The sequence below is a fragment of the Lissotriton vulgaris genome, chromosome 6 (genome assembly GCF_964263255.1).
Source record: "Lissotriton vulgaris chromosome 6, aLisVul1.2, whole genome shotgun sequence".
Taxonomy (NCBI): Eukaryota; Metazoa; Chordata; class Amphibia; order Caudata; family Salamandridae; genus Lissotriton; species Lissotriton vulgaris.
This window is the reverse complement of record NC_141694.1, coordinates 117,375,374-117,519,552: the sequence shown is the minus strand read 5'-3', so window position 1 is coordinate 117,519,552 and position 144,179 is coordinate 117,375,374.

Here is a 144,179-nt window from a genome sequence, read left to right as displayed (position 1 = left end):
AGCAGGGGCAGTCCGCTGTTTTCTGATGTGGGGTGTTCCACTTTTCCTTTTAGCTCTCGTACCGGTAGTGAGCCTACCCTAAACTGAATATAAAGTGCCCAGTCTCGCGGCGTCTGGATAAAATCTAAAATAAGGTTCTAAAAGTATACGCTGCTTGTGAAGATAAAATTCTTTTGTGAGCCTTCCTGATCTCAAATTGCTAAGCTCTTGGGCATCTACCCATGCCCAATATCGCTTTTTGAGCTCAGCCTTGCTTGCTAGGTGGGGTTTGGGTATCCCACCACTCCTTGAGGCCAAGCGCAAAAAGTGTTTTTTTTTTTTTTAGATTAAGCAACCAACTGATTCTTTGGTTGCCATCTAGGGCTATCAATGCTGTGAGCGCGGAGGTGTAGCTGGCAAGCTAGGGGGTCCTTTGCAGGAGGGCCCAGAATAGCAAGGGCCGCAGCCTGGCTATATCGCTCATCAGGGGTTTTAGTGGAACCTTGCTGGGGAGCATCACTAGATCTCTTAAGAATTTATGTTCAGATCTGCTAATTCCATCTACGTTGTCAAAAGCCCATAATTCAGCACCATAAAGGGCTGAACTAACTGCTTTGGCTGCATAGATTGTAAGAGCGGGAGCCACAGGTCTGTCTGTGAGGAGTGATGTTCTCTAGCTAGCGCTCCTGTCACACGTTTGTGGTTCAGAAGCATTTTGTTGATGTGATGCCGCCAATGCATTTTCTCAGCGAGCCGGATGCCTAGATAATCAAACGTTGTGGCTCGCTCTAAGCGGGTTCCTTCTAAAGTAAAATTACCTCTAAATGGCCTATAGGGGTTAAACACCATAAGCTTGGTTTTGGAGGTGTTAACAATCAGCCCCTAGACTCACAGAAACGATGGAATCTATCTGGGAGCTTTTGGAGCCCAGCTGGAGTCTTAGACATAAGGAGAGTGTCATCCGCGAAGAGCAAAGTAGAGTAGGAACCCTATCTCCTGTCAGGGAAGGGGCATCAGATGGAAATTCCTGGAGAAAGCTAAACACCCTGTTCACATATAAGGAGAACAGGGTGGGCGCCATTACACAACTCTGGCATACTCCTCTGTTTACAGGGATCCTATCTGTCTTCTGGTCTTGGCTACCCACCTCACTTGGGCATAATTGCCCTCGTGGAGGCGAATCAACAGATTCAAAACCATTGATGAGATCCCCATATCATTCAGTAGATGCCACATCTGCTCACGGGGCACTAGGTCAAAGGCAGTCTTTAGGTCAATAAACACCAAATAAAGACTGCCCTTGCCAATTAGGATGACCTTCCAGTAGATTAGAAGCAATCTAAATGCTTGGTCCACTGTCCCTGTACAGGCCCTGAAACCTGCTTGGTACTGGGAGAGGATATTCTCATCATCCACCCAGTGGTGAATTCTCTGTAGCAGCACCCTGCCAACTACTTTCTGCATAGCATCAATCAAACTGATTGGGCGGTAGTTGGCAAGGTCATCCCTTGCACCTTTTTAGAAAATAGGTACCACCTCTGCACCTTTCCATGAATCAGATACTGCACTACCATTTGCGATAGAATTGATTAGAAGCGCAATATAGTTTGCACAATTGGGGGGATCTGTGAGAAAAAGATCTCCCGGGAGTCCATCTGGTTCAGAGGCTTTTGCTGGGACTATTTTCATTATGGCCGCCTCTACTTCTTCTGAGGTAAAAGGGTCAGTAGCATTCAGAATGGGACAAATACTTAGGTGGTCAGCTAACTTGGCAAGTTGGATTAGACCCAGAATAAAGTTTCTCAAAATGATTAAACCGGTCCTGATTTGTAATATGATTAGGGATTAAATCAGGGTCTTTATTACCTGACCGCCTAACCATGTTCCAAAAAAGATTGGGATCCCTGATTACACTTGCATCCTTTAGGTTTTGCCAGTGTGTCTCATACCACTCAAGCTTTGCATGGATAACTGCAGTTTTGTAGTCCTTTCTAGCTTCTCTGATTAAGGGACAAATTCTGCTTTTTATTGCTAAAATCAAAGCCTTTGTCTTCTGTCTACAATCCCTGTTAAATAAAGTCCGGCGATTTTTACGGCATACGCCTTGTTTGCCAACATGGCTCGCTATGTTGAAAAAAAAAACATCTCGGCTATCATTCTTTCATATAATTCTGGGATCTTTGACAAACCATCCATTTCGCTAAAGGCCTCCCGCAGTTTGAGTGTATTTTCACTGAGAGTATGCCTAATCTCAACCATTTGGGAATCTTGTGCAGCAACTCTTAGCCATTTAAGGTACCTTCTGCAATTTGGAGGGGTCAATTCTTTTGTCCTCATAAGGGAACCTGCGCCCTGGATTGGGGGAAAAGAGAGAGCCCAGGGGGTTTCCATAATCAGACTTAACGTGTTATGGTCTCTATCAGTGGAAGGAACCACTTACATATATAATATAGTTCTCTAAAGTCTAATGTCAACTAGTATGTAGTCAATTCGAGAAGGACAAGACACTCTGTTGTATGTGTCGGCCCCTGCAGCATCAGAGGGGGTTCTACCATTTACAGCCCTTAATCAAATTTCTAAAGTGAGTGCAATGATCTGAATTGCTACCTGGGACCATTTCTTAATAGGAGGTATATTTAACAATGGAACACCGGACTTGGTGTTTAAAGCTTATCGGGCTAGTCTTTCAAGTTAATACATGGGGAGAATAAGTCTTTGTACGTGGAATGTGGCAGGCCTCAATCATAAAGATAAAAGGGCCCAGTTATTTCAATTAATACAACAAAACCCTGTTGATATATTATGTCTCCAAGAGACACATATCGCATATTCTGACAGGAACTTACTTAAACTACCTGGTTATAACCTAATGGCAGCTGCATCCCAAACATCTAAAACTAGAGGGGTAGCCATTTTCGCTAAACCTATAATAGGCCCCCCAATTCGTAAATCAGCTGATAAACATGGCAGATGGGTCATAATTCAGCTTCAGCTGGATATCACTATCTGTGCAATCTATGGTCCAAATTTAGATGACCCTGCTGTTTTTCGAGAGCTCGAAATTGAATTGGCCTCTTGGTCAGGCTCCCTGGTCTTTTGTGGAGATTTCAACATCGACATAGGGTTGTCTTCTGGGAACTTTTTATCTCAAAATTATAAAGGGCGCAAACCAAAGGTATATACAGCATTGGATCAGATGATGAAAAGTCACAACTTGGTTGACGTCTGGGGCCTACTCCGGGGGCCAAATGTGGATGGCTATACATATTTCTCTTTCCCCCACAACAAATATGTTAGAATCGACTATATTATGTCAAGTATAAATCAGAAGGATATTATAGAAATAACTAAATCCCCGAAAACCTTATCTGACCACAATGCACTGACCTTTACCTTCGACACGGCTAATTTAGTTAAACCAATAACGCAGTGGACTTTTGATAGGAGGTTACTGGTTAATCCAGAATACATAGCGTATATTAAATCATGGACCCAGTCCTTTTTTGAGTGTAACCAGTTTAGTGCACCCCGTATTATAGTATGGGACTGTTTTAAAGCAGCATTGAGAGGAGAGACCATTTCATTTGTTGCTAATAAGCGAAAGCTAGAAAAACAATCCAATATGGAAATGATGCAGGAGTTGTCCAATCTAGAGGCCCATCATGCCTCCCAGCTAAATCTGTCTCGTAAAGGGCAAGTCGTTCCTACCTTAGATCCTGGGAAAATCTTAAATAAAATAATGATCTTAAAAAATGAGATTAATAGTACGTTAATTCAAAAAGCCGCGGAAACCTATCAGGCCAATAAGGATAGACTGTACGAATCAGGGGAAAATGTGGGGAAGCAGTTAGCACTACGCACACGACAAAAGCAATCATTGAGTAATATTAAAAAGATAGAATTTGAGGGAAATTAGTATACTACCCCCAAAGACATTGTTAAAGTATTTCAAAAATATTATCAAAAACTCTATAGTAGTGATATCTCACATCCTGATAATGAAATTACAACATTCCTAAATAATTGGCTCCCAGACCATATTAATCATAAAAAAATATCGATGAAGAAAATAAGATTTACCTGGACAGAGAGATTACGTTCACTGAGGTGGAGATTGCATTAGCCGAGATGGCCAATGGTAAGGCGGCTGGACCGGATAAAATTCCTTTGGATTTATATAAAATCCTTGGTAATCAGATAACTCCCTTTCTGTTTGATTTGTTTCTTGGAGTCCAATACCACACAATTCCCCCTGAGTCTTGGAAACAAACAAATATAATAATTTTCCATAAGAAGGGTAAACCACCCCACCTGCCTTCCTCATATAGGCCTATATCCTTGATCAACTCCGACTCAAAGCTATACGCTAAAATATTCGCAAATCGTCTGAGCGGGGTCATCGAACGGCTCGTATCCCCGTGGCAACACGGCTTTATACCCGGCAAAGGCACTACAGACCATACTCGTAGAGCCATAACCCTACTTGACATCATGGGCGCCACGGGGGGCGAGATGTCGATGATCTTCCTCGATGCCGAAAAGGCATTCGATCGAGTATCATGGCAGTTTCTCTGGAACATCCTGGAAAGCAAAAATTTCGGAAATATGTTTATCAATGCCATTAAAGCCATTTATGCCAACCCCACGGCAAAAATCTGTATAGCAGGAAATGAGTCGGAGGTCATTACGATTCAGAGAGGTACAAGGCAGGGTTGCCCATGCTCTCCGGTCCTATTTGCACTCTATATAGATCCCCTTATTCAAAAATTACTAACCTCAACATCCATACATCCAGTACTTACAGGGTCCTTTTCCACCAAAGTTATGGCATATGCGGATGACATTGCCGTAATAACCACTAAACCGTCTGAAGCAGTCTATGAAATTGAGACAATTACCCAAGCTTTTGGGAAGTACTCAGGGTACTCTTTGAATAGAGATAAGACTATGGTATTAGCCACTAGTAACACTCAATACGAAAGCACTCTCAGGGTTAAACAGGCCACTTATTTAGGTGTAGTACTTTCGGCAGAGATAAGTAACATCAGCGATATTAATTATTCTCCCCTTATTGATAAAATTAAAAGCGATCTAAGAAGGGTAGATAGCCTACACCTCTCTATTATAGGTAGGGCCAACTACGTTAAAATGAACGTATTCCCGCGTGTTCTATATTTGTTTAGAGCAATCCCCCTGTTACCCGCAGAGCACTCTATAAAGACTATAGACTCCCTCATAGCAAAGTTTATGTGGAGTTACGGAAAAATAAGGCGGGCCCTCCCCCTTTTAGCACTCCCTCAAAGTAGAGGCGGCTTAGCCTTACCAAATTTAAGATTATATTTTTGGGCATCATTATTGCAATATATGGATCCTCTTTTGACCGCTAAACCAGGAGGCCCAACCTTTATAATTCCTTATATACCATCAATATATGAGCTCAGTCTAGGCAAAAAACATAAGGGACTTTTTCTAAGGCAGGTTGAAACATCTTATTATAAAAAAATTAAATTAAAGACTGTTTTAGATGCTCTTTCAGTCTGGAAAGCTATTCGCAAACATCTAGGGCTTCCTACATATACAAAATATACACCTTTATGGCAATGTAAATTTTTTCCTAATATCCCTAATGATAGTAGATCCCAGAGGTGGGAGCTCCTAGGTATTAAAACAATCGGAGATTTTTTTGGTAATAATCTCCCACTTTCTTTTGAGCTCTTTCAAACGAGATATAATGTCCCCGCGAACGATTTTCTAAAATTTTATCAAATATCAGCTAGTATCTATAATACCAAACCAAAAATTCTACCAGATAATATCCCATTATTTGACATTATAGGGAAAAAATCTACTAGAATCGGGGTCCTATATCAGTTACTTTTGGCCAATACCCCTGATGATTTAGAGCGCACGGAACAATCTTGGGCCTTAAAATTAGCTAATCCAAATGTAGATCTAGATCTCTCATTAGCCCTCTCAACAAGATATTTTATAGCCTCTAACTTAAAGGCTCAATATTATAGAATCATTTATAATTTATATTATACGCCAGCTAAATTGTTTGCATGGGGGCTTAGGATTGATGATAACTGTCCCAGATGCAAACAACCACTCGCAAATCTCCTACACATGTTTGCTGAATGCCCTACATTGGTCACAATCAAAACTATGATGTTGGAATTTTGGACCCAAATTTTTGGGCACCGAATACATGATTCTATAACATTGCTCCTATTGGGTCATGATGACTCTTTGAAACACAACAGAGAAGAACAGGCGGTACTATTTCTGGGATATGCCGTGTTACGGATAATTCTAGCAGCTAGGTGGAAAGATACAGAGCCCCCTACCTTTAATATGTGGCTTAGCCGTTTTATAGCTATCTATAAACAAGAAATCTCAATATACGCCACAAGAGGTAGAAAAATGAGAGCAATAGGAACACAGATTTGGGAACCTATTACTAGGTGGTATAATGAAGAAAGGGGAAACCAGATACACGGCCTCTGATTGATTCTGATTCTATTTTTTGTTTCTTTTCAGTACTCTTTCTCTTAATAATTATATCTTTCCCTGTGGTAGAGCTTTGTTTATGTATATCTGTGTATGTACCTCGTAATCCATGTATACCACATCATTTCATGTTGCGTATCCTGTATATTTATGCTTTATGTTTTGAATTTGCCAATAATAAAAAATAAAAATAAAAAAAAAGGAACACCGGACTTGGCGTCATCTTCCTCTACCCCCAGCAGATCTTCAGAGCTTAATGGCTCAAAGGTACAATTAAAATCCCCAGTGATCATAATTTATGAATCTGATGGACAATTGGATAACTCCTGTTCCAGTGACATGCCAATATTTGATACTTTGCCCCCTTTGGTCCCCCTTATATAAACATTAAACAGTTCAAGAGTTTCACCTCCTCTACTACCCTTGATCGAGAGCCACATATTATCTGGGCTTGCACATTGGTGTTCAGTGATTTTACAGCCCATATCGATCTTGGCCCAAACAGTAAGACCTCCAAAGGGCCGTCCCCGCCCCGTGTGAATGGCAGAAGTAAAGAAACAAGTATAACCAGACTTATATTGTGGAGCTAGGCTCCATGTTTCTTGGAATATACAGATGTGATGTTCCTCAATCAAATCATTCCAATCAGGTAGGAACATTTTGTTTTGGAGACCTGCCACATTCTAGGAAAAGATCTTAAGCTGAGAAGTTGGAATTCCATTACACGAAGAGGTTTGTTGGGCCAAGGGGGTAGAACAGAAGGTGGGACAGAGGTATTGACAATTGCTGCAGCCCCCTGATCCCACGCGCTGCAATCAGGATGGCTACTGCGTCTATTAGGTATTACCCAGGTTTGAGATTGTTCAGGGACTGTACATAATTGGATAATGCTAGGGGTGCTTTGGATGTTAGTGATTAGAGTGGGTTCTAATTCCTGCCGGGGCTGTGAATCATGACATAGTCAATCAACCGCCTCGAGTAAGGACCCTCTAAATGTGCGCAATAGTATCACATCATTATAAGCCCTTGCTACAGGATTTGTTGGAAAGCGCCTAATCTGGATGGAGGAAGTGTCCGGGGGACAGGACCTATGCTCTAATGCCAAAAGATTTTCCGTCAGGTCAAGGCTGGTCAGAGTAAGTTCGATGCAGTCCATAGGTTTGTTGTTGGACGTGCATCTCCGTGCCCTGATTATATTTTCCCTAATCAGCGAGCTGCAACCCCTAACGTGACGTAACCAATGAATGGATTTATTTTTCAAGGATTAACAATTCTCATATCTACTGCTAGAGACAATTTTAGGGACATTAACCAAGAAAAACGTCTGTACCTGCATAGGAGAGCAGGTGGATTGCTTATTATGTTGGGCTTGAGCATTAGTACCCATAAATGGATCCATTAAAACGTTAGTAGGCCTATTATGATTTGCGGTAACTTGGGAATAAAGATGCTTTTGCTAAGTATTACCGGGATGAACTTCGAGGGGGCCTGTCTGCTTGGGAGCCAAAGCCATAGTGGCTCGTCGAGATGGAACTACAGGAGCGTGTGACTGGCCACTACTTATAAAATCTCCTTTTTTAGGTAACTGTTGTAAGTTATGTAGTGGCAGGACTGTTGGTGTCTGCAGTGTGCTGTTAAGAACTAGCATTTCGACGGTGCCCACACGTTCCTCAATCATCACCTTCAATGACCCAACCTCCTCCTTAAGTGAGATAACAGTCTGGAGAAGAGTCTAAGGTGGAACAGAACAAGTAGAAGCTATCTCAATAGGGCTCTTCTCGCAGGTTGGGATGGGCTATAGGGGTTGCACTTCCACGCAGGAGTCAGGCACCCCAGCCAGTGCTGCAAATCGATTTGTGTAGATAATTAGAGGCTCAAGGTGGCCTACGGAGTCATGAGCGGGAAGTAAGGGCAATTGAGGGGGAGTGTCGGCCAAAGAGGGTGGCTCGAGGCCCAATAGTATGGTCTCGTAGCCGCTCCCTGCACCTTTACGTAAGGATTTTAGGAACATTGGGGGTGCAATAGTTGGGCGCAGGGGGATAGAATCCTGTATATTTCTGAAAACTAGACAGCCAGGGAAGTCCTTGGTGGCATAACTTGTTTGGCTCTCACCAGGTCTTCTCCACCCAGTGACACTTGCAATCCTCAAACTTTGTCGGAAGCGCATATATTACCCTCACATTTCTGTGACAAAAGCACTATAATCTTTGGAGAGCCGCAAATTTCCTAGCACCCAGCATTCCCCCAAAGTCATCTGATAAATATGGTACCTTGTATGGTAGGGCCTAGTGCCTACAACAGGAACAGGCTCAAAACCCAACATGGACGGATCAAAGTTACATACCCAAAATTGACCCTTGTCTGCAATGTTGGGGGCTGCACACGGGGAAACCTACCAAAACTGCACATTTTTTTAATTTTGACATCCCAGGGTGTCCCAGTGGTTGGCCTTGCATGACTCTCACCAGTGAATTCTTGCCCAGAAGCCCTTGCAAATCTCAAACTTTGTCAAAAACCTATATTTTCCTCATATTTCTGTGACAGAAAGTCCTTTAATCTGTGCGGACCCATGGATTTCCTACCACCCAGCATTACCTGAAGTCTGCAAATAAAAATGGTACCTTGTGGGTGGGCCTAGTGCTCCCAACAGGAAAAGGCCCACATCGCAACATGGACAGATCACATTTTTATCCAAAAACCAACCTTTTTCTGAAATGTTGGTGGTTGCAGAATTTGACTCTACCCCAGTCGGCACCCATGGAAACCTACCAAACCTGTACACTTCTGAAAACTAGACATCCAGTGTTTCCAAAATGGTGAGACTTGCATGGCTCTCACCAGATTGTTTTACCAAGAAACCCTCAAACATTGACATTTATGTGATTACTAGGTTCTGGAATCTTTCCTATGACTCAGCGTTCTCCCTAAGTCTCTTGCTATAAATGGTGCCTCACTTGTGTGGGTTGCTCAAGTGCCTGCAACAGGAAAGGGCCAAATTGAAATGTGGAGACATCAACATTTCAGGGAAATAAATTACGTGATTTGGCAATGGGGTATGGGGTACCGTTTTGCATGATCACACATTTCCCCCCTCCATTTTTGGCTCGTACTGCTCGTTTTCCAGTGTGTTGCAATGTGGCCTTCGTAACCAGGCCCCATGAAATGTGATAACCCCTAAAATAAGTAGACAATTGGCTAATCCCTGATTGACATAATAACTTACCTTTAAGTCTCTAGTATATGGTATTCTGCGTAACCAGGGCCTGTAAGTTAAAAAGTTAAATGCTACTAGTGGACTGCAGCACCTATAGTGCCACCACTAAAATGAGAAAGAAAAGTATATCTTCAAGCCTGTCCCTCCAGCCACATTTTGCAGCTTCAACATTTTAAATTCCACCTGGAAAAATAAACGTTTTCCTAGGCCTAAACCTTTCTTTCCAATACTGGTAACTCACCACTACAGAACGCCCTCTATGCCCTTAGGGCAGGGTGCATGGCATTTAAAAATAGGACGCATTCTTAAGTTTTACATATCCTGCTAGTGAAACAAAATCAAAGTTGTTTTTCACTGTAACAAGGTTTTCTCTTCCAGAGAAAACTACTGGGTTACATTATAACACCTTATAATGCATATCTTCGGTTTGGGAATAGCTAGAACAGTGGTTAATGGTAATTCAAAATCCAATTAGATGGTTAAGTCAGATTTTAAATACCTATTTTTAAAATGACACTTTAGAAACTTGGCACTTTCCTGCCTACATCAAAGGAACGGGGGACCCCCACATCAATATAAGGCAGGTAGACGAGGAGGTTAAGGTATCAAAACAGGAAAAAGAACCTGCCCTGTAATTTTCAAGGTCGGCCTACGAGAGGTCCGAAGGATTACATCCCACTCTGAACCCTACATGAATATCTCACAAATACATCAACACATATATTTTATCAAAACAGTTTATTATAAATTATTGCGGTTCATTTTTTTCTTATTTTCATTTAGTATTTCATTGATATAGACATACATATTCAAAGAGAACGAATATAAATATACAATAAAAAACTTAGGTAAGAAAATTATTTCCTAATCACAGCCTAAATTCTCACAATTCATATCACCAACACACCTACACAATCATTCACACTTCATACAACACTTCACACAGTTGCCACAGATGTGTACGATGGATATGGGACAGGTGGCATAGAGTCCCAAAGGTTACGTGGGTTCCAAGGGTGGAACAAACGCCGACGCGCGTTTCGGGGTCTAGCCCAGCACGGGCTACACCTTCATCAGGGCAGGGGTGAGGGAAAAGAGGGCCACAGATGAGAGATGTTCTCTGTAAGGATGACATATTTAAAATAACATTTGTTTAGAGAATATCCAAAGAGGGGTTCAGAGTTTCAAAAATTCAAACAATTACATTTCAAGGAAGATATACAGAGACATAACAACGACATCCAGGTGTTCCAGTGATCGGTAAGGCCAATACAAACATTATATCAGGACTACAATGACATAAAATTTACACAAAAAAAGCTCACACATTCCAGATAAATAAGGGGATCAATTTTAACGGAGATTATACCTTAAGGAAGAAGAGGAAGGCAGGACAAGCTGTAATCCCTTGCTCGCTAGGTGATCCAATTCACCAGAAGGTTTGACTAGATGGTATAAAATAGATATCTAAGGGTTAGGAATGGTGTCCCATTTAGATTCATACAACCTATTGACAAAGGGAACCTACTCATACCATGACAAGCCAGGAAGGCTTCAGGAAGTAGGGAGTCCTCGAGATGAATTCAGGTTCAGGTTCCAAGTATTAGAATGTAGATAGGTAGTGCTACAAACAAGGAGACAACGGAATCAGTTTGATAAACGGGGCGGACAGAATGGAGGATTCAATCCGTCCAATTAGGTCTCTTCAGGGGTTAAATATGTAGGGAGGGGCGTATCATCTAACTTGTTTATATTATGCAATTTTCCGCTAATGGGTCGACTGACCAGATTTAAAATAGGTCGAGCAGTTCTAAATATATTTCAGAACTTACCGAATTAACGGATAGCACTTGGCTCTGCGCAGGCTTTCTTTTATAACAGACGTTTAGGATGGTCGAAGATGGAGACACTTGGGTAGGCGGAGGCGACAGGAAGGATGCAGGTTCCTCCAGTGGCTCCCTGCGGAGGCGGTAGGTGCGGGAGTTAAGCCTCCTAAACAAACAGCAAAAGTAGGGCTAGAGAGAGCTCTGAATGGTCCTAACGCCTAGTTAAAGATACAGCGATAAATGGCCATTATACGCGGGGGCAGAGGTAAAGTGGAGGCTCTCTTACCTAATTACAATGTGAAAACGCGCTTCTCCGGTTGGCCGTGCAGGGCGCACACTCGGGACTGGACGGGTAAATGGGATCACCTCGGGGGATCTATTAGTACGGTCACCGGAAGTATGACTCGGGTGGGACATCGCGAGATTTGGGAAAGGTCAAGGAAGGTAGATGAGCGCCATGAAACCGCGGATAGTAAGGATGGTTCTAGTGGCGCAGCCATATTGGACAGGGGTGATAGATGGTAGAACAGCTCCCAATAATATATTAGCACAGGATCTATTCTATAAATAGCCAATCTAGAGTGGGCACAAACCTATAAAGGGGGAAATTGAAAAAGTGCATTTAAACTAAGAAAATGTGAGGAAATACCAGCACCGGGTGACTAAAAACAGACTGGCCTTGGGCCAATCATTCTGGGGAGCCTCGACCGACTAATCTGAACAGGGAAATCCGAGTTCTCAAGGTCGGTTCGGTTACAGGTTACTGGTTCACAGTAACTAGATAGGTGACAGGGGGTCTCAGGGCCCTTATATTAAACAGTAGAAGAAATTCCAGTGGGCAGGATACACGGGAAGATCAGAGCTCACTAACGGAAAGTATGGGCGGAGAGAACCTAGTGTCTAAATGAGGGCATTGGTCCAAGGGTATTCCTCATTAAGACCCTTGGTGACACTATTGAGGTAAAAATTCCAAAATACATCTCTCTTTTTCCTTAGGGACGTAGGATTGACCCCAGGATTGGCCTGTTCTCTCTCCAGGACCGACCACCTTAGGTCTTTTTACATATGATTTTGGGTGACCCAGTGTTCCACCAGGGGAGCACCCCTCCTGCCAGTTCTAATGTTGGACTTATGTTCCCCAAGTGGGAGTCGGACCTCCCTTCCTGTCTCTCCAACATACGGGAGGTTGCATGGGCAGATGATAATGTACACAAGATTGGAGGAGCGACAATTGGTCATTTTGGTGAGATTGATAGTACGGGGAGGGATGGCGATGGTAGGGCGTATTGTTGCATAGGGGCAAGCTTGGCAGGAACCACACTGCTGGTTGCCAGTCACCGGATTGGGTCCAGTTAAGGAACTTTGGAGGGGGGATCCTTTCTCAGGCAGTTTACCTTTGACCAGATGGTTTTTTAGATTTCTATTCCTTCTAAAGGCGAAGATGGGTTTGGGTAGGGGGTTCTGTTGTTGGTTCAGGTTGAGTAAGAACCAACTAGAGTTAATGGCCTGCCACAGTTTGTTGTTTAGACTGGAATGTTTAGTAATGCAAATAATGTTTTCCTTGGTGTTACTCTCCTTGGGTTGGAACATAGAGTCTCGATTATAGTAGCGGGCTCGTTTGAAGGCATCCTTAACCAGCCGCTAAGGGTATCCCCGTTGTACTAATTTGTCCTTCAGAATGTCTCCCTGGGTAAGGAAGTCTCGCATTTCAGTACAATTCCTCCTAATGCGGAGGAATTGGCTGAAGGGGATGCTGTCCCTTTGACAGCACGGATGGTAGCTGCTGTATTGTAGGAGGGTATTTCGGGCGGTGGGTTTGGTGAACAGGGAAACAAAGATTTCATTGTTGTGGTGTTCCACCCAGATATCCAAAAATGCAATTTTGTCATTACTAGAGTGACTGGTGAATCTTAGGTTGGGATCCGCTGCATTAAGCCAGGCTACGTATTCCATCAGAGTGATTGGGTCCCCCTCCCAGATGAAAAAAACGTCATCAATGAAGCGAGACCAGGCTCGCACATTTTCATGGAAGGGGGCCATTTCATTATAGATATGGGTTCGCTCACATGCACCCATATAAAGGCAGGCAATGCTGGGGGCACAGGCCGCACCCATACTGACTCCGCCGACCTGATTGAAGAAATAGTGATTGAACTCAAAATAGTTCTCTCGTAAGACAATATCCAGACACTGCATGATAAATCTGTAATTCTCAATCTCAGGATTGGAGGTGAGCACTTCCTGTAGAACTTCAATAGCTCCATCCTGGGGGATGTTGGAGTATAAGGACTCCACATCCAAGGTGACCAGGAGTTCTCTGTTGGGGTGATAAGGATTTCCCTCAATCTTTGCTATAAAGTAGCCAGTGTCTTTAATGAATGAGTCCAAAGAAGAGACCAAAGGTTTGAGAAATTGGTCAATATATTTAGACATCGGTTCAGTAGCGGATCCTATCGTGGACACGATAGGTCTCAGGGGGGGATCCAGTTGGTTCTTATGAGTTTTCGGGACCCCATAAATGATGGGCATCCTGGTGAATGTAGGAGTCAAAAATTCAGCCTCCTTATCACAAATTACTCCTTCTTCAACAGCTCTCTCCACCATACGTAGGATGTGGTTTTTGAGGGCCGGCTCAGGGTTTCTTGTGATTTTTCGATAGTATTCAGAGGAGTCTCGTAATATATTCATCTTTTCAATATAGGTGGGAGTGTCAAAAATCACAATGCCCCCACCCTTGTCACAGGGTTTGATGGTTAGGGCATTGTTATTTTTGAGTGACCTCAATGTCTCTTCTTCTGTTCTAGTAGATTAGTAGGTCCCATCGGGACAAATGTCAACACTTTATTGATCTTGAGGGTGACAGTTTTTTCAAAAAATTCAACCTCATTTCCAATCTCCTCCAAGTTAGGGGTAAACGTGGAGGGGGGTTTAAGACCAGATCTGTTCATGGTAGTTTCAGAGGGTGATCGGGTCAAGAAAAATTTCTTCAGTCTTATTTTTCTGAAGAATAAATACAGATCTCTCAGAAATTCGAACTTGTTGAAATTAGAAGTGGGGACGAATGAAAAACCCCTGGATAGTAGTCCGACATTGTTTGGTCAATTTCTGTGTTAGATAGATTGAAGACTGGGTTGTTGTTTACCTAGTCCAATACTGACGTTGTCTGGTTTGGACATATATTTGTGGTTGACCCTGATGGTATTTCCCCCCTTGAGGGTTCCGAGTTCTTGGTCTGTTGTTCCCCCGACGGTTCCCTAAAAAACGATTGGGTCGGGTGGATTGATCTACAATTTCCTGTCTGGCCAGTTGTTGATGGCCATAATCAAAGTTCGGGTCATAGTGAGAATCAGGGGAGCTTTCACCATCCGAATCAGTCGTGTCCGAAAATGTGGTCACCCGTCGATTGCCCCATCTAGGGTTGGGATTTTGTTGGTTAGAACCATCTTGAGAACTATAGAAATTACTGGTGAGGTAGGGATAAGCTTTCTCTTGAGGGAAAAAGCGAATGTTCTTACGGAATTTCTCAGTTTTTCTTTTTAATAGATATTCAGAAAAAGAATCAAGATCAGCCTCAATCTCTTCCAGTTTTTTCTTTACTAGTTCTACGGAGTTATCAGATTTAAGTTTTTCCTCAAGGGCCTCAATTTCTTTGTTGAGGATGACTATAACCTCCCGCGCTGTCTCAATGATGAGCATCATCCAGTCCCTGGAGCAACGGTTGGAGATAAGGGCCCATTTCTCCAGGAACTGTCTGATCTCAACAAAGAGACCAGAAATGTTGCGCACCCTTAGTCCAATAGGTATTGTTCCTGCTCTGAGGTAATCAAATATGAACTTAGCATGAAATTCTGTTCGTTTAGATTTTTTTCTGAGATTGAGTAACTTGGTCCATTCTCCTTCCAACCCTTTGGATAGGGTGAAGGTGGGACCATTACTAGTGGGGACACCTACCATATTGGCGAATTCCTCCTCTGAATAACCAAAGGTTTTGATGCTCTCCATGATCACTAGAGGTTACCCGTAGGTTTTTAGCTGACAAAAAACAGATACGAGATACGTGAAAACACCCACTCAAGAGGATAGAAGGGTGAATAAAGTATATATGACAGGACGCTTAGGTATATACACACACGAAAAAGGCCAGGAAGATCGAAGGAACAACTCTGGAGTCGGAGTTTAGAATAGATAGAAAATACAACTACAAAAAACCCCCACAGCACAGGGCTGTGAAGAAACTTCAAAGGAACGGGGGACCCCACATCAATATAAGGCAGGTAGACGGGGAGGTTAAGGTATCAAAACAGGAAAAAGAACCTGCCCTGTAATTTTCAAGGTCGGTCTACGAGAGGTCCGAAGGATTACATCCCACTCTGAAACCTACGTGAATATCTCACAAATACATCAACACATATATTTTATCAAAACAGTTTATTATAAATTATTGCGGTTCATTTTTTTCTTATTTTCATTTAGTATTTCATTGATATAGACAAACATATTCAAAGAGAACGAATATAAATATACAATGAAAAATTAGGTAAGAAAATTATTTCCTAATCACAGCCTAAATTCCCACAATTCATATCACCAACACACATACACAATCATTCACACTTCATACAACACTTCACACAGTTGCCACAGATGTGTACGATGGATATGGGACAGGTGGCAATGAGTCCCAAAGGTTACGTGGGTTCCAAGGGTGGAACAAACGCCGACGCGCGTTTCGGTGTCTAGCCCAGCACGGGCTACAACTTCATCAGGGCAGGGGTGAGGGAAAAGAGGGCCACAGATGAGAGATGTTCGCTGTAAGGATGACATATTTAAAATAACATTTGTTTTGAGAATATCCAAAGAGGGGTTCAGAGTTTCAAAAATTCAAACAATTACATTTCAAGGAAGATATACAGAGACATAACAACGACATCCAGGGGTTCCAGTGATCGGTAAGGCCAATACAAACATTATATCAGGACTACAATGACATAAAATTTACACAAAAAAAGCCCACACATTCCAGATGAATAAGGGGATCAATTTTAACGGAGATTATACCTTAAGGAAGAAGAGGAAGGCAGGACAAGCTGTAATCCCCTGCTCGCTAGGTGATCCAATTCACCAGAAGGTTTGACTATATGGTATAAAATAGATATCTAAGGGTTAGGAATGGTGTCCCATTTAGATTCATACAACCTATTGACAAAGGGAACCTACTCATACCATGACAAGCCAGGAAGGCTTCAGGAAGTAGGGAGTCCTCGAGATGAATTCAGGGTCAGGTTCCAAGTATTAGAATGTAGATAGGTAGTGCTATAAACAAGGAGACAACGGAATCAGTTTGATAAACGGGGCAGACAGAATGGAGGATTCAATCCGTCCAATTAGGTCTCTTCAGGGGTTAAATATGTAGGGAGGGGCGTATCATCTAACTTGTTTATATTATGCTATTTTCCGCTAATGGGTCGACTGACCAGATTTAAAATAGGTCGAGCAGTTCTAAATATATTTCAGAACTTACCGAATTAACGGATAGCACTTGGCTCTGCGCAGGCTTTCTTTTATAACAGACGTTTAGGATGGTCGAAGATGGAGACACCGGGGTAGGCGGAGGCGACGGGAAGGATGCAGGTTCCTCCAGTGGCTCCCGGCGGAGGCGGCTGAGACCCCCTGTCACCTATCTAGTTACTGTGAACCTGTAACCGAACCGACCTTGAGGACTCGGATTTCCCCGTTCAGATGAGTCGGTCGAGGCTCCCCAGAATGATTGGCCCAAGGCCAGTCTGTTTTTAGTCACCCGGTGCTGGTATTTCCTCACATTTTCTTAGTTTAAATGAACTTTTTCTATTTTCCCCTTTTTAGTTTTGTGCCCACTCTAGATTGGCTATTTATAGAATAGATCCTGTGCTAATATATTATTGGGAGCTGTTCTACCATCTATCACCCCTGTCCAATATGGCTGCGCCACTAGAACCATCCTTAGTATCCGCGGTTTCATGGCGCTCATCTGCTTTCCTTGACCTTTCCCAAATCTCGCGATGTCCCACCCGGGTCAAACTTCCGGTGACCGTATTAATAGATCCCGCGAGGTGATCCGATTTACCGGTCCAGTCCCGAGTGTGCGCCCTGCACAGCCAACCGGAGAAGGGCGTTTTCGCATTGTAATTTTGGTAAGAGAGCCTCCACTTTACCTCTTCCCCCGCGTATAACGGCCATTGATCGCCGTATCTTTAACTAGGCGTTAGGACCATTCAGAGCTCTCGCTTGCCCTATTTTTGCTGTTTGTTTAGGAGGCTTAACTCCCGCACCTACCGCCTCCGCCGGGAGCCACTGGAGGAACCAGCATCCTTCCCGTCGCCTTCGCCTACCCCAGTGTCTCCGTCTTCGACCATCCTAAACGTCTGTTATAAAAGAAAGCCTGCGCAGAGCCAAGTGTTATCCGTTAATTCGGTACGTTCTGAAATATATTTCGAACTGCTCGACCTATTTTAAATCTGGTCAGTTGACCCATTAGCGGAAAAAAGCATAATATAAACAAGTTAGATGATACGCCCCTCCCAACATATTTAACCCCCTGAAGAGACCTAATTGGACGTATTGAATCCTCCATTCTGTCCGCCCCGTTTATCAAACTGATTCCGTTGTCTCCTTGTTTGTAGCACTACCTATCTACATTCTAATACTTGGAACCTGAACCTGAATTCATCTCGAGGACTCCCTACTTCCTGAAGCCTTCCTGGCTTGTCATGGTATAAGTAGGTTCCCTTTGTCAATAGGTTGTATGAATTTAAATGGGACACAATTCCTAACCCTTAGATATCTATTTTATACCATCTAGTCAAACCTTCTGGTGAATTGGATCACCTAGCGAGCAGGGGATTACAGCTTGTCCTACCTTCCTCTTCTTCCTTAAGGTATAATCTCCGTTAAAATTGATCCTCTTATTTATCTGGAATGTGTGAGCTTTTATTGTGTAAATTTTATGTCATTATAGTCCTGATATAATATTTGTATTGGCCTTACCGATCACTGGAACCCCTGGATGTCTTTGTTATGTCTCTGTATATCTTCCTTGAAATGTAATTGTTTGAATTTTTGAAACTCTGAACCCCTCATTGGATATTCTCTAAACAAATGTTATTTTAAATATGTCATCCTTACAGAGAACATCTCTCATCTGTGGCCCTCTTTTCCCTCACCCCTGCCCTGATGAAGCTGTAGCCCATGCTGGGAACGCACGTCGGCGTTTGTTCCACCCTTGGAACCCACGTAACCTTTGGGATTCTATGTCATCTGTCCCATATCCATCGTACACATCTGTGGCAAATGTGTGAAGTGTTGTATGAAGTGTGAATGATTGTGTATGTGTGTTGGTGATATGAATTATGGGAATTTGGGCTGTGATTAGGAAATAATTTTCTTACCTAATTTTTTATTGTATATTTATATTTGTTCTCTTTGAATATGTTTGTCTATATCAATGAAATACTAAATGAAAATAAGAAAAAAATGAACCGCAATAATTTATAATAAACTGTTTTGATAAAATATATGTGTTGATGTATTTGTGAGATATTCACGTAGGGTTCAGAGTGGGATGTAATCCTTCGGTCCTCTCGTAGGCCGACCTTGAAAATTACAGGGCAAGTTCTTTTTCCTGTTTTGATACTTTCCTGCCTACAGCCTCTTGTAGTATTTTCAGAGCTGGAAAAGGCAACAAAAGGGCCTTGTCTAGGAGAAGCTGTAACCTCCTCATGACAGATTGGCCAGGGGGTGTGTGCCCACTAACTGTACAAGCTTTAAAGAGGATGCCTTGTTCACTCTGTCACAGGCAGATGCAATGCACACCTACCTCAGCCGTTGTCCAAGTAGCAAGAATGGCATCAATCCTGGGGAGGGGCGGCGGGGGGGGGCAATCCATACCAGAACTGGTTCATATCAGAGGTGTGCCCAGAGCTCTGACTAAAGGAAGAAAGAGTCTGCCATGTTGGATTATGGCATAGCTAGGCACAGTGGGATAGCTGAGGGCTGCACCCCAGGAAATGACGCTAAAGTGAGCATAAGAAGGCTTGCACCCTATGAACCCTGCACTTCATAAAGAGTACTGCACCTACTGCAACCTGTGTAGATACACCCCAAGGGCTGGGCCTGCTCCAACTTGTACCTAGGACTAAAGAGTAGTCTCCAAGGGCCAGTTTTGCAGCATCCAGCAGAAGGTAAACTTCCAAACAGACCAAACCCACTTTTCATCACAGTCAGCCTTAACCTTTGACTTTAACTCTGTCTAGTGCACCCAGATACCTGCAGTTGGCACTTTCCACTTTTAAGTGCTAGTAACATCTACAATTTGAAAACTCATGTCTTTGTTTCCCTACATTGAATTGATTTCATTTTTATTTGCTCATTAGAATATTTGCTATTTTATTATTTGGAGTGGGATTTTCTATTGTGTTGTGCTTTCTACTTTTTAACTGTTTTGGTTCTGATAAATGCCTTTCACATTTTTCCTAATTTAAGCCTGTCTGCACTGCGCTACAGCTACCAAGGGTTGAGCTCAGGTTTAAATGAGTGATATTCATATCTACACTGCAAAAGCGCAAACAATGTCTCTCAAATATGTGTTCAAGTAAGAAGTAACTGTAACAACTTCTGCTTCCTTTCAACTTGCTACATTTGATGCCGCATGGCCTTGTAGTATGTCACTACAAATAGTTGTACAGACACCAGCTGAGAGGAAGATTCCACTCTGCTGTGCTTCTGGTGTTCTTTTTAGCATTACTATTATCAACCTGCTGCTAAAATAATATGGTATTCTTGTAAACTCTGTTAGCTAGGATCACAATTCAGAATACTAGCTTCCTGGACCAGTAGTCTTACGCATAAAACAAATAAATTATTGATGCCCCTCATGTTGACATGCAATCAATCCTCATTGGTATGTAACATGTATGCATTACCATGAACGCCCCACCATCCATGACAGAACTGCTGGTAGTTGGCCCATTCTTTGGGCATATTCTTTGATAATGCTTTTAGTGAAAGCTTTAAAACTCATTGGGGCTTCTTTATATTCTTGAAATATATTTCATATTTATAATTATGCCTTTGAGGGCAGGTGGATATGATCTCTTACATTTTCTATGCTATAGATAGTAGTGTTCTCTCTCTCCTAACCTCCATTAGAGGAATATTTGGTTGCACTTTCAATGCGTGAGCATGTCTCTTTTGTATTTCTTGCTATATGTACATGCCAAATATGTTAAAAGTGGTTTGCCTTCTTGATAAAGCTGTGCTCTGTAGACATTTTTGGATTTTTAGGTGATATAAAATAAACAGAATGCATTTGTTTTTAAATTAGGAGAATTAGTATTCATATTAATGTAATGTTTCAAATACACTTTAAAATATAAACTTACTTTTCACTTTTGTTCTGTTTTGCGTCTTTAAATGTTCAATTAACATTGTAATCTTCCTTCTTTTGGGTAGAAATTGTGATTTGTTAAGTGTTTTAAAAATATATATCCTTAAATTATTTCCTATTAGGTAAATGCTTGTTTATCAATCATATATGTTTGAATTTTTTGCCTTTTTCTTTTTAAAACACAACGTGAAAGTAGCATTTATTCATTTTTCAACTTAACTGTGAGAAATGTTTTAATGTAATTTAATATATTTAAAATAATTTAGTGTTCAATTTTCAATTTAGTTAATAGTGCCGTAGTATGTCTTGCTTTAGGTATTCTTTTAAAATAAATATATATGATTAATTTACATACATTTTCCCTACACTTTATCATGTGGAGATGTACGCCATCGAGGTGGAGCTCTCTCTATGGTAAAGTATGGGGAACTTTTTCCGACACTTGTGTAGAACTAAGAAGAAAATGATAGAGCACTATTAACTTCATTTAGATTTTTTTTTCTTTAAAATACTTTAAATTACATTAAATGATTATTTTTAATTACAATAAAAAATACATTCTACCTAAAGTAAAAACATGATTTTGTTCACTAAATATCAGAACTGTATTATTGAAATATTTAAATGTAATTTAAACATGTTTAATAACATGTACTGTTATATTAATTTTTAAGAGCAAAACATATTTTTATCATTTCATTAAAAATATGTACTATTTTATATGCTTCAACATTAAAATATAATTATTTATTTTTAACTATTTAATTTAATTGAAATCAACAGCATTCCCTATGGGGTTTTATTTTAAGTCGCTAACTTCATTATTTTCTATGCAAGGGTGTTGCAGTACCAGTGGTTGGCCATGTGTGTTGCTGGACTCACTTCAGCTCGAGTAGTTTACTACCATTTGGGTCCTTTTTTCACTCAGCACGGATAAATCCTTATAGAAAAAGATAGGCGAGGCAGAGGCCTAAATTCCACATGTAGGTTTGTGAGTACAATTTCGGAGTACATATTTTAGAACTACAAAATGTAGTTGAAAAGGCAGTTTGTGAATAGGCCCCTATATGTATGCTTTGTGAATATCATATGTTCGGGAAATAATGTGCAGTATTAAGCAAACTTGTATGTGCGTGCACATTTTCAAAACTTAGATTTCCACTTGTGAATTATCTCCTGGGTCTTTCATCCCTCTTCCAGACAACGGTTTAGAAGTGTGTGGAGATTTTGGGTGTCATTATGTCATTGCAGTGGCCCACCTAGAAACTCTCTATGATAGACTTTCCATTGGGAATGCCTATGTGGCTAAACTTTTGCATCTGTATCAAACATCTCTGCACAGAAAATACTGCAGATCATGATTTTGTAAATCAGGATTTTACTCACTGGGCTCACTGGGCTAGAATCACAAATGTTTAGCTGTGACATACACCTGGAGTACTCCTGACTTATTCTATTTACTCGTATTGCAAGAGTAAGGGCCTGATTACGAGTACGGGAGGCCAAAGGACCGCCATGCTTGCCGTGGAGGGATGGGAACAGCCACACTGGCAGTCCGACTGCTGCATTTTGAGTGTGACTGTCCCACCGCCAAAAGACCGCTGCAACCACCAGGGAATCGCAACAGTCAGAGGCTCAAATATGCTTGGCGGTGTTGCTGCGGCACCCCCAAGCATATTTGAAGTTTCCTCACCCCCACGGGTTTCATGGCGGTGAGGCCACCATGAAAACTGCAGTCGTGAGGAAACAAATCGGGCCCTACAGGGCCTCCTGTTGCCTCAGGGCAATGGGGTGCCTGCAGGGGAGTATATTTGTGCCCCCTCCAGGTGTGCATTCGCCCCCTTTTCTAGCAACGCATGGGCTTGGCTGTCCATGCTGTGCTGAAACGCGCTGTGGTGGTCCCAAGGCACTGCCTTTCAAAGGCTCCCCTATGAGCCTTTCAAAGGCAGTGCCTTGTGCCAGCCAGCACAGGACTGCCCGCCTGGATTACAATTTGTAATCAGGCAGGTGGTCGGCAGAGGACTTTGGTGATGTGTGAGCGATACCTTTTTACCAACCCAGAGGGCAGATTTTTTAATCCATAGATACAATCTCAATAAAATGCATTGAAGAGTGATCATGTGTCCTTGTTTGCCACAGGAAAGTTTCACGCCTCTTTGATTATATCAATTATTTTCAAAGATGCGCATTGAGCAATGAGCACTAAGAGAAAATAAGTTTCTACTTTTATTAATGTGTTCCCTTGCAAAAATATAATTACCACACAGCAATAAACAAACATTTGTAAACACTTATATGGTTTTGATCAATTTGTTCCCTGGAAGAAATTGTTTAATGTACTAAACTCTGTTAAATAATAGCCTGAATATGTTTAATAGCCAAGGGTGGATGCTCAATTTATTTAGCTTTGGCCCTAGTAACACAGGATAAAAAGTTACATTATGAAAAAACTAAAAACAGATTTAGCATTTGCTTGAAGGCCCTCATTGACAAAGAGCATTAGAACATTGACACTTTTTCCTCTCCAACTTTATTTGCAGAAGGCGTCAGATAAGTAGTCACTAAGGACAAAGGGGCTTATTTATGTTTTTTGTGGTGCAGCGCACATATATAAAGTATGTTGCATTCCTGTCCTTTCCCTTGCTCTGGAGCTGGTGTGGCCAACTAGCACCAATGGAAACACCCCTGCACCATGGAGCAAGGGTGCCTGTGTTGTAGGCAGGATTGTTTTGGTGCAGGAAGAAGCACCTTCCTGCACAAAAACAATCCTGAGAGGCCTTTTCCTCAGCATTTTGCAGCACACAGAAAAAGAGGAAGAAATGAGGAGAAATAAAGATATTTCTCCTCGTTATGTCTCTTCTGACGAGTCATATTTTTTGGGCACGTTCCCAGGTTTAGCAGATTTGATAAATCTGGGAATATGTCAAAAACCATGACAGTTGCGTGGGAACACTCACCGCAACAACCATGGAACGCCTCCCTTGTGCAGAGTAATGTAACGCAATGCTTTAAGCTGCTTTGCAGTACTCCATATTTTTTAAGCCATTCAAAGTGGCTTTACGTGGCTTCAAAAATGTGGTGTTTGCGACACGCATGTACTATGTTGTGTAGTGCAAGCAGTACGCAAAGCTCTCATAAATATGTGCCCCAATTCACAAGCACATTTGCCCATCTAAGTATTACTTACTTCCACAAATGGCTGGGATTGCGAATGAAAAGAATTCATAAAAGGAGTCCTAGCATTTGGAAACACTTTTAATCCAATATTATATTTCTACATGACTGTATAGTATTTTATAGGGGTGATGCCCCTCAATGGATCGAGAATTGCTCTTTCAAGGTGTAATTTGACTCCTGGGGCAAGATTTACTAACGTTTGGCATAAGGTAATGAAACAAGACAACTTGTCATGCTGCATCAAATAGTGAAGGCAGGAATGTGCCATTTTTGCTTTCATATGGCACATTCCGTCTCTCTCTCTTAGTACGGGCAGACTTGTGACTGCCAAGAGCTAACCCAAGCAGCATTGTGCCATGGTGCAAGGTGCCTGAGTTACAGGCAGAATTGCTTTTGTGCATGAAGGAGACCTTCCTGCACAAAAACTCTGAGGCATTTTCCTCTTTCTACTTGTGGTGCAAAAATAAACATTTCTCCTTGTTATGCCTCACCTGGAAAGGTGTAGCATTTTGACGTGCCTCAGGTTTACTACTGTTAGTTAATCTAGGAATGCACCAGAAAATGATAGGTTGATTCGTGGGAACACCTACACTCCACTCCACTCCTGGAATACCTTCCCATCACAGAGTAATGCAAGGTAGTGACTTCCGCTGCCTTACATTGCTCCAGATTTACCTAACTCAGTCCCATACCGTATCAAGTCTATCAACCTAACCTGCTTTAAATAGGGCAGTGATAAACAGGTCACCCTGAAGGTGGAAAACCTAATGAACATTAGTGCCTCCTGTGGACAGGCCTAGTACTGCTTTGCTTTGCTCCCCTTAGATAGCCAAGTGCTGCAATAGGGTACTTGGTTTCCAGTAAAGAAAAGTTGTGGAAGTATTATTTGTGAATGACTCACATCCTTCGCAACTAATTACTTATTTTTGCAGTGCACATTCCTAATACTAGATCACAGCACTACAACAAAATAATTATCAGTGAGCCTTGGTTATGGTTTGACTGTATAACATAGCACAGAGACCAGTTAGTGTCTGCACTTGATGTCGGTACTGGTGTGAAAAAATCATTAGAGAGAATCTAGTGTATGTAAGTGAAGTAGGTGTTGAGTAATTAATATTCATTTGTATTATAATTTCCATCTGGTGTCAGTCCCCTGGTCCCTTCCTTGTCCTGATTTCTTGTCTTGTCATGGCTCTGCGTGTAATGCTATTTGTACCTCAGGATTCTGTGTGTGTATGCTCTTCGACAGACCTCCTCCTTGATGTACTGGAACCTGCGAAACACCCCTCCCCCAGCACCTTGAGACCCTCACGGGTGAGTAGTAGCACTTAACAAACACATGATTATATATGTTGGGAGCAGGAGAAGCCAGCAGGGACTGATCTGATAACATTATGCTCTTAGTAGGGCACTGGCTCACAACCTGAGTATCTAATGTTGCACTTTTCTACATTGTAATACATATTCCCTCTGATCTGTACCTGTAGCTGCCATACCTTCAATGTAACAGTGGTGTTGAGATGTTAAAGAACCCTGATACCAAGACCAAGAGGCCCACGGAGGAAGTGAAGGGTAATATGAGCTACAGTGATGTCCTAGTGAGGATTTAGTCAAATAAAGAAAAATGGAACTGCTCCCCCATTGGCAGTGGTCATCCGGCTGTCCCTAAGGCAATCAGGGTCTGCTATGGGGCGAAATGACCAGGCAGACCAATACATAATAAGGAGACGCTGTAATTAAGGAAGATGTTTTCAGCCCTGTGGAGATGTCTAGGCCCCCAAAAGCACACTGTCGAGATGCTGTCCCTATCGGAGTAGTGTGCAGTGTTGAAAAGAGATGTTCAGCCTCAGGAAGACTATTATCAAATATTGAGAGGTAACCTTACACATGTAGGGGGGCAGGGGGCACTACAATATAAACAAGAGGATATCCCCTACAGAACAATACCTAATTCAGATTAACAAACTTCCATTAACGCACTTTTCTGACAACTTTATTTTGTACAACCTTTTTAAATAGAATTTGTGATGTCTCTGTGAGAAATTTTGTTTATTCTTTCTCGCTCATTTGCACTTGGAAAAAATCAAATTGATTATTTTGTATGTTGTTCTTTCTATAACACTGTATCAATACATTGATATAAAAAAGGGGGATATGGGAGATCATGTGCATAGTGAAACTCAATCGTATGATTTTTTTAAACGTTTTTAATTGTTTTTCTACATGTACATTGGATCACTACAATAAATATCAGACATTCTTGCATATATTTGGGTTCAGTGTGATGATAACAGCAAGTTTATGGGAGTTTGCAAATGATGCATGAATGTTTGGATCAGAATTAGGAAATTGTTCTGTAGGGGATATCCCCTTATTTATACAGCCTCAGGAAGACACAGCATGGAAAAACTATATAGAGATTGGAAAAGGGGTCAGTCTATATAGGTTACAATGAAGAAGCGTACATCTGTGTATGCTCTATTTGTTTCTTATTTCATGAGCTGTCCTGCTGCAGCTTTCAGGAAGATTAGAGCATTAGTTACATACATTGTTATCACAGAGCCATGGGATGCTGGGAGATGCAGGGCTGCATCAGAAGTGTACTAGGATGCAATTTTTGGTCGAAGAAGTTCTACAAGATGTGCTTGTAGTTCTGGGGAGCTATATATGAGACGATGATGGAATGACATAGCATGAAGATGTGTGATCCTCTGCCAAAACTCTACTAAGAGTACACAGTGTTAATCCTGCTGAGGGTTTAGCATGCCTGTTGTATGCCTGTGTTATTTGTTCCCAGTCTTTTTTCTACTGCATCACTGCATGATTGGTGCACTAGATGCTCTGTGCATTTGTCTTTTACGTCTTTATATGTGAACAGCTGTACTTATCTTTTCCATTGGATTGTTTTGTTGGGTTAAACAGTCGGTGTCTCTTCTTTATAACTATATATTATCCTGTTTAGGGTTCTTTGCATCATTTTGTTTGATTGAATTGTGGTACCTTGTCCCGACGCCTGCTTTGTAAAGTGGCTGTCTATGCAATGGCTAAGGAAAGTTAGCATTCCTGAAGGGTCAGTTGTAAATATGCTATCATCATACTGGTATCATTTAGGGAGGATGAATGTTGAGGATCAGTTTTATTGGCTAGTGTAAGACGTGCGCATTGATTAGTAAGTCAGTTTGGACATATTCAGGGTGGGGTTTAAGTCTGGTAAACGTTTCTTGTATGGATTCATTCATTGTTGGCCCTCAGACAGAGACCATTTCCAAGTGTGTCTATGTTCTGCTGCACTACGTGAGGGGTAGTGTGGCTCCACAAGGGAGTAGCCACGAAATTTAAATACCACCCACTTTGAAGCAAAGCTCTGGTGGCACCAAGCAAGAGAAGCAAGTGAGCCCGACACTCTCTAAAAGATGCAACTTGTCTCTTCCATCAAAATAGTGATTCATTCAATCTTTCACTTTTCCATCCACCCACCAATACCCCATGTTTTGCCTTTACATTTAGCCATCCATTCATCCTTCCATCTCCACTCAGCCTTTCACCATTCTATTTATTGACTGGCCATTCCATCCACCTCTCCATTCACACAGCATGTATGCACAGGTCCATTCATACAGCTATCTACCCATAACTTCATCATTTGACTCACCAATCCATCAATAAAGGCATCCATAAACGCTCTCAGATTTCTATTTAATCTGTCATTTCACCGGTCCATCCACCTATTCATTTAACCACCCATCCATCCATCTTTTTTATTACCTACCTATCTTTCACACTTCCTTGCTTTCATCTTTCCCTCCTTTAATCTTACTTATTTCTTCCCCTTTTCCATCATCTGATCTTTCTTTCTTCCTCATACTGGTGATAAGGAGCTTTTTTCCAATGAGTTACAGAAAGGAGAGGCCCATAAAGAACTTCACCTCTGCTGAAGCTGCTGGGGGGATGTTCAAGACACCCCTGTGGCTGTAGAAAGGGTGTATATTAACTTGCATCCTTCAGTAAGGTGTCTGTCTGGCTGAGGAAAGAAGACAGTGGGTTCTTGTGAAGATTCAGGTGAGGCTATGTAGCGAGCTGCTCGCTTCTTGGATCAAGGCTGCTGAGCAGAGTGCTGTGTTCCACTCTGTTAAAGTGCGATGCAGGGTGCAGTTGTCTCACAAAGAAGCAAAGCATTCCTTATTAATAACTTGTTGTTGGAAAGTGGGTTATTAGTAGTGGTAAATATGCATCTACCACTGGCAATAAGGTCATTAACACGTGCTAGGGCTCAGTATAGGTTTCAATAAATTATTCCTATGCTCAACCCTTGATAACTTTACTGCGAGCAGGCAGGCTTAACTTAGGAGACAGGTATGTAAAGCATTTAAACATACCAATTCAGTAAATAATTAAGTCACAACACACTATACAAATCTCACACCAATTTATACAAATAGGAAATATTTTTATCTTTAAAATTACATCAAAACAACAAGAATCCAATGTAGGGAACCAGAGATATGATTTTGTAAACAATAAACACTCTCAGGTGCTGAGAAACCAATAGCAACTCTTCTGGACATCTGGTCCCGTTTGACAGGCACAAAGCCATAGTTTGAGGCCAACTTGCAGGAAGCTCCAGGTTAAACTCTGCAAGTTGGACCGCCAAAGCTCTTCAGCAGGACGAACATGGAATCCGGGCATTGATGCAGTTGAAGGTGGCCAGCTTGGGTCTTACGGTTGAGTCGTTCACCTTATAGAGTTTTTTCAAAAGTTGCTCCAAACTTCTCCAATGTTTTATAACTTTTTCCCTGAAATTCCTCTTGAGGGTCCAAAGGGTCCAAAACACAACCCAATGATTTGGAAGCTCCAAGATGGTCCTTGAAAGCTTGGGACCACAATTCCCACAATGCACCTGCAAAAAATCCTTAAAAGACCTTTGGACACACTCCAGACAGGGTACCCTTGATGGTGATGGTGCAGGGTAGCTCTGTTAACCTGTAGCTTGCAGGGTGTCCACTCTTTAGTCCTTTTAAAGCAAGGCACATCCACAATGCTGTAGTTCCAGATAGTGAAGAGGTATAGTCAGTCAGAATGTAGGACCTGGTGGTGCAAATCAAGTTTCCAGCATGGAAATTCTTCTTCTTCTCTTAGTTTCTACCACCAGATGTGAGACGCTCTGCACCTCTCACATATTTATTCAGTGTTCTCTGGGGTCAAGCATGAAAGCACTCCTGTCCAATGAGGTGCAATGCAGCAGCCCAGAGCATGAGAACTTTTTCTAGCATGTGGTATATTCTTGTCCCAGTAAGCACCATTCCTCGAAACATGCATGATGGCTGAAATCTCAGCAGAGGAGCAAGAACTAGCTAAACCAACCTACAGTGTGGCTCATTTCCATAGCTCTCCTTCCCCTAACAGCTGCAGATTCCTTTCTTAAGGCTGCTCGCTGGCTGGGTCAGAGAGGATGTGTTAGGTAGGCCGGGCATTCCCTGGCTATTCTGTTCCTCCTTTGCCACCTCATGCTTTATGACCCCTCCTCCCTGCTCTGGCATTCCTGTGTAGCAGAGCCCTTTCCAGCAGATGGCCTATCCCCTGAAAAGCCACTTATCACTTCATCTAAGCAGCCTGGCAAATACTGTTAACTCTGACCAATCAGTGAAGACTGCAGGAACGCTGAACTTTAGCTTACAGACAAGGACGTCTCATAACTTCTTTTCTGTACAATTTAGGATGAATTCAGCAATGACATATTCATAGATTTACCAATATCATTCTTCTAAGTCTCTGAATGATATGTATTCAAATCCCAGCAGTATTTATGCATTCATAAACTATTACCATGTTATCCTATGTGGCTAAGTATCTACAATGGGGAAAATGAAATGTGCAATTTCTCCATCACCAGGGCATTTAAAACATATTTGATTAAGGCCCTGCTTATAGTTACTTGACTCCCTACTCCTGGGACACCTTGTGGAGACCGTGGGGGTCTTGAATATGTAAAAATATTGTGGATCCTCATCCCACAGTGCTCCTAACGCCAAAGTCAATTTTGGAAAGGACTTTACTACAATTAGGAACTTGAAATGTATAATTTCTCAATCCCCAGGGCAAATAAAGCATCTTTTATAAGGACCCTGCTTATAATTATAATTCCAGTGCCCCTACCACCAAAGTCGTGTTTGGGCACAATTTACATTTATAAGCAGTTCTCCAGAGCAGGATTGCTTTTAAAATGACCTCAGGGATCTTAGGCAAAGGCTGCAGGCCTCTAAACGTCCATGCCCTATCAGATGTACTAGGGTCTTACAGGTAGTTTCAATCCATCTGCCCTTTTATGTACTTTAAATAACAAGTAACTATTGCCCACCCATGATAGACAATTTACTGACCTTCAGAAAGATGGAAGGCTGAGTTAGCCTTCACAAGATTCAAATTTGTGACCTGCAGATCACTGCTTTGTTCCTGCAGCAAACTTTAAGCTCATTGAGTTGTCTATCCCTGAGAAGGTTTTGATTGTGGCAATTTGTGCTACAGCTTTTGGACTATATTGGTTTTAATGGTTGTTTGAGTTGGGGCATGTATTGTTGTCAAGAGCAAGGTGTGTTGTTTTCTCGTTGTTGTTAAAGGGGGAGATGCCTCCTTACAAACACTTGAGGGCATATTATCAAGACAGGCGATAAAATTATTGCCGCAATTATTGTTCAACCCCAACCCTCACAGACCCTTTGTGAATCCCTCAATTCATTCTTTATTGACAAGATCACCACTATCAAAAACAATATCCCTCCCCCCTCCTCGTCCACTGCTTGCTCCTTACCTCCCATGAATTCCTGCTTCTTTAACGAGTTCCCCCCCATTTCCCAGACTGAGTTCAGTTCCTTGTTACATGCGGTCAGCTCAGGCTACCCTAATGACTGTTGTCCCCCTCAAATCCTGAAAGCCGCCTTCTTGGCTTGTCCGGGCCCCCCGTTAGCACTCCTCAACAACTCGATTGCCACAGGTTCTGTCCCTGATGCTTTCAAACAGGCAGTTGTTGTACCTATACTCAAAAATCAAGGTGCTGACCCATCTGTCCTGAGTAATTATCAGCCGATCTCCCTCCTCCCCTACCTGGGGAAGGTTTTGGAGACTTATGTCACCCGCTGCCTCAGCACTTTCATTGAAAAGTCTTCATTTTTAGATGACCAGCAAGCCGGGTTTAGACCGGCCCACTCCACGGAAGCTGTCATCGTGGCCGTAATGGATGTGCTGAGACAAGGTGCCGATAAGAACCTGGCCCAAGCCCTCGTCCTATTAGATCTGTCGGCTGCTTTTGACAAGGTCGATCACGCCATCTTGATCGACCGTGTCAGAAACGCGGGCATTTAGGGTTGGCTTTAACATGGATCAGTTCCTTCCTGCACCAGCGTTCCCAATCGGTTCATTTATCCACTTTCTCTGCCCCTTACTCCTCACTTTCCTGTGGTGTCCCTCAAGGTTCTGCTCTTTCGCTCCTCTTATTTAATCTCTATATGCAACCCCTTATAGCTTCTCTCCGTCACACCCCTGTCACCATTTTCAATTATGCGGATGATTTACAGTTAATTTTTTCCATTGACTCCACCCCTTCTTCCTGTACCAATTTCCAATCCACTATGCTTGCCATCTCTGAGTGGATGCATTTCAGCCAGCTGAAGCTCAATCCCAGCAAGACGGAGTTGGTACTGACAGGAGGGTCCTCCAACCCCTGGAGCTCCAACTTCTGACCTCCTTCTCTTGGCCCCCCACCCTGTCCTGTCAATACGGTGAAGAGCCTCGGCGTTATCATCTCTAGTGATTTATCTATGAGGCCGTTACTTCTTCCTGATTTTACCATCTGCGCAGGATCTGCAAAATTCGCAGGTTTCTCACTACTGAGGCTCTCACACTTGTCATCATGGCCCTTGTCACCTCCCGTATTGACTATGCCAACTCCCTGTATGTGGGAATCCGTGCTTACCACCTTCATCGGCTTCAGCTGGTGCAAAACCAGGCAGCCAGACTGGTCTTTCAACAGCCTAAGCACCAACACGTCTCGTCCCTGTTGAGGAGATTGCACTGGCTCCCAGTAGCCTCTCGTTGCATTTTCAAACTGGGCTGCACTGTTTTTAAGTCACTCCTTGCCCTTGCCCCAGCTTTCACCACCCTTATCCTCAAGCGCCACATTCCCTCAAGGAATCTTCGGTCTTCCACACATAATCTCCTAACCGTCCCCTGGCTCAAACGCAAAAATCACAGAGGCTCCTGCTTCTTTTCGCCCCCACAACTTGGAACTCCCTCCCCACTACTATCCGACTCTGTCCCAGTTACACCTGTTTCCGTAAACTACTCAAAACGCATTTCTTCCAGCTAGCTTACAAATAATCCTTGCTGCCACCCTCCCTGCTTTTGTCTATGAGCGCCATGAAACCGACTGGTGACCGTGCGCGGTAGAAATAATTTTAACATAACATAACATAACATAACAGAAAACTGCTGCTAAAACTGTGATTATGGGCTTGATAATATGCTCTATGGTATTCCAAGTGAAGCTCAGGTTAGATGTCCTTCACGTCTATCATGGGCTTTAATTGGAATTCCATAGAGCATATTATCAAGCCCATTATTGCCGTTTTAGCAGCAGTTTTCTGCCGCTAAAGCGGCGATAATTTTATCGCCTGTCTTGATAATATGCCCTCTGGTTCCTTTCTTGTCCTGTTGTCAGGTCTTGTTGTGATTCTGTGTGTGATGTCATGTGATTCCCCATGATTCTGTGTGTCAGTTGGAACCAGGGAAGTTACAGGGAGACTGAGCAGAAAATGTCACGCTCCTGGTGTGGTGCTCATTCACATACTTGTCTACTTAACAACTGTACAGATCTACATGACAAAACATTTTTCAAAGAAGCTACTTGCCTATCTACAGTAATATGTACCAGTAAGTGTCATATCTACAACTGCAACCAAAAAGGTCCCACAAAACACAGGCCCATATTTATCAAGGTTTTGCGTTGCCCTTGCCCCACATGAGGGGATGCAAGGGATGCAAGGGATATTCAAAAGCTAAATTAGACTTACTAAGTAACCCTGCATGACTTACTAAGTAACGCAAATCAGCACAAATATCTGCCTTTTGTTACTCTGTGCCATGGGTAGAGTGTGGATGTTCCCACACATCCACCCATGCATTCAGACACATTCCCAGATTTAGCAACACAGATAGACCTGGGAATGCTACAGAATTGTACGCCTCCCCACCAAAGGCACAAGGAGAAGCAAGGAAGAGAAATATCTTTATTTCTGCTCTTTTTAAGTGTGCTGCATTCTGAGGCACGCTTAGGAAGAGGAGAATGCCTCTGAGGATTTTTTTGTGCAGGAGAGAGACCCTTCCTGCACAAGAACAATTCTGCCTACTAGGCAGACATGCTTGCACCATTGTGCAAGGGTGCCTGCATTGGCACTGGGCAGCAGTTTGTGGGCCAGCAGAGCAGGAATGGTCCCTATGATGTTAAATACGGTGCAGTCCTACCTTCTCCGTTTCTCACAGCGAGCAAGATGCTTGGTGCATTGGGTGAAACGTTGATAGTTATAGGCCATGAGTTTTTCAAAATGTGTTTTATAGTTTCATTTCCAATCATATAATAATCATCAGGGGTTCTATGTTTAAGCAGTAATGCACAGTTAGGGAGAAATTAGATCCACTCTCTCCAACTTTAAAGCAAACAAGATTATTTGTCTTTAGATGTATCACATACAGGACAGAAAAGCAGCCATTATCGTCTTACTACCTGAAGCTACTGGCTGATGAGTAAGTGTTCTATCAAGATGTCAATCTGATTGTGCCTAGCACTCACTTCCTTAACATTACAAGCAGAAAAGGGACTATTGGCATTCCATGCCAGTCAATCTACGGTGGATGATCAATAATGTTTTCCGAAAGTTGGGGAAAACATGGCTTCCCACTCAGTGGTTCTAAAATGATGACAAATAATTATCTGCAATGTTTATTGCCATGAATATGTGGTCAGCAGTGGTGCACTTTACAAATAAATACATCAATAAATATAAAACAAACATTTGTTCCTTGATTAATAAAGCAGTATTGGTTTGGATACTGTCGGAACAGGCACTTTCTGGTTGGCTGAGGCAATGCCCTAGCCAGGCAGAAACTACCACTCCCAGCAGGGGTGGGTGATTTCATTCACTTCGTAGCCTGTGCTCACCTTGGGAAGCTTGGCACTGAGCAGTCAGGCGTATCACAGAGGCAATGTGCAAAGCACTGGCACAGCATTCTCACACAATTAATACACTGAGTGTCACAAACGAGACTTCACATGTAGTGTATGTAAATAAAGTTTGTATTCAACACACACATTAATTAAATCAACATGAACATCATGTATTTCTGGGCATAAATCACATTTGTAAATATCACTAGCAGTACTGGGCCCAGTTGTGTTAAAATTACATCAATAGTATGCCCACTTGGGAAAGATCCTACTTTACACCGCAGCACCCTTATGCAGTGCGAAACATTATCAGAACAAGACCCACCCTGGAAAATATTAACATTTCAATACCACACAGTTATAGGGTACACCCCAGATCGCAACGATATGAAAATGAGTAAACACAGATAACTATTAAATAGCACTGTGGGCCAACGCAGCATGGGAAAAAAAACAATGTCAAAAGTAGTATTCTTTTGGCAAGGAATTAAGTTGAAAATACAAATGCAGCCCTCATGGCCCAAGCCCTCTTCCACCTTGACTGCTCTACTCCCACCGATTAAAGATGAAAAACCCTCCGCCTGACACTAGGCTGATTGCGGTCGGAGTCACACTTTTTCAAGGTCCCAGGGTAGAAGGTGGGGTAGGTTGCAACACAACCCACACAACCACTCACACATACACTCAGCCACTCACAGGCCCTCACAACTACTCACATGCACACTCACAGACCCACACTGCCTTCAAACACCCACTCACACACCCACTTATACTCCCACACAGCGACTCAAACACCCATCGAGACACTCACAAACTCACTCACAGACACTCAAAGCCACTCACACAGCCACACAGCCACTCACACATCCACATACACACCCACACAACCACTCACATACCCACTCAAACACCCCCTCACACAACCAGGTTGCAGGGACATTATAGTTAGGAAAAAGCATTTAAAAAACATAGAAATTCACCGACAAAGCCAAAGGTTACAAGGAAGTTATAGTTAGGAAATAAAATTTCGAAAACCTTAAACATTTACTGAAAAAACAAAGCTTACAGAGACGTTATAGTTAGGTTTGGATTTTACACACAAAACCATAGAAATTTAGCAGTTATAGTTATCTCAAGTAACTATAAATCATGCCCTAGGGTAACTATAACTCGTGCCCTCAGAGGAGCACTCCTTCTCTAAGCGTTTGTACACTGCTGAAATAAAAAAAAGCCTAATACCTACAAATTTCTTTTTAAATCCTAAAATACAGTGCAACCCGAGGCATCTTGCTTTACTGCAATACAATATAATAGGCATTTAGAGAGTGCATGGCTGACTCAGAGGAAACGTCCTGATGCTGGCCACAGGACCACAGATACATCACCACTCATCCTTAGGCCAACAAGCCTTATGCATTATTAAGAGGAGTCTTCAGACTTTTTCTAAAAACTGTTTCCGATGGTGCAAAACAAAGAACATGTAAGTGAATTCCATATCTTTGGCTTAAGAAACAAAAATGATCTTCCTCCCCATCTAGCCCTGCGAGGCCTAGGGGTAGACATGAATTTAAAAGAGTTGGATCGCATGGGTCTGCCCTGATAGTAGACCTTAAATGTGCTTCTATGATACAACAAGTCCTTTGCTTCAGAGCTCAGTAGGGAAAAATCAGAGCCTTGAATTTGATGCTTCTAGCTGTCTGAAGCCCATCTATTTGCCGAAGACCAGCCAACACAGCGTGCCCTATAGGAATTTTATGAATTAAACATGCAGCCACATTTTAAATGATTTCCAAACGTTGAAGTAGGCAGGTAAGCCCAAACATGGACTAATCACATAGTGTAATTTAGAGGTGGCTAATGCAAGGACAATGGTGTTACCGGCCGCAACTGGAACCAAGTGCAGCATCCTCCTGAGCAATTTCAAGGTTACAAGCAGCTAGCAGAGACTTCTTTGACCTGAGGTTCAAAAGACAAGGCAGAATCGAACTTGTCTCAGGGGGCACACCAAGCTCCGAAGGATACCAATTGTGAGAATCTGCGTAATTGTTAGCTCCAAAGAAAGTACTTACATTTTGTCTGAATTCAATTTAAGGCAACTCTCACTCATGCAATCACCCACTGATTCAAGCACATCCTGAAAGAATTAAAAGCATCAGTCATCTTATCCTGAAAGGACATAAGAAGCTAGGTATCATCACCATAAGAAATCACTTTTAGACCCCAGGATTCAACCAGGTTTGCCAAGCATGCTAGATATACTTTAAAAAGAGTGGGACTCATAGTGGAGCCCAGGTGAACCCCAAATTCAAGAGGTTTGTCATTTGCTGTAAATGTGGCAAGAGATACAGCTTGAGAATTGTCCTGCAAATACGATTTAAGCCAAGTCCAGGCTTTCTGTTGAATTCCAATATTAGATAGCCTATTCAGTAAGATGGAATGAGAGACCAGGTCAAATGCTGATGACAAGTCTTGGGACCAGATGTATCAAAGGGTTTTACCCATTCTGTGTCTATGTGAAAATGTGGTCATACATATGGCCCTTGGAGAGCCACCATTGCCAAAGCTCCCTGATTAGTCTTAATAAGGTAAGTCCGACTCAGTACTGTACCCCGCCTAGAAACTCGATTGTGGTTATGAAGAGAATTGGATTCCAGAAAATAGCAAAGTTGTTTAATAACTGCCTTTTATAGCATTTTGGCTACAGCAGGGAGATCTGAGGTATGTCTGAAGTTATTAAGGATCTTGGGCCTGGCATTAGCCTTCTTGAGCAAAGGAAGCAGGAGGGTCTGCTTCCATCGCAGCTAGACTACGGCAGACTCCAGATGGGCATTCATCAGCTTATTCATAATAGGGTTTAAAGCTGTGAGAATAATTTTAAAATATCAGGAATGCAGCAATCAATGGGCAAGCCAGATTTACAGTCGGCCAACAGCAGTGAAAAGGCCTCCAAGGTAATAATCAAGCTCAGCCAACACTGGCCTGTGGATCGAATTGTATTAGTTATATCAGCTTACTTGCCCTGCCTGGGGAACTGATCATAGATTGTTTTGATTTTATCAGAGAAGTCTGCATTTTTATAGGCTAGTTTAGCATCCTTATCATAAGATTGTTTTTTTTTAAACTTCTTTATTTGCGACTGCATAGTATATCACATTACATAGTACGATATTACGAACAAAGTACAGTCTTTTAACTTTTCCCCCGCCCCATACTTTCCCCTCGTTTGTTTTAGCACCATTTCTATTATGTCTGCAGCCAAAAACACAAAGAACATGCACGTCAATATTAAGCACCCCTCCAACGCCTCCTCCCCTGCCCCATCCCAGCCCTCCCTATGCGTCAGACCCCAAAGTCCAGCGCCTGAGTACCCCACCATTACGAACATCAGAATCCATTGCAGTGACATCTCCCGGCCCCAAATGTTCACTCCTTCTCGGATACCCAAGCCTGCAAGTGTCTTCGATCTCTCATAGTCCTCCATCAGGACCGTGATAGTGTCTCCATTTGCCCCATACTCTACGAAATTTCTTTGGTCAACCCCTCGCCTTATATGGGACCCTTTCGGCTGCCATGTAGCGGTCCATGCCCCTTCTCCATTCCTCAAGCAGCAGAGTATCAGGCGCCCCCCATTTCCTGGCTATATCCCTCTTGGCCACTACTAGGGCTAGCCCCAGAAAAATCAGGAGTGGGCGTGCCAAGTCCACATCATTAGTCATCCCCAGGAGTACTACCTTCGAGTCTGATGGGATGTCTGTCTCCAGCACCTCTCCCAGTTCAGCTAAGACCTCCCCCCAGTACGTTTAAATGCATGGACAGGACCAAATGGTGTATAGGAAATCTCCCCTGTCGTGGCCACAGCACAGACAGCCCGGGTCAGGTATTCTCCCCAGTCTATAAAGCCTCACTCTATCAAAATATGACCTATGCAGGATCTTAAACTGGATCAAACTGAGGCGTGATTTCATCGCTACCTCTCTAGGGTGCATCAGTACTACCCCCAATCCACATCATCCATTTCTCCCACTTCCCGTTCCCATGTGTTCCTGAGGCCTTCTAATTTGTTTGGTCTATTATTCATGATGGTTTTATATGTCAGGGACACTGCTTTCCCAGGGATTTGTTCCTGCAAAAGGCGGCCCTCTAGCGGGGCATATTCGGGGAGTACCTCCAGCGATGACCCCTCCGCTCTCCATGCATGCCTGAGTTGCATATATTTAAAGAGCTGGGAGTGGTGTAGCCCATACTCCTTTTGTAGCGACGGAAAGGATTGTAATACCCCCTTTTTAATCACATCCCCTAGAGTAGAGATACCTATGGCATCCCACTCCTGGAACCCCTTCAACTTGTGTAATTCTTTCAACCAGGTGCAGTGCCACAGTGGAGTTTGCTTCGTCGGTTTGTGCTCACTGTATTGCCTTTGTCACCCTCTTCCATGCTCCCAGCGTGATTCTAGTAGCCGGTAGTAGTCTGGCCTGCCCCCTCCCTCTATAGATGTAATAAAGACAGTTGTGGATGACCATCTTGTGTCATTCCAGTGCATAGGTGGGGTGTGTGGCGGGTACCTGGAGCCATTCATTTATGGGTGCCAAGTGTTCTGCCCAGTAGTAGGCCTCTAGGTCAGATAAAGATATTCCACCTTCGTATTGGTGTCTCTGTAGGGTCGAGAGAGCTACTCTAGGCTGCTTACCCAACCACAGATAGGACCTTAATGCCGCATGGATGTCTCGGAATATCTTGCACGGCAAGGGAAAGTATTCATTCTGGAATGCGTATAGAAATCTGGGGGACATGACCATTTTAAACATAGCTGCCCGCCCCAGAATCGTCAGAGGGAGCGATTTCCATCTACTAGCGTCGTCTGAGAAGGTGCGTATGACCCGGCTTATATTACGTTCATAGGAGAGGTTACCATCAGTCGTGACAAATATTCCTAAGTACATAAACTTCTCCCTAGTTGTTTTCAGTCTCTTGGGCAACATGGGCCAGTCCTCCCTTCCCTGCGGATCATATAACGTTGACTTGTGCCAGTTAATCTGGTACCCTGAGTTATTCCCGTAACGGTCTAATTCCTCAAACAGTGCCGGAACAGTAGTGTCCGGGTACGTGACATAGAGCAGGACATCGTCTGCGTATAGGGACAGCTTCTCGTCTGCTTCATCAGCTGGCCCCATCCGGAACCCGGTAATTCCTACATTTTGCCTTACCGCACAGGCCAGTACTTCAATGGATAGCGCAAACAACAGGGGGGATAAGGGGCTTCCCTGCCTGGTGCCTCGTTGAATCGGGAAGGCCTCCGATAGCGCCCCATTCACCCTAGCCCTAGTACTGGGGCTGGTATACAGGAGACTGATCTTATGTCTATATTTGGGCCCGAATCCCATGAGCTCCAGCACACCCTCTAGGAAGGGCCAATGTACAGCATCAAACGCCTTCTCGGCGTCCGGGGAGAGGAACCAGTGGGGCTCAGACCTGTCCTCCACCTCCTTAAGCCAGTTATGGGTCCGTCTTAGATTATATCTGGTGGCCCGTTCCGGGATGAACCCCGTCTGATCTAGAAGGACCAACCCTGTTACCACCCGTCGCATGCGGAGTGCCAAGATCGTGGCGTATAGGGCGTATAGTTTCACCTCTACATTGAGGAGGGAGATGGGGCGGTAGGACGAGCAGTCGTCCGTCGGCTTCCCGTGCTTGTAGATCGGGAAAATTGTTGCTTGCCTGAGGTCCAGGGGGAACTGTCCCTCTTCCTCAGCATCAAGGAATAGGCCCAGCAAGTGGCGGGTCAAGAGATCCGCCATTTTCTTGAAGAATTCTGCTGGGAAACCATTTGGGCCCGGGACCTTTCCCGGTCGGAGCTTCGTCAGTGCCACCCTAACTTCTTCCTCCGTTATATCTGCCTCTAAGGCCACCCGGTCAGAATCCTCAAGCTCCGGAATAGTAATATGTGCCATGTACTGAATTGCATCCTCTTTTGAGCCTAAGTCCCGCGCTTCATAGAAGGACCTATAGAATGCAGCGAATACCTCCACTATCTCAGCATCCGTGTCGGCCCACTTCCCCCGATTGTCTTTCACTTTGTCTACCCAACGATCGTCTCTCACTTTCCTACTTAGCCAAGCCAAGAGCCTCCCGGATTTGTCTCCCACATCGTATAGGCGATGCAGAGTAGCCAGGGCCTATGTCTTCGCTTCCCCCGTCACTAATTGCCTATACTGGGTTTTCAGATCGGACAGTCGCCGAAGTGTCCCCGGATCCCTGGTGCGCAGGTGATCTGTTTCAAGTGTCAGAATCTGTGTTTCCAGTTCCTGTACCTCAGCCTGGATTTTCTTCCTGTCTTCTGCAAGTTTACAGTAGGCCCTGTCTCTAAGTACCACCTTAAGTGCCTCCCAAAGAGTTACTCAGGATTCCACTGTCCCAATGTTTTCTGCCAAGTACACCCTCACGTCTGCTCTCAGGCCCCTGAGGAGTTCTGTGTTTTGTAGGTCCCACGCTGACAGTCGGGGTGTCTTGGGTCCCTCCCTCCTTCTCCTACCCACCTCTATCAATAGGGGGGAGTGGTCAGATATGCCATGCACACAGTACTCCGCCGTGTCCGATACCTGCAGCGCCTGCCATGCCATAAAAAGGTAGTCCAGGCAGGAGTACACTTTGTGGGCCCCCGAAAAAAAGGAGTAGGCCCTGGTGTCCGGGTGGAGCCACCTCCACACATCCAGTAGTCCGAGCACAGACATAGATTTGGCCAGCGGTGTCACATGTGAAGGTTTAGCATTGTCGCCTGACCTATCCTGCTCAGGATCCATTACGTCATTAAAGTCTCCACCAAGGATTTGGATAGTGTCTGCCGTGTCGAGGAGAATATCAGAGACTCCCCGCAGTGTGCCTGCCTGGAGTTTGGGTGGAGCATACGCTGATATAAATGTGTACTCCTTCCTTCCCCATCTACCGCGTACCCCTACATAAGTACCTTGTGAGTCTGTCCAAACCTGCGCTATTGTCATAGGTGGATGCTTTTTAATCAGGATAGCCACTCCTCCAGAGCCCGAAGTGCAACCCGCGTGTGCCAGGACTCTTTACTGCCCCCTCGCCAGGAAAGGCGCATTTAGTACCTTGGAGATGCGTTTCTTGAAGGAGAACAACATCTGCCCCAGATCTTTTCACATAGTTGTGAACCAGTCCCCGTTTAATCTTACAGCCTAGGCCATTTACGTTCCAGGTTAGTACTTTAAAGCCATCTCTAGGCCCATTCACTCCCTGCGGGTCACCCATGGGCAGATCTTGCAGTGTGGGCTGTTGAGATCTCATGCCTTATGTCGGGATTCGTATTGAAGTGTGTGCGTGTGCTCAATCAGTGCATGACAAAACAAACTCCCTCACCCCACCCCTGCCATCTCTAAACTCTCAGAAACTGAAAACACCAACAACTTTCCCCTCCCCCCATCCCCCCTGCAGCCCCAGCTTCCACATAGCCCAGACTACTGGCGGAGAGGGTCTGTCGCCCACCCTTGGATCCCCCCTACAGAACTTACGATTGCACCTTAGTGAGCGGGATGATACCCCTCCTGCCTAGTCAGTCTACAAGGCAAAGTGCATAGCATAAACAACAAACGTAAAGAAATGTATAAAGGGGTGTGTATAACTTGCATGCCCCTTCTACGATGAGCTGCAGTGTCACAGATTAGTCCTGTCCCCTTTTCAGGAATGCGAGTCTTGAGTCTCAGTGTCCGGCTCTTCGAGGAGGCCTCTTGCCTCCTGTTCCATCTCACGTATCCCTTTCTCCAGGGGATGTAGGGATTGATCAGCCACCTCCTCTTCTTCCGAGGTTCGGCCACCTGTGTCTTCTTCTTCCTCCGTGCCATTGTGATCAGCCAAGCAGGTGTATCTGGACACAGACATCGCCTTTGCTGCCGCTGACACTGCTGGAGTCAACCTTCTTCGATCCTGTGTGCTAGGGCCCGGATATGGGGTCGTTTGTGTGTGCCTCCTATTCCGCGGTTTCTTTATCCTTTGGGTTTTAGGGGGGCTCCGACGTAAGCCAGCGGCCGCCATCTCCTCCATGATCCTGCGGCCTTCCTCTACTGCCCCTTGTAGCATAGCACGTTCTTCCAGCCATTGCCATGCTTCCTCTGGTCGGTTGAAAAAGTGAGTTCTCCCCTCATATAGTACTTTTATCTTCGCCAGGAAGAGTAGCATGTATATTAAGTTTAAGTCTCTCAATTTTGCCTTTATCGTGTCATAAGAACGTCTCTGTTTCTGGACCTCTTGGCTGTAATCCGGAAAGATCATTATGTTAGTGTTCTCCAGCCGTATTTCCCATTTCTTCCTGGCTTCCCGCAGAATAAGATCTCTATCCGCAAAATTGAGGAAGCGCGCAATTATCGGTCTTTGCCGTGCCCCCTCCGGTGGTTTCACCAGCAACGCCCTGTGCGCCCTTTCGATGATGAAGCAGATCGAGAATTGCGCCTCTTAGAACGTTGTCTTCAGCCATGAGTAGAGATAGGCTGCCACGTCCGTCCCCTCAATGCCTTCTCTAAAGCCTATGAAGCGGAGGTTATTGCGTCTCGCTCTATTTTCCGCGTCGTCCACCTTCCACAGCAGTTGCCGGTGCGATGCTTGAAGTTCCGCCATTTCCTTTTGGAGAATGGTGATAGAATCCTCTGCTTCTCCAATCCTTGTTTCCGCCGTCGTCACCCGCTCCGTTAGGTTCCGAAAGTCTTGACGCAGGAGGAGCACCTCCGAGCCCACCTCCCCTATCTTGACCTCCAGAGATGCCCCAGAGTCCTGTGTATCCGTTCTGGGTGCTTGTATCGCTTCCAGTAACATGGTGTCAGATCGTGCACCCTGGGCCGTAGGAAGTGTCTCCCTCTGTTGGCGGGCCGTGGCAAAGTTGTCAATAGTTTTCTGCCGTGTGGACTTAACCACTGGGTCTTTTTTCCCCATCTTGAGCGTCCTTATAAGTATCCAGATGATAATCTGGCAGTCCACGCGTTACACATCAGCTATTGGTAAGGAAACAAAGCGAGCGGAGCGTCAGGTTGCAGCGGCGCACACGGATCACAAAATACCAATGGCAGTCGCTCCGAGTCTTCACATGCACTCTCCACCTACTCGAGTCCCAGAGAGCTGGAGTAGTCCTTCTGGGGGGGGAGGGGGGGGCTCTGCCCGTTCCTCACTGCGCAATGGGGTCTTCCGACCACTCAGGTGTCTTGCGGGGCTCGTCAGGGGTGTTAATCGCTCTCTTGCCGTGGGCCTTGTGGGCCCCACACCTCAACCTCCCTCACACGCCAGCCTGGGGTCCCCTAGGACAATGGAGGCACACCCAGGGTCTCACTCCCTCAGTAGCCGTGTTCGAAGCGCTATGTCGCCCACTGCCACTTACACTCCTCAGGGCATCTGCTTCTTGGCGGATAATGAAGAGCTGCGACCCCGTTATCCACACCACGCCAGGAGACTCACATCGATTTGGGTCGCAGCCCCGTGGGGGCCCTCTCTCCCCTAGTCCGCACTACGTCCGGGCGGCCACGTACAGGTCGATGAGGCAGGGGACCATCCACGGAGCCCCAGCAGCTATAGCCGTCTCACAACCCCAGTCACCAGCAGGGCCATTAATATTGTCATTCCGCCCCCGCTACCGCCCCCACTCGGCTCTGCCCCCCGGATCACCTCAGGGCTATGATGAGGGGCCCCGGCTCACCCCAGCGCCGCAGCTACGGATCCGCCCGGCCTTGCACAAACTTCGGCGACGCAGCTCCAGCGCGGGGCTCTCCTGTGGCCTGAGAGCCTATCGCCACGGCGGAATCCCCGAGTGCCTCCAGGGGGCCGCCGTCACTCACCGATCCAGCGTCAGCAAGGACAGGGGCAGAGCCGACGGGGTGCAGTCCGGGTGTATATCGCCTCCGCCCTCTGGTCGTCCCTAGCGCTCTCGGACACACCAGTCTTCGGGTCCGGGCCGAGATCGATCGTCTCCCTTACCCTATCTGGAGGCAGCTGGCCGCCATCTTTGTACAGGTATCCCGGGCCGGTCCCCTGCTGAAGTTGATTTTGCTCGTTTTTGCACTAGTGTCGGTGATTTCACCGTCGCCGTGGACTCCCCGGCCAGATCGGACTCGCATTCGCCGTTTTGGGGGTTCAGGGTCGTCTTTGAAAGTCGGATTTGCTTCAGCTCACCGGGAGCTCTTTACAGGCACGTCTTACTCGGCCATGCTGTTGGCCATGCCCCACTTATCATAAGATGGTTGAGCCAGATATGCTCCAGCCATTTGCAATATGCCCTCTTCTCTTAAGACCTCTAAAAACCAGGGGGAAGATGGCCGATTTCATTGGGGCAATATGAACTAAGGATTCAGACATCCAGTCGTCCACCTGCTCCAGGTCGTTATCAGCAGGGCCCGAGAACACTAGGGGATTTACAGACAGTGCATCAGTCAAAAGCGATTGCGAAATTCACCACCATGGTCTGGCAGATTTCTGCAGAGGGACCACAGACATTTTGGGCCGGTTGGTTATAATCCTAAAAGGAAGCAGAAAGTTGTCAGACCAGATTACCTCACACAAGCCAAATTCATAGAAACATTTAGAGAATGGGAGAATACAAGCTCAAAATGTGACCAGCCGTATGAGGGGGACTGTTGATATAATGGACTAAATTAAAGCCCTCAAACAAGCTGAAGAACTGCTCGGCCTGGGCACAACTCGGATCATCAATGTGCATATTAAAATTGCCCAGGACTAAAAAGTTTAGATGAAGAACAGAAAGGTGATCCAACACATATGAAAGTAACCCAAGGGATAAAAAATATCTATTGGGGGAGGCGGTGGGGAGTAAATTTACGTCCCTCACAGCCTGAAAGTAATATCTATCGTAAAAGAGAAGGTTAATGAGCCCAATATTCATTAGCTTAGTGGTGGTACGTTAGATCTGGGGGTCTCTGGTTCGCAGGGGTAGGTACCACCGTCCAAATAGGGACCCTTGCTTCTAGCCAGGGTAAGGGAGATACACTCTGTAGATAACCCCTGCTCACCCCCTTGGTAGCTTGGCACGAACAGGCTTATCAAAGGCAATGTGTAAAGTATTTGTACCAACACTCACAGTAACACAGTGAAAACACAACAAATGGACTCCACACCAGTTTAGAAAAATAAAGTATCTTTATCGAAACTATACAAGACCAAAACAACAAAACGACAAAAAATCCAACATAGACAGTTGAAGAATAAGTCTTTAAAAGAGTTCTAGGGTTTGCGTCAAAATAATCCACAGTTGGGTCACGTTTAGCCCAAAGTACCTGTAGATGCTACAAAAGTTCCAAGTGGAAGCTGCAGCGTTAAAAAACGAGCAACTTCTTAACAGGAGGCCAGCTCTCCTCAGGCCCTTGGAGATCTCTTCAAGCAAGGGGACACAGCTCAAAGCAAAGTCCTTCCCCTCTCCTTGGCAGCAAAGCAACTGCAGGTCAGTCCACAAGCACACAGCAGGACAGTCCTTCCTCTTCAGTCTTCCAGCTTTCTCCTCAGCAGAGGTTCCTTCTTGATTCCAGGATGATCTAATTTTCTGAGGTCTGGGCATCCCTTTTTATACCAGTCTTTCCTTTGTTTTTTGGAGGCAGAGAGGCCTTGGCTTAGTCAGAACCAGTTCTGGTCAGTCTTGGAGCACTTTGTTTTCCAGACTTCTCCTTTCCTTTCAGCGAGAGGGGCAGGGTCGTCAGCCGTCCAGCAGGAGGTTGAGCCAGCATTGTGGAAGGCAGGCACAGCCCTATGCAGGCCCAGGTGCTATCCCCTCCCACCACTCAAGATGCAGATGCAGCTATTCAGCCTAGAGCTGACTCTGTTGTGTGGCGTTTAGAGTTCCGAGTGAATTTTCCCGATTCATGCCCTTATATAGGTACAATTCACATTACCCTTATATAGGCATAGAAATCAAACCCTTATTTAGACATAGCCCATGTAGACCAAATACAGGCATGGCTACTTCCACCCGTACCAAACGTCACAACGGTTTCTTGGAAAATCGGATTAAGCAGTTAAGGAACTTCCCCTTGCTTAAATATTGATTTGTCCAAGAACTCATGTACTTGGCAAAAAACAACTATTCCCTAGGGGTTCTTTCCTGACGTTATTATGCCCAACTTTACGTCAATCTATGGCATTCCTAAACACCTTCAAGGTATAAATATACCTTCACTTGCTATAGCAAACTACGGTAGTTCGGAGCAGTTCAACTATCTACTTGCCTGACGCAGCTCGCTACAGCAAGTGCCGAAGGAAGCCAACCCTCCAACTGACACACTGATCAAGAGGCTGCCTTTCTCTCACAGAGAATCCAGCTCCAGTGTTTCCAAGCTCCCCTTGTGGGGTGTTGGAAAATCGAGTCCTGAGACAGAGATACCAGACCTCCTTCATTCTAAACCAAGGTATGGAGCTGATTAGAACCTAGAGAAACCTTTGGTAGATTCTTGGCAAAAACAACTAAACCTATGCTACACAATACTTACTTCTTCCCGCGTACTAGACTTGGGTTAGGTACATCGGGGTAGGCGTATTTAGAAGCAATAATTGAGTATTTTTAGTCAATGTTATTTATGTAAGTATTTGTATATGGCTTAGAAACCATACAATGCTTTTACAGTATTATTATATAATACTATTCTCGCTGTACGCATTATGCTTTGCAGTCTGCTTAGCGATTGTAGCAGCTCACTTCTCTTGTATGAGAAAGAAGACTGTTCAATAAACCTTTTTATTGAAAACGCCCATCTCTCTATTTCTCTACAAACTCTGTTGAAACGAAGCATGCACGATTGACTAAGTGAAGTACTTACTGTTAAGGGTTAATCAAAGTAAGGGTCTCATGTTACGCAGTAAAAGACTTGGACTAATGATGTCTTAAAACTTGTTAACTTGAAGAGTTGTCTTTCATTTATATCAAGTACGCATTTGCCAATGCTTGTTGGTTTGCCTTTTTACTGAAAAGATCGTAAGGAGAAAGTTCCACATGGGCACGTTATTCTTAGAGACACGCCTTAACTGTAAGAAGCCTAGCGCGTGCAGCATGTGCTTAATTTACATATCAGCAACTATAAAGGAAAGCCCAGCGCTTGTAACGACGCTTCGCTTCAGCAGAGCATCTCCCACAAACAGTGCTAAGGATTCCTGCCTGCATCCTGATTCCTGAGTCACCGTCTCAACGCGACCTGTCTCCTGAACTCCGCTTCACCCAGAAGAGCTTTCTGCCTCCCGCTTCCCTCCCGCTTCTTCCAGAAGAGTTCTCTGCCTCTCGCTTCCCTTCCTCGATCCTTACCTGCAATAAAGAAGACTCCGAATGGCGTTTTTTCTTTCCTGCAAACCCCAGTGATTCCTGAACCCTTCTCTTCCTGTTTGGCACACAGCATCTCCGTTTCCTTTTCCCAGCACGTCATCTCCGGCCTCGGCTCGACTCCAAGTAAGGTCTTATTAACCTTTAATCTTCCTGTGGAAATAAAGACCACAAGTATTATTTCACTCACCTTAGAAAGAGGATATTTCACGGTGAGGAAAACTTTTGACATTTTGAAGGTGACTGAAGTTTACAATGACTCTGGATTTTGCCCTAGGAATTAAACGTTAGATATGTTTCTGAATACGGACAATAAGCATTGGTACATACAAGAAATGGAAATCAATGTTGTTTAGTATAAACAGGTGTTAGAGACATGTTTAATGTAATTAATGCTGTGAGATAAAACAAGCATTGATAAGAGCAAGAGTCCACGAGAGAGTAAGCATCATTAGGGTGCAAGGTATTTTTTCTTGTTTGTTTTCTTATTTATATTTTACAGATTAGACCCCCAAATCCAGCATAAAACTACAATAATGCAGGTATGTAAGGTTATTGGAAACCGTTTGAAGTGATTACTAATAACACTAACTTCTTTTGATATGAATAACGAAAATTCTAGGAATTATGTTTCATGAATGCTTATTTTAATTCAAGGCTTTCTCAAGAAAGGAAGAGTTTGTAATTGTAGTAGAAGTGTAAGCCAGGGCTGAAAACACAAAAGGTATGTTTCAATGTATAATTACTCATTTTTGATGAAGGTTAAGTGACAAACAATTGTATTGATATTTATCAAATATTGCACTGCAGCAACAAAAGGAAACAGTTTCAACGGTGTCGTGGAGAAAGCTCAACAGAAAGCGAAGCCACAAAAATATATTGTTCCTTTGATTGCTGCAAACCAAGAAGGTTTTCAAAATGGATGTAAACCAGTTAACCCAGTTGGTGCAAAGGTTAAATACTGAAATGCAGGAATTGCGTTCAGAGAATCAGTCATTACGACAAGAACTTGACAAGACAAAAATAGGTTTTACGTCTTGGAGAGAATCCACAGAAGAAGGGGGTCGTCCTGTTTTGACACCCCCTAAGTTTGGTACATCAGCTTTTGGTTCACAGACCTTTCGTACTCAATCCACCTCTGTCACTGAACAACCAGTTCAATTAACAGTCGTAACCCCCACTCCAGTACCTTTGGCAAATCCAGAACGATTCACAGGAGATTCAAGCAAGTTTGCAACATTCATGAGCCAATGTCAGTTGCATTTTTTATGTAAGCCACAAATCTTTACCAATGATACCGCTAAGGTTTCTTTTATTATATCTTATCTGGGTGGGGTGGCTGCTGATTGGGCAATGCCTCTAGTAGATATTAATGATCCTCTGTTGCACAATTTAAATACTTTTAAAACTGCTATGACCAATTTGTTTGCTAAACATGTTTTTCTTCAAGCCTCAGATAATGAGTTATTGAATCTGCGACAGGGCTCCAAAGATTTAGTTACTTATATTACTACGTTCAATAGATTACTTGCTGAGACACATTGGCCACCTGAAAAAAGAATCTCCCTTTTCTATAGGGGCTTGAGAGATGAGATCAAAGATTCATTAGCTCATGTTGTTGAATAACCAAATGATTTTAGTGATTTTCAAGAATTTGTTGTTAAATTAGACCATAGACTTGGTGAACCTAAAGGAGAAAGATCAAAACACGATATTAAAAACCTTCATTTTAAGTCAGAAAGAAAAGACATAGATAATAAATCCTCTACTATAGAACCAATGCAGATTGGTGGAATAAAAGGACCATTATCAAATAACGAAAAAGAAAGACGTAGGAAAGGAAATCTATGTTTATACTGTGGAAAGGCAGGTCATTTTGCAAAAGACTGTCCAGTAAAACTTGTAAAAAAGAAGGCTCTTGTTATTTGTGCAAATGATGAATCGGAAAACTAATTGTCTCAGAGAATGTTGAGACCGATTCTTTGAGTAGGCAGTTAAATCAGGTCCCAAAATATGCACCTTGTGCATTAACGCAAGTCCCCAAACATTTTACTGTAAGATTACTTCTTATCTTGACCACCCAACAAAGACACAGTATTCCTGTGCTTATTGATTCAGGAGCTACAGGAAATTTCTTTGATATAACCCTAGCCAAAACTTTGCAATTACCTCAAATACCTAAAAAACAACCAGAACCAGTGAGGGCAGTCGATGGTTCAGCTTTGTCTTCAGGTCTGATATGGTTTAACACCACACCATTATTATTTGTAGCTGAGAATGGTCATTCTGAGTATGTAGTGTTTGATTTAATTGATACACCATCTTTTGGGGTCATCCTTGGTATTCCTTGGTTGGAATTTCATAATCCCAAAATAGATTGGGTCAAACGTACAGTGACTCTTGATTCGGCTCATTGTAGATTACATTGTTATCAGGACACCAAAGATCCGATTATGCCATTGTGTTGTGCCGCTTTACAGTCTTCTAATCCTGAATTGCCAGCTGAATATCTGGATTTTAGTGATGTATTTTATCCAGTTAAGGCAACTACTCTTCCGCCCCATAGAATCTACGATTGTAGAATAGATCTTATTCCAGGGGCGAAATTACCTTGCAGTAGAATATATGCCTTAACAGAGCCAGAAAATCAATATTTACGAACCTACTTGGACGAATTGCTGGAATTAGGTTTCATTCGACATTCCACCTCTCCAGTCTCGTCGCCACTCTTCTTTGTAGCGAAGAAGTCTGGTGATTTGCGCGCTTGCATCGACTATCGCGCAATTAACAAGGCAACCATAAAAAAACGGTATCCTTTGCCATTAATTCCTGTACTTCTAAATCAGGTGAAAGGTTCTAGCGTTTATACAAAATTGGATTTATGTGGAGCCTATCACCTAATCCGCGTAAAAGAGGGCGACGAGTGGAAAACCGCTTTTCGTACCAAGTTTGGTCTTTTTGAGTACACAGTAATGCCCTTCGGTTTATGTAACGCTCCTGCAGCGTTTCAATATTTCATAAACGAAGTGTTGCATGAATTACTGGACATTTGCGTCATTGTTTACATTGACGACATTTTGATTTACTCTAAAAATCAGGAAGAACATGTTGAACATGTGCGGTTAGTTCTGAAAAAACTCAGAGACAATGCCTTATTTGTAAAACAAGAAAAATGCGTATTTAATTCTTCAAAGGTGGAATTTCTGGGATACTGGTTATCTCCAGAAGGCATTACAATGGATCCCAAGAAGGTAGAAGCAATTCTCAATTGGCCTTCACCAAAATCAGTGAAAGATGTTCAACGCATTCTAGGTTTTGCAAATTGTTATAGGCGCTTTATTGCAAAATTTTCTGAAATTGTGGTACCAATCACCTCATTGTTAAGAAAAGGAAAAGTATTTCTTTGGACTCCGGAAGCTGAAGAAGCCTTTTTAATTTTAAAAAGAATGTTCACTTCAGCTCCCATTTTGGCTCATCCAGATCCAGACAAGCCTTTCTTTGTAGAGGCCGATGCTTCTCAAACAGCAATTGGAGGAGTGTTAATGCAAAAAGACAATAAAACAGGCTATTTACATCCAATTGCCTTTTTTTCAAGAAAATTATTGCCAGCTGAGCAAAATTATACAATAGCTGAGCGAGAGTTACTAGCAGTCAAAGCAGTTTTACAAGAATGGAGACATCATCTCTTGGGAGATAAGCACACTGTGACAATGTATTCAGATCATAAGAATTTACAATTCTATTCTACAGTGAAGGCTTTCACTCCAAGACAGATGAGATGGTTGCAATTTTTCAGTGAATTCGATTTTTAAATCACATATTGTCCTGGAGAGAAACAATTACTCTCAGATACTCTTTCCAGATTAGTATGTGATAAACAAAAAGATTCAACTAGAAGTTCACAAAGTATAATTCCATCTGACAAAGTGTGTGCAGAAATTTCCTCTGATAACTTTTTTGATCTTTTAAGAAGCAAAGTGAGGTTACTTGATCAAAAAGAATGGTTATCTGAAAAGCATAACTCAATCACTAACGATTTTTTCTTTCATAAGAAGAAATTATTTCTTCCTGATAAAGAATCTCGCCAGCTAATAATTAAATGGAATCATGACTTGGGAACGGCTGCACATCCAGGAATTAACAAAACCCTTGAACTTTGCCAAAGACATTTCTGGTGGAAGAATATGATTGTTGATATTCAACAATTCATAGAAACTTGTCCTGTCTGTAGTCATCAAAAATCTCTACACACAGCTCCCAGGGGTTTTCTACAACCAATGATCATACCTTCATATCCTTGGCATACTATTAGCCTTGATTTTATTACAGATTTGCCAAACTCAAATGGTTTTACCACAATCTTGGTTGTGGTGGATTTATTATCTAAAATGGGACATTTTATTCCGCTACCTAAAATACCATCTGCCGAAGAATTTAGTCAAGTATTTTTACAACAAGTGGTAAAACTACATGGTTTACCAAATAAAATCATTTCAGACAGAGGGCCGCAATTTGTATCTAAATTTTGGAGAAAACTTAGTAATTATTTAGGAATAGAACTAGGATTATCGTCAGCCTTCCATCCTCAAACTGACGGCCAAACAGAACGAGTAAACCAACATATTGAACAATGTTTACGTTGTTTAATCAATACAGTATCATCAAATTGGGATGAGACATTGCCTTTAGCTGAATTTTCCTATAATAACACTCTTCACTCCGCATTAGGTTGTTCACCTTTTTTCTTCATGACTGGTCAACATCCACGTTCTTTACCTGAAATAATTCCTAAAGAAGAACAAGACATGCCAGCTGTAGCTGAAAGATTGGCCAAACTACAATTAATTCAGGAACAAGTCAAGAAAGCTTTAACTAGAAATAAAAATAAAATGAAAATGAACGCTGATAAACATAGATTATCTAGTCCATCCTATAAGGAAGGAGATCAGGTATGGTTATCAACCAAAATACATACAATTAGAAGGACCTAAAAAATTGAAACCACGATTTATTGGACCCTTTCCAATTGAAAAAATATTAAATCCAGTTTCAGTTAAATTGCGACTTCCAGATGAGTATGCCATTCATCCAGTTTTTCATGTTTCCCTTTTAAAACCCTTTAACCCTTTCACTAGAGCAGATAATCCTCCTCCACCAATTATAATTGGGGATCATCTTGAATATGAAGTACATAAGATATTAGATGCAAAAAGAATTCAGGGAAAACTCTACTATCTGATTGATTGGAAGGGTTACGATTCAAGCGAAAGATCCTGGGAACCTGAAGTTAATGTTCATGCTCCCCGTTTGGTCAAACGATTCCATGCTTTACATCCAGAAAAGCCCAGACCAATTAGACGACCTTTGGGAGGGAGAACTGTTAAGGGTTAATCAAAGTAAGGGTCTCATGTTACGCAGTAAAAGACTTGGACTAATGATGTCTTAAAACTTGTTAACTTGAAGAGATGTATTTAAAAACTGTTGTCTTTCATTTATATCAAGTACGCATTTGCCAATGCTTGTTGGTTTGCCTTTTTACTGAAAAGATCGTAAGGAGAAAGTTCCACATGGGCACGTTATTCTTAGAGACACGTCTTAACTGTAAGAAGCCTAGCGCGTGCAGCATGTGCTTAATTTACATATCAGCAACTATAAAGGAAAGCCCAGCGCTTGTAACGACGCTTCGCTTCAGCAGAGCATCTCCCACGAACAGTGCTAAGGATTCCTGCCTGCATCCTGATTCCTGAGTCACCGTCTCAACGCGACCTGTCTCTGGAACTCCGCTTCACCCAGAAGAGCTTTCTGCCTCCCGCTTCCCTCCCGCTTCTTCCAGAAGAGTTCTCTGCCTCTCGCTTCCCTTCCTCGATCCTTACCTGCAATAAAGAAGACTCCGAATGGCGTTTTTTCTTTCCTGCAAACCCCGGTGATTCCTGAACCCTTCTCTTCCTGTTTGGCACACAGCATCTCCGTTTCCTTTTCGCAGCACGTCATCTCCGGCCTCGGCTCGACTCCAAGTAAGGTCTTATTAACCTTTAATCTTCCTGTGGAAATAAAGACCACAAGTATTATTTCACTCACCTTAGAAAGAGGATATTTCACGGTGAGGAAAACTTTTGACATTTTGAAGGTGACTGAAGTTTACAATGACTCTGGATTTTGCCCTAGGAATTAAACGTTAGATATGTTTCTGAATACGGACAATAAGCATTGGTACATACAAGAAATGGAAATCAATGTTGTTTAGTATAAACAGGTGTTATAGACATGTTTAATGTAATTAATGCTGTGAGATAAAACAAGCATTGATAAGAGCAAGAGTCAATGAGAGAGTAAGCATCATTAGGGTGCAAGGTATTTTTTCTTGTTTGTTTTCTTATTTATATTTTACAGATTAGACCCCCAAATCCAGCATAAAACTACAATAATGCAGTTATGTAAGGTTATTGGAAACCGTTTGAAGTGATTACTAATAACACTAACTTCTTTTGATATGAATAACGAAAATTCTAGGAATTATGTTTCATGAATGCTTATTTTAATTCAAGGCTTTCTCAAGAAAGGAAGAGTTTGTAATTGTAGTAGAAGTGTAAGCCAGGGCTGAAAACACAAAAGGTATGTTTCAATGTATAATTACTCATTTTTGATGAAGGTTAAGTGACAAACAATTGTATTGATATTTATCAAATATTGCACTGCAGCAACAAAAGGAAACAGTTTCAACGGTATCGTGGAGAAAGCTCAACAGAAAGCGAAGCCACAAAAAATATATTGTTCCTTTGATTGCTGCAAACCAAGAAGGTTTTCAAAATGGATGTAAACCAGTTAACCCAGTTGGTGCAAAGGTTAAATACTGAAATGCAGGAATTGCGTTCAGAGAATCAGTCATTACGACAAGAACTTGACAAGACAAAAATAGGTTTTACGTCTTGGAGAGAATCCACAGAAGAAGGGGGTCGTCCTGTTTTGACACCCCCTAAGTTTGGTACATCAGCTTTTGGTTCAAAGACCTTTCGTACTCAATCCACCTCTGTCACTGAACAACCAGTTCAATTAACAGTCGTAACCCCCACTCCAGTACCTTTGGCAAATCCAGAACGATTCACAGGAGATTCAAGCAAGTTTGCAACATTCATGAGCCAATGTCAGTTGCATTTTTTATGTAAGCCACAAATCTTTATCAATGATACCGCTAAGGTTTCTTTTATTATATCTTATCTGGGTGGGGTGGCTGCTGATTGGGCAATGCCTCTAGTAGATAATAATGATCCTCTGTTGCACAATTTAAATACTTTTAAAACTGCTATGACCAATTTGTTTGCTAAACATGTTTTTCTTCAAGCCTCAGATAATGAGTTATTGAATCTGCGACAGGGCTCCAAAGATTTAGTTACTTATATTACTACGTTCAATAGATTACTTGCTGAGACACATTGGCCACCTGAAAAAAGAATCTCCCTTTTCTATAGGGGCTTGAGATATGAGATCAAAGATTCATTAGCTCATGTTGTTGAATTACCAAATGATTTTAGTGATTTTCAAGAATTTGTTGTTAAATTAGACCATAGACTTGGTGAACGTAAAGGAGAAAGATCAAAACACGATATTAAAAACCTTCATTTTAAGTCAGAAAGAAAAGACATAGATAATAAATCCTCTACTATAGAACCAATGCAGATTGGTGGAATAAAAGGACCATTTTCAAATAACGAAAAAGAAAGACGTAGGAAAGGAAATCTATGTTTAAACTGTGGAAAGGCAGGTCATTTTGCAAAAGACTGTCCAGTAAAACTTGTAAAAAAGAAGGCTCTTGTTATTTGTGCAAATGATGAATCGGAAAACTAATTGTCTCAGAGAATGTTGAGACCGATTCTTTGAGTAGGCAGTTAAATCAGGTCCCAAAATATGCACCTTGTGCATTAACGCAAGTCCCCAAACATTTTACTGTAAGATTACTTCTTATCTTGACCACCCAACAAAGACACAGTATTCCTGTGCTTATTGATTCAGGAGCTACAGGAAATTTCTTTGATATAACCCTAGCCAAAACTTTGCAATTACCTCAAATACCTAAAAAACAACCAGAACCAGTGAGGGCAGTCGATGGTTCAGCTTTGTCTTCAGGTCTGATATGGTTTAACACCACACCATTATTATTTGTATCTGAGAATGGTCATTCTGAGTATGTAGTGTTTGATTTAATTGATACACCATCTTTTGGGGTCATCCTTGGTATTCCTTGGTTGGAATTTCATAATCCCAAAATAGATTGGGTCAAACGTACAGTGACTCTTGATTCGGCTCATTGTAGATTACATTGTTATCAGGACACCAAAGATCCGATTATGCCATTGTGTTGTGCCGCTTTACAGTCTTCTAATCCTGAATTGCCAGCTGAATATCTGGATTTTAGTGATGTATTTTATCCAGTTAAGGCAACTACTCTTCCGCCCCATAGAATCTACGATTGTAGAATAGATCTTATTCCAGGGGCGAAATTACCTTGCAGTAGAATATATGCCTTAACAGAGCCAGAAAATCAATATTTACGAACCTACTTGGACGAATTGCTGGAATTAGGTTTCATTCGACATTCCACCTCTCCAGTCTCGTCGCCACTCTTCTTTGTAGCGAAGAAGTCTGGTGATTTGCGCGCTTGCATCGACTATCGCGCAATTAACAAGGCAACCATAAAAAACCGGTATCCTTTGCCATTAATTCCTGTACTTCTAAATCAGGTGAAAGGTTCTAGCGTTTATACAAAATTGGATTTATGTGGAGCCTATCACCTAATCCGCGTAAAAGAGGGCGACGAGTGGAAAACCGCTTTTCGTACCAAGTTTGGTCTTTTTGAGTACACAGTAATGCCCTTCGGTTTATGTAACGCTCCTGCAGCGTTTCAATATTTCATAAACGAAGTGTTGCATGAATTACTGGACATTTGCGTCATTGTTTACATTGACGACATTTTGATTTACTCTAAAAATCAGGAAGAACATGTTGAACATGTGCGGTTAGTTCTGAAAAAACTCAGAGACAATGCCTTATTTGTAAAACAAGAAAAATGCGTATTTAATTCTTCAAAGGTGGAATTTCTGGGATACTGGTTATCTCCAGAAGGCATTACAATGAATCCCAAGAAGGTAGAAGCAATTCTCAATTGGCCTTCACCAAAATCAGTGAAAGATGTTCAACGCATTCTAGGTTTTGCAAATTTTTATAGGCGCTTTATTGCAAAATGTTCTGAAATTGTGGTACCAATCACCTCATTGTTAAGAAAAGGAAAAGTATTTCCTTGGACTCCGGAAGCTGAAGAAGCCTTTTTAATTTTAAAAAGAATGTTCACTTCAGCTCCCATTTTGGCTCATCCAGATCCAGACAAGCCTTTCTTTGTAGAGGCCGATGCTTCTCAAACAGCAATTGGAGGAGTGTTAATGCAAAAAGACAATAAAACAGGCTATTTACATCCAATTGCCTTTTTTTCAAGAAAATTATTGCCAGCTGAGCAAAATTATACAATAGCTGAGCGAGAGTTACTAGCAGTCAAAGCAGTTTTACAAGAATGGAGACATCATCTCTTGGGAGCTAAGCACACTGTGACAATTTATTCAGATCATAAGAATTTACAATTCTATTCTACAGTGAAGGCTTTCACTCCAAGACAGATGAGATGGTTGCAATTTTTCAGTGAATTCGATTTTTTAATCACATATTGTCCTGGAGAGAAACAATTACTCTCAGATACTCTTTCCAGATTAGTATGTGATAAACAAAAAGATTCAACTAGAAGTTCACAAAGTATAATTCCATCTGACAAAGTGTGTGCAGAAATTTCCTCTGATAACTTTTTTGATCTTTTAAGAAGCAAAGTGAGGTTACTTGATCAAAAAGAATGGTTATCTGAAAAGCATAACTCAATCACTAACGATTTTTTCTTTCATAAGAAGAAATTATTTCTTCCTGATAAAGAATCTCGCCAGCTAATAATTAAATGGAATCATGACTTGGGAACGGCTGCACATCCAGGAATTAACAAAACCCTTGAACTTTGCCAAAGACATTTCTGGTGGAAGAATATGATTGTTGATATTCAACAATTCATAGAAACTTGTCCTGTCTGTAGTCATCAAAAATCTCTACACACAGCTCCCAGAGGTTTTCTACAACCAATGATCATACCTCCATATCCTTGGCATACTATTAGCCTTGATTTTATTACAGATTTGCCAAACTCAAATGGTTTTACCACAATCTTGGTTGTGGTGGATTTATTATCTAAAATGGGACATTTTATTCCGCTACCTAAAATACCATCTGCAGAAGAATTTAGTCAAGTATTTTTACAACAAGTGGTAAAACTACATGGTTTACCAAATAAAATCATTTCAGACAGAGGGCCGCAATTTGTATCTAAATTTTGGAGAAAACTTAGTAATTATTTAGGAATAGAACTAGGATTATCGTCAGCCTTCCATCCTCAAACTGACGGCCAAACAGAACGAGTAAACCAACATATTGAACAATGTTTACGTTGTTTAATCAATACAGTATCATCAAATTGGGATGAGACATTGCCTTTAGCTGAATTTTCCTATAATAACACTCTTCACTCCGCATTAGGTTGTTCACCTTTTTTCTTCATGACTGGTCAACATCCACGTTCTTTACCTGAAATAATTCCTAAAGAAGAACAAGACATGCCAGCTGTAGCTGAAAGATTGGCCAAACTACAATTAATTCAGGAACAAGTCAAGAAAGCTTTAACTAGAAATAAAAATAAAATGAAAATGAACGCTGATAAACATAGATTATCTAGTCCATCCTATAAGGAAGGAGATCAGGTATGGTTATCAACCAAAATACATACAATTAGAAGGACCTAAAAAATTGAAACCACGATTTATTGGACCCTTTCCAATTGAAAAAATATTAAATCCAGTTTCAGTTAAATTGCGACTTCCAGATGAGTATGCCATTCATCCAGTTTTTCATGTTTCCCTTTTAAAACCCTTTAACCCTTTCACTAGAGCAGATAATCCTCCTCCACCAATTATAATTGGGGATCATCTTGAATATGAAGTACATAAGATATTAGATGCAAAAAGAATTCAGGGAAAACTCTACTATCTGATTGATTGGAAGGGTTACGATTCAAGCGAAAGATCCTGGGAACCTGAAGTTAATGTTCATGCTCCCCGTTTGGTCAAACGATTCCATGCTTTACATCCAGAAAAGCCCAGACCAATTAGACGACCTTTGGGAGGGAGAACTGTTAAGGGTTAATCAAAGTAGGGTCTCATGTTACGCAGTAAAAGACTTGGACTAATGATGTCTTAAAACTTGTTAACTTGAAGAGATGTATTTAAAAACTGTTGTCTTTCATTTATATCAAGTACGCATTTGCCAATGCTTGTTGGTTTGCCTTTTTACTGAAAAGATCGTAAGGAGAAAGTTCCACATGGGCACGTTATTCTTAGAGACACGTCTTAACTGTAAGAAGCCTAGCGCGTGCAGCATGTGCTTAATTTACATATCAGCAACTATAAAGGAAAGCCCAGCGCTTGTAACGACGCTTCGCTTCAGCAGAGCATCTCCCACGAACAGTGCTAAGGATTCCTGCCTGCATCCTGATTCCTGAGTCACCGTCTCAACGCGACCTGTCTCTGGAACTCCGCTTCACCCAGAAGAGCTTTCTGCCTCCCGCTTCCCTCCCGCTTCTTCCAGAAGAGTTCTCTGCCTCTCGCTTCCCTTCCTCGATCCTTACCTGCAATAAAGAAGACTCCGAATGGCGTTTTTTCTTTCCTGCAAACCCCGGTGATTCCTGAACCCTTCTCTTCCTGTTTGGCACACAGCATCTCCGTTTCCTTTTCGCAGCACGTCATCTCCGGCCTCGGCTCGACTCCAAGTAAGGTCTTATTAACCTTTAATCTTCCTGTGGAAATAAAGACCACAAGTATTATTTCACTCACCTTAGAAAGAGGATATTTCACGGTGAGGAAAACTTTTGACATTCTGAAGGTGACTGAAGTTTACAATGACTCTGGATTTTGCCCTAGGAATTAAACGTTAGATATGTTTCTGAATACGGACAATAAGCATTGGTACATACAAGAAATGGAAATCAATGTTGTTTAGTATAAACAGGTGTTAGAGACATGTTTAATGTAATTAATGCTGTGAGATAAAACAAGCATTGATAAGAGCAAGAGTCAATGAGAGAGTAAGCATCATTAGGGTGCAAGGTATTTTTTCTTGTTTGTTTTCTTATTTATATTTTACAGATTAGACCCCCAAATCCAGCATAAAACTACAATAATGCAGGTATGTAAGGTTATTGGAAACCGTTTGAAGTGATTACTAATAACACTAACTTCTTTTGATATGAATAACGAAAATTCTAGGAATTATGTTTCATGAATGCTTATTTTAATTCAAGGCTTTCTCAAGAAAGGAAGAGTTTGTAATTGTAGTAGAAGTGTAAGCCAGGGCTGAAAACACAAAAGGTATGTTTCAATGTATAATTACTCATTTTTGATGAAGGTTAAGTGACAAACAATTGTATTGATATTTATCAAATATTGCACTGCAGCAACAAAAGGAAACAGTTTCAACGCTGTCGTGGAGAAAGCTCAACAGAAAGCGAAGCCACAAAAAATATATCGTTCCTTTGATTGCTGCAAACCAAGAAGGTTTTCAAAATGGATGTAAACCAGTTAACCCAGTTGGTGCAAAGGTTAAATACTGAAATGCAGGAATTGCGTTCAGAGAATCAGTCATTACGACAAGAACTTGACAAGACAAAATAGGTTTTACGTCTTGGAGAGAATCCACAGAAGAAGGGGGTCGTCCTGTTTTGACACCCCCTAAGTTTGGTACATCAGCTTTTGGTTCACAGACCTTTCGTACTCAATCCACCTCTGTCACTGAACAACCAGTTCAATTAACAGTCGTAACCCCCACTCCAGTACCTTTGGCAAATCCAGAACGATTCACAGGAGATTCAAGCAAGTTTGCAACATTCATGAGCCAATGTCAGTTGCATTTTTTATGTAAGCCACAAATCTTTACCAATGATACCGCTAAGGTTTCTTTTATTATATCTTATCTGGGTGGGGTGGCTGCTGATTGGGCAATGCCTCTAGTAGATAATAATGATCCTCTGTTGCACAATTTAAATACTTTTAAAAGTGCTATGACCAATTTGTTTGCTAAACATGTTTTTCTTAAAGCCTCAGATAATGAGTTATTGAATCTGCGACAGGGCTCCAAAGATTTAGTTACTTATATTACTACGTTCAATAGATTACTTGCTGAGACACATTGGCCACCTGAAAAAAGAATCTCCCTTTTCTATAGGGGCTTGAGAGATGAGATCAAAGATTCATTAGCTCATGTTGTTGAATTACCAAATGATTTTAGTGGTTTTCAAGAATTTGTTGTTAAATTAGACCATAGACTTGGTGAACGTAAAGGAGAAAGATCAAAACACGATATTAAAAACCTTCATTTTAAGTCAGAAAGAAAAGACATAGATAATAAATCCTCTACTATAGAACCAATGCAGATTGGTGGAATAAAAGGACCATTTTCAAATAACGAAAAAGAAAGACGTAGGAAAGGAAATCTATGTTTATACTGTGGAAAGGCAGGTCATTTTGCAAAAGACTGTCCAGTAAAACTTGTAAAAAAGAAGGCTCTTGTTATTTGTGCAAATGATGAATCGGAAAACTAATTGTCTCAGAGAATGTTGAGACCGATTCTTTGAGTAGGCAGTTAAATCAGGTCCCAAAATATGCACCTTGTGCATTAACGCAAGTCCCCAAACATTTTACTGTAAGATTACTTCTTATCTTGACCACCCAACAAAGACACAGTATTCCTGTGCTTATTGATTCAGGAGCTACAGGAAATTTCTTTGATATAACCCTAGCCAAAACTTTGCAATTACCTCAAATACCTAAAAAACAACCAGAACCAGTGAGGGCAGTCGATGGTTCAGCTTTGTCTTCAGGTCTGATATGGTTTAACACCACACCATTATTATTTGTATCTGAGAATGGTCATTCTGAGTATGTAGTGTTTGATTTAATTGATACACCATCTTTTGGGGTCATCCTTGGTATTCCTTGGTTGGAATTTCATAATCCCAAAATAGATTGGGTCAAACGTACAGTGACTCTTGATTCGGCTCATTGTAGATTACATTGTTATCAGGACACCAAAGATCCGATTATGCCATTGTGTTGTGCCGCTTTACAGTCTTCTAATCCTGAATTGCCAGCTGAATATCTGGATTTTAGTGATGTATTTTATCCAGTTAAGGCAACTACTCTTCCGCCCCATAGAATCTACGATTGTAGAATAGATCTTATTCCAGGGGCGAAATTACCTTGCAGTAGAATATATGCCTTAACAGAGCCAGAAAATCAATATTTACGAACCTACTTGGACGAATTGCTGGAATTAGGTTTCATTCGACATTCCACCTCTCCAGTCTCGTCGCCACTCTTCTTTGTAGCGAAGAAGTCTGGTGATTTGCGCGCTTGCATCGACTATCGCGCAATTAACAAGGCAACCATAAAAAACCGGTATCCTTTGCCATTAATTCCTGTACTTCTAAATCAGGTGAAAGGTTCTAGCGTTTATACAAAATTGGATTTATGTGGAGCCTATCACCTAATCCGCGTAAAAGAGGGCGACGAGTGGAAAACCGCTTTTCGTACCAAGTTTGGTCTTTTTGAGTACACAGTAATGCCCTTCGGTTTATGTAACGCTCCTGCAGCGTTTCAATATTTCATAAACGAAGTGTTGCATGAATTACTGGACATTTGCGTCATTGTTTACATTGACGACATTTTGATTTACTCTAAAAATCAGGAAGAACATGTTGAACATGTGCGGTTAGTTCTGAAAAAACTCAGAGACAATGCCTTATTTGTAAAACAAGAAAAATGCGTATTTAATTCTTCAAAGGTGGAATTTCTGGGATACTGGTTATCTCCAGAAGGCATTACAATGAATCCCAAGAAGGTAGAAGCAATTCTCAATTGGCCTTCACCAAAATCAGTGAAAGATGTTCAACGCATTCTAGGTTTTGCAAATTTTTATAGGCGCTTTATTGCAAAATGTTCTGAAATTGTGGTACCAATCACCTCATTGTTAAGAAAAGGAAAAGTATTTCCTTGGACTCCGGAAGCTGAAGAAGCCTTTTTAATTTTAAAAAGAATGTTCACTTCAGCTCCCATTTTGGCTCATCCAGATCCAGACAAGCCTTTCTTTGTAGAGGCCGATGCTTCTCAAACAGCAATTGGAGGAGTGTTAATGCAAAAAGACAATAAAACAGGCTATTTACATCCAATTGCCTTTTTTTCAAGAAAATTATTGCCAGCTGAGCAAAATTATACAATAGCTGAGCGAGAGTTACTAGCAGTCAAAGCAGTTTTACAAGAATGGAGACATCATCTCTTGGGAGCTAAGCACACTGTGACAATTTATTCAGATCATAAGAATTTACAATTCTATTCTACAGTGAAGGCTTTCACTCCAAGACAGATGAGATGGTTGCAATTTTTCAGTGAATTCGATTTTTTAATCACATATTGTCCTGGAGAGAAACAATTACTCTCAGATACTCTTTCCAGATTAGTATGTGATAAACAAAAAGATTCAACTAGAAGTTCACAAAGTATAATTCCATCTGACAAAGTGTGTGCAGAAATTTCCTCTGATAACTTTTTTGATCTTTTAAGAAGCAAAGTGAGGTTACTTGATCAAAAAGAATGGTTATCTGAAAAGCATAACTCAATCACTAACGATTTTTTCTTTCATAAGAAGAAATTATTTCTTCCTGATAAAGAATCTCGCCAGCTAATAATTAAATGGAATCATGACTTGGGAACGGCTGCACATCCAGGAATTAACAAAACCCTTGAACTTTGCCAAAGACATTTCTGGTGGAAGAATATGATTGTTGATATTCAACAATTCATAGAAACTTGTCCTGTCTGTAGTCATCAAAAATCTCTACACACAGCTCCCAGAGGTTTTCTACAACCAATGATCATACCTCCATATCCTTGGCATACTATTAGCCTTGATTTTATTACAGATTTGCCAAACTCAAATGGTTTTACCACAATCTTGGTTGTGGTGGATTTATTATCTAAAATGGGACATTTTATTCCGCTACCTAAAATACCATCTGCAGAAGAATTTAGTCAAGTATTTTTACAACAAGTGGTAAAACTACATGGTTTACCAAATAAAATCATTTCAGACAGAGGGCCGCAATTTGTATCTAAATTTTGGAGAAAACTTAGTAATTATTTAGGAATAGAACTAGGATTATCGTCAGCCTTCCATCCTCAAACTGACGGCCAAACAGAACGAGTAAACCAACATATTGAACAATGTTTACGTTGTTTAATCAATACAGTATCATCAAATTGGGATGAGACATTGCCTTTAGCTGAATTTTCCTATAATAACACTCTTCACTCCGCATTAGGTTGTTCACCTTTTTTCTTCATGACTGGTCAACATCCACGTTCTTTACCTGAAATAATTCCTAAAGAAGAACAAGACATGCCAGCTGTAGCTGAAAGATTGGCCAAACTACAATTAATTCAGGAACAAGTCAAGAAAGCTTTAACTAGAAATAAAAATAAAATGAAAATGAACGCTGATAAACATAGATTATCTAGTCCATCCTATAAGGAAGGAGATCAGGTATGGTTATCAACCAAAATACATACAATTAGAAGGACCTAAAAAATTGAAACCACGATTTATTGGACCCTTTCCAATTGAAAAAATATTAAATCCAGTTTCAGTTAAATTGCGACTTCCAGATGAGTATGCCATTCATCCAGTTTTTCATGTTTCCCTTTTAAAACCCTTTAACCCTTTCACTAGAGCAGATAATCCTCCTCCACCAATTATAATTGGGGATCATCTTGAATATGAAGTACATAAGATATTAGATGCAAAAAGAATTCAGGGAAAACTCTACTATCTGATTGATTGGAAGGGTGACGATTCAAGCGAAAGATCCTGGGAACCTGAAGTTAATGTTCATGCTCCCCGTTTGGTCAAACGATTCCATGCTTTACATCCAGAAAAGCCCAGACCAATTAGACGACCTTTGGGAGGGAGAACTGTTAAGGGTTAATCAAAGTAGGGTCTCATGTTACGCAGTAAAAGACTTGGACTAATGATGTCTTAAAACTTGTTAACTTGAAGAGATGTATTTAAAAACTGTTGTCTTTCATTTATATCAAGTACGCATTTGCCAATGCTTGTTGGTTTGCCTTTTTACTGAAAAGATCGTAAGGAGAAAGTTCCACATGGGCACGTTATTCTTAGAGACACGTCTTAACTGTAAGAAGCCTAGCGCGTGCAGCATGTGCTTAATTTACATATCAGCAACTATAAAGGAAAGCCCAGCGCTTGTAACGACGCTTCGCTTCAGCAGAGCATCTCCCACGAACAGTGCTAAGGATTCCTGCCTGCATCCTGATTCCTGAGTCACCGTCTCAACGCGACCTGTCTCTGGAACTCCGCTTCACCCAGAAGAGCTTTCTGCCTCCCGCTTCCCTCCCGCTTCTTCCAGAAGAGTTCTCTGCCTCTCGCTTCCCTTCCTCGATCCTTACCTGCAATAAAGAAGACTCCGAATGGCGTTTTTTCTTTCCTGCAAACCCCGGTGATTCCTGAACCCTTCTCTTCCTGTTTGGCACACAGCATCTCCGTTTCCTTTTCGCAGCACGTCATCTCCGGCCTCGGCTCGACTCCAAGTAAGGTCTTATTAACCTTTAATCTTCCTGTGGAAATAAAGACCACAAGTATTATTTCACTCACCTTAGAAAGAGGATATTTCACGGTGAGGAAAACTTTTGACATTCTGAAGGTGACTGAAGTTTACAATGACTCTGGATTTTGCCCTAGGAATTAAACGTTAGATATGTTTCTGAATACGGACAATAAGCATTGGTACATACAAGAAATGGAAATCAATGTTGTTTAGTATAAACAGGTGTTAGAGACATGTTTAATGTAATTAATGCTGTGAGATAAAACAAGCATTGATAAGAGCAAGAGTCAATGAGAGAGTAAGCATCAATAGGGTGCAAGGTATTTTTTCTTGTTTGTTTTCTTATTTATATTTTACAGATTAGACCCCCAAATCCAGCATAAAACTACAATAATGCAGGTATGTAAGGTTATTGGAAACCGTTTGAAGTGATTACTAATAACACTAACTTCTTTTGATATGAATAACGAAAATTCTAGGAATTATGTTTCATGAATGCTTATTTTAATTCAAGGCTTTCTCAAGAAAGGAAGAGTTTGTAATTGTAGTAGAAGTGTAAGCCAGGGCTGAAAACACAAAAGGTATGTTTCAATGTATAATTACTCATTTTTGATGAAGGTTAAGTGACAAACAATTGTATTGATATTTATCAAATATTGCACTGCAGCAACAAAAGGAAACAGTTTCAACGCTGTCGTGGAGAAAGCTCAACAGAAAGCGAAGCCACAAAAAATATATCGTTCCTTTGATTGCTGCAAACCAAGAAGGTTTTCAAAATGGATGTAAACCAGTTAACCCAGTTGGTGCAAAGGTTAAATACTGAAATGCAGGAATTGCGTTCAGAGAATCAGTCATTACGACAAGAACTTGACAAGACAAAAATAGGTTTTACGTCTTGGAGAGAATCCACAGAAGAAGGGGGTCGTCCTGTTTTGACACCCCCTAAGTTTGGTACATCAGCTTTTGGTTCACAGACCTTTCGTACTCAATCCACCTCTGTCACTGAACAACCAGTTCAATTAACAGTCGTAACCCCCACTCCAGTACCTTTGGCAAATCCAGAACGATTCACAGGAGATTCAAGCAAGTTTGCAACATTCATGAGCCAATGTCAGTTGCATTTTTTATGTAAGCCACAAATCTTTACCAATGATACCGCTAAGGTTTCTTTTATTATATCTTATCTGGGTGGGGTGGCTGCTGATTGGGCAATGCCTCTAGTAGATAATAATGATCCTCTGTTGCACAATTTAAATACTTTTAAAAGTGCTATGACCAATTTGTTTGCTAAACATGTTTTTCTTAAAGCCTCAGATAATGAGTTATTGAATCTGCGACAGGGCTCCAAAGATTTAGTTACTTATATTACTACGTTCAATAGATTACTTGCTGAGACACATTGGCCACCTGAAAAAAGAATCTCCCTTTTCTATAGGGGCTTGAGAGATGAGATCAAAGATTCATTAGCTCATGTTGTTGAATTACCAAATGATTTTAGTGGTTTTCAAGAATTTGTTGTTAAATTAGACCATAGACTTGGTGAACGTAAAGGAGAAAGATCAAAACACGATATTAAAAACCTTCATTTTAAGTCAGAAAGAAAAGACATAGATAATAAATCCTCTACTATAGAACCAATGCAGATTGGTGGAATAAAAGGACCATTATCAAATGACGAAAAAGAAAGACGTAGGAAAGGAAATCTATGTTTATACTGTGGAAAGGCAGGTCATTTTGCAAAAGACTGTCCAGTAAAACTTGTAAAAAAGAAGGCTCTTGTTATTTGTGCAAATGATGAATCGGAAAACTAATTGTCTCAGAGAATGTTGAGACCGATTCTTTGAGTAGGCAGTTAAATCAGGTCCCAAAATATGCACCTTGTGCATTAACGCAAGTCCCCAAACATTTTACTGTAAGATTACTTCTTATCTTGACCACCCAACAAAGACACAGTATTCCTGTGCTTATTGATTCAGGAGCTACAGGAAATTTCTTTGATATAACCCTAGCCAAAACTTTGCAATTACCTCAAATACCTAAAAAACAACCAGAACCAGTGAGGGTAGTCGATGGTTCAGCTTTGTCTTCAGGTCTGATATGGTTTAACACCACACCATTATTATTTGTAGCTGAGAATGGTCATTCTGAGTATGTAGTGTTTGATTTAATTGATACACCATCTTTTGGGGTCATCCTTGGTATTCCTTGGTTGGAATTTCATAATCCCAAAATAGATTGGGTCAAACGTACAGTGACTCTTGATTCGGCTCATTGTAGATTACATTGTTATCAGGACACCAAAGATCCGATTATGCCATTGTGTTGTGCCGCTTTACAGTCTTCTAATCCTGAATTGCCAGCTGAATATCTGGATTTTAGTGATGTATTTTATCCAGTTAAGGCAACTACTCTTCCGCCCTATAGAATCTACGATTGTAGATTAGATCTTATTCCAGGGGCGAAATTACCTTGCAGTAGAATATATGCCTTAACAGAGCCAGAAAATCAATATTTACGAACCTACTTGGACGAATTGCTGGAATTAGGTTTCATTCGACATTCTACCTCTCCAGTCTCGTCGCCACTCTTCTTTGTAGCGAAGAAGTCTGGTGATTTGCGCGCTTGCATCGACTATCGCGCAATTAACAAGGCAACCATAAAAAACCGGTATCCTTTGCCATTAATTCCTGTACTTCTAAATCAGGTGAAAGGTTCTAGCGTTTATACAAAATTGGATTTATGTGGAGCCTATCACCTAATCCGCGTAAAAGAGGGCGACGAGTGGAAAACCGCTTTTCGTACCAAGTTTGGTCTTTTTGAGTACACAGTAATGCCCTTCGGTTTATGTAACGCTCCTGCAGCGTTTCAATATTTCATAAACGAAGTGTTGCATGAATTACTGGACATTTGCGTCATTGTTTACATTGACGACATTTTGATTTACTCTAAAAATCAGGAAGAACATGTTGAACATGTGCGGTTAGTTCTGAAAAAACTCAGAGACAATGCCTTATTTGTAAAACAAGAAAAATGCGTATTTAATTCTTCAAAGGTGGAATTTCTGGGATACTGGTTATCTCCAGAAGGCATTACAATGAATCCCAAGAAGGTAGAAGCAATTCTCAATTGGCCTTCACCAAAATCAGTGAAAGATGTTCAACGCATTCTAGGTTTTGCAAATTTTTATAGGCGCTTTATTGCAAAATGTTCTGAAATTGTGGTACCAATCACCTCATTGTTAAGAAAAGGAAAAGTATTTCCTTGGACTCCGGAAGCTGAAGAAGCCTTTTTAATTTTAAAAAGAATGTTCACTTCAGCTCCCATTTTGGCTCATCCAGATCCAGACAAGCCTTTCTTTGTAGAGGCCGATGCTTCTCAAACAGCAATTGGAGGAGTGTTAATGCAAAAAGACAATAAAACAGGCTATTTACATCCAATTGCCTTTTTTTCAAGAAAATTATTGCCAGCTGAGCAAAATTATACAATAGCTGAGCGAGAGTTACTAGCAGTCAAAGCAGTTTTACAAGAATGGAGACATCATCTCTTGGGAGCTAAGCACACTGTGACAATTTATTCAGATCATAAGAATTTACAATTCTATTCTACAGTGAAGGCTTTCACTCCAAGACAGATGAGATGGTTGCAATTTTTCAGTGAATTCGATTTTTTAATCACATATTGTCCTGGAGAGAAACAATTACTCTCAGATACTCTTTCCAGATTAGTATGTGATAAACAAAAAGATTCAACTAGAAGTTCACAAAGTATAATTCCATCTGACAAAGTGTGTGCAGAAATTTCCTCTGATAACTTTTTTGATCTTTTAAGAAGCAAAGTGAGGTTACTTGATCAAAAAGAATGGTTATCTGAAAAGCATAACTCAATCACTAACGATTTTTTCTTTCATAAGAAGAAATTATTTCTTCCTGATAAAGAATCTCGTCAGCTAATAATTAAATGGAATCATGACTTGGGAACGGCTGCACATCCAGGAATTAACAAAACCCTTGAACTTTGCCAAAGACATTTCTGGTGGAAGAATATGATTGTTGATATTCAACAATTCATAGAAACTTGTCCTGTCTGTAGTCATCAAAAATCTCTACACACAGCTCCCAGAGGTTTTCTACAACCAATGATCATACCTCCATATCCTTGGCATACTATTAGCCTTGATTTTATTACAGATTTGCCAAACTCAAATGGTTTTACCACAATCTTGGTTGTGGTGGATTTATTATCTAAAATGGGACATTTTATTCCGCTACCTAAAATACCATCTGCAGAAGAATTTAGTCAAGTATTTTTACAACAAGTGGTAAAACTACATGGTTTACCAAATAAAATCATTTCAGACAGAGGGCCGCAATTTGTATCTAAATTTTGGAGAAAACTTAGTAATTATTTAGGAATAGAACTAGGATTATCGTCAGCCTTCCATCCTCAAACTGACGGCCAAACAGAACGAGTAAACCAACATATTGAACAATGTTTACGTTGTTTAATCAATACAGTATCATCAAATTGGGATGAGACATTGCCTTTAGCTGAATTTTCCTATAATAACACTCTTCACTCCGCATTAGGTTGTTCACCTTTTTTCTTCATGACTGGTCAACATCCACGTTCTTTACCTGAAATAATTCCTAAAGAAGAACAAGACATGCCAGCTGTAGCTGAAAGATTGGCCAAACTACAATTAATTCAGGAACAAGTCAAGAAAGCTTTAACTAGAAATAAAAATAAAATGAAAATGAACGCTGATAAACATAGATTATCTAGTCCATCCTATAAGGAAGGAGATCAGGTATGGTTATCAAACCAAAATACATACAATTAGAAGGACCTAAAAAATTGAAACCACGATTTATTGGACCCTTTCCAATTGAAAAAATATTAAATCCAGTTTCAGTTAAATTGCGACTTCCAGATGAGTATGCCATTCATCCAGTTTTTCATGTTTCCCTTTTAAAACCCTTTAACCCTTTCACTAGAGCAGATAATCCTCCTCCACCAATTATAATTGGGGATCATCTTGAATATGAAGTACATAAGATATTAGATGCAAAAAGAATTCAGGGAAAACTCTACTATCTGATTGATTGGAAGGGTTACGATTCAAGCGAAAGATCCTGGGAACCTGAAGTTAATGTTCATGCTCCCCGTTTGGTCAAACGATTCCATGCTTTACATCCAGAAAAGCCCAGACCAATTAGACGACCTTTGGGAGGGAGAACTGTTAAGGGTTAATCAAAGTAAGGGTCTCATGTTACGCAGTAAAAGACTTGGACTAATGATGTCTTAAAACTTGTTAACTTGAAGAGATGTATTTAAAAACTGTTGTCTTTCATTTATATCAAGTACGCATTTGCCAATGCTTGTTGGTTTGCCTTTTTACTGAAAAGATCGTAAGGAGAAAGTTCCACATGGGCACGTTATTCTTAGAGACACGTCTTAACTGTAAGAAGCCTAGCGCGTGCAGCATGTGCTTAATTTACATATCAGCAACTATAAAGGAAAGCCCAGCGCTTGTAACGACGCTTCGCTTCAGCAGAGCATCTCCCACGAACAGTGCTAAGGATTCCTGCCTGCATCCTGATTCCTGAGTCACCGTCTCAACGCGACCTGTCTCTGGAACTCCGCTTCACCCAGAAGAGCTTTCTGCCTCCCGCTTCCCTCCCGCTTCTTCCAGAAGAGTTCTCTGCCTCTCGCTTCCCTTCCTCGATCCTTACCTGCAATAAAGAAGACTCCGAATGGCGTTTTTTCTTTCCTGCAAACCCCGGTGATTCCTGAACCCTTCTCTTCCTGTTTGGCACACAGCATCTCCGTTTCCTTTTCGCAGCACGTCATCTCCGGCCTCGGCTCGACTCCAAGTAAGGTCTTATTAACCTTTAATCTTCCTGTGGAAATAAAGACCACAAGTATTATTTCACTCTCCTTAGAAAGAGGATATTTCACGGTGAGGAAAACTTTTGACATTTTGAAGGTGACTGAAGTTTACAATGACTCTGGATTTTGCCCTAGGAATTAAACGTTAGATATGTTTCTGAATACGGACAATAAGCATTGGTACATACAAGAAATGGAAATCAATGTTGTTTAGTATAAACAGGTGTTAGAGACATGTTTATTGTAATTAATGCTGTGAGATAAAACAAGCATTGATAAGAGCAAGAGTCAATGAGAGAGTAAGCATCATTAGGGTGCAAGGTATTTTTTCTTGTTTGTTTTCTTATTTATATTTTACAGATTAGACCCCCAAATCCAGCATAAAACTACAATAATGCAGGTATGTAAGGTTATTGGAAACCGTTTGAAGTGATTACTAATAACACTAACTTCTTTTGATATGAATAACGAAAATTCTAGGAATTATGTTTCATGAATGCTTATTTTAATTCAAGGCTTTCTCAAGAAAGGAAGAGTTTGTAATTGTAGTAGAAGTGTAAGCCAGGGCTGAAAACACAAAAGGTATGTTTCAATGTATAATTACTCATTTTTGATGAAGGTTAAGTGACAAACAATTGTATTGATATTTATCAAATATTGCACTGCAGCAACAAAAGGAAACAGTTTCAACGCTGTCGTGGAGAAAGCTCAACAGAAAGCGAAGCCACAAAAAATATATTGTTCCTTTGATTGCTGCAAACCAAGAAGGTTTTCAAAATGGATGTAAACCAGTTAACCCAGTTGGTGCAAAGGTTAAATACTGAAATGCAGGAATTGCGTTCAGAGAATCAGTCATTACGACAAGAACTTGACAAGACAAAAATAGGTTTCACGTCTTGGAGAGAATCCACAGAAGAAGGGGGTCGTCCTGTTTTGACACCCCCTAAGTTTGGTACATCAGCTTTTGGTTCACAGACCTTTCGTACTCAATCCACCTCTGTCACTGAACAACCAGTTCAATTAACAGTCGTAACCCCCACTCCAGTACCTTTGGCAAATCCAGAACGATTCACAGGAGATTCAAGCAAGTTTGCAACATTCATGAGCCAATGTCAGTTGCATTTTTTATGTAAGCCACAAATCTTTACCAATGATACCGCTAAGGTTTCTTTTATTATATCTTATCTGGGTGGGGTGGCTGCTGATTGGGCAATGCCTCTAGTAGATAATAATGATCCTCTGTTGCACAATTTAAATACTTTTAAAAGTGCTATGACCAATTTGTTTGCTAAACATGTTTTTCTTCAAGCCTCAGATAATGAGTTATTGAATCTGCGACAGGGCTCCAAAGATTTAGTTACTTATATTACTACGTTCAATAGATTACTTGCTGAGACACATTGGCCACCTGAAAAAAGAATCTCCCTTTTCTATAGGGGCTTGAGAGATGAGATCAAAGATTCATTAGCTCATGTTGTTGAATTACCAAATGATTTTAGTGATTTTCAAGAATTTGTTGTTAAATTAAACCATAGACTTGGTGAACGTAAAGGAGAAAGATCAAAACACGATATTAAAAACCTTCATTTTAAGTCAGAAAGAAAAGACATAGATAATAAATCCTCTACTATAGAACCAATGCAGATTGGTGGAATAAAAGGACCATTATCAAATGACGAAAAAGAAAGACGTAGGAAAGGAAATCTATGTTTATACTGTGGAAAGGCAGGTCATTTTGCAAAAGACTGTCCAGTAAAACTTGTAAAAAAGAAGGCTCTTGTTATTTGTGCAAATGATGAATCGGAAAACTAATTGTCTCAGAGAATGTTGAGACCGATTCTTTGAGTAGGCAGTTAAATCAGGTCCCAAAATATGCACCTTGTGCATTAACGCAAGTCCCCAAACATTTTACTGTAAGATTACTTCTTATCTTGACCACCCAACAAAGACACAGTATTCCTGTGCTTATTGATTCAGGAGCTACAGGAAATTTCTTTGATATAACCCTAGCCAAAACTTTGCAATTACCTCAAATACCTAAAAAACAACCAGAACCAGTGAGGGTAGTCGATGGTTCAGCTTTGTCTTCAGGTCTGATATGGTTTAACACCACACCATTATTATTTGTAGCTGAGAATGGTCATTCTGAGTATGTAGTGTTTGATTTAATTGATACACCATCTTTTGGGGTCATCCTTGGTATTCCTTGGTTGGAATTTCATAATCCCAAAATAGATTGGGTCAAACGTACAGTGACTCTTGATTCGGCTCATTGTAGATTACATTGTTATCAGGACACCAAAGATCCGATTATGCCATTGTGTTGTGCCGCTTTACAGTCTTCTAATCCTGAATTGCCAGCTGAATATCTGGATTTTAGTGATGTATTTTATCCAGTTAAGGCAACTACTCTTCCGCCCTATAGAATCTACGATTGTAGATTAGATCTTATTCCAGGGGCGAAATTACCTTGCAGTAGAATATATGCCTTAACAGAGCCAGAAAATCAATATTTACGAACCTACTTGGACGAATTGCTGGAATTAGGTTTCATTCGACATTCTACCTCTCCAGTCTCGTCGCCACTCTTCTTTGTAGCGAAGAAGTCTGGTGATTTGCGCGCTTGCATCGACTATCGCGCAATTAACAAGGCAACCATAAAAAACCGGTATCCTTTGCCATTAATTCCTGTACTTCTAAATCAGGTGAAAGGTTCTAGCGTTTATACAAAATTGGATTTATGTGGAGCCTATCACCTAATCCGCGTAAAAGAGGGCGACGAGTGGAAAACCGCTTTTCGTACCAAGTTTGGTCTTTTTGAGTACACAGTAATGCCCTTCGGTTTATGTAACGCTCCTGCAGCGTTTCAATATTTCATAAACGAAGTGTTGCATGAATTACTGGACATTTGCGTCATTGTTTACATTGACGACATTTTGATTTACTCTAAAAATCAGGAAGAACATGTTGAACATGTGCGGTTAGTTCTGAAAAAACTCAGAGACAATGCCTTATTTGTAAAACAAGAAAAATGCGTATTTAATTCTTCAAAGGTGGAATTTCTGGGATACTGGTTATCTCCAGAAGGCATTACAATGAATCCCAAGAAGGTAGAAGCAATTCTCAATTGGCCTTCACCAAAATCAGTGAAAGATGTTCAACGCATTCTAGGTTTTGCAAATTTTTATAGGCGCTTTATTGCAAAATGTTCTGAAATTGTGGTACCAATCACCTCATTGTTAAGAAAAGGAAAAGTATTTCCTTGGACTCCGGAAGCTGAAGAAGCCTTTTTAATTTTAAAAAGAATGTTCACTTCAGCTCCCATTTTGGCTCATCCAGATCCAGACAAGCCTTTCTTTGTAGAGGCCGATGCTTCTCAAACAGCAATTGGAGGAGTGTTAATGCAAAAAGACAATAAAACAGGCTATTTACATCCAATTGCCTTTTTTTCAAGAAAATTATTGCCAGCTGAGCAAAATTATACAATAGCTGAGCGAGAGTTACTAGCAGTCAAAGCAGTTTTACAAGAATGGAGACATCATCTCTTGGGAGCTAAGCACACTGTGACAATTTATTCAGATCATAAGAATTTACAATTCTATTCTACAGTGAAGGCTTTCACTCCAAGACAGATGAGATGGTTGCAATTTTTCAGTGAATTCGATTTTTTAATCACATATTGTCCTGGAGAGAAACAATTACTCTCAGATACTCTTTCCAGATTAGTATGTGATAAACAAAAAGATTCAACTAGAAGTTCACAAAGTATAATTCCATCTGACAAAGTGTGTGCAGAAATTTCCTCTGATAACTTTTTTGATCTTTTAAGAAGCAAAGTGAGGTTACTTGATCAAAAAGAATGGTTATCTGAAAAGCATAACTCAATCACTAACGATTTTTTCTTTCATAAGAAGAAATTATTTCTTCCTGATAAAGAATCTCGTCAGCTAATAATTAAATGGAATCATGACTTGGGAACGGCTGCACATCCAGGAATTAACAAAACCCTTGAACTTTGCCAAAGACATTTCTGGTGGAAGAATATGATTGTTGATATTCAACAATTCATAGAAACTTGTCCTGTCTGTAGTCATCAAAAATCTCTACACACAGCTCCCAGAGGTTTTCTACAACCAATGATCATACCTCCATATCCTTGGCATACTATTAGCCTTGATTTTATTACAGATTTGCCAAACTCAAATGGTTTTACCACAATCTTGGTTGTGGTGGATTTATTATCTAAAATGGGACATTTTATTCCGCTACCTAAAATACCATCTGCAGAAGAATTTAGTCAAGTATTTTTACAACAAGTGGTAAAACTACATGGTTTACCAAATAAAATCATTTCAGACAGAGGGCCGCAATTTGTATCTAAATTTTGGAGAAAACTTAGTAATTATTTAGGAATAGAACTAGGATTATCGTCAGCCTTCCATCCTCAAACTGACGGCCAAACAGAACGAGTAAACCAACATATTGAACAATGTTTACGTTGTTTAATCAATACAGTATCATCAAATTGGGATGAGACATTGCCTTTAGCTGAATTTTCCTATAATAACACTCTTCACTCCGCATTAGGTTGTTCACCTTTTTTCTTCATGACTGGTCAACATCCACGTTCTTTACCTGAAATAATTCCTAAAGAAGAACAAGACATGCCAGCTGTAGCTGAAAGATTGGCCAAACTACAATTAATTCAGGAACAAGTCAAGAAAGCTTTAACTAGAAATAAAAATAAAATGAAAATGAACGCTGATAAACATAGATTATCTAGTCCATCCTATAAGGAAGGAGATCAGGTATGGTTATCAAACCAAAATACATACAATTAGAAGGACCTAAAAAATTGAAACCACGATTTATTGGACCCTTTCCAATTGAAAAAATATTAAATCCAGTTTCAGTTAAATTGCGACTTCCAGATGAGTATGCCATTCATCCAGTTTTTCATGTTTCCCTTTTAAAACCCTTTAACCCTTTCACTAGAGCAGATAATCCTCCTCCACCAATTATAATTGGGGATCATCTTGAATATGAAGTACATAAGATATTAGATGCAAAAAGAATTCAGGGAAAACTCTACTATCTGATTGATTGGAAGGGTTACGATTCAAGCGAAAGATCCTGGGAACCTGAAGTTAATGTTCATGCTCCCCGTTTGGTCAAACGATTCCATGCTTTACATCCAGAAAAGCCCAGACCAATTAGACGACCTTTGGGAGGGAGAACTGTTAAGGGTTAATCAAAGTAAGGGTCTCATGTTACGCAGTAAAAGACTTGGACTAATGATGTCTTAAAACTTGTTAACTTGAAGAGATGTATTTAAAAACTGTTGTCTTTCATTTATATCAAGTACGCATTTGCCAATGCTTGTTGGTTTGCCTTTTTACTGAAAAGATCGTAAGGAGAAAGTTCCACATGGGCACGTTATTCTTAGAGACACGTCTTAACTGTAAGAAGCCTAGCGCGTGCAGCATGTGCTTAATTTACATATCAGCAACTATAAAGGAAAGCCCAGCGCTTGTAACGACGCTTCGCTTCAGCAGAGCATCTCCCACGAACAGTGCTAAGGATTCCTGCCTGCATCCTGATTCCTGAGTCACCGTCTCAACGCGACCTGTCTCTGGAACTCCGCTTCACCCAGAAGAGCTTTCTGCCTCCCGCTTCCCTCCCGCTTCTTCCAGAAGAGTTCTCTGCCTCTCGCTTCCCTTCCTCGATCCTTACCTGCAATAAAGAAGACTCCGAATGGCGTTTTTTCTTTCCTGCAAACCCCGGTGATTCCTGAACCCTTCTCTTCCTGTTTGGCACACAGCATCTCCGTTTCCTTTTCGCAGCACGTCATCTCCGGCCTCGGCTCGACTCCAAGTAAGGTCTTATTAACCTTTAATCTTCCTGTGGAAATAAAGACCACAAGTATTATTTCACTCTCCTTAGAAAGAGGATATTTCACGGTGAGGAAAACTTTTGACATTTTGAAGGTGACTGAAGTTTACAATGACTCTGGATTTTGCCCTAGGAATTAAACGTTAGATATGTTTCTGAATACGGACAATAAGCATTGGTACATACAAGAAATGGAAATCAATGTTGTTTAGTATAAACAGGTGTTAGAGACATGTTTATTGTAATTAATGCTGTGAGGTAAAACAAGCATTGATAAGAGCAAGAGTCAATGAGAGAGTAAGCATCATTAGGGTGCAAGGTATTTTTTCTTGTTTGTTTTCTTATTTATATTTTACAGATTAGACCCCCAAATCCAGCATAAAACTACAATAATGCAGGTATGTAAGGTTATTGGAAACCGTTTGAAGTGATTACTAATAACACTAACTTCTTTTGATATGAATAACGAAAATTCTAGGAATTATGTTTCATGAATGCTTATTTTAATTCAAGGCTTTCTCAAGAAAGGAAGAGTTTGTAATTGTAGTAGAAGTGTAAGCCAGGGCTGAAAACACAAAAGGTATGTTTCAATGTATAATTACTCATTTTTGATGAAGGTTAAGTGACAAACAATTGTATTGATATTTATCAAATATTGCACTGCAGCAACAAAAGGAAACAGTTTCAACGCTGTCGTGGAGAAAGCTCAACAGAAAGCGAAGCCACAAAAAATATATTGTTCCTTTGATTGCTGCAAACCAAGAAGGTTTTCAAAATGGATGTAAACCAGTTAACCCAGTTGGTGCAAAGGTTAAATACTGAAATGCAGGAATTGCGTTCAGAGAATCAGTCATTACGACAAGAACTTGACAAGACAAAAATAGGTTTCACGTCTTGGAGAGAATCCACAGAAGAAGGGGGTCGTCCTGTTTTGACACCCCCTAAGTTTGGTACATCAGCTTTTGGTTCACAGACCTTTCGTACTCAATCCACCTCTGTCACTGAACAACCAGTTCAATTAACAGTCGTAACCCCCACTCCAGTACCTTTGGCAAATCCAGAACGATTCACAGGAGATTCAAGCAAGTTTGCAACATTCATGAGCCAATGTCAGTTGCATTTTTTATGTAAGCCACAAATCTTTACCAATGATACCGCTAAGGTTTCTTTTATTATATCTTATCTGGGTGGGGTGGCTGCTGATTGGGCAATGCCTCTAGTAGATAATAATGATCCTCTGTTGCACAATTTAAATACTTTTAAAAGTGCTATGACCAATTTGTTTGCTAAACATGTTTTTCTTCAAGCCTCAGATAATGAGTTATTGAATCTGCGACAGGGCTCCAAAGATTTAGTTACTTATATTACTACGTTCAATAGATTACTTGCTGAGACACATTGGCCACCTGAAAAAAGAATCTCCCTTTTCTATAGGGGCTTGAGAGATGAGATCAAAGATTCATTAGCTCATGTTGTTGAATTACCAAATGATTTTAGTGATTTTCAAGAATTTGTTGTTAAATTAAACCATAGACTTGGTGAACGTAAAGGAGAAAGATCAAAACACGATATTAAAAACCTTCATTTTAAGTCAGAAAGAAAAGACATAGATAATAAATCCTCTACTATAGAACCAATGCAGATTGGTGGAATAAAAGGACCATTATCAAATGACGAAAAAGAAAGACGTAGGAAAGGAAATCTATGTTTATACTGTGGAAAGGCAGGTCATTTTGCAAAAGACTGTCCAGTAAAACTTGTAAAAAAGAAGGCTCTTGTTATTTGTGCAAATGATGAATCGGAAAACTAATTGTCTCAGAGAATGTTGAGACCGATTCTTTGAGTAGGCAGTTAAATCAGGTCCCAAAATATGCACCTTGTGCATTAACGCAAGTCCCCAAACATTGTACTGTAAGATTACTTCTTATCTTGACCACCCAACAAAGACACAGTATTCCTGTGCTTATTGATTCAGGAGCTACAGGAAATTTCTTTGATATAACCCTAGCCAAAACTTTGCAATTACCTCAAATACCTAAAAAACAACCAGAACCAGTGAGGGCAGTTGATGGTTCAGCTTTGTCTTCAGGTCTGATATGGTTTAACACCACACCATTATTATTTGTAGCTGAGAATGGTCATTCTGAGTATGTAGTGTTTGATTTAATTGATACACCATCTTTTGGGGTCATCCTTGGTATTCCTTGGTTGGAATTTCATAATCCCAAAATAGATTGGGTCAAACGTACAGTGACTCTTGATTCGGCTCATTGTAGATTACATTGTTATCAGGACACCAAAGATCCGATTATGCCATTGTGTTGTGCCGCTTTACAGTCTTCTAATCCTGAATTGCCAGCTGAATATCTGGATTTTAGTGATGTATTTTATCCAGTTAAGGCAACTACTCTTCCGCCCTATAGAATCTACGATTGTAGATTAGATCTTATTCCAGGGGCGAAATTACCTTGCAGTAGAATATATGCCTTAACAGAGCCAGAAAATCAATATTTACGAACCTACTTGGACGAATTGCTGGAATTAGGTTTCATTCGACATTCCACCTCTCCAGTCTCGTCGCCACTCTTCTTTGTAGCGAAGAAGTCTGGTGATTTGCGCGCTTGCATCGACTATCGCGCAATTAACAAGGCAACCATAAAAAACCGGTATCCTTTGCCATTAATTCCTGTACTTCTAAATCAGGTGAAAGGTTCTAGCGTTTATACAAAATTGGATTTATGTGGAGCCTATCACCTAATCCGCGTAAAAGAGGGCGACGAGTGGAAAACCGCTTTTCGTACCAAGTTTGGTCTTTTTGAGTACACAGTAATGCCCTTCGGTTTATGTAACGCTCCTGCAGCGTTTCAATATTTCATAAACGAAGTGTTGCATGAATTACTGGACATTTGCGTCATTGTTTACATTGACGACATTTTGATTTACTCTAAAAATCAGGAAGAACATGTTGAACATGTGCGGTTAGTTCTGAAAAAACTCAGAGACAATGCCTTATTTGTAAAACAAGAAAAATGCGTATTTAATTCTTCAAAGGTGGAATTTCTGGGATACTGGTTATCTCCAGAAGGCATTACAATGAATCCCAAGAAGGTAGAAGCAATTCTCAATTGGCCTTCACCAAAATCAGTGAAAGATGTTCAACGCATTCTAGGTTTTGCAAATTTTTATAGGCGCTTTATTGCAAAATGTTCTGAAATTGTGGTACCAATCACCTCATTGTTAAGAAAAGGAAAAGTATTTCCTTGGACTCCGGAAGCTGAAGAAGCCTTTTTAATTTTAAAAAGAATGTTCACTTCAGCTCCCATTTTGGCTCATCCAGATCCAGACAAGCCTTTCTTTGTAGAGGCCGATGCTTCTCAAACAGCAATTGGAGGAGTGTTAATGCAAAAAGACAATAAAACAGGCTATTTACATCCAATTGCCTTTTTTTCAAGAAAATTATTGCCAGCTGAGCAAAATTATACAATAGCTGAGCGAGAGTTACTAGCAGTCAAAGCAGTTTTACAAGAATGGAGACATCATCTCTTGGGAGCTAAGCACACTGTGACAATTTATTCAGATCATAAGAATTTACAATTCTATTCTACAGTGAAGGCTTTCACTCCAAGACAGATGAGATGGTTGCAATTTTTCAGTGAATTCGATTTTTTAATCACATATTGTCCTGGAGAGAAACAATTACTCTCAGATACTCTTTCCAGATTAGTATGTGATAAACAAAAAGATTCAACTAGAAGTTCACAAAGTATAATTCCATCTGACAAAGTGTGTGCAGAAATTTCCTCTGATAACTTTTTTGATCTTTTAAGAAGCAAAGTGAGGTTACTTGATCAAAAAGAATGGTTATCTGAAAAGCATAACTCAATCACTAACGATTTTTTCTTTCATAAGAAGAAATTATTTCTTCCTGATAAAGAATCTCGTCAGCTAATAATTAAATGGAATCATGACTTGGGAACGGCTGCACATCCAGGAATTAACAAAACCCTTGAACTTTGCCAAAGACATTTCTGGTGGAAGAATATGATTGTTGATATTCAACAATTCATAGAAACTTGTCCTGTCTGTAGTCATCAAAAATCTCTACACACAGCTCCCAGAGGTTTTCTACAACCAATGATCATACCTCCATATCCTTGGCATACTATTAGCCTTGATTTTATTACAGATTTGCCAAACTCAAATGGTTTTACCACAATCTTGGTTGTGGTGGATTTATTATCTAAAATGGGACATTTTATTCCGCTACCTAAAATACCATCTGCAGAAGAATTTAGTCAAGTATTTTTACAACAAGTGGTAAAACTACATGGTTTACCAAATAAAATCATTTCAGACAGAGGGCCGCAATTTGTATCTAAATTTTGGAGAAAACTTAAGTAATTATTTAGGAATAGAACTAGGATTATCGTCAGCCTTCCATCCTCAAACTGACGGCCAAACAGAACGAGTAAACCAACATATTGAACAATGTTTACGTTGTTTAATCAATACAGTATCATCAAATTGGGATGAGACATTGCCTTTAGCTGAATTTTCCTATAATAACACTCTTCACTCCGCATTAGGTTGTTCACCTTTTTTCTTCATGACTGGTCAACATCCACGTTCTTTACCTGAAATAATTCCTAAAGAAGAACAAGACATGCCAGCTGTAGCTGAAAGATTGGCCAAACTACAATTAATTCAGGAACAAGTCAAGAAAGCTTTAACTAGAAATAAAAATAAAATGAAAATGAACGCTGATAAACATAGATTATCTAGTCCATCCTATAAGGAAGGAGATCAGGTATGGTTATCAACCAAAATACATACAATTAGAAGGACCTAAAAAATTGAAACCACGATTTATTGGACCCTTTCCAATTGAAAAAATATTAAATCCAGTTTCAGTTAAATTGCGACTTCCAGATGAGTATGCCATTCATCCAGTTTTTCATGTTTCCCTTTTAAAACCCTTTAACCCTTTCACTAGAGCAGATAATCCTCCTCCACCAATTATAATTGGGGATCATCTTGAATATGAAGTACATAAGATATTAGATGCAAAAAGAATTCAGGGAAAACTCTACTATCTGATTGATTGGAAGGGTTACGATTCAAGCGAAAGATCCTGGGAACCTGAAGTTAATGTTCATGCTCCCCGTTTGGTCAAACGATTCCATGCTTTACATCCAGAAAAGCCCAGACGAATTAGACGATCTTTGGGAGGGAGAACTGTTAAGGGTTAATCAAAGTAAGGGTCTCATGTTACGCAGTAAAAGACTTGGACTAATGATGTCTTAAAACTTGTTAACTTGAAGAGATGTATTTAAAAACTGTTGTCTTTCATTTATATCAAGTACGCATTTGCCAATGCTTGTTGGTTTGCCTTTTTACTGAAAAGATCGTAAGGAGAAAGTTCCACATGGGCACGTTATTCTTAGAGACACGTCTTAACTGTAAGAAGCCTAGCGCGTGCAGCATGTGCTTAATTTACATATCAGCAACTATAAAGGAAAGCCCAGCGCTTGTAACGACGCTTCGCTTCAGCAGAGCATCTCCCACGAACAGTGCTAAGGATTCCTGCCTGCATCCTGATTCCTGAGTCACCGTCTCAACGCGACCTGTCTCTGGAACTCCGCTTCACCCAGAAGAGCTTTCTGCCTCCCGCTTCCCTCCCGCTTCTTCCAGAAGAGTTCTCTGCCTCTCGCTTCCCTTCCTCGATCCTTACCTGCAATAAAGAAGACTCCGAATGGCGTTTTTTCTTTCCTGCAAACCCCGGTGATTCCTGAACCCTTCTCTTCCTGTTTGGCACACAGCATCTCCGTTTCCTTTTCGCAGCACGTCATCTCCGGCCTCGGCTCGACTCCAAGTAAGGTCTTATTAACCTTTAATCTTCCTGTGGAAATAAAGACCACAAGTATTATTTCACTCACCTTAGAAAGAGGATATTTCACGGTGAGGAAAACTTTTGACATTTTGAAGGTGACTGAAGTTTACAATGACTCTGGATTTTGCCCTAGGAATTAAACGTTAGATATGTTTCTGAATACGGACAATAAGCATTGGTACATACAAGAAATGGAAATCAATGTTGTTTAGTATGGACAATAAGCATTGGTACATACTAGAAATGGAAATCAATGTTGTTTAGTATAAACAGGTGTTAGAGACATGTTTAATGTAATTAATGCTGTGAGATAAAACAAGCATTGATAAAAGCAAGAGTCAATGAGAGAGTAAGCATCATTAGGGTGCCAGGTATTTTTTCTTGTTTGTTTTCTTATTTATATTTTACAGATTAGACCCCCAAATCCAGCATAAAACTACAATAATGCAGGTATGTAAGGTTATTGGAAACCGTTTGAAGTGATTACTAATAACACTAACTTCTTGTGATATGAATAACGAAAATTCTAGGAATTATGTTTCATGAATGCTTATTTTACTTCAAGGCTTTCTCAAGAAAGGAAGAGTTTGTAATTGTAGTAGAAGTGTAAGCCAGGGCTGAAAACACAAAAGGTATGTTTCAATGTATAATTACTCATTTTTGATGAAGGTTAAGTGACAAACAATTGTATTGATATTTATCAAATATTGCACTGCAGCAACAAAAGGAAACAATTTCAACGGTGTCGTGGAGAAAGCTCAACACTTACCTATTGTTTCCACGACTCTAGAGATATATTTCTTATTCTTGGGGAACAAATTTGTATGTTTATGCAGTTGTCAGAAACTAATTCCTTCTTGTGAATTCGAGAAACTTTCTAGTGACCTCTGAGCTAGCTGGCACTCACTATTTAGTTTAGTATATTTGATGGAGACCTAGTTGACCTCAGTCCTAGGTCTAATCTATAGGATACATTATTCCAATGCGCAGAGACTACTGGGAATATAGGAACTACACTACAACTCATCCAGCCTCCTAGGGGCTCCCCAGCCCCTGTCACTTACAAACCAGACAGTCAATTCACAAACAGGTCAAGGCACACAGAAAGGTCAGACAAGAGAACAACCACTTTCTAAAAGTGCTGTTCTCAAACACAGGATTTAAAAAACATACTTCCTAAAAGATAGGCTACTAATTTCTGAGTTCAGGGATACCATACTTTAATTTTCTATCTCGCTCCTATGGGAAGATCTGCAGGTAAACATTATACACAGCATTCCCCATTATAGCCTAAGATAGCCTTACAATAGTGAAAAACGAAAATGGCGGTAATTCACTACCAGAGCATGCTCTACCTTTCACATTCACTGCACTCTGCCCAGGGGGGTACTTAGGGCCTTCGAAAGGGGTGACCAATGTGTACAGAAAGAGAAGGGTTAGGCCTGGCCAGTGAGGACACTGGTCAGTTCGGCATGGCAGTTAGCAACTGCACACAGGCACCGCGGTGGCAGGCCTGAGGCACCATTTTAGGGCTACTCATGTGGGTGGCACAATCAGTGCTGCAGGCCCACCAGTAGCATTTGAATCACCAGGACTGGCACATTCAGTGCACTTTACTAGGGACTTCCTGGTAATTTGACAATCATGGATAACCAATCACAATAACAATTTACACAGAAAGCATGTGCACCTTAGCACTGATCAGCTGTGGTAAAGTGCCCAGAGTCGTATTGCCAACAACCACTGGTCAGGAAAAATAAAGGAGGAAGAAGCGAAAAGTTTGGGGATAACCCTGCAAAAAGGGTCATTTCCAACACAACCCCCTTCCAGCCTAAAGACAGGGTAGACCAAACAATTCCTCGATGGGAGTCATTGCTTAGGGCGATAGAACAAGGAAACTGGCCCAAACAGCCAGGCCTTATTCCTGTTCTACGCCTTCCTGAACCCAGTTGGATCACTCTATCGATACTCTCAGGGTCCACCAAGCCAACTTATGTGGAACCCTTCTCCTCACCTGTGGACACCATCTGTGCAGCACCTAAACTTAACTTGCTCACAGGTGTAACAGACAGACAGCAAGCCACAGTGGCCACTGACAGTGGTCAGGGATGAGACCCAGGCCTTATGCCTTTCAGGGCTCTTAAACCCCAGTGGGGTCAGAAGGTGGGGGGGCAGTAGCCCCAGGTGCTTGGCACCCTTTGTCCCCTCCCCCTCCTGTGAGGTCAGGTCTGACATCCTGGCACTGACCTTCCAGGTGAACCGGGGTCAGAGGCGAGGACTCTCTCCCTCTGCACCCCCTTCCAGAGTTCTGCACCCTCCTACTTGGAGTGGTACCACTAGAAGGGGAGTAGTGTGGCTCACTGGTTAGAGGCGGCAGACCCAGAAGCAGAGGTCGGCCCGGGACCAGGTATTCAATTCCCGACGCGGCAGGGTGTTGGGCCAATGTCTTCGGGCTCGATAAATCTCGCATTCGGTGCCACTCTAACCATGGGTCCCACTCAGCAACTCTGGGCAATAGCTTGCTTAATCTCCACAAACGGCCCCATCAATGCCGGGGATGCCTGGCTTCACCTTGGGGGTGCCCAATAGGGACCATCTCACAGGGAAAGCCAGGACGGGTTTCCCAGCGTTATACAGCGCCAGGAAACCTACGGGTAGCAGTGCGCTTTACAAGCTCAAATACATTTACATTACATTTACAAGACAAACTGGTAGGGACACTGCTTACAGATGTCCTTCCCTCCAGGTCAGGTAACACCTGAACCTGGCTTCCCAACCCCGGGGCCATCCCCTGCGGTTGAACATTTGCCTGGCGCACCAGGACTTCACTCACAGATGTGCCCACAATGGTAGACAGTACCCACCTGGCCAACACCACGGTGTGGCCCAGTCCACCCACACGGTGTGACTCCTGCCCCCCTTCCAGGGGCAACCCTTGGACAACCAGCCACAGTGGCCACTGACAGCTGTCGGTGACGAGAGCCAGGCCTCATGCCTGTCAGGCCTCTCTAACCTCTGTGGGGGGGCAGTAGCCCCAGGTGCCTGGTACCTTTCTTCCACTCTCCCTGTGACGTAGGACATCCTGACACTGGCCCACCAGTCCGGGGTCTGTACCCTCAGGCTGACCAGAGGTCATGGGCACGGCTCTCCTCTCCCTACCTCTCCTTCTGGGGTCCTGCCCTCTCCTCCCAGGAGAGTCACCCTCAGAACACAACTCTCCTACCAGTTCAGGACCTCTCTCCAGCAACTGGTCTCCCAACCTGGGGTCTAAACCCTCTGGTTGCACCAGGGTCAGAGGCGGGGACTCCCTCCCTCTGCACCCCCTTTCAGAGCACTGCACCCTCCCTACTGAAGGGGTACCCCTGGAATCCAAACTGGTCAGGACACTGGTTACAGATCTCCTTCCTTCCAGGTCAGGCAGATCCTGAACCTGGTCTCCCAACCCTTGGACCAATACTTGCGGTTGTGCACTTGCCTGGCACGCCAGGACTTCTGGGGACTCACATAGTACCCCTCGAGCGTGACACATGACTCATGTGTCCTGTGATAGTCCGCCTGGTGCAGATATCCCGACCCCTGTCGACCTGACAGTACGCGAAGATCCCCCAGGACAGAAGTGGTGTCACCATGGTCACTCCTGGGAGACTCAGCCCTTCTGGCTGGTCCCTGACCCACTGGTTCTCCCTCTGGGGAACACATCCCCCTCTCACCCCTCACTCTTTTGACTTTGAACAGTGAGCTAAACGCTTTCCTGCTTTAAAATGGCCACCAGGAGATTTACTTTTAATATTGGAAATCTAACCACATGCACTTTCAATAGTATACTGGTTTGAAGTCCATCTTAGCTTTGAGCAATTGACCCCGAGAATTTGGTGATTTAGAAGCAAATTAATCAATTTCTCGAGCTAGGGGTCTAGAATTAAGAACACTTTGTGTCCGGTTTGTGCTACTTGTTTAACAGAAACCCAATCCAAAGGAATACAAAACTGTGCAATGCACTGACTTGCATTACTTTGCATCAAGGGGTCGCCTCATTGGTAACATTGGGAGTTGCTATGCTGCAAGCTGTGTGTTTTGATGCAATTTCCCATCTACACTTAAAAGTAGACAAGGGTTTCTGGCAAAATCCTGCCCCTCCTCGAGGAGAAGTGTTGTTGCATTGTACAGCACACATACAAAGTGGGGAACGCCTTAAAGCATAGTTTTTGACAGGAAGGCACCCGTTTCAACACAAAAACTATGCTGCCCACAAAGTAGATGCCCTTGCGCTCTGTAGCAAAGATTCCTGTGTTGGTGCATTGCATCCAAATGGGAACAGCGCATTAAGGGAGCAGACCAGCTCTGCTTCTAAGAAAATATGGTGCTGTGTTTGCCTCTCCAGTTTAAATGCTACCCTACATTGCATGACTTCTATGTAAATCTATGTAAATCGGAGTATTAATGTTTTTTAAAATGACTCGCAATATTCTCTGAAGCTTTCTTTTTTCTGGTGACAAAGTAGATGATGAAGTCTCGGTAGGCATCCTTGTACACATCCCATTTTTATGAGCGGAGATATCAGAAGATTTATTAACCCCTTGCGCGCTTCGGTTTCCCCGCTGTGTGCTGGGTTTTTCGAAAACCCGCGTTACATGACGAGCTCAGCTCGTCATCAGCATACGAGCACTGTAGCTGATGACGAGCTGAGCTCGTCATCAGCATCGAAGGGTTTAATAAAATAAAAATCTGCAGTAAAACTCTAAATGAAATCCCGCATCTCTCAATGGACAGGGTTTAATCTCCATTTATTTTTTGTTTTCATTGGTGATAAAAGGTTAAATTCAGACAGTACAGGTACATGATCTGCTCCAAGAATTAAATAAAATCCTAAATTAATAAATTAGCAGTTATATTTTTGCAATAAAAAATTTAACATATCCATGAATGCACACAGTTCTTAAGCTGTAAAGCATTGGGTGTCGCCACCTACATTTTTCTTAACAAGGCTACTTCTAATACTGGCACGACCCACTGTCACCACGCAGCCGCCCCACTTCTAACATCCTTTTCATTTACACCTGCTCTGTTCTGTGACCCCTGTACGTTTGCTCTACTGACTACTGTTACTCCTCTCTTCCCCGTTCCTCTCTTTCCTCTGCCTTCCCTGGTCTGCCACTTTTATTCCCCTCTTTCTGGTTTGCTCTCCCACCATTCTAACCCTGACCTCTTTCGTCTGCCCTTCACTACATTCTCGTTTCTCTCCCTTTCACCACCTCTCTTTTCTGTTTGTAATCAATCCCTCATCAGCACTGATTTCACTTTGTTTGTTCTTTTTTCTTCTGTTCCTTCCCTTCTCTTTTTCATATCCATTCGGTTGGTGAAGACAGCCTGCTAAACAAGACTACAATGGCCTATTTTGATCCAAAGCAGTAAACCGAACTGTTGGTCAATGCCAACCCAGTTGGATTAGGAGCCATGCTTACCCAGGAAGTGGATCCCAGAAGGTGGACTCCTTTAGCCTATGCCAGCAAAGCACTGAGGCTGACAGAGGCACGCTACTCCCAAATCAAGAGAAAGGCACTAAACATTAAATGGGCCTATGGACACTTCTACTAGTACCTCAAAGTAGTCACTGCCCACCAATCACTCCTCCCTCTCTTCTGTAGCTCCGCCCGCACCCTCTGCCATGAATTGAGCACTGCGCTATCTAACTGCAGGATTACCACATGGAGTTCACCTACCGACAGGAATCCAAGAACCCAGCAGAGTTTTTCTCACGCCTTCCACCACCGCCACGTGGTGATAACGACAACACAGATGCCACCGAAGCATGTTATGTTATGTTAGAGATACTCGTAAAGCGCACGTACGCCAACCGGTTTCATGGTGCTGGGGTCTGATGGCAACTACTGCTACTTGAGGGGCTCAATCATATGCCCGACAAAACAGCCAGGGCTTCAGGAGTTTCCGGAACTGGGCATAAGAGGTAGGTGATCTGATGTCCAGAGGGAGAGAATTCCAGAATCTAGAGGCCAAGACCGAAAATCGTAAGCCCCTGAATTTCTTGCATTTGAAGATTCTGGTGGGAGGATCTAAGCTTTCAGGAGGGATGTATGATGGTACAACGCGTGGTATTACCACGTGTACCGTTACAACGCAGGTTTTACAACGCAAGTCGTTACAACGACTTGCGTTGGGGGGCGTTTGATAGTGAATAGTTTAATTTACTATTCCAACTCCAGTCCCCGTGGATAGTAGGGAAGGTGTTGGATAGTAAATTAAACTATTCCCTATCCTAGAGCGCCCTCCAGCGAAAGTCGTTGTAACGACTTTCGTTGTAAAATCTGCATTGTAATGGTACAGCGTTGTAATAGTTTCGTTGTAAAGGATGTTCCCCTCCCAGGAGGGGGTGTAGAGCTGCAAACCAGAGGAAACACACTCAGGACTGTTGCAAATCAGAGCTTTAAAAATGATGCAGCCCAGCTTAAAAGTGCTGCATTCTGCTAACGATAGCCAGTGTAATTCTTTCATTAATGGGGTAACGTGATTCCATTTGGGCTGATGGTAGATAAGTCTGGCCGCCTGGTTTTGCACCAGTTGCAATCGTTTTAATTGATATGCCGGGATGCCGACATAGAGTGAGTTGGCATAATCAATATGAGCGATGACAAGTGCCAATACCACTTGGGTCAGAGCTTCAGTCATAAGGAATCTGCTGATCTTCCTAATCCTTTGAAGCTGGAAGAAGCATGAGGAGACCACTGTCCCGATCTGGGCTTTCATGGAGAGATCACTATCAATAGTAATGCCCAGACTTTTGATCGAACTCGGGGGGAGAGGGGGGTTTTCCAAATCGGGAGGCCAGAGGTTGGAGTTCCAGGGGTTAGTTGAGCCACTGATTAGAATCAGCTCTGTTTTATCCATGTTCAATTTCAAATGGTTGCTGTTCATCCGGTTGCTTATGAATCACAAGGTGGACTGGAAATTGAGGACAGAGGGGGTCGACTCATCGATATCAAATATTAACTGAAGACCTTCAGCATAGTTGAAGGTGCAAGAAGCATACTTTCGCCTAGTGTCCCAGAGGACCTGCCCCCAAGTACTAAGTCTATAGAAAATCAGAGACGCCACCATAACAGACCCGGTGCTGAAGAAAGTGATGGGCGCTCTACAAAAAGGCTCGTGACACAACTTCATATGAGATGCCAATGGGTGGCAAGACCTGAAGAAAGCAAAACTCTTGAAAATATGGCAAGTGCGCAATAAACTAAGCACCACCCCAGATGAACTCGCTCGGAGAAGGCATCGCCTGGTAATTCCAGAGAGACTGCAGGACCAATTGACAGAAATGGCTCATGGTGGTTATCAAGAGACTGCAAAGATAAAGTCTTGAATGAGGGGTAAACTCTGGTTTCCTGGTCTCAGGCTGCAGTTGATGAGATGATTGGGTAATGCCCATCATGCCAGCTTACCAGCTCTCAAAAGGCAAATTCACCTGTACGGACAGAAGAGTCATGCACCACGCTGTGTGCCAAAGTGAGTCTTGACCTAGGACGTTACCCTGATGGGAGAACAACCGTAGTCATAGTTGACTGTTACTCAAAGTACCCTCTTGTCGAAGTTGTCAACTACACAACTTTCAATGTTGCAGCTCGTTGGCCTACCAGAAGCAGTAAAGATGGAAAATGGACCGCCTTTCTAGGGGTCTGAGTTCCAAGACCTTCTAAAGTGCCTACAAACACCACGTCGTTGAATCACGCCCCAATCACTGCAAGCGAATGGAGAGGCAGAGAGGTTCGTGCGGACATTGAACAAGGCCCTCAGAGTTGTTGTAGTAGAAGGAACCAACTCTGAAGTTCGCCCTCAGAAGTTCTTGAAGGAATACCGAGGAGCACAGCATTGCACCACTCAACACTCTCCTTGGTCTTCAATGCTCAATGGTCATGGATGGCACACGATCGCAGTCCATCCCAAATCGTCTCTACCACAGTATGACCCAATGAGCACCCTGGCCCAGTGCACCCAGACCAATGCATGCACAGGTCTAAGGCGGCAAGCCGCCTCGCGGGTGATCTCACCGGGTGACAAGGTACTGTTGAAGGACCACAGACTGAGGTGGAAGTTCTGAACACCTTTTGATCCTGGTGTATGGACTGTCACTCAGGCAAATGGGAGCATGCTTACCATCTGAAAAGTTAATGAACTGGTCACTAGGGACATATCATGGTTCCGGAAAGTGGACTTCCCCAGCTCGTCTGAACTGGTAGAAGGGGAAAACAATGCAATGTGGGAGAGCCCTACAGGACCTAAATGTCAAGAGGAAGAAGAAGCTGGCCCTAGTGACAGGACCCCTGACCAAATCAGTACTGGGACCAATGCTGGGGTCGACTCCCAAAGCAGCCAGGGCCCTGAAGAGGTGAGAGGATTTTCCCAGCAGCAACAGTATCACCTTAGACCTAACCTGCCACTGAACCAGAGGCTCAGAGACTGAGCTGAGTTCATGGGCAAGTTGTGAAGGGAAGTAATGGATACAACCGCTCCCCTGCAGTACCAACCTGCCTGGAAACGCACCAAGTACATCCTCTGGCCAGACATGGCCAGAAGCTATATCATAAATAAGTGTGGAGCACGCAAGGACTTCCGGCCCAAAACCCAGTTATAAGAGCAAGTGTGTCGTCTTGTGTCCCACAGCACTTAGCGTTGGCGCCTGGGGCCCGCAATTCTGTGCTGCGGCCCCCACCACAACACCAAAATCAACAGACCTACGAATTCAGAGTTCTCTTAACTATCAGAGTACTTTTTGTTGACATACTGAAAAATGCTTTGGTAAATAGGTACCACTTTGTTTTATTAAAAATATTAATGGACACACAAGATAGCAAGTAATATAATATGAACTTGTTACCCAGGATGAAGAGGATATTCAATTAACATTATTAGTGTGATATAAAAATAGAAATGTTATAAAATGAAGTGTAACATTATTTTGAAGAAATGCTTTAAATACGTGGCAAAAAATAATGTTTATTCATTAAAAGGAAGGTAATGTATAAAATAATACAATTACGGCATTAAAAAACTCACAAGAAAAGGTAAACAAGATGAAATGCTCTGGACAGAACATCTTGGAAAGAGAGAAACGAATTCTCTGCTCCAGGCGCCTGATTTCAAGTATAAGCACTATTTATCGTACCACGGGTTTAGTTATTTTTCAGGTGCGATAAATAACCTTTATAACGAGTTTCTGAGGAATAACATGCAGATTTTAGCTTTTAACGCAACAAAATTCACCTGGTAAGGTGAATTCTGTGGGCCTTATTTATGAAGGCCATGCGCCTCCAGTGTTTTTCATTTCTAAAATGGGAAAAAGTCACGTACCAGTGACGCAAGGCCTTCATAAATGTGGCCCTGTATGCTTTTCTCTGTTAAATTTCAGAAGATTTTTATCTGCAGAGATTTAACCAATGTTGAGATTTTTAAGGCATCGATTAATTACCACATGGCTTAATTACATTCAAACTCCTAACCTTTGCGTTAACAGGGGTTATGCTCGGGCCGGAATTTGCCAGCTCACTGGGAATAACCCCCGCACTCCCCCATCCCGTGGTAAGTATCTACCCCAAGACCAATACCCCAGTCATCCCAATAACTTAGCCAACCAGGTCGTAGTTGTTGTGGTGGTTGTTGGCCGCAGTTTTATTGGGATCATAAATCATATCTGGGTCATATACATGTCAACACAATACCCCATAAATTATATCTGGGTCATAAACATGTCATACCACATATCTGGATCATAAATCATACATGCCATCGCCGTGGTCATAAATCATATTTGGGTCATAAATCATACATGTCATCATTTTCATAAATCATATCTGGGTCATAAATCATAGATGTCATCATCATTGTCATAAATCATATCTGGGTCATAAACCATACATGTCGTTTTCATTGTCATAAATCATATCTGGGTCATAAACATGTCGATCATCATATTGTGCAGATCAATATCGTGGTACATTCAGTTCGTAGATGGCACGCCTACCAAACCAGTTCTTTCGTTGATCCTTGGTAGTCCTCATTGTCGTGTTACCTCTGGGACCGCCATTTGGCTGGTCACCCACGCCCTTTGCGTGTAGGGAGGGGTAGCTTCTCCAAGGAGTTAGGCCCAACTCGCTACCTTTTTATGCCCTGCCGTCCGGCCGGGTCTGGGCCGCGAGCGCCGTCTCCGTTCGCTACTCCCCTCCTTGGCCCGGCCACCTCACCCTGCCGTGCGGCATCCCAAAGTGAGTGGCCTACTTCTACACACCGCCCTGTTGGTGTGTCTCCTTAGCCATCCGTTGTGACAATTTCCGCCAATGCTTGTGTTGCTGTCCAGCACTGCGACGACTGCTGGTTCCTAGGTGTGGGTGGGTGGGTCCAAAAATTCAGGTGCGCCGCTTCCCCGCTCCCCGAAAATTAGGAGCTATCTGGGGGAAGCGGTGGCTTATATCCCCCCCATCTGCTCGTCCGTTCCGTGCAGCTGGTCCCCCATTGGGGGGTTTGTACCATGCTGTCCCCCCTATTGGCTGGGGGTTCCTTGGTGCCAACAGGATGCTCCCCTGTGGGGTGTTAAGCCTTCCTGCCGCTTCTGGGCGCCCAGAACCGGTTCCTCCACTGGGGCTCGGCGTGGGTTAAGGCGCCGGCCCTTGAGCCTACGGCGGCCTCTGCAATAACCCCCGCACTCCCCCATCCCGTGGTAAGTATCTACCCCAAGACCAATACCCCAGTCATCCCAATAACTTAGCCAACCAGGTCGTAGTTGTTGTGGTGGTTGTTGGCCGCAGTTTTATTGGGATCATAAATCATATCTGGGTCATATACATGTCAACACAATACCCCATAAATTATATCTGGGTCATAAACATGTCATACCACATATCTGGATCATAAATCATACATGCCATCGCCGTGGTCATAAATCATATTTGGGTCATAAATCATACATGTCATCATTTTCATAAATCATATCTGGGTCATAAATCATAGATGTCATCATCATTGTCATAAATCATATCTGGGTCATAAACCATACATGTCGTTTTCATTGTCATAAATCATATCTGGGTCATAAACATGTCGATCATCATATTGTGCAGATCAATATCGTGGTACATTCAGTTCGTAGATGGCACGCCTACCAAACCAGTTCTTTCGTTGATCCTTGGTAGTCCTCATTGTCGTGTTACCTCTGGGACCGCCATTTGGCTGGTCACCCACGCCCTTTGCGTGTAGGGAGGGGTAGCTTCTCCAAGGAGTTAGGCCCAACTCGCTACCTTTTTATGCCCTGCCGTCCGGCCGGGTCTGGGCCGCGAGCGCCGTCTCCGTTCGCTACTCCCCTCCTTGGCCCGGCCACCTCACCCTGCCGTGCGGCATCCCAAAGTGAGTGGCCTACTTCTACACACCGCCCTGTTGGTGTGTCTCCTTAGCCATCCGTTGTGACAATTTCCGCCACGCCGCAGGGAGGCTCACGTCTTCCTGCGGCTCCCCCCAGCTCCTGTGGTTAATGTGGCTTAAATGCCCAAGTGCGTCACCGGACGGCACCTCACTGGCTCTCAACCTTCCTTCCGCCGGCTACACTCGGTCGTGGCCGAATGGTTCTAGTCGACCAGGGGCAAACCCAAAGTGAAAACCGCCATACATATTCTGAGCCGGCCTTGTGTACTTGCGCGCGGCTGTGCTTCTTCCCTTTATTTGAGAGGCCGGCCCCCGTACCCCCACCGGGGTGGGAGCAGGATCTGTGCTCGGGGCACTCGCACCCAGCGCAACAGTCATTCCCTTTTGGCCCGGGAGACTAAGTGATTTGCCCAGAATCACCGGATGTTTGAGCCTCCTGGTCGAGGCAGGACTGTGGCTTATAGTATGCGCAACCTGCCCACTGTCTGGATTCCTTCCTCTGGCCTTATTAGGCCGCGCCATGTCATATGCATTTCCCCTTTTTTTTTTTTTTTTTTTTAAATTTGCCGTTGCACGATTGCCTCAAGTTCTTATGTACTCACCCTCTGCCTTTTGTAATTTGCCTACTTGTAATTATCCCCTCGCTGTTGCCGGTTGACCTAAAGAACATTCGCTTCATGGTGGGCAGGGCGCGATGGGTTATTGGATAGTCGTGGTCCGCCCTCTGCACGGATGTGTGCCCTTGGGGAAAAGTGGCTGCCCAGGTGGGGGTGAGCACCTTGGTGCTGACAGGCTTTTGTGCTTGGATCTAGTGGCCACGCGTATTCATGTGGCCATTGCTGTGAATTGAGTTTTTTGGCTCCAAAGTCGCCCTATCAATTCGGAGTAGGTTAGCCCCGCCTTTCATCTTTGAGAGGTCGGTAACCCACCTGCCATACCACTGGCATTACGCATCTGATATTTAGCACCGGGATGCGGAATGTCCGCTACCGCCATCATCCCCCTTTTGGGGGGGTGGGGGGGGGGATGGGCTGGGCAATCCGAGCTGAGTTTCACCCCTATCTCCTCTGCTAGCACTTTCGTTTATTTAGTTACGTTGGTGGGCTTGTCCGGGTCTGCACTCGAGGGACACGCCCGGCCCCCCAGCGCATCGGCCCCCCCTTTTGGCCAGGGAAATCAAGTGATTTGCCCAGAAATAGAGGATGTTGAGCACCCCTGCTGGGACAAGACGCTGCGTCCGATATCTCCGCTGCTTGAAGGACGCCCGGGCATGGGAGTGTCCTCGCGTCCCTTGACCTTCCTGCAGTTGAACGAGACTTCGTGCGTGCATGAATTAAACACCTTGTTAGACGCAAACCTCGGAGGCGGGACTTGGGAACAAATCATTACCACATTGAATGTGGTCCTTGTACTGCGTGAAGTTGGCCGAGACTTATGCGCCCTTAAGAAACCCCAAAAAGCTGTGGCTACTACGGGACAGCGACATGTGCATGGCCAAACGCGACCCAGCCCAGCTCAATGCACTTCGGGAGAGCCGCCTAAGGCGCGTCACCCGCAACCGATCTCTTGAAGGTGGGCGTGTTCCCCCGGCCCGCCTCGATCCCTTCGTCCTGAATTTTTACACTCACTGCCCTGCCTTCGCCTCCATGCCAGATGGTTGCCCTACCTAGGCCCACGACTCCCCACTGTTCTCTGCCAGCACGGACAGATCTGAAACATGCCTCGGCTTGACATGATCCGTGCCACCATTCTATTTGCACATGAAAGGTGTTATATTGCTCCAATTCTACCTATATTTTGATTTCCTTTCTGAACCAGCTTCAGGTAAGTGCCAATGAAAGTCTGACTGCAGGCAGCTAACTTTGCTGGGCATGGAGTAGTTCAAATTACAGGGCGCCGGCGCGGGGCCGAACGGCACTCTGACTGCATGCAGGGTCGACTGTTAAGGGCGATCGAACATGACTGGCAGTATGCAGCTGCACTTAGCGTTAAGGCTAGGGGTGCGGCTGTGGAAGGCGCACCTCACAGGGTGCCCATGTGTGCCCAGAAGTTTCAGGCTACATTAGAACGATTGTCTAGGGAAGATTTGAAGCAACTGACGTAATTAATGTTCCTACTGGAGAGGGGCCTGGGGTTTGGTGGCAGTATTGAACCGTACCAACTGGCGCCGGCCTCTAAGCCTCACCCTCCTTCGGGGGTGCGGCTGCCTTTGCGATCGTTTCCAAGTGTTACTGCCTTGCAACCCCGCCACTTTATCAGCGTTTAAATCGTGTTTAGCCTCTTCATGCTTACCAGGTTAACATTGTAGTCTACGATGTTGGTATATTCAACTGTGCCTAATTTGGCTTTCTTTAACAGTCTCTGCAATGCAGGCATCATTAGAGTAATTGGTGCACCGTCTTGTTGCCTGAGTATGGATATCATTTAAATTATGAGGCAGCTCCGTCGACAACGTCATTATTCTGTTGGACTTTCTCCCTGGCTGCACTTCTAAACACACGCCCTCTAGACTCTCTAGTAAAATCAAAACTCTTGCACTATAGCGATCCGTGGTACTTTTCCTCGCCTTGTTTATATTCAAATGCAATGGTTTTAAATGTAACTCATGACCTATTTTATCTTTATCGTGGTGCCTACACTGCTCTTTCATTTCCCTCTACAGTTTGTTATTAACTGGTCGGCGTGTTGTTTTATTGCCCTTGTTCACTTATGTACTCTTACAAAAATTTGTATTGATGCATCTTTACACATCTTTATCGTGATGACGGTTTTCTCTTCTAGCTCCACATCAGCATTGAGCTTCTTAAACCACAATGCTTTCCACGCATTAACAGCTCTTCCCTGCGCTGATCATTTTCAAACGGAATGCTCTATCTGCACCCTAAGCTTCCCATCTTTCGGCTTTTTTGTGATCCCACTCAATCTAGTCTTTCACGTTACATGCTGGACTTCTGAGCCTGCCATGCATGCGCATCATCGGGTCCATCTTATTACTTTGCTGTTTACGACCCGTATTAGCACAAAGCTTCCCCATTGCATGAGCTGCTTGCGAACAGTCTTTCGCAACTCTACCAGGGGCACTTTCCTCATCCCATGTGCCGGTCTCGCCCCGCGCTATCCGGGACCCTTTCTTCGCCGGGGCACTTCCCTCATTACCTGTGCCGATCCCAGCCATTGTTTCGCACCCTTCTACCCGGGGCACTTACTTCATCGCATGAAAATTATTTAAATCGGCAATTGTACTGACCTTTGCTGTACTTTAATTAACTTAACAGAGGCTCGAATTTTGTAGTTTTATATAGCGCAAACTCGGTCGAAGGTATTGGAGCGCTTTTTACAAGCCCAATTATATTTAACAAATACGCATACATCTTTGAACCACAGAATTATTGGCTGACGGCAGACCCGAACCTGCTTACTTAAGTGGAAAGCCAGCAGCTATAGCCTTGTGCCACAAACTCGCCCACATCTTCAATCCTATTCACTCGATCTGCCAATTACTCACCCTAGCTCTCGGCTTCGTCCGTGGTGCTGTCCTGCACCGTCCGGCAACGCCGATCAGGGCTCCCTCCACCAATTACTTTATGTAGCGCTGGATACCGTGCCCACATCACTCGCCCGGGCTTCCTGATTCCATCGGAGGTGGGGGAGGGGCGGTGTTTTCATGCTCTGTTTCGGCCGCCGGGAATCGATACCCCGTCACACGACGCTTTGCCATCTTGATTGTTCCCTCCGCTTTGCCACGTGGTATTGCTGCTGCCCGATGGGTTGCCCCGGCCCGCGCCCCTTCGGCATCGCGGTGGGTACCCCAGGGTGGTAGGAGTTCTTTAAGCCATGGCCTTCCTCTCCAAGCTTTCTCCTTCTCCGTCACCATCTTTTTCCCGGCAGTAGGCGAGGCGTCCTCTGTTCCCTCGGCCGGCGGCTCCGTCTCTTGCAGCTGGTCACTTCTTCTGGTCGCCGGTTTGCCGGGTTCAACTGTGATTTGCAGGGTGCCGCATGTTTCAGCATTGCGCATTCCGCACCTTGAGCCCTCTTGCTGCCTCTGCTCTGCTTCCGTGGCGGACTCCCGCGACGTTCTACTGTCCCCCAACCTCTTGAGGGATCCCTGCGCAGGCCGGACTGTTGCGCGGCCAGGCATCTGCTTTTCGTTCTCCCCGCTATCAGGAATGCATCCCCGAGATTATCTTCCTGGCCCACCGACCTGTTGGTTGCGAGTGGGGGCCTCCGCCGCCTCCATGCCCAGGGCCGTTCGGTGGGTTCTGGGGCACTGCATAAATGGTGTTTTCGCCGCCGCCGGGAGCAGCGTCCCGAGGGTTCCGCAGAAAAAGGTTATTGCACGGGCTGGGAGCAGGCGCACCTACTTTGTTCTTGTCGCTTTTCCGAGCCCCCAACCAGACCGGCCGAGCTTCGCCTCCTCGCTGGCTGGGTAGTACACCGCTTGGGAATTCGGGCTCTCTTCCATCTCCTCCGACATAGCTTCGTCTTGAGCACTAAGGTATTGTCCTTCCAAAAATTCAGGTGCGCCGCTTCCCCGCTCCCCGAAAATTAGGAGCTATCTGGGGGAAGCGGTGGCTTATATCCCCCCCATCTGCTCGTCCGTTCCGTGCAGCTGGTCCCCCATTGGGGGGTTTGTACCATGCTGTCCCCCCTATTGGCTGGGGGTTCCTTGGTGCCAACAGGATGCTCCCCTGTGGGGTGTTAAGCCTTCCTGCCGCTTCTGGGCGCCCAGAACCGGTTCCTCCACTGGGGCTCGGCGTGGGTTAAGGCGCCGGCCCTTGAGCCTACGGCGGCCTCTGCAATAACGGCTGATTTCAGCTATGAACTTTAGACACCTCAAACGCAAAAAAACAGGCACTAGGGTCTGTCGTATCCAGCACAGCCCTCCCTTCAGGATACATCCCTGAAATGTGAAGATGCTTTGGTACCGAATGCTCTTCATCACCAGAGAAATGTAATGGTCAAACGGCTAGCTTATTTCACAGAGTTCAAAGCCTCAACTGTTTTTCCAGAATGCTTAATAATATTTTTTGCTGAACTGGCATTTAGAGCTGCATTTTTATAATAATGTCTTCTTCAATAATCAGAAGAAGCAACTATGTTTTGGTTTTGTATTGTGGTTGGATTTATATAGCGTTTCATAGACCTGGCGAGGCGTCGAAGCGCTAGGTGCGTGACCATTCCCACTCACCAATTTTGTTTCAGTGCATTTTGTGCAGATTAAGATATTCTTTACAGTAATGTGTATTTAAATCACTTACTTTAGTACTAAATATCACATTGTTCTCAGTTGGCTACAGCAGCAGGAGGCAAAAGTCTAGCATATATTTTGGAAATATAATTTGTGCCTCGGAAAACGCGACTGGACTATACAGTGCTTAGATGTGAGGTGTCATTTTAGGTGAAGTCCCTAAGAAGCCAGCATTTTTTAAATTCACAACTGAGGCATGAAACGTGGAGTTTGTATCCCTGATCCTGTAAAGGATGAGTAGTTATGCTAATTTAGCCTCAAGGCACAGCTGTGTTTACTAAGTGCACACACACTCCATCGGCTGTTTCACGACAAAGGAAGAGCGCCACACAGCCATCTATTATGTGTGCTTCGGTACGCATGAGGCCTGCATGCGTCCTTGATACCAATGAGCAGAGGGACCCAAGACAGACCTTTCAGAGGCATATCAGGGAAAGGCAGATGAGATGGATTCAAGAAGCACAACACGAGCAGCTCAGTGAAACCATTGCAGAATAAACAGGCAAGAAGCCCGAAAAATATCAAGGGAAAGTTGTAGCCATTAGATGACTAGTTGGTACAAAGTTATGGCCAAACAACTAAGCTGTACCCCTCGACGCCATGTTTGTTCTTGAAATGCAAGTCACATTCACACAATCCTCAGGAATAAAGTCAAGTGTTTTCTTCTCTCGTTTGAAACTCCACTAGGTTAGTAAGCCACAATGTCTGACTATCACTAGAATGCAGGGTTGGACGGGGGCAGAATATATGCATGGGAATCAAAATATAAGTGGCCCCCATTAGTGAAGTAGTAAAAAAAAAGAGGCACATATTTGCAAATGGGGGCAGTTTTGAACTTGAAATGACATGTATAAGTGTTCTGAAAGATATGGGATTCTGCATGGATTTATATATGCTTCAGGTAATGTTTGTTGTATCAGGGAAATCAACAGTAAAAACCGGCTCACACACTGACCTGTCAGACCACCCCTTCAGGCACTGCCTGGTTGCCCTATAGGCAGCGGTGTAACGTGAATTGTCAGCACCCGGGACAAGGCAAGTATTGCACCCCCTAACCCGTGGGCCGTTAGCATTTACTGGCGCAACATTTTAAAAGAAAAAAATGAATAGCACAATTTTTTTTTTCTTTTAAAATGTTGAGCACCCTGTGGCCCTGCCATGCTACGCAACTGCCTATAGGCCAGTCCGACTTGCTGGAAAGCACTAACCTACAAAATGAACAGAAGAAAAAACACCACCACTATTCAACTGGTCTAGTACAGCAGATGTGCTCTTTAGATACAAAAAATGCATACCAAATATTTTTAAAGCATGCCCAGTGAGACCATGAGAGCTTAAAGCCATTTGTTTTTGCATTTGGTTGATTCCTGTCATAAGCAGGCCTGACACGAGCAAGACTGACCGTCAAGCATTCAGGAAAAAGCGGAATGAGGGGTCTGCTGTTGCTTGTTCGAGAGTCCAATGCGCTTATATAAAGAGTGTGTTTCCTTCATATGTGGCTGTTGCAACAAGTTCCAATTTAGTATATTAACTTATACAATATCTTTAGGGGCAATTGTTAAAGGTGATTCTAATGATGAACTTTAAAGCATTCATTCCCCTCCACCACTGCCTTTATGACAATGCTATTAGTGAACCCTCAGGGTAGTCAGTTGTCTTTTGCCCCCTAAATGTGACCTAGGCGGTTACTATAGATGGAGTTTTATTTTTGTGCAGTGCACACTCTGAAGTGATGTTTTTAAAGGTGTTCTCATGTAATGATGAAGCAAAAAGAGGCACCGTGAAAATGGTAATTGCCTAGGATCACACAATGTGGTTAGGTGGAAGCCGGATTGATGCAATATTCTTATTTCCAACAAAATATTCAATGTTGTGTTCAGTTCTTATATCCAGAGTCTTTTATTACATTGTGCTCAGGTGGTGCTGCTCAGGTGGTGCAGTGCAGAGGTAGTGCTGCACTGAAGCTGTAGTGGTGCTGCGTTGCTGCAATGCTGCTGCTAAGGTGGTTCTGAGATATACTATGTAGATGCTGAGGTGATGCTGCGTTAGTGCTCAGGTGCTCATGAGTGATGCTAATTTGGTGTTGAGTAATGCTGAGGTGGTGCTGAGTGAATCTTTGGGGGTGCTCAGGTGGTGGTAAGTGATGCTGAGTTGCTTCTGCGCTGGTGCTGAGCTGATACTGCACTGGCACTGAGGTGGTGCTGCACTAATGCAGATGTGATGCTGTGTTGCTGCTGTGCTGGTGCTGCTGTTGTGCTGCACTGATACTGTGGTAGGGCTAGCTGGTGCTGAGTGATTCTGCGCTGATGGAAGTGCATTGATGGGGAGGTGGTGATGCTGCACTAATGCTGAGGCAGTGCTGCACTGGTTGCGAGGTGGTGCTTCTGTGGTGTAGAGGTGGTGCAAGAAGAGAATGGGCTATAGACATGGAATTTAAGATATAGGGAACTATGTTAAACAAGAGATTGGGGCACAGAAGAAAAACTGGGAAAATGTTGGAACAAAGAATACAGTGTAAATGGAGAGGAAATAAACTTAAAGAGGGAGTAACATATATTCATGCTGAGGCTGCAAGATAGTTGCAAAGCACGTGTGGGAAATCGAAAAGCCAGCTCTCTTAGGGCCTAATTACGAGTACGACAGTCCAGGGACTGCCGTGCCTGTGGATGCTGGTCCTTCCGCAGCCATCGCATCAAACCTCCCACCCGATTAGGATGCTGGTAATGGTACGGCCACAAGACCACAGCCTCTGCCAGTATTCAGGATCCTGCAGCGGTGGTGAGAGGGGCTGGAAATGGTGGCAGTGCTGAAGCTGGCACCACTGAGCAGATTATGACCTGCATTTCCACCGCCCATTTCACGGCGGGGACCCCGCCATGAAAAGGGTGGCAGAAAGGCAGGGCAGGGGGCCTAAAAAGGGCCCGGTGAGTCTGCCCATGGGTGTACACCATCATATGTGCACTGTGTGGAATGCACAACATGGTGCATGCCACACAGAGCACTTGACAAGACAGCTGTCTCACAGCGCTGGCATGACTGTTGGAAGTAATCCTCAGCTGAAGCATGCCGCTACCATGGGACCACCGCCATGGCCAAGCCAGCCTAGATCAAAATTGCAATTCGCCGGGTGAGATGCTGCAGGCTTGGCAGTCTCCCTTGGGCCACCATGGCAGCGGTCCTGTTGGAAGACCACCAAACGGGTAATCAGGCCCTGTGTTACATACAAAAAAAGGTTATTTTTCCTTTGTTTTACTTCTGTTGCTTAAGATTTTGTTCCTCTTTGATGAGTTCAGTAATGAGCAATGCTACAGCTTTCGACAAATAACTCTGCAAGAGCAGGTGCAGTAAAATGTTCTTTAATCCAGTAATGTTTGTGTCAAATATATTTACAGACCACAGCAGACACATGATATTTCCAGTCATCTGTTCAACTAACAATCAAAGAGTTCTGTAATGCCCCTTTCCAACCCTGGACAGGAAAACCCTCAGACACGACATACATACAACTAGGATATAAAACACATTGTCTACTGCCCCACCCCTCATGGTAGGCTGAAGTTGGATATATTTAGAATGCGATCCCACTCAAGATTGGGAAAACCACATTTTTGAACTGTGATGAACATTTGGTGAGAAGATAACACCCTCCACCGCCCACTAATTTATATTCAAAACACTTAGGTTGTTGGAGGATGAACAGGATGTCTTAAGGCATTAGCTGTAGGGACTTCAACACTGGGCTCTAAGCTTTCCCACCTTGTGTTTTGATGAGGAATATGTCAAAATCTATAATGGAAATGCAGGACCGGCGCTAGGCGTGGGCAGTGCGGGCAGCTGCCCAGGGCCTCTCACTCAGTCCACCATCATGGGGCCTGCCCCGGTGGTATGTCCTGTTGTTTCCCTGGTGATCCATTTTAAAGAAAGGTGTCTCCTTGCAATTAGGGTACATGGGAGGAGCCCCCTCCCCCGGCCTCTCAGGGATGGTGTCAGGAGGCCTAGGGGAGGGAGACACTTCCTCTTGTTCCAATCGCATGGAGACCATTCAGAGACAGTGCAGGATGCCCATTGTCCAGCAATTTAGCGCCCCCACAGTTTTAACTTTCACCCTACAAGAAATTCTCACACTTTCAGCCCGATAGGAGCTGTAAAAGAGGTGCTTGTAGGAGGCAGAGAGGAGAGCTGCGGCCCAGGAGGAGTCAGTCAGCAAAAAGCAGCTTCCTGAGCTCTGTCACTTATATACATAACGAGGGGCCTCGCACATTCCCTTTTGGCACAGGGCCACGCAAATCCTAGAACAGGACCTTTGGAAATGTTGCTGTCATACTTGTATCGTTTCTAAACAACTGACGACGACGCGTCCGTATGCCGGCTCTCAACGCTGTTTCAAGTACCTTTGATGTTATATCTTCACGTGAAATCTGGCAATCAGCCTTAACACGTATTCCTTTAATTCAAGTTGAAGCTCCGTGTCGGACATCCTTGCCACACGCCATTGCTGTTCCCGCACTCATATGCGACATTTTTGCGACATGCCACTGCTGTTTCCGTGCTCATAAAAGATCCACTTGAGGATTCAAGGGAGTTTTTCCTGCATAGAAAAACACCGTCCTGATGATGGTCTATCTGACGACTGCTACCTAGACCGAAACGTCGACACTCCATCATCTCCTGTTTTGTTGCCCTGTCACCAATTCGCAACCCTTTTTTATTAATAATTTTTGATTGTGTCTTTAAATATCTGGAGTTGATGTTCTAAGTTATGAACTGTAGTGAAAACTTGATTGATCTCTGTTCATTACCTTTTTGCTTTACTTTATTTGTATTTGTCTCCCTACTTCTGTTGCAGTATAAAGAACTTTTTGAACACTGAATACGATTCTTGCTCTATATGTTCCTTTCGCCTTCCATCAATATATTTGTTACAGTTGATATAAGACGGTTATCCTGTGGATACATAAGAGTGCGTTACATTTGTACAACTCATTAATGAATTGAAATCTGTTTCAAATAAGTCCCTTGTAGCATCCCTTGACTTAAACTATACTTGTATTGTGGCAGTTGATTTCAGTGTGCGCGCACGCACCCGCACACACACAAATGCGTGCTCACTTCCTCCATACCACACTCAAAGCACACTTTTCGAATCACGATCAAGCCATTTTGTTCGCATGCGCTCCTCCCCCTAACTACAGCAATTGCACTCTACACCATAAACATAAACAGTTCAGAATTAAATGTTCTAAAATTACCTTTTGAAGACATTAGCGCAGTGCACACTTTCAGTTTTCTTTTACCTTTGTATAGGGAGGATTGGTCTAGTGGTTAAACAGAACAGAAAGAAACCAGAGACACTGAATTCTTCCTTCATCCCATCTTGGCCAAATTGTTTGATGCTGGGTAAATGACTTGCTGTGCTAAATAAATAGCTTTCAGTGTAAATCAATAATGTCTGCTATCCAATGACACAATGGTGTAACACAGGTAGTATGGACTCTGGTGAAAGGAAGACAAATGTGCGCCCCTTAACTGCTGCTTGCTAATTACACTACAGCCATCATTTGGTTTCAGTGGACCCCAAAGCCCTTGGGGCCCAGGTGCCACCACTCCTGCTGCACTATTTGTAGCCATCTCCTCTGGCAGGACATCTGCTAAAGGATCAAGAGCTGTCATGCAAATAGGAGGCTAGTGTGTAATTTCTCCTCCCAAAAGTAAACAAACACAAGCATGCACATAACATTGTACTATCTCAAAAGAGTGATAGTGGCTAGAAAGTTGCACCCACCTTTTACAGAGCTTGACATTTCTGGGGTCCATTAATGTTTTTCTTACATTATCCAGTTCAGACTCTCTTAATGGGGCAGGGTTTGCTAATTTTACCGCAGACATTACGTAGACATTTAAAAGCAGGTTATTTTTTTTGTTCTAAAAGCAAAATGTAGATAAAGGAAGCTACTGGTTCTCCCTATTGTTTTTGTACAACCCATTTTTCCATTCATAGAGTGTAGAAATAACAATTCTGTGAGTTTAATCACCCGCTGTGATGCAGGCAAATCATGCGTAGAGAAGGGTGGAGGTAAAAAAGTGCAACCAAACAAACACTGCAGTTTTATCCGCTCCTACTAGCCTTTCTCTCTGCTTTCCCTATTTGAAACAAGTGTAGTGTGATGCTGAGTTGCCCTGTAACCTGTTCTTTTGCTTTAAAGACAGTGACCAGGCACTAAAAGTGAATGGTGCTTATGATACCCATTTGATATTTTCTTTGCGAATTGCTTTAATGTACCTTGTTAGACCAGCTGCAATTGCCAATGTTTCACATCATGGGTCCCACGTATGCCAAAACTTTTGATAGAGCGTCATGTTATTCTGAAATTTGTAGGGGTGCATCATAATCACCGCTAGTCCGCACCCATTTGTACTCTGGATTGATGTAACATTAATCGTTAGAAAATGTAAACGTAATACCTAATTGTGTACCTGTTACGAAATTAGCCCAAGGTGACTGAAAACATAATTGACATATAAAATGTACCATTAATTAATTCGTGTGTAATGCAGTTAGTAGATTTGAACGTGCTATATAAAAGTTGCATGTGTAAGAATGACTATAGTGCCTTAATCATGAGAAATCCAACGTTTAGAATTGTTTGGGAGTGAAAATGTATTAACATTACGTAGGGCTAAACGTGTAGAGGCCTGTATTGAATGAATGTTCACATTTTGCTATGAAAGGCATGTTCGTGATTTCTTATGTTAGCAGAGTCCAGAAGGCCTGAAATTTATTTTTCCTTGGGAAGGCTCTCAATAGAAGGTATTCAGCAGAATTTCACATACAAGATTGTTCTGTTCTCAGGTTTTCGTTGCAAAGAAATTTTCCTCGTTAGCTGGACTGATGTTCATTGTTTTAGGAGTTAGGTATGGAGGAGACCTGTTACATAGTTGTATTGGACTCCGATAATGAATCCTCACGCTGGAGAAGCCTGGGACCCAAGGACAATTCAACCGTTTTGGAAGAAGAGCATGTTGTGGAAAATCACCTGCTGAAGATATGCATCCAGAGGAGGTGTGTCGGGCGTGTTTTAGGAGTTGTGCATTTTGTATTAGGGACAGTGCGCCGAGGGAAGAGAGGCAGAGAAGGGGAAAGAAAGGCATAGAGGCGGAGGAGGTAGAGCGGGTTGATGAGAGTAGAAAGTCATTAGAAAGGTAAGAGAAGGGTTCGATTCTAGAAATGAAGACTTAGATAGATTGATTCTTTTCCAATGTGAATGCACTTCTGAGGAAGTCTTCACAAGCTGACACCTTTCATGAGTTTTAGGAGGATGCTATGTAGGGATGTCATCTTACTGTTAGAGTAGAGATAGAACTAACCAAATCTTTTCATTCTGTAATCTGATGAACACCAACCTAGATATTGGTTCAATTGTCGCTTTTTTTAATCTTTCTGGAATTGCGTATTCTTTTTATCTTGCTTTGAAGTAGGTTAATCAGGAGAATGAACTTTGTATAAGTGCCTATGTACTTTTTCAATCTCGTAATGAGGTGCTTGTATGTCCAGTTGTTTTTGGCTTTGTCATAAAACCCTTAAAATCGAGATAGAGTCAGTGATTTTTCCGATTACGTATTGATTAGTCTAATTTATGAAGGTGACTTTAATAGCTTTCTCCCTTTTACACTTCTTAGCAGATAAAAGATCCAGTCGACCGGAGATCCTTATAAATGGTAAGATTTTTTAGAGTAGAGATAAGGATCTGACACAATCACTTTCATTAGTAAATTATGATCCCACTCACTTACATAAGCATGCACTGGCTACAGTAAGTAGCTGTTTACAAAAAGTAATAAATAAAACTTAACAAAGTGGTGAACGACACTGCTGGAGCTGCTTCCGGAATGGAGTTGTTCAGTCAGACATCGGATGGAGAAATATCCTTCTCCTACCTCGCTGCAAAAATCTGGAACATCCTACCCGTGCACCTCAGGCATTCACCATCACTGCCTTATTTCAGTTAGGACCTCAAGACCTGGCTCTACGACTGAACTGGAGAATCCCCCTACCCACAGTGCTTTGAGACCCTTACACATGAGTAGTTATGCTCTATAAGAACCCTGAAAATTTATTGATCTAATAACCAAAACAAAAAAAGGTTACATGAAGGAAAGGGAATGATCATTAATAATGTTTCTTTTTTTGGGAGATGACACTAGTTACAGACTATGTTATAGGGAATATGGAAATGCCCTGACACAGTTAGGCCTATGAAGTATCATCAAGACCAGTATTAGTCACAAATCAGGTATTTAAGACTGCATGCCTAGGTAATTTAACTTTTTTGTCTAATATTTGATAGATTTTCTAGTTTTATATGTGAAGAGGAGTTTATGGATGTGGTCACATTACCTGAGAGTTTCTATGATCCTTTCTTCTCTGTTTGATCTTATCATAGCTCAGTGGCTTATTCTGGATTCAGCAAAGGTCACATGTTTGTATATCAGTAACATAGCTCAGGGGGTAAAACTGCTCCCTAAATATAGAGGTGTGGTGTGGGGCAGAGGGGCTGGTTGTGTGTGTAGTGAGTTAATGCATCAGCTACAGAAATCTGTCCAGTTTGACCCCATAGAATATAAGAAATGTCATATTAATTTTGTTTCTTCAGCGCCGTACCTAGTTTTAGCATCATACCTAGCTGAGGTCTTATAAAAGCAGCAATTAGTGGCTCACCCCACTGGTACTTCTTCTGTTGAAAGTTCATGACCCAACGACGGCAATAAATATGGCAAAAATAAGTAAATACTAACCAAGGGAGTTCTCAATATACCCTATGAAGGGTTTTTCCAATTTTAATCCTGTGAAAGCGAGGTAAGCATATAATGTAATAATCCATTAAAGACCTCACCACACTTTAAACTAAGGTGCTGTTCAGAACCCTCACCAGCAGGGAGGCATGTTAATAATATTACACCCATTCACAGATATGCCTGGATAACTATGTCTACAAGTAACTGATTGAATCAGTGACACTTCTTACCTTGCTTAACTGCTCCATCAGGAGCCCACGGTGTACCAAAAACTTTGTTGTGTTAAGAAGGAACCTAAATAGATGACACAGAATGTGAGTGAGAGTTCTGGTCCCCTTTTTGAGGAACCTTTGATAGGGGTCAGAGCTAAAGAGTAAACAGATATATAACAGAGGTAATCCCTGATCTGAATAAAGTGTGGTCTTCACTAATATCTTCTTGTGTGATTTAAAAGTACATCTGTTCCTTCATACACCCAGAAGTAAAGGTGCCATGAGTTGCTACAAAAAGATGCGCTTGTGCACACAGGTGCAAACTGACCTAAATTGCCAAGAAATCTCTTGGGACCACCAGTCGTGTCACCACAGAGTCTAGAAATGGCTACCACAAGAATGTCATCACCGAGGACTCAAACAGGCACCATGTGCTCCCTCAAGACCAAAAAATGCTTCATAACTTGAACAATGAACCACATCCACAACTCCAATATCACCAACTATATTTAACATACCATGATATAGAAGAAATGTCAAAGTAATTAATAACACGGCCATGTCTGAAATTGTCACAACGATTGTGAATAGCAACACCGCCAAATCGCCTGCCTTCCACACCCTATTTTTTAGAGAAGATCAGGAAAATCCACATGAGCCCCATTATATGATACTAGTCTCATTCTGTCATCAGTAGTCAAGGAGGTCCCCGACTCTTCTAACATCACCTCTTCACAAGGAAGCCTCCTGCCTTTGAAGAGTGCCCTCTTGAGCCCTCTCACTGCTATTCCATCACTCTCCCTTTGTTCACTATCATCCACTCCTGAACTTCTCCTGATGAATCTTCAACACAACTGAGCCAACATGTACTTGCATGCCTGCGTCATGTTTCCACACCCCACCACCTCTTGAGGCACTGTATTCCTCCCTAAACGTTAGTCAGCTCTACCTATATTTGAGGAGGGCCTTAGAACAGCAATGCATTCACTGCCACCCCTAAATATTGTTCAAAGTTTCTTTTCTCCGCAGGTAGGTTCATGCTATGTAATTCCCACAAACACACAACTGTGACACGTCAAGACTTAAGTTCTCACATGCAAATGGATGCTGTTTATTGAAATGTTTTAAGTTAGGTATATACCGGATTACTTATAGGGCACTGGTTAAGTGTGTACACTGGTCAGGCAGGGAAAATATTGTTTTGAACGTATACATTACGGCCAATGATTAGTGGAATATTGCTCTCGGGTATCTGGAAATATTGGAGCAGAAATACATCCACCTTGATGCAATCTTTATAATTGAACGTACAGCATCATGTTAAGTCTTTTGTAAGTTATAAATGCATTTCCCAACTATATTGGCGATATCACACAAGTTCTAATTCTTGCAGGAGGAATTGGTAAGGATAAAAGCAGTCCCTGGTATCTGATTTTATATTTGCGTTTTAAGGCTAGTACCACATTCCAAGAAAGATGTAATTTAGGGGTCGCAGCTGCAACCCCTGTCATGCCCCTTGCGACCACTGGCACTGCCCTTGCGACCCTCGGCCTCAGAGGTGGCAAAATCAGTACCAGGGGCCTTATTTATGAAGGACTTGCGCCGCCGGTGCGTCACTTTTTCCCATGTTAAAATTGACGCACCGGCGGCGCAAGTCCTTCATAAATAAGGCCCCAGGAGCGCAGTGGCGGCTTGTCCTTATGGGCATTGGTTTGGGCTGCACTCTTCCAGTTTTCGACAGTAATAATGATCATTGGACTAATAGTTAGTAATATGACATCATTCACAATTAGTGTAATGAGACATGGAGTACATTTAGCTGGAATATAACCTTCCCTTGCAGCTGAGGTAAGTACAAAAATGCGTTTATATGTATGTTGTGTGCGTGCTTTCGGGTGAGAGTATGTTTATGTGAGAGAGAGTGTGCGTATGTGTAAATATGCATGTATGTGCAAGCATATGTGTGTGCGTGAAAGTGAAGGTCAAAGGCGTGTGCTGTCACTTACGCTACCCCTGGCATTAAGGTGAATAGACGTGCATGTTTTGCACCAAATACTATATTTTTCATAAATGGAAGTCATGTTTCAATAAATAATATTTTTCACAATAAACTAAAATGCTGCTAACTACTTTTACAGCTGGCAAACACAGGGACTGCCAGCAGATACAGTCAATACTGCCACGATTTTCAGGTAGCGTTGACGCAAATCTCCACACAGGACACCATCAATGCCGCCTTCAAATTCAAATACCGCCAGCACAAATCTGCCTACTTGATATGGCCGCTTGATTTTCAGTATGTTACTTCTTGTCTTGTTGTGACAAGAGCTTTTTCTATTTTCCCTGATTCTAATGTGAGATGGTAGAAAGATATTACTTGCTCCTGTTATGTTTTTCTGTGGTTGCTTCTGGACACGTGAGTGGCAGGAAGCTTTGAGGTGAGATTAGAGAGTACAAATCAGTAGGGCCAGCAGCACAACTTAATTGAACGCTACAAAATGCGTGAGTTGTTCATTGAACAAAAACTGCTGCGGGGCATTGTTAATGTGAAAAAACATCTGCTATTCATTTCAGGAAGGAAAACATATTATGAATTATTCCGATTCATACATTTTGAATGAGAGTGTTTGATTGTAGAGAAACAAATTGTTTCTGATATGCAGAAATGTTGAAATTAGATATGAACTAACAAAAAACGACTCATTGAATGCTGTATTATTGCAACTATTTTGCAGCTATCTAAATGTGAATTGTGGCACGTGCCGTACCTTTCTTTGTGTATTGCTTCATTGGCCCTCCAGGTTTTATTTAAGATCGATTCATTTTTGTACACTTGACTATTGATTTATTACCAAATTAAATTAGCGTGAAAATGAGAGCTTGTTCATGTCATATAGCATGAAAAAGGCAACTAAAACAATAGGAAATGGGTAGAATGCTTGCAAATATATCATCAACAGGAAACAGACCGGGATACATTCCAGTCCATCGTTTGTTGCCGTTTCGCTGCTCCAGCCGAAAAGAACAGTTACACAAACTATTAGGTACTCCACAAGTCCAATGATACACAATATTTGAACAAAGACATAACATACACATTTATCTAGTGTGCTCGAGTATTTATCTCGTTTCTTTTTTCATAACTATTTTTTGTATTTTCCATTTCCATCTTATCCATTTGGTACAGTACAGACAATACATATATTTACAAAAAACATAAATTCACAATGGGTCAACCCAAGTCAAAACCAACATAAAAAGATCAAAAAGGTTATTTGAAAATAAAACTATATAATGACCTTCGGGAGTTATTGCCTATTGAGTCCAAATTAACTCACACCTATCTTTTTATAGCCTCTAGTGTTCGCCTGGGGTTAAAGGGCCAATATCATAATCTCACACTCAGCGTAGTCCAATGACGTTTTAGGTCTTTATGAACAAATGGATTCTTTCAGGGATCCTCGCCAATGATTTATATGCTGAGATGGTACTCTTTATGGATCCCCTGGAATGTGCCAAAGCGTTTCGACCTCATAAAGTGTTGGGGTGTGTAAAGACTCTTATAGAGGTCATCATCAGGGCAAAGAAACTCGGTCAGTCTGTATATAAAAATAAGGATATGTATTTGAAATCAATATTTAAGGCACTGATTTGACACCTACTCAACCAATAACCTTGTGTAGCCCAGAATGCTTTCTTGTTTTATATTTTGATTCATGTGATGTAAATCGCATTCACCTATTTGAAAGTGTGTGTGAGAAAGAGAGAGAGGGTGAGGGAGAGGAGTGGGGAAGTGAGGAAGAGTTGTGGGTAATGTGACTGAGATGGCGTATACAAGAAATGTGGTTGTCAGGGGTTACAGACACGCTTTGTGCCTCTAGGACCCAACTCACACCAATACTCTGCCATGTGACTGTACTGTCTCACCAGCTCTGTTTCATTCACCAGCTATGAATGGTCCGGATTGGGTACTGGTAAGCGGCTCAAGTTGGTAGCAACAATGCGAAGACTGATGGAAAGCAGTTAGCAGCGCCAATGAGTGAGAGACAGACATATGTCATGAACTCCTGTCATGCTCACTCCATACATTTGAAATTCAGTTTCCAGAAGGTAGGCTGAAGCTCAGGGCTCCTGAGTTAGTCTTGAGATGCATCTTGTTCCATTTTTAATATTCACTTTTTTTTATCCAGGCTGAGTATACATAACATTAGGTGAATCATATAAAAAACCAAACAACGCATTATGCTTTGAAACCTAGTAACCTTCTTGTGGTTTAACATACATACCAAAAGACCTGATCTTTAAAGCCAAAAATTGCTTTAGTGTAACTGTCTCCCGCCTGAAATTCATATTAATTGAGTGTGGATTTCTGATATTCCAAAATGGGGTATCAAGTGAAAAAGAGAAGTTAAGCTGATGGCCTGAAACCCTTGTGTATCTGAAGCCTAGGTTAATCGTGGAATTGCAAAATTCCTTACTTAGGCATTTGCTGTTTCTGAACAAAAGAGGCGGACGATCTACCCGTGTCCACGACCCTGAAAGACTTCTAGAAGAGTATAGGGGTCCCACAAAGTTGATTAGGAATAGCTATGTTTGTTGACAGAGGACTCTCTGTCATGAAAACAGAACAAGAAAAGATCTCCAGCAATTAAAACCCCTATGAGAGGCCCATTGGGCATTGCAGCACCCACCTGAATAATCAAGCATGGCCCGTGCAGGGAAGATCGGTGGGGCAGGAGGTGGAGTGGGGGCAAGTCAACATACAATGACCAGGGAAACTTAAATCTATAAAAACAAAAACCACTTACCTTGCACTCGCTGCATCGCCGAGTCGGTGATGTGGTGAGCACAAGGTAAGTGGTTTTTGTTTTTTTTTAAATTTAAGTTTCACTTGTCATCGTCTGTTAACTCCCCCCACCTCACCCTGCCCGTGCCCCACCGCTCTTACCTGCATGAGCTGTGCATGCAAATGAGGATCACAGCTCTATGATGAAGCATGCCACCTTGGTGCGTGAGGGCTTGTGCATCCTAAGAGTGAAGCTCTGTGACCAGTGAGAAGCTCCTTGAGCCTTAGGGTGGATGACCAAATTTCACATGATTGTCAGAACTACACACTCAATTTATACCACATTATTAAAGAAGGATGTGTGCTGGACTGTGATTTTCTCTGAAACCCCTCCTTACTTTTGAGTCTCACCTGAAAAAGCCTCTGCTACATTAGAAGTAAATGGAGAAAATACATTCCACAGATTTTAAAAAAGAAATATCCCATTTTCCTGTTCAAAATGTTGGCATGCATGGTTATAACATCAAATACACTTTTATTTTTCTAGTGGTGTGATAGTCCCTGTTTATGTTCACACGTACCCTTAACCAGTGAAATCTGACCAGAAAACCGATGTTCTCAGTCTGTACAAGTGAGAGGCAGGCACTGAGAAATCACCATGCTAACAGTTTATTCTATCTTTTGTGTATATATATATATATACACATTCATATTCATATTTATTGATATATGTCAAATGAGATGTCATCAGTGATGTCATCAGTGATGTCATTTGAGATGTCATCAGTGATGTCACTGACCATGTCATGAATTATGTAATATGTGACATCATCAGCAGTGGATTGCGGGTGCGCGAAATATAGTTAGTACAACTAACTATATAGGAGCAATTTCAATGGTTTTTTAAATGCTAATTCCTAACTATATAAGGCCTGAAACCTATGGTTTTTGAAGTGAATATATATATTTATATATATGTATGTATGTATGTATGTATGTATATATATATATATATATCTGCACAAATCTTCAAACCTCCACTGCAACGCGGCGAGAGAAGAGACAGACCCCACGTGTTTCCAGGCAAGATGTTTATTCAGTTCCTGTGCCTTCCAAAAGATGCAACGTTTCGACTAACGATGTAGTCTTGTTCACACACCACATTGCACAAAGTGGAAACTTTTTTTTATATTACTTGCAGTGGAGACACACCCATCCGGGTCCCACCTCCAAACGTGAGTCACATGGTAAAAATTTAAAACAACCTCAATTTGATTAAAGGCACAGTGCATGGTAACCTCCTATGGTTGTAACAATGTTGCAATGTAAAGTGAATAATACAAGCATTGTACCATTTGACATATTTGCGTGAATTACTTTGTAACTTAAAAGTTAAACATTGTAAGTAACCGCATGAATGCGTAAATTTATGTAAAAACAGTTTGCTTGGACACATATGCAATATATATGCTAGTCGTAGGTCGCATAAGTAATGAGATATGATATATATACAAATTCATTCAGTGGTCTGTTATTAACTAAAACCAAAATAAACAATGACCGCATGAATGCGTAAAGATCATATATATCATGGTAAAACTGGATCCAAAGATATACACCATTCCGATATGCAAGATATGCAACCTCAAAGGAAAATGTGTCATTGCAATTTAAACTGTTAAAACTTACATCCAAATATTGCACTCTACTATGTTGTTAATAACCTATACACATGATGACTTTAAACACCAAAACCAGCACCTACGTGTATAATACAATAATACAACAGAATATGATCGCCATTCACCATATGCGTCACAGTATATGTACATATATACATTATTTGTGAAACTTCAAATCATGATTACATGGGAACTATCTGCGCCTAAGGGTAGTGTAGCCCCGCAAAAGAATTATTTACAAAGTGCATGAGTCGATACCCAGTGTTAAAAGAAAAAAAATCACCCAAAAAAAGAGAATCCATATGTTTGTGTAGAAAGAAAACTAAACTGTCTGAAAGACAAAAACAACCAGAACTATACAGAAATCGGACTGCAGGATACCTAATGATAGGTGCTGTTTAACAGGATTTCATGTATTTACACACTATCTACAATTGTGCTCACATTGTACCCACTATGTACATTATTGTGCAGAGAAACATTGACAATTGAATGTCCCTAAAGGAAATTATGAAGATCCTCCGTAGCATTCATCCCATTGGGTTGTTTGCTGTCGAGTTTGATAATATATTGGGTTTCCAACCGGCGCAGTAATTTATCGCGGTCCCCTCCTCGTTTGAGGGGGGCCACGGCGTCAATGACGAAATAGGTGAGACATGATAAATCCCTATTATGCCTGATGTTAAAATGACGCACCACTGGATATGCACCGTCGTGGTTTACATTGGCCCTGAGGTGCTGCAATATTCTCACATGCACCTGTGCGCCGGTACTGCCCACATAGCGTAAACCGCATGTGCAAGTTAGGACATATACCGCAAACTCCGTGCGGCAGTTGTAATTGCCGCGGATGGCATAATCAGTATCAGTGAACGGAGTGCGGTAGTGGGTGGTATTTTGTCCAAACTTGCATGCTCGACAGGAGGAACATTTGTGGAAGCCCTTTCTCCCGAACCACTGATCCATCCTGGGTGTTTCTGGACTGGACCGTGAAAGTTTACTGCGCATACTAAATGCGCGCCTGAATGTAATCACAGGTTTTTCGGGAGTTAGATTACGTAATACTGCATCTGTTTTTAGGACTGCCCAGTGTTTGTTGACAATGGATTTTATTTTGCGGTGCTGCTGGCTGAAAGTTGTTATGAGTCTGCTCGGGTTGGGGGTTGTGTCATTTTCAAGGGGTTTGGCTGATAGTAGGGATTCTCTAGTTCTTTCCCCACTTTTCTTCAATGCAGTGGCAAGACAGGATTTACTGTATCCTCTTGCCTCCAGTCTTGCAAGCATTGCAGATGCCCCTTCCTCAAATTTCGCCTGGGTGTTACATATTCGCTTAAGGCGTAGCAATTCCCCCAACGGGATGCTGTTGATGACATGTTTGGGGTGTATCATGTATCATGTGATCAAGGTGCTGTTTGCACCAAAACGCGTCGTGGTGGTTTGGTGGTGAGCAAATAAATCACTACTCACGAAAATAACTGGGTTTGCCTCGTCTCTTTCTGCTGCTGCTGCATTGCTGCAAAGACGTCTTTATGCCGAATATATATATATATATATATATATATACATGTCATGTCATGAATGATGTAATATGTGACATCATCAGCAGTGGATTGCGGGTGCGTGAGTTATAGTGAGTCCAACTAACTATAACGTGGGAATTTCAATGGTTTTGTGTGAGTAAAATGTTCAGCTAACTATAACTGGTGTGAAACCTATGTTTTTTTCAGTGAATTACAAAGGTTTTTTAAATGCTGATTCCTAACTATAACGATTGTGAAACCTATGTTTTTTTTACTGAATTTCAAAGGTTTTTTAAAAGCTAATTCCTAACTATAACGATTGTGAAACCTATGGTTTTTTAGTGAATTTCAAAGGTTTTTTAAAAGCTAATTCCTAACTATAACGTTTGTGAAACCTATCGTTTTTTCACTGAATTTCAAAGGTTTTTTAAAAGCTAATTCCTTTCTATATCGAGTTTGTAACCTACAATTTTTTTTTTATTTGCTGTTTTGGGTAAGTATTAATTATTAATAATTTTTTTTTATAATAACATTTTTCCAATTTTTTAAATTTTTTTTAATCATTTTTTCCTGGGGCGCTCAGGGTGCGCGCACCGGTAAGCTCTCCGGAGAGAGCACCGAGAGCGCTATTTCTGCGTTCCTTTAAAAAAATATGTATGAAAAGTAAATATTAATGCAAGACATTTAGTACCATACTTATAAAAGCAATATTTATCATTTACGAAATGAAAATGAATTTACATTTCCGTAAAGCTATCAAAACGTCACTCTTGCGCGCCGGGTAAGCGCCCCCGGAAGCGCCTACGTTCGCGCCACGTAAGCGCCCCCAGAAGCGCCTATGTTCACTCCGCGTAAGCGCCCCCGGAAGCGTTTGGGTGCGCGCAGCGTAAGCACGTCAAGTCATGTGACCTTAAAATAACTCTTTTCATTGGTTGCTAACAGTTTTTTTTACAACTGATGAAAACCCCACCCTTTTCCTTCACTTCTTCTTTCACTTTGGTGAGAGCAAGACCTCTTTTTTTCTGTGCTAAGAATTTGTGGAGAGAATGGCTGCCAGACCATCCAGCAGCAGTGAGGAGTTAAATGAATTCATCGATGAAGAGCCTCCTCAGCCGAAGGTGAAAGAACATTTTATCTGGAATTTTTTTTCTATACCTGATGGGCATAAAAAAGTAAACGCACCAAAAGCTGAATGCAAAATCTGCCAAACTGTACTTTCCCTTTGGAGACCCCCGAATGAAGTACAGTTTTTGTAATTCAACTATGATTCGCCACGTCAAAAGGAGGCACCCCCAGAACTATGCCCGGGAGAGTGTCAGGGCTCTGGCACAAGAGGCTCCCAGGGATGGGGCCTCTACTTCAACTGGAGGACCAACAACATCGGTGAGGGGGCGATCGCAAGAGCTGATTCCAAACATTCAGCCTGCTTTTAATAAAGGCGTTCTTAAATGCAGAGACTGTGATCAGCTACTTTGCTATGGGGAACAAAGTGTTCTCCTTATGGTTCGAGCATTGGAGAACCATCGCTGCCGTTCCTAGCCCTAAATTTGTTTTTTCTTGTTTTTGCTCCTGTTCAGCAGTTTCCTATTCCCTGTTTTTGTTCCTGTTCTAAAAAAGGAAAAAAAAGTTCTTTTCAGAACTAACTCCAATTCTCATCAAAGAGCTGTGTTCTTAAAAAAATGAAAAAGAGTAAGTGAAGTGGAGTGCATTGATAAAGGAGAGGAAAATGAGTAAGAAAGCACAGAAAGGGACGAGAGGAGAAGGGAAGTGAAGTAGGGGGACTGAAAGAAGGTAAGTGTGGGGAAGGAGAGTGAGGAGAAGGAGAGTAAACATGGGGAATGTGGACATGCGAAGAAAATGTAGTAAAGGAACGGGGGGGGGTGGAAGGGTAAGAAAAGAGCAGTGATGTTTTGGAAAGAGTGGAGATAAAGACTGGATAAAGACAAGTAAGTGTGAGATCAGGTAATTAAGGCAGTGAACAAACAGAGAAAGTGAAAGAAAAATCACAGCAGGCGTAACACTGACGCAGGTCCTTTAACATGGGCATGGCCCCATGTGAAAGGATGCATTGCTGGAGTATTGTCACTTTTGTGACACACTCCAGCAATGCATCACTTTTGCGCTTACAGATACGTCAGAAATACTGATGTATCTGTAAGTACTTGCGACATAATGCGTCATAAATTAAATATGACACCGTTGCATCACTTTTTGTGACGCACCTGTGCTGTAAAAAATGCACATTGTTCAGTCATATTTACAAAGTGACCCATCTAGGTAAATGCGTCACTTTGTAAACCCCTGCGCCACATTATACATACGTCAGGTGTAATGTATGCAAAAGGGGCGTATTGACGCAAGAAAGGGTCATAGAGGTGACGCAGTGAAATCTATGAGATTTCACTGCGTCACTTTTAGGATGCCGTTGTGTCAAAATCTTGCACCTGTATCACAGCAGGCATAAGACTGATGCAGGCCCTTTCACATGGACCTGGCCCCATGTGAAAGGATGCATTGCTGGAGTTGTGTCACTTTTGTGACACACTCCAGCAATGCATCACTTTTGCGCTTACAGATATGTCAGAAATACTGACGTATCTATAAGTACTTGCGACATAATGCGTCATAAATTAAATATGACGCATGAGTAGAAGACTAAAGGCCTCATTTAAGAGGCTATGCGTCACTTTTACGCCACCGGTGAGTCACTTTTTGTGACGCACCAGTGCTGTAAAAAAATGCACCGTGTTCAGTCATATTTACAAAGTGACGCATCTAGGTAGATGTGTCACTTTGTAAACCCCTGCGCCACATTATACCTATGTCAGGTGTAATGTTTACGAAAGGGGTGTATTGACGCTACAAAAGGGTCGTAGAGGTGACGCAGTGAAATCTATGAGATTTCACTGCGTCACTTTTAGGACGCCGTTGTGTCAAAATCGTGCGCCTGTCTCACAGCATGCGTAAGACTGATGCAGGCCCTTTCACATGGGACTTGCCTCATGTGAAAGGATGCACTGCTGGAGTTGTGTCACTTTTGTGACACACTCCAGCAAAGCATCACTTTTGCGCTTACAGATACGTCAGAAATACTGACGTATCTGTAAATACTTGCGAAATAATGCGTCATAAATTAAATATGACGCATGAGTAGAAGACTGAAGGCCTCATTTATGAGGCCATGCATCACTTTTACGCCACCGGTGCGTCACTTTTTGTGACGCACCAGTGCTGTAAAAAATGCACCTTGATCATTATTCCAGCGTAAGTACAAAAATGGGCAAACATCGCTGGAAAACCAGCGATGTTCACCCAAAAACAGCAAAAACATTGCTGATACGAGCATGTGGTCATAACCACATAATCCATATCCCATGTAAAGTATGTCCTAGTCTGACTTTAACAGATGTTAAAATCTAGAGCTAAGGGCGGATTAGCGCGATTAAGATTATCGCTACGCCGGATTTGGGGTCCTTGTAAATATCGCGAAGCTGGTTTACCGATATTTTCCTATGGAGTATTGTCAGGCACGCCTCCTTTGCATCTCATTAACGAGGCGATGCGAGGCGTGCTGACAACGGGCGCTAAGAAAAGGAAACACGCTTTAGAGTGTCCTTGTAAATAGAGTGATATTATCGCAGGCCCTTGATAATATGCCCCTTAGTTCGGCAAAAAAGTGACCCTGTAAATAGAAAGTTATCCTTGTTCTCTGTTCCTCTGGGACATAAAAAAATCATATTTTGGTTGTCTATTTACTTACTTATATAATATTGTGCGACCTCCTCTGATGTGTGTGTAACACGTACCTTTTGCCTTGAATTTTTGTACTGAATTTTGACCTTCTGTTCTAAATTTTTGTCTTGAATTTTGACCCTTTGTCCTGAATTTTAACACTCAACGTCCTGAATTTACACCCATGCTTACCCTAGTGTTATCTGTGATAGAAAGGAGGTCAGGTACATGTATAGGCTCGCCCGTCTGGGAGGGGTTAGCTGTCCTGCGCATGCTCCTTCCTTCCTGGTGTGTCAGTCACTCTTGCATCTATGGGATGAGACGGGGAGTCTGTTTCAAATTATTTGTGCAGGGTTTTGTTGTGTACATGGTTCCTGCTTCAAGAAAGATGTTTCCCCATGGGTGTGAGGTGAGGGTGCTTTTTAGGCCGCGACAACGTATTTTATAAACCACGTCACTGGTGCAGTTTGATATTCCTCGGCTTTCTGAAGTGTGCTGGAGAAATACGGTTTGAAGAGCCATCTTTTTTGCCACACTTCCTCCGCAGTATCCCCACAAAATGACTGCAACCTCTTTAAAAATAACTTGAGCGCTTTTTATACTACACTTGGGAGAAGGTGAAAATAGAAGTAAAGATGTTTTGAATACACTTTTACCTCTTACATTCATTCGCCTCTACACATAAGCATTTTTTTGGGGGTAGAAAGAAATTCGGCTGTGAGAATATCCGCTTTTATGAGTGGCTACAGTGCTGCTTATTTTAGTCATCTTTGAATTGACAACATGGAAGTGCCATTTCCTGGTTGCTTGTCGGTACTTTTTATTCAAATTAGTTTGCTTATAGTGTTTACTCATTTTGCTCGGATTTCTTTGCTTGTAGAAATTGTGTACCACTAGATGGCAGCAAAGAGATATTTGTGCTCTTGTCTTAACTCATGCAACGCTTTCTTTATTCCTCACACTTTATTTGGCATCACCAGTTTGGAAACCCGGGCATGGGAGCCTGGCTAGCAGTAGCATGGCTTCTGACCAAGGGCGCAGTGAACCGCAGGATACCGGCTGAAGCTGGGGTGGTAAGAGGCAGATTAAATAGTTTTATGGTCCTTCTTAACATTTATCTTTGGCTCACAGGTGACCTCAAGCCATACGTTAAAACTAATAAAATCCACAAGAATAAACAATAATAACACAACTGTGGGGACCAGAGCAAAAGAAAACATTTTTAAAAACTTACTTAAATGGTGACAGATAGAAGGACAAGCTATTAACATGAAGAAAAAAAACAAGCTAGAGGCAAATGGAGTGAGACAGTGCAATGGAAAGCAAGATAAAATGCAAATAATGAAGGATGTAAAAATAAATCTTGAAGGAACGAGGGTACAAATGAACACCGGAAGTAAGGGGAAAAGTGTAAAAGAAAAGGGAGGAAGAAAAGAAAGAATGAAGAATGGAAAAAAGAAAATGAAAGGAATGAAAGAAGGAAATCAGAACAATATAATGAAGACATGTGATATGAAAGAACGGGCGATTAAAAGAACAAGAGAAAGAATGAACAAAAGGAAGGAATACAAAAAGAAAAACTGCAAAGAATATGTTAAAGAAGACCCTGAGTAGACTTTTAATCCCCATTACCGGTTACTAATCAGGGCACTACCTCCACGTCCCTTGCCCTCGACCTATTCATCACAAATGAGATATACCAAAGCATACATATATCCAAGTGAAGGCCTTTGAATCAAACCATATCTGACAGAAGCCGCAAAGGGAACGTCAGACTGCTGGAAGTCCCCGAAGAGGAAGAAGACACCCCAGGCGCATGCGCCCTTATGCTGGAGACCATAATTCCGAAGCTTACAGGCCTTAGCTTTGACAGACCCTTCGAGATCGAAAAAGCCTACTGCATCCCAGCTAAGAAACCGGCAAACAGCAACATCCCGAGACCAATAATCTGCAAGCCTTTACGAGCCAACCATACGGACGCTATATTCGCAGTAGCTAGGAAAGGCCAGCCAATGTTGATCAATGGTAAAAAGTTGACAATCACTCAAGACTTTTCAAAACTCACGGTTGAAGTGAGGAAAGGGTTCCTAGCCCTACGTGACCAATTGCGCAGAAGCAACATCACCTTCACCTTCACTGGCCCTTCCAGAATGAGGATAATGGACAGACACGGAAGCAGACTCTTTGAGGACCCCAGCGACCTACGGAGATACTTAAACGGCCCGGAACCAGAGAAAATGGACCTACAAAGCCCGGGAGCAAAGCGAAGAGCGTCGTCGGACGGAGCTGAAGGAGGGGGGGAGTGAAACAAGGGCAAGGAACAATATAACACTGGCCAACCTTGCGGAAACCTTTTGAGACTCTGCCCCCTACCTATAGACGCAACAAAGACTAACCACGGAACCTGCTAATGTACGCACTGACAATCAAGAGAACCAAGCAGAGCAGAACTCTCAAACCACGCAAGGCGCAGTGCGACCTAAAACTACCTCAGATAACGCACATTGGTGTACGCATATAGACACAACCGCATCTACCTCAACAAGGGGAAAGGGAACAGCTGCAGCAGAACCAACCACCGCGATCTAACAAGAAGATAACCAGCTATAACCAGCTATATCCTTTTCAAAACCCTGTAACCCATGCCGATTCATAATAACAACTAAAAGTCACTAACTGAACTAAGTGTGCCAACACTATGCAAAGTCACAAGGGCAAGAGCGTTACATCTTCCGATCAGACAGAGACTTTGGGGGGGAGAGAGCGGGAGGACCTTTGCTGTCACACACCCACAATTCCACAGGCGGAGGGTGGGGGGGAGGGAGGGAGGGGGGAGGACGAGGGAGAAGAGGGGGACATGTAGACCGGAAGGCGAATGGTACAGTACGTAAATGTGCAACTAGATCATCTTTTTCTTCTTATATCTTCTTTCCACCTATCATCCCACACCCCACATGCCAGACCTCAGGGGAGGCTCTTAGGAAGACCCAAGGAAGACGGACAAAACACTCAGCAATGCACCTAGCGAAGAACATAGAAGACAGCGATAACACCAAACCACCATGAATAACGCACCAAAAACCAAACTAACCACAAACCTCAAGGTGGTGTCCATGAACGTAAAAGGCCTCAACCACCCAGTCAAACGAAGGAAAGTACTAGACCACCTAGCCAAACTGAAAGGCGACATCTACACACTGCAAGAAACCAAGCTCACAGAAGAAGAAGCAAAGCTTTTGAAAGCGAGGTGGATAGGGGAAGTCTTCTGCTCGCCAGCAAACGGGAAGAAACGAGGTGTAATCACCATACTGAGCAAAAAGGCAAACCTGATCCTAAAACACTCAAGCGCAGACGAGGAGGGGTGAGAACTAATAACGAGCCTACTGGGAGGAGAGGAACAAATACACATAGCCAACATTTATGGGCCAAACTCAGAGGATGAGAAATTCTGGCAGGAGGTGGACACGATGCTCTCCAACATTCCTCAAGAAGACCTCATGCTGGTAGCAGGTGACATGAACAGGGTAATGGACCATGCTCCAGACAGACACCCACATAGAATAAGCCACGAATCTCAAAACACCAACACCCTGAAAGACCTGTGCACCAAACTACACCTTGCCGACCCATGGAGGCTACAAAATCCAAATGCACGTGAATACACCTTCTACTCGCATCCACATAACTCCTACAGCAGGATAGCCTATATACTGATGTCTAATACCCACACACACCTAATCGACCACACAGAAATCGCGCCAATAACCATCTCTGACCATGCGCACGTCACACTGTCACTAAGTGGAAGACACAACGAGAGGCAAACGAGAAGAGGGCGACTAAATGACGACATCCTGCAGAACAAAGACATCATGAAGGAAATCGAAGATGCAATAAACGACTACCTAGAACACAACGACAACGATGAGGTAGGAAAAGGTACCATCTGGGACGCCCTCAAAGCTACGCTAAACGGGAAACTGATCAACATCAAAGCAAGAATGAACCGTGGCACGAACAAAAAGATCAGTGAACTGGAAGAGGAAATAACACAGCTGGAGAGAGGGCACTGCGCTAACATAACGGACAAGAATACCCTCACCAAACTAACGAAGAAGAAATATGAGCTGAACAAGATTCTAAGCGAGAGAGCTGGCACGTGGCTGAATAAATTCAAATCCATAAACTTATGTGCCGCCAACAAGGCTGGGCAACAACTGGCATCATACCTAAAGGCAAAACAGAGGCAACACACAATTGCAGCCATAACAGACAAAACGAATAAGTCCCAAACGACAAACAAAGGTATACTCGAGGTATTCAGGCAGTTCTACCAGGAACTATACACCGAGGACAAGAATCTAAAAGCAGACGGCCGCGCAGCCATGCTCAACAACACCACCCTGCCAGAGCTCACAGCAGACCAAAGAACATCACTGGAAGTGGACATAGCAGACACAGAAATCGAAGCAGCCATCAACCAGCTCAAACCAAACAAGGCACCAGGTCTAGACGGGTACACGGCAAAGTTCTACAAAACCTTCAGCCAACAACTCAAACCACTAATGGCAGAAACATACACTCACTGCATACAGAGAGGCAAGATGACTGAGTCCATGGGCAAAGCGAACATCATAATAATCCCCAAGGAGGGGAAGGACCCACAATACCCGCAAAACTACAGACCGATCTCGCTCATAAATGTTGACTGTAAGGTATACGCGAAGATGCTGGCCAACAGACTAAACAAGGTTCTCCTAAATCTGATCCACAACTCGTAAGTAGGATACATCAAAAACAGACTATCGCAAGACAACACACGACTACTGTGCCATCTCAACAACCACACAACACACAGCTAAGCATGGGCGAATTTTGCGAATTCGCGATCCGCGAATTTGCAAATTTGCGAATTCGCGATCCGCAAAATGTGCAAATTTGTGCGAATTTGCAGATTTTTGTTTTTTTGCGTGTTCGCAGGGTTTTTTTGCGTGTTCGCGGGGTTTTTTGCATGTTCGCGGGGATTTTTGCGTCTTCGCGAGCCGCTTGTATAGCGAAGTTACCCATGCAGTCGTTTATAGGAAAGGGAGAGAGAGATAGATAGATAGATAGATAGAAAGAAAGAGAAGGAAAGAGAGAGGGAGAGAGAGAACGAGAGAAAGACAGAGAGGCCGGATCTCTGAAGGGCCAGATTCCTGAGTTGCCCCTACAGAACATACAGCTTTTTATTTTTAGCAAAATGCATATGAAAATTGTGCTGTAAAGGTCTCTTTTAGTTTCACCCCTCCTGACAACTCAAAATGGGTGTATTTGCCATCCTCTCCCTTCTTCCTGTTTTTTATATCTGTAAGTGCTTCCTGATGAGGTTTAATTTCTTGGACAGGTGCCTCGTTGCCTACTTGTAACTATTCTCTGACCCTGCGTCAAGGGTCAGAGCAGGGTCAGAGAATAGTTGCAAGTAGGCAACGCGGCGCCAGGAAGCAATTAGCAGCAGGTGTCCAAGTTGAAGTCAATTTGTTTGTAACCCTTTTGTAAAAGGTTAAAAAGAAATTAGGTTCAACTTTTGCACCTGCTGCTGTAACCCTTGCTTGACTGACAATTTGTCCCCGCTGATTCGCGGATTTTACAGTGATTTCGCGAGATTCGCGGATCGCGAAATCGCGGAAAATCCGCAAATTCGCCCGCGAAACGGATTTTACGCCCACCCTTACACACAGCAGCAAGCAGGCGGTGATGATAGCACTAGACGCGGAAAAGGCGTTTGACAGGGTCTCCTGGCCATTCCTAGACAACTGTATGAGCAGGTTCGGGCTAGGGGCCAAATACAGAACTATGGTAATGGCCCTATACAATGAACCAAAAGCAAAAGTGGTAGTAAATGGAAGCACATCGGAATCACTCACACTGGGTAGAGGCACCAGGCAAGGCTGCCCCCTCTCACCAGGCCTCTTCCTTCTAGCACTAGAACCACTACTAGCCAGAATAAGAGACAACAACGAAATAGCAGGCATCAAAATCAAAGAAAAAAACGTCAAACTGGCAGCATACGCGGATGACATCCTCATCACAACAACCAATCCGTCAACGTCAATAACGGCACTCATGGACACAATAGGAGAATACGCTGAAGCCTCGGGATACAAGCTCAATAAAGACAAATCAGAATGTAAACCAATGAACATCCACACCACCAGAGAGGTGCTCGGAGACTCAGGACTGGCGTGGCAGACGAAACCACTCAAATACCTAGGCCTGCTGTCCGGAAGAGACCTAACATCCACACTAGAACACAATGAGGAGTCAACCCTGAAGAAGATAAAGGAAAGAGTGGACCTGTGGTCACCCAAATACATAAGCTGGTGGGGCAGGATCGAAACAATAAAGATGATGGTAACGCCAGCCATCACCTATACGCTCAGCATGCTACCGCTCCTGATGACAGACACATTCCACAAAAAACTGGACAAACTCATAAACAACTTCATATGGAGAAACAAGAAACCCAGAATCAACCTGCAGAAGCTGAGATTAACTAAAGATCTTGGAGGACTCAACCTAGCGAATTTTAAAAACTTTCAAACCGCATGCCTAGCGAGGCAAGGAATCTTCTGGCGAGACAACACCGGAAGCTATGAACCTGTTTGGTTAGAGGTGGAAAGGAACATCCTGGAGGGGCTAAACCCCGTAGCGCTTCTAACCGCGAACAGGCACACCCAAAGAATAAACCCGATACTGAGACACACCAAAGAGGCACTGATGAAAATAGACAAACGAATGGCACAGAAACTGAAGGGCACAACATGGGAATCGAGCTGGTTCAACACAAAGACAACTTACCAAGGAGCAGCAATGCACCATGATACATGATAACATTCCAAAACCTGCAACAACTACACGAGCTCCCGAACCGGGAACTTTACACCTTCCTGAAGATCAAAACAGCCATAACAAAAGCGAACCTAAGCAAGGAAGAACCGACCATCATCAAATACATGCAAAGCCTGAACTCGGCAGGCCACCAAACGGCAAAGATATACAAGCTCCTCAACCCATCCACATCGTCACTGAACAAGAAAATAACGAGCACATGGGAACAACTCCTGGGAAGGCAGCTAAACGACAGCGAACAATGCAAACTGTGGCGCTCGGCATCAACAAACAAGATAACCCCACAACTAGCCCAGACCAAATTCTGGCTCCTCCACAGAGCTTACTGGACACTGACAAGACTCCACAAAATTGGCATTACAGAATCAGGCAACTGCTGGAACTGCGGGAAAGAGGAAGTAACTCTAGAACACCTGATCTTCAACTGCACCAAAGTCAGGAAGTTCTGGATGAAAGTGAACAGCTTTCTGAACGATATATTCAGCAAAGACTTAACAATCAGCTTTGCAAGCCTGGCCACTGAACACATGACAGCAGACCTAATCAGCAAAGAAGAAAGAGACCTACTAGACTTACTGCTCACAGCGGCCCTAAAAATAATCCAGACGAACTGGAAAAACACGGCCAAAGCTAACTTTAAAACATGGATGAACTGGGTCACCTTTCTCAGAGGAGCAGACAACATAGCGGGGAAATTCTCAAAGGAACACAACTCAAAAGAAGAGATGTGGGAGCTCCTAGACGCACAGCTGACGCGAGCCCAGCCAAGGACATGCACCTAAGGCCCCCCATTTCTCTTTCTTCTTTTTCTTTTCTTCGCTCTCCCTCGGAGAACATGAAGGCGAAGCGTACCACATTATGTACTGTATATAAGAATGCCAACATGTATATTCTACTTTTTTATATTTTAATAAAAAGTTTTCAATAAAAAAATTAAAAAAAAGAAATAACTAGAGAAACAGAGTCCAGGCAAGGTTATCTGGAACCAATGATTGCAACACACCTGAGCAAAAGTTCTTACATGCTGTTTGAATGCAAGGCAACCCATAAGGTTTGATAAATGTGTGCTCAGACGCCCACGTGCCAGCTTGGCAGATCTCTTCCAAAGGGGCACCCTGCAGCTCTGCCCAGGAAGCTGAAATCCACCAAGGGGATCGAGTTTGCACAATTGCAGGAAAAGGGAGAAGAGCACCATGAGAAGCCATTTTAAATGTATCTTTGATCCACTGACTGATGGTAACCTTAGATGCCTTCTTGCCACGTCCAGACAAACCAAAAGTGGCAAACAATGAATTTGAAGTCTGTAAGGTAGCAAATCTGTCAAGATAAACAGATAAGGCAGGCTTAACATCAAGAGAGTGCAATAAATAATCTTTCCCAGAAGAAGGAGAAGAACAGAGAGTAGGTAGGAAGAATCAAGTCTTGAGAAGAGTAGAAACGTGATCAAACCTTGGGAATGAATCCATGATCCAATCGTACTACCACCTAACCCTGGGCGTAGTTCGTGTAGTAGGGCTAGGTGTCTACTCGAGCTACGCGAACTGCATAGTGCACTGTGCAAAATGCTGTCTGTGCTGATTGCACATTGCCGGATGCTTGTCTGCACTGTGCAATCAGTGCAAACCGCATCTTGCACAGTGCAAGCAGTCGTTTTCTAAGGCGCGAGTAGATTTCTACTCGAGCAGCAGCTTTCTCAACGACGACTGGTAGTTCATCATCGCGAGCGGTCACGAGCATACGCGACCCCTCGCAATGAGAAACCTGACCTCCCCGCGTTGAGAATCTCGCTGGGAGGTTTATTTTTCACGCTCGTGATCGGCAACTTGATGTTGCTGATCGCGAATGAGGAAAAAGTCTAGCCGGGATGTAATTTTTCTCACTCTCAATCGCCAACTTGAAGGTGAGGACCGCAAGCAAGCAAAAAACGACCCGCTACGCATGAATGCACAGTGCTACGTGCAATTCGCATAGTGCAAAGTGGCGTAAACTTCGCATACTATGCAAGCGTAGCGTAGTACTTCACCCAGGATTACTACCACCGTGTCCTCAAGAAAGTGAAGCAAAGGAGGGAAACAGCATAAGGCAAAGAGTTTACACAAGCACATTGCCGAAGTAATAGACACCAAAAAAGGCACTTTAAAAGAACAAACATTTAAGACTCATGGTATCCAAAGGCTCAAAAGGAGAAGATTGAAAAGCCTTGTGAACCAGAGAACGATCTCAAGATGGAATAGGAAGAGTCACATGTGGAGAAGAAAGCAAAAGATTTTGCAATAACCTGGACACCAAAAGATTTGCATCAGCAGACAAAGTGACTAATCTCTGAAAGCTCGAATTGCAGCCCATTGACCTTTCAAATTTGAGAGTAACATTTCTCAGAACCATTAAAATAGAATAGGAGAAAAGCAAAAGTAGGACAAGCGAAGGAAGATAGATTATGAGAGGTACTAGCCTAGTGTTTAAAATAGACCAGGAGCGTAGAACCTTTCCTGGACCCCTGCACCACAGAAGCCATATGAGATCAAAGGCCTTGCCTCTCTAAAGCTCTCTGTTCAACCTTCAAACCACAAGGGCTAGAGGAATTGAAAATGGGTGTTCCAAAGACTCCAGCGGATAAAGGAATCTGGGACAGAATCCACAGAGGCAATATTGCCAGATTTTGAAAAAGAAGAAAAGCAAGACCTCCGGGGCGAGAAGGGAAGAACTGCTACCACCTTCGGCCATCCTGCCCCAAAACCCTCTAGATCAAAAGAAATGGAGGAAAAGCACACAGAGGAAGAGGAGGTCATGTTTGAGTCAAAGCATCCACGCCTTAAGGCCCCAGTTCGTTCACTCTCATAGATAAACTGGAGCAGGGTATCTTCCTTGGAGGCAAACAGATCCACTGCTGGATGACCGAGTTTCCTGCAAATCAACTGAAAATTCCTTGCAAAGTGAGCAACGATGGAAACCTGCGACTGAGCACATCCACCGTTGTATTGTCCAAGCCCCTGATATGAATTGCTGACAGAGGAAATGAATCACCTCCAACTGAGCCAATAAATGTGCCACCATACTTAGGGATTGACTGTTTGTACATCCTGCTCTGATGGTTGATGTATGCCACGTCATAGTACTGTCCGAGCGGACCATGACACTGACCCCCTCCAAATGAGGCTGGAAGTAGCACAGCTCTTTCGCCACTGCTGCTAACTCCCTACAGTTGGTTGACCTGATTACTTCCAATACTGTCCAATCTAAGATCTTCCATATAGAATGGCTACAACAGGTCATAGAAACACAGAGTGCATAGAGATTCCAGGTGTCAAAAAGTATTAGTCCTGAAGAAGGTGGTGTCAACCAAGTTTCATCCACTGAAACGCTGCTTCGACAACTTTAGCCTTTTAGAATTTTTTATTGGGAAATCCTTGTGTATTTATGTGATTTACCTACATTGGTAATTTTACATCTTTAATGTGATATTTCTGAATTTATATGGCAAAATCGTCTAAGAAAATGCATGAATTATGTGTCTAAATGTGATGGTATATATATATATATATATATATATATATATATATATATATATATATATGATATTTCTACCTGAAGAATATTTGTATGGGACAACCACAAAGTGATGTATGTGTTGTTTTGATATAGCATCACAGTGATATTTAAGAATATGTTTATAAATGAGACATCATTACATATAATTAAGTTCAGTGTGTAGATATTGGATTGAATGCTATTTGGATGTGAGAGTGCAAGAATGTATTCTATTGAGTATATTAAGTGCCACAAGGGGGACTTTATTTTGCTTTTTGATTATAACTGACCCTCTCCCTTTCGGTTGCAAGGGCATCTCACAATTTTGTAGAGTTAATCAGAAAGATGACACACAATGTGCAGATGCCAAAGCAATGGATGCAAATGCAACATTGCCAAGGGAATAATAAACACTGTGGCTGCCATGGGCCCATGCACTTCCATCCAGTCATGTAGACTGGCAGATGACTGAGCCAGGAGAGTCTGCAACAGAAGCTGAATTCAGAGCATTCTGTCCACTGGGAGAAATACCTTTATAATCGAAGAGGGTTCCTATGTATTGGATTCGAGTGGAAGGTGTCAACTGACAATTCAGTAAGTTGAGAAAAAAGCTGTGGTTGTTGTTGATAGACATGGTCTGAAATAAATACTGCTCCATAATCTGGGGAGATGGGCACTGAAGATGGAGGTGCGCTATCCAAGGTGCAACCACTTTTTTGAAAACCTAAGCTGAGGAGCAGAGGCCAAATAGAAGAACGCAATATTGCCATAGTTGGCCTTGTACTCAAACCCTGAGATACTGCCGAGATTGGTGTGCCATTGGTTTATGCAGGTAACCATCCATGAGATCTAGAGTCGTCATCAAATACTGAGACTGAATCAATAGAATGATGCACTATAATTCTCTGTTTGGAATGGAATTCTGCACACATGCTTGATCAGGGATTTTAGATTAAAAGAGTGGAAGGAGGCATCCTTCAAGAAGGCCCTGAAGACACATCGTTTTAAGCTTTAGGACCTGGGTACACTTTTGGGTGCTCTGCTCCTGTTCTTCTATGCTGAGTGCCGGGACACTCTCTGAGTAGCTGTGCACTATGTAAAAGACATATATTCATTCAAATCCCGCCTTCACTTTTGGAACTAAGAACATTATGTCGTTGTTAGACCTCCCCTCTTTGGCGGGGTTTCCCCTGTCTTTTTGGTCTCTACCTCCTGTATTTTTGATGCTGTGCTGGATTTCGTTTTTAATGGTTTAGATTCTTTGGACACTCTGCCACTGCTGATCAGTGTCAGAGTGTAAGTGCTCCCTGTGTAAATTGTTATTATGATTGGATATACATGATTGGCATATTTGTATCACCAAGAAGTTCCTAGTAAAGTGCATTGGGTATGCCAGGGCTGGTGATGACAAATGCTACTAGTGGGCCTGCAGCACTGATTGTGCCACCCACAGGAGTAGCCCCAAAATGGTGTCTCAGGCCAGCCACCGCAGTGCCTGTCTGCAGTCTGTGAACTGCAATGTCCTCCTGGCCATTGTCCCCACTGACCAGGTCTTACCCTTCCCTTTTTGTGCACATTGGTCACCCCTATGGAAAGCCCAAGGTACCCCCTTGGGCAGGGTGCAGAGTATGTGAAAGGTAGAGCATGTACTTGTGCATGTGACATGCTCTGGTAGTGAATTACAGCCATTTTTGTTTTTCACTGCTGCAAGGCTATCTTGCTCCATAGGCTATCATGGGGGATGCTGGCTACAGTGGCTACCAGCATATCTTCCCATAGGAACAAGATAGGACATAACAGTCTAGTATCCCTGAACTCAGAATTTAATAACACACCTTTTAGGAAAGGTTGTTTTTGAATCCTGTGTTTGAGAACAGCACTTTGAGAAAGTTGCTGTTCTCTTGTCTGCCCTTTCTGTGTGCCTTGGCCTGTTTATGTATTGACTGTCTGGTTTGAGAGTGACAGGGGCTGGGGATTCCCCAGGAGGCTGGCTGAGTCAGCCCTAGGCTGAATGACTGCATTGCAACTTGAGTGGTGGGAGGAGATAGCACCTGGGCCTGAATAGGGCTGTGCCTGCTGTCCACAATGCTGGCTCCACCTCCTGCTGGGCGGCTGACGACCCTGCCCCTCACTCTGAAAGGAAAGGAGAAGCCAGGAAAACAAAGTGCTCAAGGAACACCCAGAAGTGGTTCAGACCAGGCTCAGGCCCCATTTGCACAAAGAGAACAAAGACTTTTAGGGGTATAAGTACAGGACCCCTGACAACAGAAAATTAAATGATCCTGGAATCAAGAAGGAACCTCTGCCATGGATAAAGCTGAAACTGAAGAAGGAAGATTTTCCTGCTGTTGCTATGCTGGATTGCCCTGCTGTTGCTTTGCTGCCAAGGAGAGAGAAAGGACTTTGCTTTGTGTTGTGTCCCCTTGCTTTAAGGAATCTCCAAGGGCCTGAGAAGAGCTGGCTCCCTGTTTTGAAGTCCCAGGAACAAAAAGACTTCACCCCCTGCTTCCCCTGAGCTCTACTGAGAGAGTTCTGTCCTTCCTGGAGTGCGTGGCCCATGTGTGGTGCCTCTGGAAGTTGTACCTGTGCTGGGAAGCTGGAAACCAAGATTTAAAGACTTTGCTACAGAAAAGTTATTGCATCGCTCACTGCGGAGCGCATCCCCGACAGTGCAAGGAAATTCCCGCCGCTACGAAGGCCGAGATCGTCGCAGCATCTGTTGCCGCTGCCAGAGCCATTGCATCCTTCATTTGCGGAACGCACCAGACCAGTATGGGAAGACTATTGTCGCTGGGAGTGTCGTCGCAGAACCTGTCATCTCTGGGTGAGATCACCGCACCGCTTGCTTGCGGACCGCATCACGTCGCTGTGAACATCGTCGCAGAGCCATCGCATCGAGGAGCTGCGAGAGAGAGATCGCCGCTGGATCGCGCATCGTCACCCCGGAGATCACCGCAGCCCCTACGAGATCATCGCATCGTGCCTTTGCGTGAACAAACTTCCTACGGAACCTATGCACCGGAATCCATACAAGTGACCTTCTTCCCCATACAGACCAGATTCGTCGCAACACGCCCACTGCTGCAGCGGGGCTGTCGCAAACGCCTCCCCAAGGTCTCAGGATCAACGCATCGCTTGTTTTCCACCGCGCCAGCTTCTTCTTTTGGAACTTTGTCGCATCTAAAGGTACTGTTGGCTAAACGTGACGCAACTGTGAATTTTTCACGCAACTCTGGAATATTTTTATCGCAACCTTAAGAACTCTTTCATAACCATATTCTTGAACTGTGTATGTTGGATTTTTGTCGTTTTGGTCTTGTGTAGTTTAGATTAAATACCTTTATTTTTCTAAACTGTTGTGGAGTCAGTTTGTGGTGTTTTCACTGTATTACTGTGAGCGTTGGTACAAATACTTTACACATTGCCTTCTGATTAGCCTTGACTGCTCGTGCCAAGCTACCTAGAGGGTGAGCAGGGTTTTTCTCAGAGGGTTTCCTCCTTACCCTGACTAGAAGCAAGGGTCCCTATTTGGACAGTGGTACCTGCCCCTGCCAACTAGAGACCCCCAGTTCTAACATGAACTTGTATTTGTACTAGACCCACAGTGATTGGTGTACATCGCTAGTGAGTGCAGACCACTACGCCACTGCATACTACTGTTTTTTTGGTTCTATTTTTGAGTAACCCTTCAAAGCATCATGTCTGTGAAAGGAAAGGCACTCAGCGAGGGGGCAGAAGAAGACTTGGAGTTTTGCATTGAAGATTTGTATTCTTACAAAGTTGAGCAGCTTAGGAAATTCTGCCTTGAGTTTGAGTGTCCCATAAAGAGTGGCTACAGGAAGGATGAGCTGCAGAGAATCTTGAAGGCCCATTGGGAGGCACAAGCGGGAAATGATGTAAATACAGGGAATGGCTTTCAAATCACAGAGCTGCCTGTAAGCAGAGTAGGCTCAAGGCCTGGCAACAACCATTCCAGTAGGGGTTTCACTCAAGAAGAGTTAGAGGAGAACCAAAGAGTGAGAGAACATGACCTAGAAGTCCTGAATTTGAAAAGGAAGCAATGGGAAATGGAGAAAGAAAGGGCATCGGAGGAAAATAAAATGCCCGTGCCCTGGAGGAAAAGAAATTGCTTTTGGCTCATGAGTTGAGCATGACAGAACTGGATCTTAAAGCCAAGGAGGTGGATGCCAGTTCAAATGGTGGCAGTGCACAGCCAGTGAATGGGGGTAAAGTATATATTCCCAAGGATCTGGTACTGAATTACAATAGGAGTGAGGATATTTATGCCTGGTTTACTTCTTATGAGATTGCATTGAGAATGAATGGTGTGCCTGAACAGCATTGGCGGGGGGGGGGGCATGTGGAAACATTTTGAGGCTTCTGGGAGGAGTGCTTTAGAGCCCTTCGAATTAGCAGGTGCCATGACCTACCCCAATATGAAGGAGGCACTATGTCTCAGGTATGGACTTACTCCAGAGCAGCACAGACTGCAGTTTAGAAACTCTAAGAAGAAAGAATCTGAGACTTGGATGGAGTGTGTGAATTTGTACTCGCGTGCACTGGAAGGTTGGATGAAGGGCAGCACAGTACCTGATTACAAGGGGTTGTTGCATTTAATTAGTTGGGAGCACTTGAGTAGTCTGTGTGTTCCAGAGCTTCGACGGCATCTTTTAGACAGCAAGCTGACAGACCCCATTGAGCTTGCTAAGGAGGCAGACCACTGGACCAGTGCCAGGGTCCACAGAGGAATTGTGGGTACCACAGCCAAAAGTGGGCAGGGTCCCCAGCAGATGAGTGGGGGGACAATGGTAACCAAAAGGAGTTCTTGTAAGGTCCCAAAAATAGTTCCCAGGAGAAGGAATCCCAACCCCCCAAAACTCGACAGCCATGGCCCCCTAGGGGCAGGGGGGACATCAGAGACCCCAGGGACAACAGAGGTCCCCCTACCTGCTTTCACTGCAATGAGGTGGGACATGTTATCAACCGGTGCCCCAAGAGACCCCCAGCATCCACTGGTGCTCCAGCCCCAGGGTTAGCAAGTAAATCTTTGGGAGGGGATTTGATTTCTAGTGGGGAGGAGGGGCTAGCAGTTATGTCCCTTGTCTCTCTAGGAGACCAGGAGATGGTCCAGGAAACCTTACTACTCCTGAACACTAAAAAATATGGGCAGAAGGTGACCGTCAATGAAAGGGAAATAGAGGCTCTGAGAGACACAGGAGCCAGCGTGACATCCGTGAGGTGTCAGTGGGTGTCTGAAGAGCAGTGTATCCCCAATGTACTCCGCCCCGTAGTTGCAGCTGACAGCTAAGTGCGCATCTGCAAAGTGGCACGTGTTCCCTTTGAGTGTCGGGGAGTCTCTGGTCTTTTGGAAGTTGTTGTCAGTGATGCCTTGCCTGTAGACTGTCTGCTAGGTAATGACCTGGAGAGTTCTCCATGGAAGGATGTAGAACACAGAACTCATTTGGAGATGTTGGGGTTGCCTGTGTGGATCTGTGTGACCACGCGTGCTATGGCAGCTAGTAGGGGTGATTCAGCAAAACTGGAGCCTGAAACAGTGGCCCTGAGACCTGCCAGGAGAGGAAGGGCAGAGGGCACAGGAAACCAGCCGCAGCTGTTCCCACGGTCCAGGAGGAAGCAGACCCTGAGGGGGATGCCCTGGAACCTACAGGGGAACAGGTGGCCGAACTGGCCGACCTACCTGAGCTGACCCATTGGCAGCAAGAAGGTGGGCCCTCCAGGGAGGAATTCTGCAAGAGCAGAAAGAGTGCCTTTCTCTTGTTGGTATGCGGCAACAGGCTGCAGATCAGGCAGCAGGTGGAGAGGCCAGAGATCACTTCATCTACTGGGAAGATGACTTGTTATACAGCGATCCTAAGTTTGCTGAGCCGGGTGCAGCCTGTGTGCTGGTGGTACCCCCGTGCTTCAGGAACTTCCTAATGGGTCTGGCTCATGACGTGCTTCTCGCAGGACATCTGGGGAAAGACAAGACCCTAAACCAGCTTGTCACCTACTTCCACTGGCCCCAGATGAGAACCTTTTGTAGGTCTTGCCAAACATGTCATGCCAATGGCAAGACTAGAGTGAAGTGCAAGGCACCCCTCCAACCCTTTCCTGTGGTGAGTACCCCTTTCGAGCGGATGGGCATCGACATCATGGTGCCCCTGGACCCCAAGACAGCCTTAGGCAACAGGTTCATCCTGGTCTTGGTGGACCACGCCATTCGGTACCCGGAAGCAGTCCCTCTAAGGACATTCACAGCACCCGTGGTGGGCTGTGCATTGATGGGGATCTTTTCCCGGGTGGGATTCCCCAGAGAGGTGGTCTCCGACCGGGGTACCAACTTCATCTCTAGGTACATGAAGTCTCTGTGGGAGGAGTGTGGGGTAACTTATAAGTTCACCACTCCTTACCACCCTCAAGGAAATGAGTTGGTTGAAAGGTTCAACCGCACCCTGATAGGTATGATAATGGGCCTAGCAGAGCCCATGAGATGGAAGTGGGACGTCTTGTTACCATGCCTGTCATTTGCCTACAGGGAGGTGCCTTAGAAGTGCTTAGGGTTCAGTCCCTTTGAACTCATGTATGGCCATCCTGTTAGAGGACCTCTCACACTGGTGAAGGAGGGGTGCTAGAAATCTCGTGGGAAAACCCCCCAGGATGTGTCCAGCTATGTGTTGGCCATCCGCAACCAGACACAATGCTTTAGGAAGCTCGCTCAGGAGAACGTGGAAGCTATCCAGGAAGAAATGAAAAGATGGTACGACCAGAATACCACTCTGGTCGAATTTCAACCTGGGCAGAAAGTGTGTGTGATTGCGCCAGTGGGGCCTTGTGCGCTCCAACACAAGTGGACTGGGCCATATGAGGTGCTGGAGCGAAAGAGGGAAGTAACCTACCTGGTTAACTTGAAGACCGCCAGGCAACCCCTGAGAGTCTTGCATGTGAACCGCCTTAAACCCCACTTTGAGAGGTCTGAAATGACAATGCTCATGGCTACAGACACTGGAGGGGAGGAGGATTGTGATCCTCTCCCTGACCTCCTGGCAGCTAAGGAGCAAGACGGGTCAGTGGATGGTGTGGTCCTCTCGCCCACCCTGACCCCAGAACCGCAGAGGGACTGTCGCCAAGTGCTGGGTCAGTTTGCCTCCTTGTTCTCCCTGACACCAGGTATAACCAATTGGTGCGTCCATGATGTGGACACGGGTGATAGTTTGCCTGTGAAACAGAAATTTTACAGGTTAGCTGACAAGGTCAGGGCCAGCATCAAGGAAGAGGTTTCCAAGATGTTGGCGCTAGGAGTGATTGAGCCCTCCAGCAGCTCCTGGGCTAGCCCAGTTGTCTTAGTGCCAAAAGCTGCTGCGCCCGGTGCCACTCCAGAACCCAGATTTTGCGTGGACTACCGTGGGCTCAATGCGGTCACGAAGACTGATGCACACCCCATCCCCAGAGCTGATGAGCTTGTTTATCAGTTGGGAGCAGCCCAGTACCTCAGTACGTTTCATTTAACATCTGGGTACGGGCAGATTGCCTTAACTGATGGGGCCAAGGAGAGGTCAGCATTCTCAACACCAGAAGGGCTCTTCCAGTTCCGAGTGATGCCCTTTGGGTTGAAGAATGCCCCTGCCACATTCCACAGACTGGTTAACCAAGTACTGACCGGGCTGAAGGAATTCAGCGCCGCATACCTGGATGACATTGCTGAGTTCTGTCCTTCCTGGAGTGCGTGGCCCATGTGTGGTGCCTCTGGAAGTTGTACCTGTGCTAGGAAGCTGGAAACCAAGATTTAAAGACTTTGCTACAGAAAAGTTATCGCATCGCTCACTGCGGAGCGGATCCCCGACAGTGCGAGGAAATTCCAGCTGCTATGAATGCCTCGATCGTCGCAGCGCCTGTTGCCGATGCCATAGCCCTCACATCCTGAGTTTGCGGGATGCACCAGACAGGTGCGGGAAGACTATCGTCGCTGCGAGTGTCGTTGCAGAGCCTGTCATCGCTGGGTGAGATTGCTGCACTGCTTCCTTGCAAACCGCATCACGTCGCTGCGAACATCGTCGCAGAGCCATCGCATCGAGGAGCTGCGAGAGAGAGATCGCCGCTGGATCGTGGATTGTCACCCCGGAGATCCCCGAAGTCCCTACGAGATAAACGCATTGTGCCTTTGCGTGAACAAACTTCCTACGAAACCTACGCACCAGAATCCATACAAGTGACCTTCCTCCCCATACAGACCAGATTCGTCGCAACACACCCGCTGCTGCAGCGGGGCTGTCACAAACAGCTCCCCAAGGTCTCAGGAGCAATGCGTTGCTTGTTCTCCACCGCACCAGCTTCTGCTTTTGGAACTTTGTCGCATCTAAAGGTACTGTTGGCTAAAGTGACGCAACTGTGAACTTTTCACGCAACTGTGGATTATTTTTATCGCAACCTTAAGAACTCTTTCGCAACCATATTCTTGAACTGTGTTTGTTGGATTTTTGTCATTTTGGTCTTGTGTAGTTTAGATTAAATACCTTTATTTTTCTAAACTGTTGTGGAGTCAGTTTGTGGTGTTTTCACTGTATTACTGTGAGTGTTGGTACACATACTTTACACATTGCCTTCTGATTAGCCTTGACTGCTCGTGCCAACCTACCTAAAGGGTGAGCAGGGGTTATCTCAGAGGGTTTCCTCCTTACCCTGACTAGAAGCAAGGGTCCCTATTTTGACAATTAGAGACCCCCAGTTCTAACAGGCGTACACTCCCTTCTCCAGTTGGTCGTGATGTACCGGAATAATTGCCTTCTTCAAAAGTAAGACTGAACACCCTCCAGTAATGCCCCCCACTTGACCTTGTCCTTCGGAAGGGGTGTGTCGATGGTCCCTGAAAGTATTGGAAGGGTGGAGAACTCTATCTGATAGCTCATCTGGATGATCTCTAGGACCCAATTGTCTGTTGTCATGCGTTGCCCCACTGTTCGAATGTGTTGATGCCTGCCACCAATCTCCATCAGTAACCATATCCCCCCTGGGACTTAGCATAGTCAGGATGAATGAATGAATCGAGGTGTCCGACTCTTGTCTCTGCTTCTTCTTAAATTTGGTATGAATAGGCTTACCTTAGAACTTTTGTTCCCCTTAGAATTCTGCTGTCTTTGGGATGGCTGCCAAAAGGATCTAGAAGAAAAGAAGGAAGTCTTATCCTGTTGCTGGTGTTCCTTTCGGAATGAAACGGAATGTTTCAGTTCTTTAAGGATTTTATTAAGTTTATCCTCCAGGTCTTTGCCATAACATTATTGGCGTCTAAATGGAATTTGTAGGGCTGCAGTACGCTGGGCATAATCAGTATTCCATTCTTTAAAATACAGGTTACGGCAAGCATCAATGGATGTTCCACATGACAAAGCAGAAGCTCGAACAGCGCCAAAAGAAATGCAAGGCAAAAACTCTGCCTGCTTATCCATAGATTTCAGGGGTTCAGGGTACCTAACACCCTCCTGCATGGTTCTGAACAGTTCCTTGAAATCTTTAAGGAGTGACTGAGTCACATAACCATCGAAAATACCAGATCTCAATGCCAGATGTGATCCAGACTATATTTTAGTGAGAGAGGTATCAACCTTCTTGTCTGCAGCAACTTTCAACACATTTTCTTCAGACCAAACTCACCATCACTGAATCCACATCTGGCATCATTTCCTTCATAGGCTCCAATGGATACTGCTTTGACATAAAACGTGGAGAAGAAATATGCTCTGGGTCTTTTCATTCATTCAGAATAACATCGTGCACAAACTGATGAATGGGCAATGCGGTGCTGGAAGGCTTCTTGAATTGAGGCAACACCGTATCCTTGCTTAAGGAATGAGAAGATTCTCCCTGAGGAAAACCCAAACTATCTCTGACATGAGATACAATTTCAGGAAGCATGTGTCTTTGAATATATTTGCCTTTATGCTCCAAAGCTACTTGTGATGAGTCATCCAAATCTTCAGAGTCAGACAAATCAGAGTAAATATTCTCATGGCCCGTAGTAGAATGGGAGACCTCCTTCTTTTTCTTCCATGAGGAAAGAGTTTCACAAATCAGTTTCTTCAAAATGAGATTTTTTGGGAGGGGGGAAACGAGAAAAGGACTGACTTGAAGATGAGGCAGGAGAACAATGCCTCCTTGCAGACTAATGTTTTCCTGTAATCACAAACTGAACCTGCACCTAGGTCAGCAAACAAACCAATGCTCCATTACTTGTTAAGCTCCTCTTAAATACCCAGGATAACTTGCTGGAAAAGAACACCTAAAACCGCTGTAGTCTGCTTCAGCCAATTCATCCTGACCCATTCTGAAGAAACAGCGCATGCACGAATTGGGAAGATGAAAAACGCCAATGCGTATGCACACACTTCGCTGTGTGCAGAAGGCACCACAAAAAAGAGGACGAGATCAAGCACATTGTGGCGTGGAGATAATGCAAGGAGCAACATTAGAATAAACAGATACAAAGAAGGATAAAAAGCTAGAAAAAAGGACTGATAGGATGAGAGGAAAATAGAAGGAAAGAATGAAACAAAAAAAGATCATGGAAAGAAAGTAGCATAAAAAGAAAGAAAGAAGGTAGAAAGGATGAATGAGAGAAATAGGTTTATACAGGTAAATTCCTTTAAAATTATGCTATATTATTCATCATTTTGGATCATTTTCTGTGAATTTTCCCCAGAGGTAAAATTTATATGACACTTTTATTAGAAGGGTTGGGATTGCTCACTTTACTCGTCTATTCATTGCTATACATGGGTCAAAGCGGAGGTATTTTACTTTTCTGCTTCTCGCTTGCTTTAGATGTGTTTTTAGTGTGATATGCACCGATACTACCTTTAATAAGAGGGTTTGAATGCTACAGGATCTGTTAAGTGTGGTAGCAAATCACATTAGTGGAGAAGTGTGGCTCAGGGGTTAGAGGCGGCAGACCCGGAAGCTGAGATCGGCCCTGGACCAGGGTTCAATTTCCCGCCCCGACGGGGGTTGGGCTCAATAATTCCACGGACTCGATAATTCTCGCTCCGGTGCCTACTTGACTCACGGGTTCACACTCTGCGACTCTGGGCAATAGCTTGCTTAATCTCCACAACGGCCCCTCGCGGCGGGATGCCTGGCTTTCACCTTGTGGATACCCTGCCTGGGTATCTCACAGGGGAATACCAGGACGGGTTCCCTAAGCAAGCGCATAGATGCCTGCGATGTGGGCGATTTGCGCTATATAAATACATGTACATTTACATTTTACATTTACATTACATAACCTTCACTGTCTCACTTTAAGGTTTGCTTTTGATGATTTAACCCCTTTAGTGTGCGTTGGACAATGACTGACACACCCTCTACCTCCCTGGTGCATGGAACGGTCACTGTCTGACAACAGAGAGGGCTGACTAGAGTCCTTCAGTGTCCAAAGCAGCAATGGAGGCCTTTGACTAAGTCGGTAGTAGACGGGCCCCCATTCATTCCCTTTTCGGTTGATGCCCTTATTCAATAATTGTGATTTCTCAGCAGGCACAGACCAAGGAGCATTTGCCCTGTGGAGACAATACAGCTGCTGCTGCTCATCAGGTCACATGGTTGATGAGGAATGTGTTCTGTCTTTTGCTCAGATACGTGATACCTATGCCCTATCAGAGACTTGATACCTATGCCCTATCAGAGACCGAGAGAATGCACGACATGTAACTCCGTCACTAGCTCATGCGCCCAGTAAACTGCACCTGGTCACTTAGACGCCTCACACGCTATGAGAAATGGTTGGTCACTAAAACCGCTGATAGATGCCTCATCACAGCAGGGGAGGGTTCTATGCTCATGGCAGCCCTGGGCAGGGAGCGTAGGTAGGGGGCCCCTGAAGAGGGGGTGCGGGCGGGGTGGAGCCCCCCGGAGCTCACAAGGTGTTTTAATAAAACGTCCAGAAAAGGCGTTAGATGAGCAGTACCTGCGGCTGCTCCTACCCTTCCGAATTCGTCTCAGAACGATAACATTTAGGAGGAGGAGGGTATTGTGACACACGACGTGAGGGACTGGCACAGACGGCTGCAGTGCCATGGCCATGACAGGGGCCCCTGCGACATGATTTAAACCAAACGTGGGGCGTGCTTGCGTTTCGTAAATGCTGGCAATGGTTACACAGTCAAACATCATCATTGTATGTGGGGAAGGGGCCTCCTGAGTTAGAGAAAGTTCCCCGCCCGGCAAAGGTTTACATAAATGAGCACATGCTGTTGCTGTATTATTTAAAGGCGGGGGCGAACGCCTCCTGATAAATGAGAGAGGTGGGGGCGGTAGGCCATCATCTAATCCTCAGACAGGACACGCAGGGTATTGTGCAGCAAAAAGAATCGGTAAAAAGCCGGTTCAGCTATGGGTGTGTGCCTTGTCTGGTGCAGCGTAGGCCAAATGAAGCAGAGGGGTATCGAGCAGCAAGCTCGCTTACCTTACAATGCCGGCCGAAGCTCAGGATTTCGAAAACACCAGTGCCGGTTGAGGAGCCAAAATATAATTGGTGTGTGCGAGGGGACGCATGAACGTGCGACGTCATATTTTCTCACACTTAGGCACAGTCAGCCAAGACTACAGTATTGGCGTGGGGACCCCTGGGGTTTGGCATCCCTGTGCAGGTGCACAGCTTGCACATGCCTAAGGCCGCCCCTGATCACAGAACTTTATGCCCTTCTACGTCAACCTCTACAGCCTTTGCCAATAGCGAGGCAGAAACAATGGGAAATGGAACTGGGTCAGACCCTGACTGTGAAGGAATGGGGGGAGATGTCTTATAGAGCATGACACTTGGCACACAAGACAACTAGCATGGAAAGCCACAAAGATAACCACTTACTGGTATGTAACACCTGTACACCTACATAAAGGTAATCCAGAGAGGAGCCCACAGTGTTGCTGCAAATGTGACTCCCTTGACACACTCTTACATTTGCTTTTGGCAAAAGTTGATTCACACTTAGATATGCAACTTCCTAGATTCCCAGCCTACATTGTTATAAGATTATCTAATCCACTTACCTCTCCATTAAAGGATAGGCGTGTAAAGCAAATAGAACTGGCTCCTGAGGCTGTACACCAAAACATACTCATGCACTGGGGAACAAACCGCATCAGAATGGTTTCATTGCTTGTGGCAGATTTTGAGCATGGAAAAAATCTCTCTGTCTCTTGCCTGCCAGGGCGCTTCTTTTGGTCAATTTTGGGGCCCATCTACTGCACTCCTCTTGATATA